General features: G+C 40.1%; 2 protein-coding genes across 3 annotated transcripts; one reads left to right on the top strand and one right to left on the bottom strand.

Annotated features, from left to right (window-relative positions):
* The first annotated feature begins 2,938 nt into the window (after positions 1 to 2,938).
* On the top strand, positions 2,939 to 7,271 carry NXPH3 (neurexophilin 3). 2 transcript variants are annotated; one of them, XM_037809392.1, is made up of 3 exons: positions 2,939 to 3,083; positions 5,518 to 6,168; positions 6,500 to 7,271. In XM_037809392.1, the coding sequence occupies exons 1-3, from the start codon at positions 3,030 to 3,032 to the stop codon at positions 6,557 to 6,559; spliced, it is 765 nt and encodes a 254-aa protein (XP_037665320.1). In that variant the 5' UTR covers positions 2,939 to 3,029; the 3' UTR covers positions 6,560 to 7,271. The 2 variants fall into 2 exon arrangements, with proteins under 2 accessions (XP_037665320.1, XP_037665321.1); XM_037809393.1 differs by having other exon boundaries at positions 5,518 to 7,271.
* A 27,163-nt stretch (positions 7,272 to 34,434) lies between these two features.
* LOC119513657 (speckle type BTB/POZ protein) lies at positions 34,435 to 136,540 on the bottom strand. Its single transcript, XM_037809049.1, is given in 11 exon segments — positions 34,435 to 35,579; positions 35,581 to 35,692; positions 37,003 to 37,145; positions 41,889 to 42,011; positions 42,519 to 42,574; positions 45,651 to 45,828; positions 52,274 to 52,401; positions 52,525 to 52,676; positions 54,530 to 54,651; positions 55,251 to 55,395; positions 136,387 to 136,540. Coding segments are annotated over 10 exon segments (1,125 nt in total). The 5' UTR covers positions 55,329 to 55,395; positions 136,387 to 136,540; the 3' UTR covers positions 34,435 to 35,546.
* Positions 136,541 to 144,179: the final 7,639 nt, after the last annotated feature.

The following is a 144,179-nucleotide window of genomic DNA, read 5'->3' as shown; positions in this document are numbered from 1 at the left end:
ACAGCTCCGGCACCCCAAGTCAGACTTCCTCCTGCTCTTGGGATAGTCAACAGCACCCAGATTTGATATTGCCAAAGCTGCCCTCACCAGCCTCTCCCCAGACCCCGTCCTCTTGCCCACTGGTGCCACCTCAGCTGTCATCCAGGCCAGAAGCCTGGAGGCAGACTTGGCTCCCATTTCTCCCCTCCTCCTTCGTCTCAGCAACAACCAAATCCTGATGATTTTGCCTGATGTCTTCAAGCTCCCCTTCTCTCTTACTCCAGACCACTGCATCCATCTCCCTCTAGTCTCTCCTCTTTCCAGTGAATTTTCCAAAAAGGACTCTAAAATGCAAATCGGACTGTAATCACCAGCGCTCTTAAAACCCTTTAAAGGCTTCTCATAAACAAAGGTCCCAACTGCTTGACCCCATCCCAGCCTCTTGCTCCAGCCGTCCCTCTTACTCTCTGTCTGCTCCAATAACAGTAAACTGCTTCCGTTTCTACCTCCAGACTTTGATCTTTCAGTGCCCCCTGCCAGGAATAGCCTTTGCCTGGCTACTCCTTCTCACAACCCAGCATCACCTCCTCCAGGAAGCCACCCCTGACCCCCCACCCCCACCTTCCTTGGTACATCTGTAATTCCTCTGCAGGGAACTGTTAGTCTACTCACCACACTGTGACATAATTATTGATTTTTTTTTGTCTCTGCTCTGCACTAGTAGGTGAGATCCTTGAGGGCAGGGCTGGTGTCCCATCCATCTCTGTATCCCAACCCTGGCTGAGTGCTTGGCACTGAGGACATGCTCAGCCAGTGGTTGATGGATGAACGTGGAGGGGAAACTTGAAGGAAGTAAGCGCCAGGAATGGCTAAGAGGGGAGTGAGGGCAAGTCTGGCAGGAGAAGCAGCTGAAGCAAATGTGTGGGAAGCAGAAAAGTGAGAACTTCCATTTATTGCACTCCTACAACTGCCCGCCAGCCATTGTGCTGCGCTTTGTTTGCACATTTTGTCTCATTTAGTTCTTGCAACAACAGATTGGGAAACTGGCATCAGAGAACCGAAGCAACCTGCCCAAGGTCACACAGCTAGGTCTGGGGCGGAACCCAGGACCACCTGGCCTGAAGCCTGTGGTCTTTCCACTGGGCCACACTGTTCTCCAGGGGTCAGGACCTTCTGGAGATGGACAAGGAGTGGGCACAGCTCCGCCTCTGCCTCGCTGACTGCCCAAACCAACTGCCCACGCTCAGGCCGTCAGGCTGACAGCTTCTTCCTCCCAGGCAGTCTAGAGGCTCAGGGGCCAGCTCAGGAATTACCTGTTCCTTCCTCTCCTGGCTTTGGGGGTCTTTGATTAGATATTCGTACCCTCCCCTCGCCCCCCTACTTCCCCATCAGGGAAGGGCTGTTGCACCCTGATGTGGCCAACGGTGCCTGGGGAATGCAGAGGGCTCTGTGACCCTGTCTGGGCTCTGCAAGATCTGTCTCCCTCATGGCACTTGGCCCAGGCTGGTATTAGGAGTCACCTGCATTCCTCGCACACCCGCCTGGGTGGGCACTGGGGCCTGGGCCTCAGAAGGCTACAGAGCTGAGTGCCCACTCATTGTGCCCCATGGGCCCAGCTCAGGCTGGGGGGTCACTCCAAGGAGACCTGACCTCTGATTTTTCTGAAGTCTAAAGGAGCATTGGAATTCCAGGAAGGAGACAGGGAGATAAGAAGGAGGGGTGATGAAGGCTGGGTCCCCACCTTTGGTAATCTCAAATCAGGGTTTTCTTCCTGCTTGCCCAGGAGGTTTGCAGAGGCCTGAGATAACAAGGGAATCCAATGGGACAGAAGCCCCACCTCCCAGCCTGGTGACAGGGAGAGATAAGCAGTGAAGAATGGAGGGACAGCCTCCAGAGAGGCCTTGCCCACCCCACTCAGAATCTAGCCTGATCCCTGGTGGACTTCCCTCTTCCCAGAGCCCCAGGGAAGAGGGAAGGGATTGAAGAAAGCCAGCAGCTTCCTGAGAAGGCCTGGGGATTATCCTCTTCCCTCCAAGTAAAGTAGAAGAGGAAAGCAACTGCCATTATAGCAAAAGGAGTAAAGGCTAGACACCTAGAAGAACTTCCTTCAGCACACAAACTAGTCTTGCAGAGAGAACGTGGACTTTCGATTGTGGAGACAGGCTATTTTGACATTAAGAAAGGCATTCTTTTTCAGCCGTTAGAATGGGGAAAAATGAGCTTTCCAAATTCCAGATCTCTTGGGGGTGGGGATGCGGGTGGGGGTGGGGCCGCAGATTGCCGAGACCTGCTACGGGGGAATAGGCGCCCTTCAGATAGGTGGAAAAAGTAGGTCCCCTCTTGCTGACCACTACCGTCTCCCTTCCTCCCCAAGATTCACACTGCCCTAGCGTCCTGCCCTCTTCAGACTGGAGAGCGGGCGTCCGGGGTCCCCAGGCTGCGGGCCGGCAGGGGAGGAGTTAACTCCGGAGGTACCGACTGGGCTCACAGTACCTGCCGCCGCCGCCGCCGGTGGGAGGGACGAGGAAGCCGGAGCCGCCCGGGCGCCAGGAGCGCTCCAGTCTGGCAAGGCGCTGCGCGGGGAGCGGGCGGCTGGGGCTCCGCGCGGCCGGGGGCGTCCGCCAGGGGGCGCGCCGCGACGGGGCGGGAGGGGCTGTTTGGTCTGGAGACTAAGCGCCCGGGACGGGCGCGCGCGCGGGTCTCCAGCACATCTGGGCAAGAGCCTTGCGGCTGGAACCGAGGGGGGCGCCGAGCGCGTATCTGGAGCAGCGTAGCCACCGCGCAGCTGGGGCCCTTAGAGGCGCTCGGGGCGCACATCTGGGACCTCGAGTGGGGGCCGCTCCGCGCGCAGCTGGACCAGGGAGGGGGGCGACAGCTGCACAGCTGGACCGAAGGGGGCGGGGTCGGTCCAGGCGACTGGCAGAGGGGAGGGCCGCGAGCCGCGGAGGACCGGAGCATGGGACAGCGAGCCTGAAGGAGCAGGGGTGAGACGGGCCTGGGACTCCGAAAGGAAAATAGGAGAGAAAAGAGGACGAGAGCAAAGGAAGAAGATGCAACTGACTCGCTGCTGCTTCGTGTTCCTAGTGCAGGGCAGCCTCTATCTGGTGAGTGGTCCACAGGGAAATGGGCAGAGGGACGGGGGCCCGGAGGATTGGAGGAGAGCGCGGGAAGCTTTTGAGCCCAGAAACTTTCTCCCTTCCCCCCAACATCCCAGGCCTGGAGGGGACGACTGGAGGCTGGGGGAGAGGGCGGATCCGAGGCCGGAGACTGGACCGAAAGGGTTAATAGGGGCGGGGAGAGGGTGCTAGGCTGGCCCACCCACTCCGCTGCTGGTGGCGAGAGGTGCGACAAGCACTAGGGAAAAGGCCAGGAGTCGGGTCGCCAGGGTTACGACCCCTGCCCGGCGACCCGGGACTCGCGGAGAGGGTCTGGGGGCGGTGGGTTGTGGAGCTGGTGACTTGCCAGGTCAGGGGGCGTGAGCCTGTCCCCTGACCTCGTGGACACAGAGAGCCTCAGGCTCTGGTCCCCCAGTGCGCAGAGCCGGTCATGGCAGGAAGGGCGGACGGTGGCCCCCGCGTCCTTCCCGCCCTCCCTCCGGCTCCCTCCCTCCCCGCCTGTTGTTTTCCTCTCTTCTCCCGGCTGCGCGCAGCCCGAGCCCCATAGGACCCGGGCAGGCGGCTCCCTTCCCGGGCGCTCGCGGCAGCTGAGCCGAGCGCCCTGAGCCTGCTCCCCGTGCGCTCACTCGCAGCTTCCCAGCGGCCCAGGACGCCCAGGAACCCCCCACCCCCAGCCCAGTCCATGTCTCAACTCCCCTCTGATCCAGCGCCCGCCGACACCCCCGAACCCCCCCCCCCCCCCGCCCACACACACACACACATACACACAATCTGGTCAGGGAGAAGCACAGTCTCACATCTGGATTTATCTTCCCTCAAAACAATAATCCCCTTTGCCTCCACCCTTATCCCACAGTGTGCATGAGCCAGTCCCTTCTCATCCCCACTTGCCGCCCTTCTCTCTATCCTCCAGCCATTCAGCTGGGACCCTCAGGGCCACATGGACACAGGTCTGGAGCCCCGAGCCCTGAGCCCAGCCCTGGGTACCTCCTCTCCTAGCTGCCCCCCACCCCACCCACTTGAGTGTGATGCAGAGGCTGGAATGCCAGGGCCAGAATGGGGGCCATGAGGACCCAAAACTCCTTTGGAGCCCTCCAGGCCCGAGTTCATCGGGCATTCCCACCACCACCCCTGGGTCACCAGCAAATCCAGATGCTGCCCAGCTGTGAGCTGGTGCCCTGGTGCTGGCAACAGACACATAGGGCCATAGCTCTCTTCCAAAAACTGAGCAAACACACAATGGGCAGCTGCCCTCCAGAGACCTTATAAACTCCCCAATGGCCTCAAGAGCCTTTCCATGTCTGAGCCCAGTTGGGCTGGTCCTCCCCACAGCTCCTCCAGGAAGCCCCCAGAGGTTGCCTGTTGCCATAGCTGAGCCTGCAGAAGCAGGGTGAACCTTGGCAGAATGTTTTTCAGGTGATTCTGGGTGTGGATGGGGCTTGGATAAAACTCCTGAAAAAGGACACGTCTGGCCTAGGAGGCTGGGTGTGTGCCGTGGGAGGGGAGGCTGACCAGGTCCATATGTGACCTTAGCCTTGTAGTGCTGTGACTTCTGAGCCCTGGTGTCCTCATCCATAAAATGGGAATCATAAGAACTCCTACCTCACAGTGCAAGTGAAGTCTTGGCAGGTCATCATCAGCGCTGCCGAGGGGTGTCTGGCTTTCCACACCTTTGGCCATCCTGGGTGTGAAATTTCCTCCAGGTGTTCCCCTAGTCCTCCTGCCAAAACCTAAATTGTATTTGAATTGAATTTCACTGTGTTCCATTTTTCTTATTCCATTAGTGCTGGTTCTCTTTGTGTCTGAGGGTAGAAACTGTTCCAGGGTGAGGGTGGTATCTCGCCCAACAGAACCAAGAAGCCCATAAAGGCAGGGTCTTTACCCCTCCTGTCGAACTGGGGGCTTTCCCACGCTAGGGATGGAGCTCCTGTATTTGACTCATGGCTCCTAGAGGGCAGAGACTGAGCCTCCCCCATTAGTCTGGGAATTTGACAGAGGCAGGGACTTTATCTCCCTTATCAGACTGGGGGGCTCTTGGCACAGGGATGATACTTCGCCGTCAGAGGGGAGCTCTCGGTGATTGGGAGCTGGGCCTCCGCCAGCACACAGGGGGCTCTGGGGGTCTCTGGTACTGAGGGTCACTGGAAAGAATTCTTGACAACATCCTTCCAGACTTTGAGGAGAGGCCAGCGGCAGAACAGTGGGGTGAGGAGGGGGGAGTGATCTCATCAGAACAGATGAGACTGTGAAATAAGCTGAGTGCTCCCCCAACCCCCAGGATGGGTGCAGGGCCCCTGGGTAACAAGTCAGTTGAAGGGACAAGGACAGGGACAGAATGATGCTGGTGATGGGGAGTGGTGGCCCAGAACTCCTGGGTCCTCTGAGGACAGGGCTCTCACTCTGCTCCCAACTCCCTCCGTAGGTCATCTGTGGCCAGGACGAGGGCCCCCCTGGCTCGGAGGACCCCGAGCATGATGACCACGAGAGCCAGCCCCGGCCCCGGGTGCCTCGGAAGCGGGGCCACATTTCACCTAAGTCCCGTCCCATGGCCAACTCCACCCTCCTAGGGCTGCTGGCTCCACCCGGGGAGGCATGGGGGGTCCTTGGGCAGCCACCCAACCGCCCAAACCACAGCCCCCCACCCTCATCCAAAATGAAGAAAATCTTTGGTTGGGGTGACTTCTACTCCAACATCAAGACGGTGGCCCTGAACCTGCTCGTCACGGGGAAGATCGTGGACCACGGCAACGGGACCTTCAGCGTCCACTTCCGACACAACGCCACAGGCCAGGGCAACATCTCCATCAGTCTTGTGCCTCCCGGTAAAGCTGTGGAGTTCCACCAGGAGCAGCAGATCTTCATCGAAGCCAAGGCCTCCAAAATCTTCAACTGCCGGATGGAGTGGGAAAAGGTGGAAAGGGGCCGCCGGACCTCGCTCTGCACCCACGACCCAGCCAAGACCTGTTCCCGAGACCATGCTCAGAGCTCAGCCACCTGGAGTTGCTCCCAGCCCTTCAAGGTCGTCTGTGTCTACATCGCCTTCTACAGCACGGATTATCGGCTGGTCCAGAAGGTGTGCCCAGATTACAACTACCATAGCGACACCCCCTACTACCCTTCCGGGTGACCTTGGGCAGGGCGCAGAGCCCAGGCCAGGGCTGGAAGGGCAGGTCTGCCCATGCAGGAGGCCATCTGTCTGGACACTGGGCAGGGCAGGGGAGGGGCCTCAGGCAGGGACAGGGTGGAGAAGAGGAGAGACCAAGTGGGGCCAGGGCCTTTGCAAGCGGCAGGGAAGGGGTCCCAAGTGCCGGGCCCCACCTGAGATTGTGGAGCGACCAGCAGACAGGTGCACTGGAAGAGAAGTGGGTTCCTGTGCAGCCTCACCAGGCAGTCTCTTGGTCCAGCAGGTACCTGGGGCAAGCAGACCAGGGTGGCCCCAGGAAAAGTCATGGGGAAGAGCCTAGAACCTCAGCTCCTGCCCTGCCATCCTGAGAAAGGACAGCCACAAGAAGAGGAGGGATTTCATCAGTGTGGACAACAAGTGGGCACCTAGGATGGCTGAGAGAAGGATTCCCAGGTGCCAGGGGTGCGTCGTGGGGTGTGGCCGGAGGAACCCTCCAGCCCAGCCCAGAGGGCAGCTGAGCCCCTCGTCCGGGACTGAGCACGGAATGAGGCTGATGTGGTGACCCTTTGATGTCTTGATCAATAGACCATCTGCCCCCAGCCAGGCCACCCTTCTCCAGAATTCCCTTCCCTGCCATGCTGCCCACTGCCGCCCACCCTCTGCGGGTGGCGCTCTCATCCTTGAGCTGAGACAGAGCGATCGAGGTCCTCCTGGCGCCGGAGGCCGAGTGTGGAAGCCCACCCGCGCACCCTGTGTCCCTCCTCAACCGCACCCCCCTGCTGGCTCCATCGGGAGCTCCCCGCCTCAGTGACCCACCCCTCAGTTGTCAGCCTTGCCTGTCAGCTCTCCCAGGGTAGGGACGCTGCCACCCTCTTGGCCGTGGGGCTATCAGCTGCTTGGAGTGGCGAGGGGCACCTGGGGTGCTGGGTCTATTCCTTCGTGTATGTCGGTGGGAGGGGCCGGGGGAGGGAGGTCTTGTGAAATCACCTGATTGTTGACTTCTGTTTGCGGAATCTTGTTCTTGAGGCAGGGAATAAAGCTTTCCTGGGGCACTGAGTTCCGAGTTGTCCAGGGGAAAGGGCCCAGGGCGCCCTGGCCCTTCCTACCCACTTCCAATCCGCCAGCCTTTCTCAGATGGCGGCTGGGCACTCCCTGGAGATGGAGCTGCATGTCCCCAACAGCCGCTGGAGCTGAGGCTCACTGAGGCTCACTGAGGGCTCCGGGGCTTTCCAGTCACCTTCTGGGCTCTCAGATCCAGCATTGGGAAGGCCCAGGGACTGCATTTGGCCCTGGTAGCTGCTCGGAGAGGACGAGCTAGCAGGGGGATTGGGCCAAATAAGGGTGGACCCTGCAGCCCTCCACGAATAATCACATCTGGGTAAGCTCTGCGGGGGGCAGTGACCAGAGGCCTGGTGGGGGTCCCAGCTCTGTCATCATTTCCTCTGTGGCCGTGGGCACGTCCCTTCTCCTCACTGGGTCTCTTTCAGTTTCTTCCTCTGTAAAATGAGGGGTTTGCCCAGCCCAGTGGTTCTCAAAGATGAATGGGCATCAGAATCACCTAGAGGGTTTGTTCAAACACAGATGGCAGTGTCCCATCCCAGTTTCTAATTTAGTAGGTCTGGGTGGGGCCTAAGAATTTGCTTTTCTAATGAGTGAGGGCTCAGTGGAGGCTGATGCTGCCGGTCCAGGGTCCGCCCTGTGAGAGCCACTCAAATGACCTCTAAGGTGACAGCTCTGGCTTACTTAAGAGGAACAGACACCTCTGGTGCCATCTCCAACTGTCATTTCCATCTGCTTCTCCAGGGGAAGCCTCCCGGAGAAGGGTCCTTTCTGAGAATCAGGGGCATTGGGTTTTGAGTAAACCACAAGCCAGTGAGGGAGCAGGCCGGGGTGGGGTGGGGACGTAAGAGAGCTTGAAAGGAGCCAGTCCCTTCACCCCCAGCTGGGTTGGGACCTCAGAATAGATGGCTGCCGGTGGGGCCTCGCCTGGGAGGTAGTTGGGCCCTTTTGGGCTAGGTGGGGGGAAGCTGAAGCCCCCCTGTCGAGATCACAGCTCCCTTGCTGGAGGTCATTGCAGCTCTGTGGTCTAGGCTGGGCAGTGCCCAGACCCTGGGTCCTTTTGCAGGAGACTAAGGTGGTCTCACCACCCCCAGCCTTCCTGTCCTGCCCACCAGCACTCAGCAAGGGCCGGTGCCCCTCACACACTGCAGAGCAGAACTAGACAGGGCCTTAGAAGCCAACTTGCTGCAGCCCCAGGTTGTCTGAAATGAACAGAAAGGGCGAGAAACTCGAGCTTTCTCTCCTACTCCAGCTTCTTTCCCCTGCACCACGCTTCCCGGGGCCACCTCTCCTGAGCATTTTGACACATGCCGCCAACTGCCCACCCAGCCACCCATGCCACTCTCCCCCACCCTGGAGACAGGGGGCTTGGGCCTGCTATGGGGGGCTTGGGGCTGCTGGAATCTGAAGTGTCCTCCCACCTGCAGACACCCACTGGACACCATCTGGGAGCACCTCCCGCAGCCCCCAGAGCAGGGGAGGAAGAGGGGAGGAAGCAGCAGGGTTAATGGGCCTGTGCCCTGCCCCAGCTGGCCTGGCTGAACCCGCAGCAGGACCTGGGGGCACTCCTACCCTCCCCCTCTGGCTTGTTTCCTCCCATGGAGAGCCAGATGCTGTGACAGCTGGAGGGGCCGGCCTGCCTGGCAAACAGCTCTGCCTGCGCAGAAGGTGGGTTCCTCTTAATGACTTCATTTCACCGGTGCACACACCCTGCAGCCTTGCCCCTCTGTTTCTGCCTTGCCCGGTAACCCTGGCTGCCCTTCTCAGCTAGGACCTTGCTAACAGATTTTTTGTTAATCTTCATACTTTGGAATAGCCCTCTGGTCCCAGCTCTTCTTGCCATCATGAAATACTTCCCGTCACCCCTGATCCTCACATGGGTAAGGCGTCCATCTAATGGCTTTTAGCTAAGAGGCCACCAACCCCTTGGTGAGTGACTTCTCCCAGACTAAGTGGGCTCCTGGAGGACGTGGCCTGTCTCTCCGTCATCAGACCAGGGAGCCCCTGAGGGGCCTGTGCCTCCCTCATCAGACCGAGGGCTCCCTGACGGCGGGGCTGAGTGGCTCCTTCAGACTGGGGGGTTCCTGAGAGCAGGGGCTGTGCCTCCCTCATCAGACCGGGCTCCCTGAGGGCGACACTGTCATATGGATGGAGGGGGGAAAGCTTGTTCTTTTGTAAGCTTTGGAACACCTGGAGGCTGCCTCTGTCCTTCAGTTTGGCACAAAGGTGCTGCCTGGGCCTCAACATTCCTAATGGGGCGAATCTTCCCAGCAGTCTGTGAAGCTACTAAGAGGGAATAAATGTAGGCCAACTGGCAGCAATGAGGAATCTTTCTCTTGATGAAGCTCAAGGCAGAAGTGAATGGATTTCTGGGTTTCTCCTCCTTCTTGCCTTCTCACCCCCCCACCGTCCTTCTCTTTGGGATGAGCAAGCAGGAACTGAGTCACCCCATCCCATCCTTGGCAGGAATGCTGGTGACCTTGCATGTGGCGGGCTCCAGTGGCAAAGCCCACTGCTCAGAGATGCACAGGGTGGGTGGGTGGGCAGCAACACCTGGGGGGAGGGGGTTTATGGGGGTGGAGGCAGCTGAAGGTCAGGGGGTGACCAGGGACCTGGGTCATCGAGTGGGTATGTGCAGGGAATGTGGGGAACCAGTTGCTCTGTGTTGGGAAGTGATCCAATGTCATGGCTGGGAGTGGGAGAGAGAAATGTTACTTCCGAAGACTCTGAGTCTTGTGGTTCTGCCAGGAGAACTGAGGGCTGAGTGACAGGCAAGAAGAGGAGCCACCAGTCCCACCAGGCAGAGGCAAGATGGGGTGGGGGCGGCACCTGATGATTATGCCAAAGTCCTGGAGTGGCAGCTGCCACCGTCGCCAAGGCACAGATACCACAGGGAACCTGGTGCTCACCAGTTGGGGGGCTGGGTTCTGGTTCCACAAAGGACCCTGTTTCCTGTTGGGTTGTCAAGCTCAGAGGCTGGCCTGATGATAATACAAACAAAGGATGCCTGGTTCAAGTGCTCCCAGTTCAGCATCTGAGGGCCACTTGGCTAGGGGGCATCAAGGACAGGTTGGCACTCTGTGAACCATAGAGGCTGCCAGTGAACTGGCAACACAGGTGATACAGGAAGATATACCTGGGTTACAATTCTCAGCCTGTCATTTATCAGCTGTGTGGCCTTGGGCAAATTACATAACGTCCCAGAGCCTCTTTATGTGAAAAACTAAGGCTCCACCTACCTTGGGGCATTGTTGGGAAAATTAAAGGAATTGCTCAACAAATGTTCCTTCCTCCTATCTGTTTTTAGGATTTTGTTAATCTCACTCTGCTCCTGGTGTGGATAGGTGAAGGGGCCCCAGGCTGGAGGTAGGAGATCTGGGTTCCTATCCTGGTGCATCATGGAGCAGAGACTTTTATTTGTTCCACATATCCATTTCTCCTTTCTCCATAGTGATGGGATCCTCAGTTTTAAGCCAGGCACATCCTGCTTGAAATATATACTACATATATATTTATGTATATAGCCTTCCTTGCACCAAGGTGTGGCCATACGACTAACATCTGGCCAGTGAGTGACATGTAAGCCAAAAGGTTATACAGAGGCTTCCAGAAATTTTAAGACAGTTGATGTACACCCTTTCCCTCTTCTTCTTTGCTCCATCCTCTGTCCTGCTGCCTGAAATATATATGTGATTGCTGGCACTCTGTCATCTTAGACCATGGCCATAAGAGCTACATCCTAGAAGTGGCAGAGTGGGGAACTGGAAGAAGTCTTAATCCCTGAAATTCTGTAAAATAGAAACACCATATCAGCCTTAGGCTGCCTCCCTTCAGATTTTTCTACGAGAGAAAATCAAATTTCTGTCTTATTGAAGCCACTGTGTGTTGGGTCCCCATTTCTTGCAGTTAGATCCAGTCCTACCTGACTCAGTGCATATGTTTGAGCACTTCACTTCTGTGGGCCTCAGTGTCCTCATCGGTAGAGCTGAGATAATGCTTGTTACACATCAGAGAGGTTTCATAGACTCACAAGCCAGAATGAACTTGGGAAAGCTCTAGTCCTCCTCCCCTTCTCCAGCATCTAGGCATACAGCTTCCATTTTTGAGATGGAACAAGTTGTTGCTGCATTGCAGGGAGGCCCTGAGGGGTGCAGGATTCTCTAACCCTGTCTGAAAGGCCTTCAGTCCCCAAATTCAGCCCCTACATGTCTGAGTCCCCATCCACATTCTGATGTTGGTGACACACAATCCTTGTTAAGGGCCTGACTGATCCCAGCCAGATGGGATCCTAATTTAATTAAAACCCTTTAATTACCTGCGACAACACAGCTTGGGAAGTCCAAAGCAGAAGGGGGCCTGTGATGGGAGGAGAATGCTGCCAGGGCAGAGTGATGGTTGCCCTGTCCCCACACAGGGTGTTCAGATTAGCAGGGTATTGCTCCCACCGTGGTGGGCACAAGCTGCCTGGAGCAGCCAGTGTGCTCTGTGCCCCTGGCTTGTTCTACCAGCCACAGCCAAGCAGGGGAGTGGGGCAAACTGGCCCCCTGGAACAGAGCACCAGGCTCTGAGACTGAAGCTGTCGATGTTGGTTTTGTGCTCCCACCGGGACCAGCACGGCCTTTTTAGGCTCAGGTCTGAGCCCTCCTGAGACGCCAGGCCTGCCCAGTTCATTATGGGTAGGAGCAGGCTCTCTGCTTTCTCATGCATGGGCCTGGCTTAAGAAACAGGGGCATCTCAGCATCCACCAAAGGAACACCATGCCCCTCTGAGCAGGGTCTTTCCTCAAGGTGTCATCCACAAAGGGAGAGATGAAAGGGAGTGACTTAGTGGACTACCAAAAGGCCATTTGGTTTCTTAGGGACTAGTAAGGACCCCCTTGGTTCTGGGTCTCAACTGGCTCCTCCCTTTGAAAGCTGAAGGAAGGACCCCAAGCCAGGCCAGAGCCTGCCAAGCCCTGGCAAGGGCAGACTCAGAAACCTAGACTGTAAGCTGGGCTATTTTTTAAGCCTTGTGGACATCATGCTTTAATACACCTTCTTTTCTCCCTTAGTACTTATTCATTCAACAAATACTGCTTAATAAAGTCTCTGAAATTTCCAGCTGGTCTCCACTGTGCCAAGATATCCAGGGGAAGAGGTTTCAGTTCACACTCGAGCCATAGCATCAAAGAGAAATGTTTTATTGAGGTCAGCATGATGTCAATGCCTGGAATTGAGGCAAGAAACCCCGAGCGGAAGGAGAACCTCAATGGGGAGGAGGCCCAAACACTCCACACCCCAAAGATTCTCCTCTCCAAGCTAAAGTCAAGGAGGGTCTGTATTTTGCTTTGCTGAACAAGTTCCCCAATACCTGGCCCTATCTACTCTCATCCTTCCCATCCCCTTCCTCTATTTTCCAGAATCCTGCCCCAACTCCCCATTCATCTTGCTTCCTGTGACCCCTTAACATTCACAGCTCTCTGAAGAGACTGCTCCTGTCTCTGACTCTGTTGAGTCAGAACTTTCCAACTTGGGACCCTCAAAGCAGAAACTGTGGTTGTCCCCCTCTAGACAGTTAAGGACTGAAAACAGGAGGTGTCTTCCCCCTCAGGCTGGAGATTCCTTGAAGGCAGGGGCTAGCTGTCTCCCGTCCACTTGTCCTGGAGTCTTCTCAAAGACAGGACCGTAGCCCTCTGAGGCATATTTTAATGAAAGCTATCTATATCCGGGCTTCCTGGCACATCAAACTTTCCATGGGAGGTCATCCCCAACATGCCGCATTGGACAGCTTCCATCCCGCCAGCCTGGGAGAGGAAGTGACAACAGGAATACAAGCTGCTGTATCACGAGTGCTCCAGCATTCCCAGGTACTCCCAGCTGGCAGAGGATGGGGCAGGAAGGGCAAGTCAGGAGACGATGAGGCAGCATGCCCGTGTTAGACTATCCTCTTCCCACCTGTTCCTGATATTGCATGTTATCCTCTCTAGAAGGTCCTTAGGGATCAAGGTTAGCTCCTAGGATACAGTGAGGGGCAGGGCCTTGACATGGATCACCGAATCATGGGGAAACAACAAGGCCTTCTGGCTCCTAACCCAGTCACTTCTCTTTCCTTTATACCAGGATCCCTTGTCGCAGATTCCCTTCATGGCTTGGGGGGTAGCTCCATCTGGGAAAGACTGGCCTGCTCAGTCCTAGGAAGCTTTAGGGGCAAAGCGAGGACATGTTCCAGCTATGATGTGTCTGAGGGGAGCTGGGTTTGAATCTTTCTTACCAGGTCATCTTGGCCTAGTTACTGCCCCTCCCTGGGCGTAGGATGGCAATTCTTCCACCTGCTCACATGGTTGCTGTGGGGATCGAACTGGCTCTGTGAACTGTGAGCACCGGGTCAGGGTTATTGCCATCTGGCTCCCACCTGGCCCTCTCAGTCACCACTGGGGCTCATGGGCACCCCAGATGCTGGGGCTGTGGGCCCTTGCAGCAAGGGGGAGAGGGCTGGCTTCTCATTGTTTTCTCTTCAGGGCAGGCAGTGGAGTGCAGTGGTTGAGAATATGGACTCTGCAGCCAGGTTACTTGGATTCAGATCTGTGCTCTGCCACTTCCTAATTGTATGACCTTCAGCATGTTATGGAACATTTTTCTGCTTCGATTTTCCCACCTGTAAAATGGGGATGATCTTTACCTCTCAGAGACTTTGTAAATAAGTTGTGAGGTTTAAATAAGTTGGAACATGTAAAGCGCTTGGAACAATGTTTGACACAGAGTCGTGCTCAAGATTAACTGCTATGGTGACAGTCCCACACTACAGCCCTCCCTGATCCTGATCAAGCCTGGGCGGGGGAGGGAGGGAGGCAAACGGTCATCATTCTTTGCTGCCGGGAGAAGGTGCAGAGAAAACCCACAGGAGAGGTCAGTCTGTTGTGATCTACAAAAGATGATAGAAGGAGGAATCTACTTTTGTTTTCATTGATTTTGGCCAAGAAACAGAGCAGCTGGTTGTATTCCTCCTGCCCCTTGGGCCCACAGTCCCAGAAACCCCTTTGGCTTTGGCCCCTATGGGCCATCCAGAATCCCCTTCCCGTGCAGAGAGGGGTTTCATCTGTGTACTCTCCCCTGGGACTTCTATCCATAAACCTAACACAAGGCTCAGAGAATGCAGATGGCCAAAGTGTCTTTATTTAGGAGCACACAGTTAAACGTCCAGTGAGCTGTCAGTCAAGTGGACTCTCCTGCCTTACCTTACCCAGAGTCCTGCCATCACCATCTCAGCCCCAGCCAGGTACCAATCTCACACCCAGCTTCCTTCTTCTCCCTTTCTCTTTTTCTCCTCCTCCATCTTCTTCACATCCTCAACCAATCATGGGATGGTACTGCCTGCGAACTTGGTGTGTGAAACGTGTTCCTGTCCGGGCTGTGGGCAACTAATTTCTTCCACATTTTGAAAAAGGTTGGGCAGATGTGGCCCTCTCTCTCTGGCTAAGCCAACTTGAAAGGTGAAATCACTGCCCTCCCCCCCTACGTGGGATCAGACACCCAGGGAAGTGAATCTCCCTGGCAACGTGGAATATGACTCCCGGGGAGGAATGTAGACCCGGCATCGTGGGATGGAGAACATCTTCTTGACCAAAAGGGGGATGTGAAAGGAAATGAAATAAGCTTCAGTGGCAGAGAGATTCCAAAACGAGCCGAGAGATCACTCTGGTGGGCACTCTTACGCACACTTAGACAACCTTTTTAGGTTCTAAAGAATTGGGGTAGCTGGTGGTGGATACCTGAAACTATTAAACTACAACCCAGAACCCATGAATCTCGAAGACAGTTGTATAAAAATGTAGCTTATGAGGGGTGACAGTGGGATTGGGAATGCCATAAGGACCAAACTCCACTTTGTCTAGTTTATGGATGGATGTGTAGAAAAGTAGGGGAAGCAAACAAACAGACAAAGGTACCTAGTGTTCTTTTTTACTTCAATTGCTCTTTTTCACTCTAATTATTATTCTTGTTATTTTTCTGTGTGTGCTAATGAAGGTGTCAGGGATTGATTTAGGTGATGAATGTACAACTATGTAATGGTACTGTAAACAATCGAAAGTACAATTTGTTTTGTATGACTGCGTGGTATGTGAATATATCTCAATAAAATGATGATTAAAAAAAAAAAAAAAAAAGGTTGGGTGCATGGGGTACATACCACACAGGGGCTGGTCAGTAAATCCTGTTGACTTATGAACTCTGAATTTGATTTCTATTATGGGAGTCTTTCACAGGGACAGAGAGAAAGAGAAGTGACACAGGTAAAGAGGCAGCTAAACTCTGCCAGGCTACATCTGCAGTAGATGAGAATGGGTAAATAGGGGGTAGGTAGGATACAAGATTGTGGAGAGGTATATAAATGCCCCACTTACCAGTCTTGGCAGCTCCTGGGCCTGGGATAGGAGGGGGCCTGCTGCCGCTCAGTCAGGCTCTGCCATCTGCCACATCTCAGCGGAGATCAGAGCTGGAGGCCTCGTTGTAGGCAGCCTGTTTTTTTTTTTTTTTTTTCTGTAATGCAGCAGGATCTGGCTCAAGATGTCACTTTAGTGAGTGGGACTAGAGACAGGGGATGGGGGTGGGGTGGGTATGTCTAGGAAAACATGGGAGAAATAAATGGATGCTTCCAGGTACAAGAAGGAGGAAGAATGGGGATAGGAAAGGAAGGAAAAGAGAAGAAAAGCAAAAGAAGATCGTGTAAAGATGGGCAGGCATGCATCCATCTTTCCCTGGCCCTCAGAAGGCAGCAAAGAACAGTCAAGAACCAGGGCTCCAGGTCCCAAGTTACTTCCTCTCCCCAAACCCTATTTCCACACTTAGAAGCTGAGGTGCTTCTACACTGCCCCTTGCCTTCCTCTCTGGGATGCCTATGTCAAGCACTCCTAGTTTTTGGAGATAACAATGACAATGATGATTATAAATGAATGAAAGAGCAACTTCCCAGTGACTGACAGATTCAATGTAGGTTGAGTCTTTGCTGGGACCACTGTGGGCTCTCCCTCTTCCACACATTGCAACAGGTGGAAGCTTGCAAAGACTCAGAATCCCACAGGCTACTCAGCTAGCTGGTCTACTCAGGATGCTTTTTTTTCCAGTGTTATTTCTGCTTCAGCAGATCCCCACATTCCCAAAGGTGCCCATTTTAGTGTCTCATCATTGATTTATATTTCATTCCAAGGATCCTAAAAGGAAATGGACTCAAAATGTCACATATGACTTAGGTTAGAAACCACAGTAGTTATATAACAAGAATACAAACACCTTTTGGGGGCCTTTACTCAATGCCTGGCACCATGTTAAGTACTTGGCATGTATTTTCTCATTAATTCCCCATGAGAACCCTATGAAATACATCCATTTTACAGATGAGAAAACTAAGGCTTATATAGCTGAGTACTTTGGATCACAAGTAGTGGAGAGAGATGGGAGCCAGGCTCTTGGCCTCTAGGTGCTCTCCAAGCACCAGTGCTGCTGGTTGAACCTTCAGCATTACCTGCACTCTTACCAATCGCTCCCCAACAACCAGTTCAGATCACTCTTCCAGCCCCCCATGCTTTCTCCGGAGTTCTCAACCATCAACCATATTTCTTATGTAACACTGAAAAACATATAAGTCAACAGCTGAAAACTTGCTCAGCTTCCCATTATCAGACAAACCAACCAACTTGTTTCTGCAGGATTCTCCTCATTTCCAGACAGAGAAGTCATTGCTCCTCTTCCCATTTCAGACCCATGCAGCCGCCCCAGCACACTCAGAATCTCACTGTATAGATTATCCCACCGCCTGGAGCTTTAACTGCTTCCTCTACTGGACTCTTCCCATTAGCTTTAAACACATGGATTTCTTTCATCCTATAGGAAACAAACAAACAAAACAAACCAAAAAAAAAAAAAAAAGCAAAAAAACCCTACCTCCCTCCATTCACTTTCCTCCTCCAGTTACTGCCCTTTGTTCTTCCCTTCATAGTCATACCTCAAAGACTTGCCTGTATTCCCTGTTTCCTTTCCTCACCTGGTACCCACTCCTCAGTTTACTCCATAGGGGACCTTCCCCTGAAATGGCCCCAGCTAAGGCCACCAATGACTTCCATATTGCTAACTCCAATGGGCATTTTAAAATTCTTTCTCTTATTCAATAGCATTTGACACTTTTTAACTATCCCCTCCTCAACACATTCTGCCTTCATTCTCTTGACTTCATATTTTCTTCCTATATATCTCTGGCTACTTCATCTCCTCCTTTGAGATAGTCTTTACCAGCCTTTTAATGTAGAGTGCCTTAAGGTTTAGTCATGGGTCCCTTCTCTCATACTCCTCCTCAGTGATCTAACATAGGGCTTCAATTCTACCTGCAAACCCGTTACCTCCCAGAACCATCTCTCTAGCCCTGACCTCTCCTCTGAGTCCTGGTCTCATAAATTCAGCAGCCCATGTGATACCTCCATTTTGAATTCTCAAGACATATATTAAACAACAGGTCCAAAATGAAATTAATGATCTAATGTCTCTCAGACCTGTTTATCGTCTCATTGGTCTCTATTTTGGTGAAACCATCTTAATCACACAAGCCAAAAACTTCCCTGTCCTTACTCTATCCAATCCATCAAGTTCTGCCAAATCTGCCCCCTAAATATCTCTCAAATATATCTACATTTTTCCAGCTCTGTTATCCTCTAGTTTGAGTTCCATCATCTCTTGCCTTCCTCCATCCTCAACCCCAATGTTAACTTTTTCTCTATGGTTTTCCCACTGCTGTTACTGCAGGTACCTAACTCCTAAACAGGACCTTTGAGGCCTTGCCAGTTTTGGCTTCTAACTTGTCCTTGTACCTCTCCATTCTCCAGCCACCCAGACTTCTCTGGGCTCATGGAACACGCCATCTTCCCTCCTGCCTCAGGGCTTTACGTGTGCTTTCCTGGATTGAACAACTTGATAACCTCATTCTTCAGCTCACTTCAAAAGCTGCTTTCTTAGGGAAGCCTTTCCAGATCCCCCAGATGAGATTAACTCCCTACTTCTAGGCTCTCACGGGATCTTGTACATTTCCTTCAGTGCACCTACTGTGTGGTTTGACATTATGTATCTGTGCAATTATTAAGTATGCTCTCCTCCCTTTAGACTCTAAGCTCCATGAAAGCAGGAAACAGTTTTATTCACTGTTGTATCCCTAGGAACTAGCACAGTCCCTAGTACATTGTATACTGTAGGTACAAATGAATTATTTGCAAAGAAAACAGAAAGGGCTGTAAAAACTCTTTTTTAAAAGGCCAAACGAAGGCAGAGGTTCTTAAACTTTGTTGAGAGTAGAAGACATTGGGGATGACTCAATAGCATGCTGGCCCCTCTCAAATGCCCTTTTCTTTCTTTAAAATTTTTTGTTCAGAGGGGGCAGGGAGTATACACTATGGGACTACAAGCCCCTGGAATGACTGAAGAGGATGTTGGATGACAAGTCAGTGGGGATGCCTATTTTTCATTAGTATTTTAATAGAGTAAACAAACACTTCCAATACTGTTAGAGATAGAAATAAAAATGGGGTAATTTACCTGGAGAGGTTAAAATGTATAGTAAGATTACTGACTCATGTTATCAAGGTCATATAAATATTTTAAAAGGCAGTATTCCATTTTACCATTAAGCTACATAAGTGCATTTTACAGTGCTTTGGGAAAACAGAAAATAATTAGGCACACAGATGTTGGAGACAAATTTGAAACCACACCAGTGGTGTGCTGGAGCTGGCTCACATTGGCTCTCTGAGCTCACTATTACAGTGTCAGGAATTTTGAAAGCCAGTTGTTAAACACAGCCATTATTAAAAATTAAACTGTATAAATTTACAATTAAAAGCAAAGGTAATAAATACTCAAAATCCATCACTTCCTAATTATTCTAACTCCATTTTACTATTATCTATGTTCTTGAGGTTATTTATATCTACTGTATGGTAGAAATACAATAGTGACATGCTGCTGCACATCTCTTCCCAACTCCACATCCAGTGATGTCACCTTAGCAGTTTGAAATCAGCCATGGTGGGAGTACTTACACCATGGAAACTGGCAAATACTACAAATCAGAGCTTACATTTTTTGGAACCAAATGTTATATACCTTTAACAGCACACTACTGAACCAAACCACCAGCCCATGAAAACATTTTAAAGTTTTGTGGTAAGTGTGAAGCTAACTTTTACTTGGAAGATGGAAATGTTGAAGAAGTATAGAAACATATCTGTCTCTAGGAAATCATTCTCAAAATTACATATGGGAGGGGGCAATATGGCAGCATAGAGAGGAGTGGAATTTAGTTAGTCCCCCTGGAACAGCTAATGAACAACCAGGAACAGCTAGTAAATAATTTGGAATAACTGCTGGGGACACCATGACTGTCCACACATCATACACCAACCTGGATTGGGAGGAAGGCCTGAAATCACAGCATAAAATCTGTAAGAACTGCGGAAAAGTGACGGAAGCCCCCTCCCCTCACGGCAGGCTAAGCTGCAAAACCTCGCTGTGGGAGAAACCAGCACTCTCCCAGCAAATGAATATAGCTCAACTGAGCTTCAACAGGGGTTTTAATTAACAAATGTGGACTGCTGTATATAAGCTACAAACACCCAACCAGCAGACAGAGGCTTTTTAAAGAACCAGAAGACTCATTTGTCCTGGGAGGAGCCCAGAAGGCCAGATGTTACCTCTGGCTGACAATGAAATTGGGGGCCTGTGGACTGGCTCTGAAAGGGGGCTTTCTGTCCCTTTTTCTCTCTCTCAACCTGAGGGGCTCAGAGGAGAGAGCCGCAGTTGTTTTAGTTTGCAGCACTCTGACCCAGACAGGGATGGAGATAACACAGTCAGAGAGACTATTCAAATGCAGATGATAACTCCCTAGGAGGTGTATCTTCCCTAAGAGTAAGGAGGTGGGGCCCAGATTTCCCTTCAGGACCAGACCCCAGAGCCTGGGGGAAAACAGCCAAAACAGAAACTGAAGGGGCCACATCTCCTTACACCAGTCGGGAATGAAGGGCTAACAGGCACCAGTTGCTGGGCAGGTTAGGAAAAGCACAGTGACTGGAGACCTCACAGGAAAGTCTGTCATTTTTCTAAGATACACCCTGAAATTAACCCCATTCTGAGACCTGAACCCGTTCTGGTCTGGGAAAATCTGACTGGGGTAACCAAGGAAATCAGATGCCTAGACAACAGAAAACTACAATCAATACTAGGAAAAATGAAGATATGGCCCAGCCAAAGGAACAAACTTAGACCTCAATCAAGATACAGTTGAGATATTGTTTCACTTTAAGGAAACAATCTATTAAAGATTTTCAAAGAAATATGCTAAATTAAATTAAAAAACCAAATCAACAAGTTCAGAGAAGACAACAAGAAATGAAGGCTATAAAGAAAACACTGGGCAAACATAAGGTAGAAATAGAAAGTTTGAAAAAATAACTGGCAGAATCTATGGAAATGAAAGGCACAACACAAGAGATGAAAGATACAATGGAGACATACAACAGCAGATATCAAGAGGCAGAAGAAAACACTCAGGAACTGGAGAACAAGACATCTGAAATCTTGCACACAAAAGAACAGATAGGGAAAAGAATGGAAAAATAGGAACAACATCTCAGGGAACTGAATGACAACATGAAACGTATGAATGTACATGTCATGGGTGTCCCAGAAGAAGAGAAGGGAAAAGGGGCAGAAGCAGTAATAGAGGAAATAATCCATTTCCCATCTCTTATGAAAATTTCCCATCTCTTATGAAAGACATAAAATTACAGATCCAAGAAGTGCAGCATACCACAGATTAGATATGAATAGACCTGTGCCAAGACACTTAATAATCAGATTATCAAATGTCAAAGACAAAGAGAGAATCCTGAAAGCAGCAAGAGAAAAGGGATCCATCACAGACAAAGGAAGCTTGATGAGACTATGTGTGTATTTCTCAGTAGAAACCATGGCGGCAAGAAGGAAGTGGTGTGATATACTTAGGATACTGAAAGAGAAAAACTGCCAACCAAGAATTCTGTATCTGGCAAAACTGTCCTTCAAATATGAGGGAGAGTTTAAAATATTCTCCAACAAATAGACAATGAGAGAGTTTGTGAACAAGATACCTGCGCTACAGGAAATACTAAAGGGAGCACTACAGACAGATAGGGAAAGACAGAGTGAGAGGTTTGGAACACAATTTTGGGTGATGGTAGCACAGCAATGTAAGTACACTGAACAAAGATGACTGTGAATACGGTTGAAAGAGGAAGGTTAGAAGCATGTGGTGGAACACCAGAAGGAAAGAGGAAAGATAAAGTCTGTGACTGTATAACTCAGTGAAACCTAGAGTGCTCAACAATTGTGATAAAGTGTGTAAATGTTTTTACATGAGGGAGAACAAATGAATGTCAACTTTGTAAGATGTTAAAAATAGGGTGGTATTGGGGAAAAATACAATCAATGCAAACTAGAGACTACAGTTAACAGAAACATTGACTTCCTTTAATGTAACAAAGGCAATATACCAAAGCTAAATGCCTTTAAGAGGTGGATGTGAGGGAGGGGTATGGGACTCTAGGTATTGGTGATGTCTGACTGTTTTATTCTACTTTAGATTAACTCTATCTTTCCTTTTGTTTTTTTTAGCTGTCATGTTTCTTTTCCCCTTCTTTTTCTTTTTCTTTTGTCTCTCTGCCTTCTTTGACTCTTCCTCCTTCTTTGTGGAAGAAATGGAGATGTCCTTATATAGACAGGGGTGATGTCAGTGAATATATAAATATGACTGTACAGGGAACCATAGATTGTTTACTTAGGATGGAAAGTATGGTGAGTGAACAGAACCATCTTTAAAAAAAAATGGATTGATGAAGAAACCTTGAGAGCACTGCATTGAGTGACATAAGTCAGACACATAAGGACAAATACTGCATGGTCTTGCTGATATGAACTAATTATAATGTGTAAACTCATAGACATGAAATATAAGTTACCAGGATATAGAACAAGGTTAAGGAATGGGGAGCGGCTGCTTATTATGAGCAGAATGTTCAACTAAGTTGAACTTAAGTGTCTGGAAATGGACAGAGGTGATGGTAGCACGTTATTGTGAGAATAACTAGCAGTGTTGAATGGTATGTGAATGTGGTAGAAAGGGGAAGCTTAGAGTCATGCACGTCACCAGAAGGAAAGTTGGAGGTTAAAAGATGGGAATGTATAAAACAGTGACTCTTGTGGTGGACAATCTCCATGATGAATTGTAAGAATATTAGAAATCTCTTTCATGAACTAGAACAAATGTTTGACACTGTAACTAGACGTTAATAATAGAGGGGTATATAGGGAAAAATATACCTATTGCAAACTATGTACAACAGTTATCAGTATTTTAACATTCTTTCATCAATAGTAAATGTACTATTCCAAAACTCTGAGTCAATAATGGAAGAGGGGGGAGTGAGTTAGGGGTATGGGAGGATTTGAGTTTTCTTTTTTTTGTGTGTCTTTATTTCTTTTCTGGAATAATGAAAATGTTCTAAAAATTGAAAAAAAAATTGTGGTGATGGAAGCACAGCTGTATGATGGTACTGTGGGCAACTGATTGTGCACTTTGGATCTTTGGATAATTGTATGGTTTGTGAATAATTGCAATAAAATTAAATTTAAAAAATACATACAGGTTTTAGGTGATCTTTCTTTCTTAACTTAAGGCTACAATTATTCTAAAAACACATGTTGGAGAGGAGGGGCAAGATGGCGGACTGGTGAGCTGTATGTTTTAGTTACTCCTCCAGGAAAGAAGGTAGAAAGCCAGGAACTGCGTGGACTGGACACCACAGAGCAATCTGACTTTGGGCATACTTCATACAACACTCATGAACACGTCGAACTGCTGAGATCAGCAAAATCTGTAAGTTTTTGTGGCCAGGGGACCCGCACCCCTCCCTGCCAGGCTCAGTCCCGTGGGAGGAGGGGCTGTCAGCTCCGGGAAGGAGAAGGGAGAACTGCAGTGGCAGACCTTATTGGAAACTCATTCTACTGATCCAAACTCCAACCATAGATAGACTGAGACCAGACACCAGAGAATCTGAGAGCAGCCAGCCCAGCAGAGAGGAGACAGGCATAGAAAAAAACAGCATGAAAAACTCGAAAATAAAAGCAGAGGATTTTTGGAGTTCTGGTGAACACAGAAAGGGGAAGGGCAGAGCTCAGGCCCTGAGGCTCATATGCAAATCCCGAAGAAAAGCTGATTTCTCTGCCCTGTGGACCTTTCCTTAATGGCCCTACTTGCTTTGTCTCTTAGCATTTCAATAACCCATTAGATCTCTGAGGAGGGCCCCCTTTTTTTTTTTTAATCCTTTTTTCTTTTTCTAAAACAATTACTCTAAGAAGCCCCATACAGAAAGCTTCAAAGACTTGCAATTTGGGCAGATCAAGACAAGAGCAGAACTAAGAGAGCTCTGAGACAAAAGGCAATAATCCAATGGCTGAGAAAATTCACTAAACACCACAACTTCCCAAGAAAAGGGGGGTGTCTGCTCACAGCCATCATCCTGGTGGACAGGAAACACTCCTGCCCATCGCCAGCCCCATAGCCCAGAGCTGCCCCACACAACCGAGTGTGACGGAAGTGCTTCAGATAACAGGCACACACCACAAAACTAGACGTGGACATTAGCCTTCCCTGCAACCTCAGCTGACTGTCCCAGAGTTGGGAAGGTGGAGCAGTGTGAATTAACAAAGCCCCATTCAGCCATCATTTCAGCAGACTGGGAGCCTCCCTACACAGCCCAGAACCACCCTGGGGGGACGGCACTCACCTGTGACATAGCACAGTCATCCCTCAACAGAGGACCAGGGGGTGCACGGCCTGGAAGAGGGACCCACTTGCAAGTCTCAGGAGCCATACGCCAATACCAAGGACTTGTGGGTCAGTGGCAGAGACAAACTGTGGCAGGACTGAACTGAAGGATTAGATTATTGCAGCAGCTTTAAAACTCCAGGATCACCAGGGAGATTTGATTGTTAGAGCCACCCCCCCTCCCTGACTGCCCAGAAACATGCCCCATATACAGGGCGGGCAACACCAACTACACATGCAAGCTTGGTACACCAATTGGACCCCACAAGACTCACTCCCCCACTCACCACAAAGGCAAAACAGGGGAGAACTGGCTTGTGGAGAACAGGTGGCTCGTGGATGCCACCTGCTGGTTAGTTAGAGAAAGTGTACTCCACGAAGCTGTAGACCTGATAAATTAGAGATAAGGACTTCAATTGGTCTACAAATCCTAAAAGAACCCTATCAAGTTCAGCAAATGCCAAGAGGCCAAAAACAACAGAAAATTATAAAGCATATGAAAAAACCAGACGATATGGATAACCCAAGCCCAAGCACCCAAATCAAAATATCAGAAAAGACACAGCACCTAGAGCAGCTACTCAAAGAACTAAAGATGAACAATGAGACCATAGTATGGGATACAAAGGATATCAAGAAGACCCTAGAAGGGCATAAAGAAGACATTGCAAGACTAAATAAAAAAATAGATGGTCTTATGGAAATTAAAGAAACTGTTGACCAAATTAAAAAGATTCTGGACACTCATAGTACAAGACTAGAGGAAGTTGAACAACGAATCAGTGACCTGGAAGATGACAGAATGGAAAATGAAAGCATAAAAGAAAGAATGGGGAAAAAAATTGAAAAAATCGAAACGGACCTCAGGGATATGATAGATAATATAAAATGTCCGAATATAAGACTCATCGGTGTTCCAGAAGGGGAAGAAAAGGGTAAAGGTCTAGGAAGAGTATTCAAAGAAATTGTTGGGGAAAACTTCCCAAATCTTCTAAACAACATAAATACACAAATCATAAATGCTCAGCGAACTCCAAATAGAATAAATCCAAATAGAATAAATCCAAATAAACCCACTCCGAGACATATTCTGATCACACTGTCAAACACGGAAGAGAAGGAGCAAGTTCTGAAAGCAGCAAGAGAAAAGCAATTTACCACATACAAAGGAAACAGCATAAGACTAAGTAGTGACTATTCAGCAGCCACCGTGGAGGCAAGAAGGCAGTGGCACGATATATTTAAAATTCTGAGTGAGAAAAATTTCCAACCAAGAATACTTTATCCAGCAAAGCTCTCCTTCAAATTTGAGGGAGAGCTTAAATTTTTCACAGACAAACAAATGCTGAGAGAATTTGCTAACAAGAGACCTGCCCTACTGGAGATACTCAAGGGAGCCCTACAGACAGAGAAACAAAGAAAGGACAGAGAGACTTGGAGAAAGCTTCAGTACTAAAGAGATTCGGTATGGGTACAATAAAGGATATTAACAGAGAGAGGGGAAAAATACATATGACAAACATAAACCAAAGAATAAGATGGCTGATTCAAGAAATGCCTTCATGGTTATAATGTTGAATGTAAATGGATTAAACTCCCCAATTAAAAGAGAGAGATTTGCAGAATGGATCAAAAAAAAAAAAATGAACCATCAATATGCTGCATACAAGAGACTCATCTTAGACACAGGGACACAAAGAAATTGAAAGTGCAAGGATGGAAAAAAACATTTCATGCAAGCTACAGCCAAAAGAAAGCAGGTGTAGCAATATTAATCTCAGATAAAATAGAGTTTAAATGCAGGGATGTTTTGAGAGAAAAAGAAGGCCACTACATACTAATAAAAGGGGCAATTCAACAAGAAGAAATAACAATCATAAATGTCTATGCACCCAATCAAGTTGCCACAAAATACACGAGAGAAACACTGGCAAAACTAAAGGAAGCAATTGATGTTTCCACAATAATTTTGGGAGACTTCAACACATTACTCTCTCCTATAGATAGATCAACCAGACAGAAGACCAATAAGGAAATTGAAAACCTAAACAATCTGATAAATGAATTAGATTTAACAGACATATACAGAACATTACATCCCAAATCACCAGGATACACATACTTTTCTAGTGCTCACGGAACTTTCTCCAGAATAGATCATATGCTGGGACATAAAACAAGCCTCAATAAATTTAAAAAGATTGAAATTATTCAAAGCACATTCTCTGACCACAATGGAATACACTTAGAAGTCAATAACCATCAGAGACTTAGAAAATTCACAAATACCTGGAGGTTAAACAACACACTCCTGAACAATCAGTGGGTTAAAGAAGAAATAGCAAGAGAAATTGCTAAATATATAGAGATGAATGAAAATGAGAACACAACATACCAAAACCTATGGGATGCAGCAAAAGCAGTGCTGAGGGGGAAATTTATAGCACTAAACACATATATTAAAAAGGAAGAAAGAGCCAAAATCAAAGAACTAATGGATCAACTGAAGAAGCTAGAAAATGAACAGCAAACCAATCCTAAACCAAGTAGAAGAAAATAAATAACAAGGATTAAAGCAGAAATAAATGACATAGAGAACAAAAAAACAATAGAGAGGATAAATATCACCAAAAGTTGGTTCTTTGAGAAGATCAACAAGATTGACAAGCCCCTAGCTAGACTGACAAAATCAAAAAGAGAGAAGACTCATGTAAACAAAATAATGAATGAAAAAGGTGACATAACTGCAGATCCCAAAGAAATTAAAAAAATTATAAGAGGATACTATGAACAACTGTATGGCAACAAACTGGATAAGGTAGAGGAAATGGACAATTTCCTGGAAACATATGTACAACCTAGACTGACCAGAGAAGAAATAGAAGACCTCAACCAACCCATCACAAGTAAAAAGATCCCATCAGTCATCAAAAATCTTCCCAGAAATAAATGCCCAGGGCCAGATGGCTTCACAGGGGAATTCTACCAAACTTTCCAGAAAGAACTGACACCAATCTTACTCAAACTCTTTCAAAACATTGAAAAAAATGGAACACTACCTAACTCATTTTATGAAGCTAACATCAATCTAATACCAAAACCAGGCAAAGATGCTACAAAAAAGGAAAACTACCGGCCAATCTCCCTAATGAATATAGATGCAAAAATCCTCAACAAATACTTGCAAATCAAATCCAAAGACACATTAAAAAAATCATACACCATGACCAAGTGGGGTTTATTCCAGGCATGCAAGGATGGTTCAACATAAAATCAATCAACGTATTACAACACATTAAAAATTTGAAAGGGAAAAATCAAATGATCATCTCAATAGATGCTGAAAAAGCATTTGACAAAATCCAACATCCGTTTTTGATAAAAACACTTCAAAAGGTAGGAATTGAAGGAAACTTCCTCAATATGATAAAGAGCATATATGAAAAACCCACAGCCAGCATAGTACTCAATGGTGAGAGACTGAAAGCCTTCCCTCTAAGATCAGGAACAAGACAAGGATGCCCGCTGTCACCACTGTTATTCAACATTGTGCTGGAAGTGCTAGCCAGGGCAATCCGGCAAGACAAAGAAATAAAAGGCATCCAAATTGGAAAAGAAGAAGTAAAACTGTCATTGTTTGCAGATGATATGATCTTATATCTGGAAAACCCTGAGAAATCGACGATACAGCTACTAGAGCTAATAAACAAATTTAGCAAAGTAGCGGGATACAAGATTAATGCACATAAGTCAGTAATGTTTCTATATGCTAGAAATGAACAAACTGAAGAGACACTCAAGAAAAAGATACCATTTTCAATAGCAACTAAAAAAATCAAGTACCTAGGAATAAACTTAACCAAAGATGTAAAAGACCTACACAAAGAAAACTACATAACTCTACTAAAAGAAATAGAAGGGGATCTTAAAAGATGGAAAAATATTCCATGTTCATGGACAGGAAGGCTAAATGTCATTAAGATGTCAATTCTACCCAAACTCATCTACAGATTCAATGCAATCCCAATCAAAATTCCAACAACCTACTTTGCAGACTTGGAAAAGCTAGTTATCAAATTTATTTGGAAAGGGAAGATGCCTCGAATTGCTAAAGACACTCTAAAAAAGAAAGACGAAGTGGGAGGACTTACACTCCCTGACTTTGAAGCTTATTATAAAGCCACAGTTGTCAAAACAGCATGGTACTGGCACAAAGATAGACATATAGATCAATGGAATCGAATTGAGAATTCAGAGATAGACTCTCAGATCTATGGCCGACTGATCTTTGATAAGGGCCCCAAAGTCACTGAAGTGAGTCATAATGGTCTTTTCAACAAATGGGGCTGGGAGAGTTGGATATCCATATCCAAAAGAATGAAAGAGGACCCGTACCTCACCCCCTACACAAAAATTAACTCAAAATGGACCAAAGATCTCAATATAAAAGAAAGTACCATAAAACTCCTAGAAGATAATGTAGGAAAACATCTTCAAGACCTTGTATTAGGCGGCCACTTCCTAGACTTTACACCCAAAGCACAAGCAACAAAAGAAAAAATAGATAAATGGGAACTCCTCAAGCTTAGAAGTTTCTGCACCTCAAAGGAATTTCTCAAAAAGGTAAAGAGGCAGCCAACTCAATGGGAAAAAATTTTTGGAAACCATGTATCTGACAAAAGACTGATATCTTGCATATATAAAGAAATCCTACAACTCAATGACAAGAGTACAGACAGCCCAATTATAAAATAGGCAAAAGATATGAAAAGACAGTTCTCTGAAGAGGAAATACAAATGGCCAAGAAACACATGAAAAAATGTTCAGCTTCACTAGCTATTAGAGAGATGCAAATTAAGACAACGATGAGAGTGGCTGCCATTAAACAAACAGGAAACTACAAATGCTGGAGAGGATGTGGAGAAATTGGAACTCTTATTCATTGTTGGTGGGACTGTATAATGGTTCAGCCACTCTGGAAGGCAGTCTGGCAGTTCCTTAGAAAACTAGATATAGAGTTACCATTCGATCCAGCGATTGCACTTCTCGGTATATACCCGGAAGATCGGAAAGCAGTGACACGAACAGATATCTGCACGCCAATGTTCATAGCAGCATTATTCACAATTGCCAAGAGATGGAAACAACCAAAATGTCCTTCAACAGATGAGTGGATAAATAAAATGTGGTATATACACACGATGGAATACTACATGGCAGTAAGAAGGAACGATCTTGTGAAACATATGACAACATGGGTGAACCTTGAAGACATAATGCTGAGCGAAATTAGCCAGGCATAAAAAGAGAAGTATTATATGCTACCACTAATGTGAACTTTGAAAAATGTAAAACAAATGGTTTATAATGTAGAATGTAGGGGAACTAGCAATAGAGAGCAATTAAGGAAGGGGGAACAATAATCCAAGAAGAACAGATAAGCTATTTAACGTTCTGGGGATGCCCAGGAATGACTATGGTCTGTTAATTTCTGATGGATATAGTAGACAAGTTCACAGAAATGTTGCTATATTAGGTAACTTTCTTGGGGTAAAGTAGGAACAGGTTGGAAGTAAAGCAGTTATCTTAGGTTAGTTGTCTTTTTCTTACTCCCTTGTTATGGTCTCTTTGAAATGTTCTTTTATTGTATGTTTTTTTTTAAATTTTTTTTTCATACAGTTGATTTAAAAAAGAAAAAAAAAGTTAAAAAAAAAAAAAACAAGGAAAAAAATATGTAGTGCCCCCTTGAGGAGCCTGTGGAGAATGCAGGGGTATTGGCCTACCCCACCTCAATGGTTGCTAACATGACCACAGACATAGGGGACTGGTGGTTTGATGGGTTGAGCCCTCTACCATAGGTTTTACCCTTGGGAAGACGGTTGCTGTAAAGGAGAGGCTAGGCCTCCCTATAATTGTGCCTAAGAGCCTCCTCCCGAATGCCTCTTTGTTGCTCAGATGTGGCCCTGTCTCTCTAGCTAAGCCAACTTGAAAGGTGAAATCACTGCCCTCCCCCCCTACGTGGGATCAGACACCCAGGGGAGTGAATCTCCCTGGCAACGTGGAATATGACTCCCGGGGAGGAATGTAGACCTGGCATCGTGGGACGGAGAACATCTTCTTGACCAAAAGGGGGAGGTGAAAGGAAATGAAATAAGCTTCAGTGGCAGAGAGATTCCAAAAGGAGCCGAGAGGTCACTCTGGTGGGCACTCTTACGCACAATTTAGACAACCCTTTTTAGGTTCTAAAGAATTGGGGTAGCTGGTGGTGGATACCTGAAACTATCAAACTACAACCCAGAACCCATGAATCTCAGACAATTGTATAAAAATGTAGCTTATGAGGGGTGACAATGGGCTTGGGAAAGCCATAAGGACCATGCTCCACTTTGTCTAGTTTATGGATGGATGAGTAGAAAAATAGGGAAAGGAAACAAAGAAACAGACAAAGGTACCCAGTGTTCTTTTTTACTTCAATTGCTCTTTTTCACTTCAATTATTATTCTTGTTATTTTTGTGTGTGTGCTAATGAAGGTGTCAGGGATTGATTTAGGTGATGAATGTACAACTATGTAATGGTACTGTGAACAACTGAATGTACGATTTGTTTTGTATGACTGCGTAGTATGTGAATATATCTCAATAAAATGAAGACAAAAAAAAACAAACAAACATGTTGACTAGATTGAGACAAATTTGTAAGAGTGGGCGAGTTTCCCTTCCTTTCTCCCTGCCAACATTCCTCAAAGAGTAGTTTATGCTCAATCTATATTTGTTTACCTTCTCATCGGTCTGGCTTCTGCCTCTACCATTTGACTGAAATTGCTCCAAGGTAACCACTGACCTCCTCACTGCTAAATTAATCGCTTCTAATCAGTCCTCAATCCTATGACCTCTGCTTTGTTTCTGTGGGCCATGACCCTGCCTCCTCCATTAGACTGAATTGGTAGAGCAGATATCTTACCCTCCACTTCAACCCCAGCCTGCAACAATGTCTGGCATGTGCCATTACTAGATGCCCAGTAATTGTTTGCTTAATTAGTGGTCTGAGTCATCATTTAACTTCCCTGAATATGTTTCCTCAGGCACCAAAAGAAAGTGAAATATGTGGGCAGCCCCCTTCTTTCATCTAGTTGGTCAACAGCTCACCTTGAAGCATCCTGAGAGGGCTAAAGCTCTCCCCATTGCAACTGCAAGCTCGTTACTTTACTACCAGCAAACTCTGGGATTTTTACTTTCTCTTTGGTCCTGGGCCTAACCTCCAAAGTGAGTTATTCCTTTGTCTGCTATTGCTTCTTGGCTCAAAGCCAGGTTGAGTGACCTTGCAGAAAGTATTTAGAACCCCTGTGAGATCTGTAAGCTGCAGGTACTGTTGCTACATTCCCAAACTTGAGTTATGCATATTTTATCTTCATAACATTTTTCACCTGAAGTTGATCCCCTTCAACTCCTTAATCACTTCTGTTGCTTATACTGAATTCCCCAAGTATAAAGTTCTTTTTCCTAGAGCTACAGCCAAACAGTATTCCAGATGCCACTTTCCACTCCGGCATTACAGGATTTACAGAGGGGGAAGGATCATTTTACTAATGGCTTAGAGGCATAAAGATCCCATCAGTAGACAATATTCAAGTTTCCACTCTCATCTGGAGGTCAAAGCTTATGGTTCTCCCAGCTCATTATCCCATCCTACATTTGCTTTCTTCCTTACTGTCTCCATGAGGTGTCCACCTACTGGGTCAAAGGCTCCAACATGGTACGGTCACCTCTGAAATTAAAGGGGGAAAACACATCCACCACGTGCATACACATACATAAAGAGCAGTCCAACGATACTCACCTGAATGTTAGATTAGTCAGCAAGCCATCAGAAACAAATCTAAATGATGTAGGGCAGAGTTCAGGGAAAAGTCATAAGATAAAGGAAACACACAGGGCCCAAACTGATTAAAAAAGATAATTAGTTGTGAAAAATAAGGTTGGGTTCCAGCCAAGAATTTGTCTTTGACAAAGATATACCAAAGGATCCAATACAGTCATGTTGGGGGGCGGGGGGGGCTTGAGTTGTTCTTTTACAGGAGTTGAAGAGCCAGAACAAAGCAACAGTCAGTTTCAAAATGCAGCTCAATCCCCCCTCTGTTTGTTGTTCTGCTCTTAAACACACAAGCTGTTTCCTTTCATCTGCACAGGCTCACACAATATAGAGAACCCACAATAGGTTTAAAACAGATTTTTAAATGAATGCAGAGAGTGGTGGTCAAGCCAGAGATCTTTTGGTCTAAGAAAACATCTTGATGTCCCTGGATGGAATGTAAAAAGAGGAAGCTCTTTGAGACCTAAAACACCAGCAGCCTTACCACTGATGAGAGGCATCTCTTACTGAAATTGTTCAAACCCATGAAAGTGTTCGAGATACCTAATAATCATGCTGAGAGGTTTAATCTACACAAAGGAATGGGAGACATTTTTCCATGGCTGGCCAGGTATAGGGGTTGACACAGGGAAGGAGGAGTGGCAGGGAATGATGCCAGGTATCTATTTGGACTTGAAATTGCAACTCCAAAGGTTCTGTGAAACTACTTGCCTGAAATATTGTTTTGATAAATAAGCCATATCCTTGTGGAATTGAAATCTCCAACTGTTCCACTGGCACGGACATCTCTGCAGTGACAGCACATGCCCCAGATCGTGGAGTTAACTTGAATTAAATTTCAGATGTGGGGGCACTAAGGGAGGGGGTGGTGGCAGAGGGAGGTTTATGAACAGTATGCTGGGGCTCTGATGTTGTCATAACCAGATGGCTTCAACTGTATCATTTAAACAAAACAAACACATCCAGAAAAAACATCATAATGACAGGAGAAGCAAACAGCAGCTTCACCTATACCTGAAATCTGAACAGCTTTGGACCCACAGTAAATCCCCACTGGAAATTCCATAAATATTGGAAATTCCCAGAAGATACCGTCAACTTGCTAGAAGCTAGGTGCCAGGACTGCTGCCTTCCTGAACCCACCAGCCCCCAACCCACAGTTTTTTATGAATTAAAAGGAAAGCAAATCTCAAGCTTGGTGTGTCCTCCTTTCCAGAGCTTTGTTTGCGCTATTCCCATAGGAAGTGGCTTCACCTCAGATTACTTACGTAAACATTTCAGAAACAGAACCTCCATTAATTTATAATCTTCAGGGCACTGCATTAGATCTGCTACTTATTTAGACTGTGTGATCTTAGGCATGTCATTTAGCTTCTCTGGCTTTCAACTTTTCTCAGTGGGGTATGCTGTCTTCTGCCTGTCCTTCCAAACTCATCAAGTTGTTAGGAAGTTCAAATAAGATCCTGTATATGAAGGTTTGCTGAAAACTGAACTGCTGAGCAAATGTAATTACCTGAGAGACAATGCAGGTAGAGAAGACTTGGCGCATATGCTGACTGCTGGGTCTGTGTGCTGATCTGGAAAGCTTGGCTTGAGGAGGCACAGGACAGGAGTCAGAACACGAAGACCTGGGCCCTTCCTCACAAAGGTGACACTCAGGAGGGAACGGGATTACAGTGGAGTAGTTTCTAATAGGCAAATTCTGCCTTTGGTTATATTGGTAATAAAATATATCTTCTCTGTTCTAAGTGTGACAAGATATATGAAAATTGAAAATTTTACCAAGGCTGAAGTCCACTGAAGGGAAACAGGTTAGGACTCCATGTAAGGTCAGAACAATACAATATCTTGGCCAGATGGCCAATGCATTTTCCAGTTTAGCCCACTATCCTGCCCTAACACTGCTATGAGAAACCCAGCTAAGGAGCCCCAGAGCATGCCTGTGAGTTCACTGGAAATTCAGACGTTAACTTTTCTGGAAGCACATCAAGTCAGTGATAGACTCAGGAAGAAGCAATAATTTCCCTTTATTTAATCTCCACATTCATATCCCTTTGATCTTTTTATCTTTAGTTAGGAGATGGGAGATCAGAGGTTGCCTCTTAAAAAACATAGGGTGCAGAAAAGCCCACTCCCATTATTTGCCTTGGCAGAGGTAGGGGCCGGATCCTTCCTTAGGATGTGGACTGTGAGGTACAAGAAGAAGGACAAGAGACTGGCAGGTGCTGGTAACTCATAAAGGAAATTTGAGATTATAGAGACTCCATAAATCTCTATTGCTTAGATATTTCAAACATAAATCTCTGCAAGTTGCAGGATCAAACTAGACCTTCAAAATCCCTTAAGCAAGGGACTCAGACCCAACAGACAAGCCAGGTGAGTGAAACAAAAGACCAGAGATACCACACAGTACAAAATAGTAATTATTTATATTTTCAAAAAGAAAAAAATTAACATTTGGAAGTTCTCCCCTGTAGGAAGAGGGGTTAATTGGAAGGAATAGGACTGGCTCCTATGCAGGTGGCAAGTCAGGTACAAACAGTTGAGCAATCTGGGCTAGGATTTTTTTCACACAGCATTTGAACAATAAAATTTCCTTTTCTTTCATCTTCTTTTTGTTCTGTTTTTGTTTTGTGTCTTTTTTTTTAGAAAAAAGAGGGAGGGAGGAAAAATAAAAGCAGAGAAAAATGCCAAAAAACATTTTCCACAATATCTAAAAACTGAGAACTATAGTTCTGGTCAAGACAGTATGAATTCTGGATAAATGATTTTTTTTTTCCAGTTTTCAAAACCAATAGATTTTTGCAAAAGTCACCACATCAGAATACTTGTCTTCTAGATCAAATAACTTCCTTCCCCCTTCGCTCTCACTTGTCATTTCTCATAAAAGGATAAAAGGATGTATTCTGTTCTTGCAAACAATAAGTGCTAACAAGAGAGCTCTTCTGGTAGTTGTATGGTGGTGAGGAGTTTTCACAAATATCCAAGTTTTAGCACAGTTGGAAACACTAAAATTTGTTTTTCTCAACATAAATATTACTTGGAATTCTCCACAAACTGATTTTTGAGAAATTCTGCAAAAATCCTTTCTTCTTTCCTTTGCTTTTCCCTTCTCTTAAAACTGTCCTTTTTTTTTTTTTTTCTTTTTGCTCCAGGCACCTGACGATTACTTCTGCTCAGTCAGATGCAGACAGGTTTCTCCAAGTACCACCACTGAGATGTCCTCGGGGCCAGCGCCTAAACTGAATCCCCACAGTATCAAACTCGGCCAGGCCAAAGGGAGCACAGTGACGCAGCAACAGGGTTTTCATTAGGTTGAACAGCCCCGAGTCCTGGGCCCTACCCTCCCCCCATTTCCCCAAGATACTTAGTGCTGTTTTAAAAGTCAGGTGCCATGATGCAGTCTCTTCCCCCCACAACAGAGTAAAAGCTCCACAGATTGCGCTGTCTACCTGGTGGTCAGTGGCAGCAACAGTGACTGCTGCTTCTGGAAAATAAACAAGTCTTACAACAGGCAGGATCTTAGGACTGCTTCAGGCGTTTGCGTGGGGGGCCCCAGAAAAGGGCACTGTGCTGAAGCCAGAGAGCGGTATGCCTCAGCCACCAAGTGGGGATGTGACACCACCATGGACTTCCACCCAGAGGTCTCCAAGACATCCGAAGCATGACTAGGAGAAATGTGGAGAAATGGGTTACAAAAGGGAGTGTGCAAATAATAAATTCAACAGCTACCTAGACAGCCTGTTTTTCCAGTATTTGGTTTAAAGGGGGTCAATGCAAGAAACACTCAGACAGGAACCTTAATATGCACAAGCATTTGCTTGTTAGACAACGTGCAGACTGGTGACGGGGTTGTGGCTATGGTAACTCGAAAACCGGGGCTCTGAGCCACTACACTCCCAAATTCAAAAGGTGGGTTGTTCCTCAGGGTCTTCTCTATATTGTCAAGGCTCTTTATATTCACTGGTGATGCCAATTAAAGAGAAAGAGCAAGGAATTTCTCAGTCAGACAGCTCTGAGCTTCTATCTGGCTTCTGCATTTACTAGTCCTGTAATCCCAGAGCAGATCACAGCCTGGGGCTTATTTAGTTATCAAAAAAGAGGGGATGATACACTACACTTCATTGAAAAAGCACCAAGCAAGTGCTCAGCACATAGTGAGTACTCAACAGGACTAATACTTACTGGTCTCCCCTTTTCTGCCTCAATTGGCAACTCCTTAGAAATAATCTTAGAAATAGAGTATATTATTCCTTCTCTTTGGGCATTTTCTGTGTTGGAAATTGTTTACTCATCTACCTGGCAATATCTTACTCTGTCTACCTCCAGAACTGCTGTCGTGAAGCCTTTGTAAAGTCTGCTTCTCCTCCTGGGTTTTCTACCTTTAGTACAGCATATTCTCCATCAGGCAAGGGAGTAGAAACATACCCACTGGGCACCCTCCCAACACTTCCAAATTATTTCAGAAGGTCATATGGTCAGGTCTTCTGTCACTTAAGATGAAGGAACAGATCTACTGGAATTAACCTTTCCTTCTTAAATCATATTTAACAACCTCATCTATTGATTATCCCAACTCTTTTCCCCATTCTATAATCTACTGTTAGATACATTTTACTAACTCATAAAAAACACACTTCTATTCTCCTAGAGATCTAAATGTCTTTCATTAAGCTAGTGAATGTGAAGTAAATATGTTATCATTTGGGGCACACAGCTTTTTCAGGCCAGCAAGTTACGATTTTCATCAATTCAGATCACTATGGGGAAATAAAACAATTCACTCATCAACAGGATTAGGTCCATGAAAGAAAAAACATTTTCCATACCATCAAACTGAAGGGAAAGATGAAAACGCTATACTCAACTACTAAAAGGTTAATGGAGCTACTTGCCTGTTTTACCAATTCAAAGTCTTTCTCAGTTTTCTAGCTATCCCAACTATCCTGAAAGAAGAACTTTGAAGATGCCAACTCACTAGTTGATGAAATCCACTGCCTGAGTTTTCAACTGATCTGCGCTGTGGAGATCAGCCAGGATAAGAATTTCTGCGGCGTTCTCCACGGAGAGGTTACTGCAGAGGGCATCCTCACACATGACCTTTAAACGTTCCAGGGCATACTGTAAAACACAAGCACGGCCATCCTCAAAGCAGGAATTGCTCTGGGCTGACCACTACACAACTTGTTTTCTTTAGCTGTACCATCATGTAATAACTGGATACCTGAACAGAACTGCACAGGCCAGGAAAAGGGTGCTACTGCAATTATAAAACCTAACTATATGCTGATGTGTTCACAGACATAGGGGACTGGTGGTTTGATGGGCTGAACCCTCTACCACGGGACTTGCTCTTGGAAAGACTGTTGCTGCAAAGGAGAGGCTAGGCCTGCCTATGATTGAGCCTAAGAGCCTCCTCCTGAATGCCTCTTTGTTGCTCAGATGTGGCCCTCTCTCTCTAAGTCAGCTTGGCAGGTAAAATCACTGCCTTCCCCTCTACATGGGATCTGACACCCAGGGGACTGAATCTCCCTGGCAGCGTGGAATACGACTCCTGGGGAGGAATCTAGACCTGGCATCATGGGATGGAGAACATCTTCTTGACCAAAAGGGGGAAGTGAAAGGAAATGAAATAAGCTTCAGTGGCTGAGAGATTCCAAAAGGAGCCTAGAGGTCACTCTGGTGGACACTCTTACACACAATATAGACAATACTTTTTAGGTTCTAATGAATTAGAATAGCTAGCAGTAAACACCTGAAACTATCAAACTACAACCAAGAACCCCTGAATCTTGAAGACAATTGTATAAAAATGTAGCTTATGAGGGGTGACAATGTGATTGGGAAAGCCACGTGACCACACTCCCCTTTGTCCAGTGTATGGATGGATGAGTAGACAAATGGGAGCAAAAAAAAAAAGGGCACCCAGTGTTCTTTTTTACTTTAATTGTTCTTTTATTCTTATTATTTTTATTCTTATTACTTTTGTGTGTGTGGTAATGAAAATGTTCAAAAATTAATTTTGGTGATGAACGCACAACTATATAATGGTATTATGAACAACTGAATGTATGCTTTGTATGACTGCATGGTACGTGAACATATCTCAATAAAATTGAATTTTAAAAAAATTTAACCGCATTTTAAAGGCTGGGTGTTCAAAGTTTGGGTTGAAGACAGCTAAAATAGCTTGGGTAGATGCTATTCAAATTCTAAACTACCTACAGAAACTCCGGGGCAATTACGGGGTCTATTTGTATCCCAAAGTTTACACTATCCTCTGACTACTGAAGTGTTTCTTAAACCATCACCACTCACTCTTTCTAGGTTTCAAATTTCAAATACATAACATAAAATTTGCCATTTTAATCAGTGGCATTATTTACATTTACAATGTTGTACTACCATTACCACCTCCACTACCAAAACTTTTTCATCACCTAAAACAGAAACTCTGTACCTATTAAGCAATAACTCCCCATTCCCCACAGAACCTGGTAACCCCTAATCTACTTTCTGTCTCCGTGATTTTGCTTATTCTAGATATTTCCTTTAAGTCATCTCTGCTTACTCTTACAATGAGGCATAACTCTGCTTCAAGTCAACAGGGAAATTACACTTTCAACTTCTGCAACCCTTTTATTTATAAAGAGCCAGACTAGGGAGAAGCACTGTTCTTATGTCAACCTTTTCTACTTAAGCATTGTCACCAGCTCAGGAGGATATTCCAACTGGCCCACAAGGCTGTGAAAAGGAGCCCTGTGGAGACTTTTACCAGCATTTCTGCCATTAGTTGCTCTTGAATGAGGGTCGACCAAAGGCCTCCTTTTAAATAGAAAAAGATAAATGGAGTCCTGTTTATCGGAGTTGAGGTTAAGATTTTCAGGGTATAAGGACAAAGAAGTAGAGGCTCCTGATTCAGTTTCAGTTTAAAAACTTCCTATTTTCCACTAAAAGGTCTAAATATTCTGGAAGTGGAGGGTTTGGGTTAATGCTGGGCACACCGATCTGGATGTTTGGTTTTGATATAGTTGTACTACTTGCTCTTTAATAAGAGACTATGAATTTACTAAGGAACTTCAGGGATAAGGAGGAAGAAAATAAAAGGAGGCAGAAAATGTCAATCAGTTCACAGGAGAATGGTTTGCTCCGAGGGTATCCATGGTCTTCTTAGGTCCCATCTTGAGGGCCTCAGAACTCAATGACAAAAGACCCTCCAGGCTGAGTCATGGCAATCAAACCAGGACAATTTTATTTTTATGAATTCTGGGTGAGGAGGCATTTCTTCTGGCACTCTGATCTCCTGAAGCAATAGGAGAGGTTTATTGATTTGGGTGCAGCTTTAATTTTTTACATTTGAGTAACTGGAAAACAGTTTCCATGGAAAATAGGAATGACACTAAACAAGCAAGAAATTAAGTTTCCATTCTTCTTTTAAAAGACTGAAAAAAGGCTGAATAAATGTTCGGTCTTTATATAGTACTACATAGAATATTCCTCTCATCCTTTCTCAATACATTCTTTTAAAAGGACTTTTCCTGTGAATAGCTCTAATCCCTACTGCGTAATTAGACAAAAGTAGCCATTCTTGTCTCTTGGGGGGACAAAGTTTTTTTCTTAATTATGCTTCTGAAAAACCTGCCTAATGGCAGTACTTACCCAAGAGATTGAAATAGTGTCTCCCAGGCCTGGCCAACATGTTTTGTTTTGTTTTTGGTCTAATTACACATGTTCCCCAAGAGACTGGAGAAGCTCAGAAGAAGCTGTTTCAACAGCATGGGTAAATTCTAGATGTTTAGATCTTTCCATGAAAGATACTCTGTTTTCCTAAGCTCACAAGGAGGTGTAAAGGTAAAAATGTTTTCAAACAGGCTTGGAGCAAAGATTGTCTAATGGGAAATACTGAATGGAATTTGAAAACACAACCCTCAGTTACTTCTCATTCATAAATTTAAAGCACTGACTGATTCAACTGCTTTCTCTTTTAAAAACTTAACACATTATACCGAAAATACCATCCTCAAAATGGTAATTCAGGCTGATCCCCATTACCTGGGCAATTAAGAATAGGACAGAGGCAGCTGATAAACAAGAATGAAAAATCAGGGACACAGAAGTCTAACCTTGGCTGTACCAGTGTGAGGATATACAATCCTTTGTCTAAAAACTGGGCCTTGTAAAACTACTCATCCTAAAGGATCTAGAAGATGAAGAAGATAAATGCCCAGTACATATAAACAAAAATAACAGCTTCACTGAAATCAAAGGGCAGTTGAGGCAGAAACATTCATAAACTTATGTTTATAAAAAGCAGGCATTAGGTTGTGTCTTTTACTTCCCCAGGGCTTGTATCTTCTTAAGTCTAAACTAAAGCAAGATTCCTCAGGTTAGAACTGAGGTAGACTGGAAGGATACGGAATGTTCACATTATTTAATTGTACTAACAAAGTCCTGAAAGGTGATTAAGAAGGATTTAGCTATCATTCTAATCCTCTTCATCAGTAGCACTAACTGCCCCATCCTCTACAAATAAACACACAATCTCCACCTGTAAAAAGAGGTCACAGGTGCTTCCTCCATCCTCAAGGGTGGAAAGAGAGGTGGAGGGAGAACATCCCCATGAGCAAATCCAGGGAAAGCTCTGGTGCCCTTAGGCCAGAGCCAACTTTTCCCTCAGATGGATGTTGCAGCATCATTGTGGGAAGAGGAGGCACTTCCGGAAGAGGACCATTTTCCTCACAGAATCTACTGCTGGCAGGGTTTAAACCCTTTCAACACCCTTGCCTCAAACAGCCTTTCTCCTACTCCCCACTTAGATAAGCTTCCACAAGGGCAAATACCAATCCAAACGGCAAAAGTCTGTCTGTCTTTCTCTCTTACACACACACACACAAACACACACACACTCACATAATTATGGGCGTGTTTCCAAGAGTTCTCCCTGATATACCCACGAACAAAAGCTTCCCAGCGTGTGTTTTGGGGAACACATTAATCCTGAGGTGAACCTTGAGAAAAAGGATTCTAGGGTTAACTAAACTGGAGAAATGCTATCATATTCCCTTTTAGAAAACTCACAGTGCACATTAACATATTAAAGTTTCTGAGAAATGAAGCAGTAAAACAGCAACACATACAAAAAAAAAACAAAACTTTTTTTGACTTGGTTAAACCTTTCCCATCAATCTAACACCTAATGATATTTCACCTTATTTTGGGTGCACTGGCCAATGTTTTAGATAAGCACCATATTTTCTTGATTCTAAGACTCACATTTTTATTTTCACACTCTAATGTTTCTGAAATGGAAATGGGCCTTATGAAGTATATACATTTACTGTGGTAGTATCTCTTTTTTCCCAAAAAGTTATTAAACAATCATCTTATGATTTTGAAGAAATATGGTGTATTTCAAGAACTACTTAGGAAAGAGCCGAAAACGCTAACCAGGATACTGGGTAAAAGATTATTCTCTTATTTACAAAGTTTAAATAAATTAATGAATTCAAGAACATTTTGCAAATTATAAAGCATGATCCAAATGTTAATATTAACAATTTTTTTATTTCACTGTGGTTAAATTTGAGATGGGGAAGAAAAGACAGGTAAACATCAAACTTATCCTTCTTTTCCTTAATAGTTAGGGTGACCACCTAATTTTCCAGCCAAAGCAGGACAAGTCAGAGAATAAAAAGGGTACTATAAATAATTATGTTGGAACAAGTATAAACCAGGATTGTCGTGACTAAACTAGGATAATATAGGCTCACCTTAACCCCCAATGCAACATAGAAGTCGGGTCATGAAACTGACAAGGCCATAATAACTCCTAGTCTTGTTAATATTTTTCTATTCTTATCTTACCTTGTCAGCAGCTGCCAGCAAATCATCAGCCATCTTGTCAAGGTTTGGAGCCTTTCCCGTGTAAATGAAGCACATCATTTCCTTAAAAACTTCAGGTTCCACATCATTGATTTCAACCCGATTCTATGACAGAAAAACTGAAAATGAGAAACATTTCAACAGAACAATATCCCTAAACTATTTTCAAGATTTTAAGCTCTGGTGAGCAGAGAAGCTTCTACCATTTAAAACCTAACTTGAATGGAAAATTTCTCTTTGCACTATTTGATTATAATAGCCTTTTCTCTCTTCATATGCACCACTTTTGTTTTCTCAAATACAACATCAAAACAGCTGTATCTTTGCTTTTCTCCTATCTCTTCCTGAGTTTTCTGAGTAGAAACACATTTCTACTACTCTCATCCAATACTGTTTGGATGACCCGCCTTGGAAGAAGAGAGCCTGCTTTACCTAGTCCACTTCCAGACCACCTCCCTCTACACTCAGGAGGTGTTTGTTCAGGGAACCAGACTCTACTTCAATAAAACAATAAGGAAAATATAATTAGGAAAAAAAATCTGCTGCCAAACTTCCAAATCATCTGAATCTAGTCATCTAGCTAAAAAGATGTGTGTCCATCCTATTACATACCTTTTTGCTCTCCTCCATTTCATGTTCAAACATGGCACTAAAAACTGGAGAACGAGCTAAAAAGTGAAAGGGGAAAATAAACAGATTAAGTTATCACATAGAAATCTCTTATTTTTTTTCTAGTTATGATGAAGTAATTTTTTTTTCCATCCCATTGCTACAGGAAGGAGTCTCAGTCTCAAATTACTACCAGATTTATAAAATTTCTTTCTTCTTCTATTATATGAGCAAATGAATAATTACAATGCTTAATGAGAAAAAGCACACAGTAGTTTCAAAACAATTTCCTATTTGCTTCATTCCAACCATTCATATTTCAAGGAAATTACTCAAATTACCTGTGTTGGATGACAATGCTATATCCTTCAGGGTAGATTTGGGGGTTCAAATGCAAGGTCCTTCCTGTCAGCAGAGTGTCCTAACACCTGGGCTTTTGCCTGGAATACTGATACCATGCTTTCTCTACTTTCAGGGACCACACAGCAAGGCGGTCAGGAACTGAACTCAGAAGCATTCATTAACGAGACGAACTGATTGCTCATTTTTGGCAGGCTGACTGTTCCTCTAAGCAATGCATTCTCAATGGAGGTATCACCTCCAAAGGGGCAACAAAAAGTTGTAGATATTACCATGGCTTGTGGTCCTCCAAAGCGCAACCTTACCTGACAAAGTCTTACTCCTTAATATTTAATTTCTCTCATTAGGGAGAACTGAAATTGTTTTACTCCTCGGGGTGGGGGGCAATAAGGAAAATGGTTGAGAAACACTGCTCTAAAGCCAGGCCCACTGTCTAATGAACACTAGGAAAAATAAGTAAACTTAATTTTAACCATGAAAGTAGTAAAATGGGTAGGAACTAAAATGTTTCCATGTTGTCCAATACATCAGGAGTTTTGGTGAAAGCTGTGACTTCTGACTACCAAGACTACTTAAGAACGGAGGAACAGATGGAACATGCAACAGGGGTTTGAAGTGAAAGGGAACTGGGATTTTGGGCCTATAGTTTATCTGAGAAAGAACTCTTTTACCTCTGCCATTTTCTAACCATACAATCTTGGGCAAATCACTTAACCCTCTGAGCCTTGATATTTTAATCTATACCAATAGGATATTAGTTCTCATTGTTCTTATCTCAGAAGGGTTACAGACTATGAAGTACTAAATGAATATATTACAGAAGTTGAAGCCTAAAGAGCTGATGTCTTAAAAAAGAGAGAGAAGGGTCCAAAGCAGCAGATATGTCTTAGGAGGTCATCAGTGGAAAGACAGGTGTTGATGCCAAGGGAATAAATAAAATCACCCAGGGAGAATACATAAAGTTAAAAAAGAACTAAAGCAGAGCTTCAGGGAACACCAATGTTTAAAGAGATAAGTGAAGATGGAGGTCACACATTAGAAGTCACCAGAAAACCAGGAAGGAGAAAACCATGAGACACATCAAGTAATATATGAATTAAATAGTCCCTCAAATTTGAGAACTAGTAGGTCACATTAACTTTAGAAAATGGCTTTAGTGGCAATGGAGCTAAACTGAGGATAAGTGGGAGGCAGTAGAGACTGAATTTGCTAACTCCAGGAACTTAGCTCTGAAAGAAAAGAACTACAGGAAGAAGCTTGAGCCTGTTTATTGGCTGTGGGTAGAGGCAGTAAGAAAAAGAGAGATGCTGAAGACACTAGATAACAAGGGTGTTATGGGCCAAATTGTGTCCCCCCAAAAGACATGTTCAAATCCTAATGCCTGGCCCCATGAATGTGACTTTATTTGGAAACAGTGTCTTTAAAGGTGTTATTAGTTAAGATGAGGCCAAACTGGTTTAGGGTGGGCCATAATCCAATATGATGGTGTCCTTATAAGAAGGGTAGAACCAGACAGAGAGACAGGGATAGGGGAAAATGCCAAATGATGACTGAGGCAGAGAATGTCAGAAGCCAGGAGAGAGGATCATAACAGATCTCTACAGATGTCTAAGAAAATATGGCCTTTCCAACCCCTTGGTTTTGGATTTTTAGCCTCCAGAGCTGTAAGATGAAAAATTTCTGTTGTTTTAAGCCACCAGTTTGTGGTACTGTTTTAGGGCAGTCCCAGGAAACAAAAACAAAGGATATAAAGAACACCTCCTCCACTGGGAATACAGGAAAAATGCAGTTAAGGAGAGAGGCAAGAGGGAGTTCCTACAGAAGGGACTCTATTTTCTCTTGTTAGTAATAGGCAAAGTCATCTTTTATCAGTTGGAGACAGGAGGTTAAAGGAGAGTAGTAAAGATGTGAAATATCTATTGTAGAGAAAAAGAAAAGTAGATGACTATATATCTGTAAAAACCACTGAGGGCCTAGCTAAGTATGGAGACACTAACCTAGAGAATTAATGATTTCCTTTAGCATTACATAGTAGCACCTGGTCAGAGGAAACAGAAAAATGGTTAGATTGAGCCAGATTGGGTTTTGCTAGGTGTGTATGTTAGAATGAGTGAGCTGAGGGTCTTGGTAAGAAATCTGTTGCCCTGAAGGTTCATGTGGTCTCTTCTTAAGTCTTATGGTCTGCACAGAAGCTTGTGGCTGACAGCTATCCTTTCACCTACGGTAAAGTCAACTCTCCTTCATCGGTTCCTCTTTTCTGGGTCAGTCCTTTGATCTTAAAGACAGAGGGCCTACTAGAGCAAGACCTGATCCTCAACATCAGTGACTACATTCTCATTCTTCTAGTATATTTGTGCTCTAGAGAGGGCCAAGACTTCCAGGGCTGGGGAGTTAGCTAGATGATAGTTTAGCCCTTAATCCAGATTCTTCTCCATCTATATTCCAAACCCCTGTCTAGAGGCTGGAGTACGTGTCCTAATTCCTGCTCTAGGCCAGTGATTTGACACCTACTCTCTAGGTGCAAAGGCATTCAATACTACATCATCATCCATTACCTGAAAACAGCAGCTTAGTCCACCATAGAGAGGAAAAATGGAAGTACCATTTTTATGGAGAGTAGCCTTTTTGATCATGGAAACTAATGTCACCAAATATAAAAATGTATTTAATTGTAGTTTTTTTTTTTGCAGCTGAGTTTTAAAAAATTGAAGTTATTCAAAAGGTGACTCTGCAGCCACTTTGTCTCTCCTTTGCACCCCGTGAATAAATACTAACCTGCTAAAATAGCTTTGTGAGCCTGGAATTCCTGGCCAGCAACACACAAACAGCAGTCTGTGAACCGGGAATTCTCCCATAGTCCTCCTAACTCATCTGCCAACCGGCATTCAGGGACTTTCACCATATTCATGGTATTTTGGCCAGAAATGTTGACAGAGTCCTGCACCACACTCACCTGTGAAAGACAAGGAAACAAAGACCAAAGCTTTTGTTACCAGAAATTTTCTTCCCAGCAGGAGGAAAGATGAAAGGCTTTATACTTGACTTTTATGCCATTGCTATACTACATTCAGATACTTACGTTAGTCATAGTCTCTTGAAACCAGCTCCACAGATCAAGGCTTTATCCTCTGAATCAAGTAATTTCCAATCTATCATGACCATACTTATTTTATACCACCACAGGACAGTGGGGAGAGAACCCCACAAACCACTTCTCCTTCAGTTTCTAATAAGCTCTACCTCCCTTGCCCTGCAAAGCTGGGCAGAGAAGCCCTTAGAAAACAACTGACAGAAACAAATGTTAAACTTCACATATTTACCCTACTCTGCCTTAAAAAAAATAAAAGGCTAAATACAAAGAACTTCCATAGAAACCACCATTTAAATTAAACTCTAGAGAAGTAACAAGCCTAAAAGAACTTCACTTATTTCAGTTAGGTCTGGAACACAATAAAGTTCAGCTTCTATAGCCTCTAGTGAATCAATGGCACGTCCTCAAAAATGTTAATTTAATGAACATGACACTACTTACCCACAACCAGTAAGGACTGGGCTTGGAAGATCTTTCCAGTAGTGATAACTTGGTGGGTATCCCACACCATTTACACACTTAGGCATGTATGACAATGATATACAACATGGCTGGCTGCAGCTAGACACGCACTTATACTTTTGGAACAGAATGATGACAACAGTTTTACAGAGGAATCCAACTTCTTGCTATAGCTTCAGCAGCATCATGTTTTAACCAGTTGCATAAATCATATAAGATTATAAAATGTAAGTTACCAAACTGAACATATAACTCTGCAGGTTAATCCTCTGCCAACAACCATTATTCTTCAACTCCTACGCATCTTATAAGATGAGAATTGTTTAAATCAAAGCAGAACTCACAAACTTTGAGAAACAACTCCCCGCTCTTGCTATTGCAAAGAGTTAGTAAGAAAGACAGTCAAGGAACATCTGAAATGACCCAAATTTCTTCTGGTCTTCAAGATGCAATCATCCTTTAAACGCAGTCATAAACCCGGAAGCAAAGTGAATGCCCCATCCAAATAACCTGTAGTTCCTTTTGTGCAGGAGTGAGATATTTATCAACAGGTCAGAAAATTTATTCATTTGTTTAATACTAGCCATTATCGTCTTGAGTAATGAAACAGCCAAGTTAATCAATTATGAATGTGCTTATTAGCATTACTAGCACATTTATCAAAGCAAGATTACGTTATTTGATAGCCCAGGACCTGGCACAAACCATCCAAGAGAGATTCCCTCTTGACCTGGGTAAGATCTTTAATTTGGATCACTTTCTCATGTTAACAACCTCACTTCTGTGACATAATATTAAAACCAAAGGTAGAAGTTGCCTATTTCTGGTTATACCTTCAAAACGCCGATTAAAAAATAAAAAATGGAAAAGACCAACTAAATCCCATTTCCTCATAGGGAAAGGCAGGAATCTCCTGGGATGGACAAGGAAGGGAATAGAGAATGCTTCTGGCACTGGGTTCCTAGCTTGATTTAAACCAGGTTGACAGGAACCCAAGTCATTAACACTTGACGGCAATTTAGTAGACTGGATAAAATGAATTGGCAAGAGCTAAGCTGAATGCCACATAATCAAATTATGGTTACCACTGGACCCTCTGCTGGAAAGAAGTACACTTGGTAATGAGAAGGGCCCAAAGACTGTGCCTCCTCTCAGTGGTGTAATTCCTCTTCCTAGATACAGACAGGAACAGAACAGGATGGAGAACGTAGCTTTACTGTCTGAGCCAGGCTTGTTCTGTAGATACATAGATGCCTGGAGTCCCCAGAGCTCTGAATGTCTGGCACCTCTTACCAACATTAAATACGCTTAATTAAAAATAAATTTTAAATGGCATTCACAAATGTGTCTTCAGAGCCCAAACTTTTAACTTAGAAAGGGATTGTTTTCCTTTGCAAATGATGACGCAAAATGAGAACAGTTTGAGAAAAACTAAAGATTTTTTTTTAATGCCTATAAAGCTGACTATGGAGACTCATTCAGAACTGCAGCTGTGAAAATGATGTGACTGTGACATTTATGTCATCTTATAAATGCATGAAAATGTCTCAGGAAGGCTATATAACCCCCTAAATTTCAAATTATAGAAGAGGTTCTACTTTTAAAGTCAATTTCTTTTCTTAAAATTCCTTTTTGTGTTTAAAGTCAATTCCTTTTCAATAAAGACTAGAGAGTGTGCCAATACTTGTACATTTTTTCTAAATATAAAGTCAAAATAAAACCAATGGAAATACATTTTTTAACTTCTATGTAATTAGAACAATTAAGAAACAAAAATAAACACTGCATGTAGACTATTTATAGCAGCACTGTTTCTAACAGCAAAAGACTTGCTCATCAACAGGAGAATGAATAAAGAATTATCATATACTCACACAACAGACTACTATACAGTAAGTCTGTATAGTATATAACTATAACATAGATTAGAAACATATAACATAGATTAGAAACATAATGTGAAAAAAGCAAGTCCCAGATGACTACTTATAGCATGGCAACATTTTTATAAAGCTCATGGTATGCAAACAATAAATAAGGGAATGATGACAATAAATAAGGGAATGATAACATAAAATTCAAAATGGCCATTTATTATCCTCTGAATGGCGGAGATAACAGGTCTAAGGGATAAGGAAGAAGATATATATATATATAGATAGATAGATATAGATACAGATATAGATGATATAGATATAGATATGTATGTATGCTAGTTTCAAGTTATTGGTAATATTCCTATTCTTGGACTGGGTGGTAAGTTTACAACATCATCATGCTTTATAACCTCCAATAACATTATATATTAAATTGTTATTTTTGTAGGCCAAGAATAATCAAATATTGGCATTTTCATACAATTTAACCTAATACATCCAAATAATCCATAAAAAAAGATAGAAAGGAAAAAATGAATAGACCCATGTATTTAAAATTTGGCAAAAACACATATCCCAGGCTATGAAGGGACAATCTATGTTTGAGGAGGGAAGGGATGTTTTAAAATAGTTAACTAGTGGCTGGAAACAGGGTATGTCATATTTCAACTTTAATTTTACCACCACAAAGAGGTACTGGACTTTTCTACCTGTCAAAGGCATATTCAGTGAAGGAGGAATATATGCATCTTCATTGCCAAGAGCTGCATGTTTTTGATATAAATAATTGGAGCAAAGGGTCAACAGAAGCAGACACATTTAGTGAACATATTCTGTGATCCAAATTATTAAGGAGAAAATTAAAAGTGTAATTTAAACATGCTTTCATATTTCCCTCTCTCATTTTGAAAGCAGATCCTCTTACAAGAAAACTTTGTAGAGCCCGGGCTTCCTTGGGTGTTTGGCATTTAGTTCTACTGAGTGTAATGGAGCAGACTAGAGATGGACAAGGGGGAGCCAACATGGCCTTGACACTAATTTGCTGCACAATGTTAGGAAAAATTACTTGAAAAATTACTTGACCTCTCGGCAACATAAAGGTAAGAGAACTAACCTAACTTAAAGGATTGTGGTAAGGAACAATTCATGGAAAGCTTTGAAAATGCTTCCAAATATGTTAACTCAGTAATATTAACTTGGGAAAATGCCACATTTCCTAAGTCAGACCAAAACATCACCAATTTCTTTTAGCACTGAGAATTGAAAGTGAACCCAGCATGGCACATTATAAACAAGACCACCCATTTGGTATTTTCAAAGTTTGCAATCCAATTTCATTTAAAGATTCATTAACAGGAATACCACTGAAATAAAGTCCAAACACAAAAATGTGTAATTCTCAGCCTTTCACCTTAGAATTCCCTCTTGTAGCCTCTAGGAACAGCAAAACAAACAAACAAACAAACAAACAAACAAACAAACAACAACAACAAAAAAAACCATGAAGCAACTATATTTATTGCATCAGGAAAGGACAGAAGAGCCTGAGCTAAAAGCTAAGTGAGGAATGGAGCAGCAGGGTCACTCATAACCTAAATTTATACATGGACCTCAATTTCATAAAAGTCTCTAAATAACAAGATACTAAGTGAACCAATAATAAAAAATAAATATGAATAAAATAAATTTGTTTATAAACATTCCATTGATAGAAAGAAACAACAATCAAAAGGGATAGAATTTGCACCAAAGGATGATCTAGCTATTAAAAGTGCTAAGAACTTAGATGATCTACAGACATTTTTAAAACCCACACATCCAATACACACCCCACGGAACCGTCTTGCAGTGCTGTATGCTACTAAGTCCACAGAGATTCTTGGAACAGAAATGAGTCTCACTAGGCACAAGCCCAAGTATGAGAAGCAACACTCAGCACCTGTGGCCAACAGAGAAGTGTGAGAGGAACAGATGGCACACCTGGTTTGATGGTAAAAAACCGATGGCATCAGCAGAACCTAGCAGACGTTTCCCTGTTCAACATCTCCTCATTTCCAAAGTGTCATCTCACTTCCTTTCTAAGTCAGTAAGGCAAATCTAAACTTAACCACAGGACTTCTGAGAGAATCTCACATGGGGAAGCAGAGGCAGAGAGAACTGGAACTCGGCCTTGGACTTAAACTGAGGATAAGAGATTGCCAAGGCAGGGGCAGGCCAATTGGTTTCCAAATCAAGAATGTCATTACAGAGGTTGGGGTAGCTGGAATAAATTTGGGGAGAAGCATAAGAAAGGGCTGAACCCACTGTGGACTTGAAATGCTGCAATAAAGGTCATATATATATATATATATATATATATATATATATATATATATATAAATATATAAATATAGATAAATAGGTAGATAGCATTGCCTAAAATAGCTGATGCAAAAAGGGGAGGGGGTAGAGGCAATATTTAGAGAAGATATATCTTCCTTCAGAGAATAGTTTAAATATTGGCTTTCACTTCCAAGAGCAATTAGTATTTTCCACTATTTTTAAAGTCTTTTTGAAATAGAGGTCTCGAAGACAGGTGAAGATTAAAACTGATGGTCTGAGCTGACTTTTATATTACATCTAACCTCACACTAAACCACTTAATTATTCCTCATTTCTTTACTCAGGCAACTAATTATGATCTGTGACCATTTGGACGTATATGAATTCAAATTTCAAGTTCATCAGCTATAAAACAACTGTATTTAATACATAAATATGTATTTATGTAGATGGTATCACTCTAGTGCTTCCTTCTTTTACTTAGCAATTAAAAAGGAAAGGAGGTAGTTATTAAACAAACCATATTTTATGCATCCAGTATGGTATTTTAATAACAAGCCATGCTTCAAAATTTTCTAATCATTGGCACCTATTCTGCTAAAATACTCCATAAGCTGTGACTCAGAAAAGAAGCCAGCTACTGCCAGCCAGGCCTCTTCTGCAAAACAGCAAGATTCCTAAGGTATACCCTTCCCTGCTGCACAGGTAATAACGTGCTTTTGGAACTGTCACTAACTCACCATGTGAGACTACTACCTGTCAGAGCATACTCTTCACTGGTAGCTGGGGAACTAGCCTGCACTGTCCCTCATGAACATACAGCGGTTATTCTCATTAAGTGGTGCTGCTCAGAAGTGGTTCCCTGATCATACGATATATGGGGAACACTAACGTCCCAGTTTGCTGGAGGGTTTATTCATTTATTACACTGTAAACTTACAAGTATTTATAAATGTATTGATAACAGCATGAAATGACTAAATATACACTCATTAAAGAAACTCCCAACCTACTTTCAGTTCGGGAGTTTTACCTCAAGGGTTTTCCAGTAAGCCTGGGAAAGATCTTGGCTCATTGGTAAGAGAACTACAGTTAGAGAATGTTACTAGCCTTAACCCCAGAAAAAAAATGGTCTCATCTTCCTATTTCACAATTACTCCAGTAAGACAAACCGTATGCTCTCAACTCCTTTTAACAGTAACCTAGTTCAAAGAGCAGAAAAGGAAAGTGATCCATAGTCAAACACATGTGGACTTTATACTAAAGGAGGAGCCAGAAGGTTTAAGGAATAAACAGACATATCTAATTTATGACCATTCTCCTCAGCCTGAGGTGACAGCCCTTCTAAATGCTACCTGAAAAAAACCCACAGTGAAAAAGCCAGAATCCTGACCCAAGCATCTCAACATTCACACATATCAAGATTGCATATGATCTTTGTTTTTAAGAAGAGTAACAAGTAGAAAGCTGAGATGTCCAACGATCTTTAAATCATGAGGCAGTTTTCAGTCACATAAATATGTTTGTAAAGCACCACCCCACTTGGGAATTTTTCTCACTCTCCATGTCTAATACAATACCATTAAGTGTATCAATACCCATCAGGTCTGGGAATTGCTAGTCTCACAGTAGGTAAAAAGACTCACCTCACAGAACAGGGTAAGCTTGTCATCAGGGAGAAGCCCGTTGGCCTCATCCAAGAGAAAATCTCTACGGATGAATTTTTTGAATCCCCAGTCTTTGCCTTGCACAAACCTATAGGCCCGCTGACTCTCTGAGGTGAAAAAAGAAAAGTCATATTTAGGGTTAGTCAAAAACCAGATCAAATCTACAGCTTGTCAGTGTATGAAATTATTGGATACGAAAATAAAGAGCCAACAAAGAGGAGAAAATTTACCCATAGCTTTGGTTTCCTCTCCCTTGGCATTCAGGATGGAGAATTTGAATTTTGCCCGAACTTCACTCTTTGGACAGCTGACCAGTAACAGGTAAAGTGAAAGATAATCTTTACTTTCTTCATCTAGCCCTTTTGGGTTTACTCGCAAACACCTGCCAACAACAGACAAGGGAAAAAAGTGTGTTAAAAGCATCCATGCTTTATAGGCTCATGAAATAAAACGACAGACATCAGAATCACCAGAAGAAATGTTTTTTAAAAAATCCCAGGCCCCCACAAAAAGATTCTGATTCAGTACAATAACCTCTTGGGAACCACTTTTGTAGAGGAAGCTGGGTTACCTTTTAAAAAGTAAACGACAAAAAAGAGGCATTCTAGAATCTGACAACACATCCCTTAAATTTCTGCCTCTTTCCTCATAATCTCCCAAATCACTCTCTCCCTCCCCCATCAAAATATTTTAAAATGTGGTCTAGTCTTGCTCTATTTTAATCCTCAATCTCAGGGAAGGCAGCCTAAATTTTGTTGGGACTTTGGAGAAACCATGGGGAAAAAAAAATCGCAGAGATCCCTTTAATATAACCTTGGGAGACAAAAGAATTCTAGAGAAATATGTGAACAGTACACAATCTTTTACAGAATATACCAGTCTGGCCATAACACTGCAAGATTAAAATAAAGGAGGAAGTAGGGAGGAGGAACAGACAAAGGTAAACTCCCATCACACAAGACAGAGTTCCAAACTAGGCTTCTAAATAGGGTTAGAGATGCCAATCTGTTACCAATGAATCAAAACAAAATTCAGACAGAATGTAATAGGTTCAACTGAGTAAACTGTAAATGTCATTAACTGAACTACATGTGGTTCAGTCATTGCTTGTACCACATATAATACATAAGCTATCTGTATCCAAAAGCCCTGCCAGCGTATGGCACCTCTCAAACAGGTGGTCCAACCCAGTGCCTCTCTCGAGAGTACATGTGCTCCTACAGCACTATACACTGTGCTAAGGATGTAGATTTAAACACAATGCCTATAAATACGCATGTCTCTCAACTTCTAGTAGTACATTGCTTAATGTACATAGGCAAACAAATACTGAATGAATGAATGAACAATTTTTCAGTGGGTTATCAGAGGTCAAAAACTGGTTTTCCACAGACATGCTTTTTGACCCTTGCAGTGGGCACATGATTAACTATCTCCTTAACTACCTGCTCCTCCTCCTCCTCAAGAAGACACATGGTTTGAATGGAATTGACCTCCATTTCCAAATTGCATTCCCCTTGCCACACGGATTAATTCAGGGATTAGTCCAGAACTAAACCAATCAATGTGTATATGACATATCTATCCTTGGGCCACAGTTAGCTCAGAGAAACTTTTGTTGGATGGTAATGGATTATACCCATTGTTACCGCCAGCCATTCTTCGATCAAAAAGTAAACTAGACTTGAGATATCAAGCTGAGAGGAATGGGTTTCTTAATCTAACCACTAGGTTGCTAGATCAAACTACCTTCAAATCCATCCTACATCCTGGTCATTCCAGTTAAATGAGCAAATAAATCCCCTTTACAGTCAAGTTTTTATGTTAAAATCCAAATTTCTTGAAAAATCAGAAAATCTGGCAATGGTGAGCTTTTATTCATGCATAATCAGCTGGAGTTGACTAGCCACCACCCCCGTTAGGAGGACACACATTTGCCAGTTTGCCGAGTAATCACCACTCTTACCACTTATGGATATCATTTACAACACTGGCCCTCTTTATTCATTTATAGCCATTTGTATTTGCTAATCCCAGATGTACTCATTGAATTAATTCAACAAATATTTATATTTGCACCTTGCACCTATTATGTGCCAGGAACCAGGGAATACAGTAAGAATAAAACAAAGTCCCTGCCTTCACGAAGCTTACATTTTAGTATGTGTCCTGTAAAACCAAGCAAAACAGGCAACTTTTAGAAAGATTTTTACAGCTATATGTATTCTTCCTCACCATTTCAATTTATCATTGGCTCCTGATGAAAAGGTTGAACTTTTAATGACTTCACCCATTTCCTCCCGGCAAAAACTAAAGTTATTGATGGTCCACATGTAGGAGAATTTTACTACCTTGATCTGTTGAGAGAAAACCAGGAAGCAATTAAATAGTAAGTGGGCAACCAAACAAAAAAAAAAAAAAAGCTGAAGGTCAGATAATCATTTCCCATCCCTCCCTCTTCATGATTCTGATAGGAAGACAGCACTATTTGGCTAGTATGGAGGTCAACTTCTTCTCGTCTCAGTCCCTTGTCCACATGTTATGAAATCTCACTCTGACCAGCTGCTTTCATAACTTTTCTCGGCTTCCTGAAACACTGGATAGCAAGTGAGAAAAGCATAGACATGGTTGGGAAAGCAGATATAAAACTATACCTAAAATTAGCCTCTCGGCTCAGAGCAGTGTTTGACAATTGAGATGTTGATGCCACTGCCTAGGGCTGCATATCTCAAATTTGTTTCCCCTCCACTCACCCAACAGAGAAACCTTAGAACACATTTCCATCAAGGGGGATGTAAGAGGATCTAGTTTCCAGGACTCGCCCTTTCAACCTTCATTGAAAACTATGGCCTAAAGTACGTTACCTATCTGCTATTTGGAAAAAGAAATCCATACTCTTTTTGACCACCAAATCCTCCCAAGATGCAAGATTTATAGGGTGAAAATATGAACTTACTTGTGTGTAGCACCAGCTCTCTGCTACAGGGCCACTTGACATTTCTGCCGGAGGTGGAGGACTTGGAACCCTTGACATCGCCAGTTTGAAGGTTAACCGAGATTTCCAAAGTCAGGGGGGCAAAGATCTCTATTCTCTCTTCACCCTAGTCAGATGCAAGAAGCAAGAGGACTTTATTAGATTGATGGTGTACTATCCTACTAGACATTGTCTCCAGTTTGGAATGCTCTATCCTGATCAAACAGCTCCTTAGCAATGAGGTCACAAATTTAAATGTTACCTGACAGAAGATCACCTAATCTAAAGAAGTCTCCTAGTCACAATTTTATCATTCTATTTTAATTCTCTGCACAATACTTAAATACCTTAACCAAATAAATTTACACAAAAGGCATATAAATCACATCTATGAAAAGACTGCCTGAAGAGGGGACAGCAAAGTTAACACCAGCCACATCCTTGCCACTGGCCCCTTCCCTTGGGGTACAAATATTCCACTCCTAAGGGAGAATAACCTAAGAGTATTCTAGCTACTGCTTAATCTTCTGCACTTCACTGCCAACATTAAGAGTAGTCTTATATTCCTAAACCCCCTGCTATCTGCTCTCTTAAGGCCAACATTTATGCCTTTCTTAGATGTGTTCATTTCTCTGCAGCTTTAGAGATCTGTCACGTTTACAATATGGTACCACCTGATATTCCAGATTCTTCTTGCTCTCTCTGGTTTTCTGACCCTCTCAACCTCTTTCACCGGATTCTCTTCCTCTACTGTTGTTCCTCAATCATTGTCTCAATCTACATTCTCTTTCATGGCAATCTGATCCATCTCAACAGCATCTCAATGTCTGTTTTTATACATATGTTTCCCAAATTTCTCTAACTCTGACCCCCTTCGTAAGCCTCAGACCATTTTCAAATAACTCTTATACTTCTCAACAGGGTCTCCCAGTAGCAAATCAAATCCAACTCAAAATTCTCCCCTCCAAGCCTTTCAAAAAACAAAAGCCACTCAAAAAAGTGAATGTGTATATAATTAAATTTTAAACAACATAAATAAAGCCAAAAGACAAAATGAAAAAAAAAATGCTTATAATATATAACAACAAAGGGATGACAAACTGAAATTTTTACCTGAGTCCTGTGATCCTGGAAAATAAGGAAGGTTATGAAACACCCCCACCCTCTGTATTTCAGAAAATGGATTACTGCAAAGAACCACTTTTCCCCATATGACTTAGATAAGACTCAGGAATGCCTCTCTTGTTTACCTGTGGTAAAGCTGGATGTAGAACCTCCTCATTCTCATTCTTTGCCTCATAAATGATTAGCTGAACTACTTGTCTCCATTGATCAATCTGATCAAAATGCTTGTTAACCACATATTGGTGAAGCTTCTCTCCTTCCTCCAGACCCCTGAACTTTAAGGGTGCCTCCCAGAGAATAGGCTATCTCAGCATAAAATATTCTCAGCTCTCTATCTGATCACACCAACCTTTCACCCCATTTCCCTTCACCCAGTTCCTTCCTCTCTATAAAAGAAAAACCCTTTTGCCTAACTCTTGAGATGCTTGCAGACCTTATGGTCAGAGTGTTCCACCTATTGCAATTAGTTCCCTCCCTCTATTGCAATAGCCCCTTTCCCCCTTAAAATAATCCTTTCTAATAAAGTCTCTCCTTACCAAGTTCAAATTTGTTTTTTTCTTTTTTACTTGACAGGGATAATTTTTTCACAGGGATAATTTTAATAATATATAAATTGATAGACTGTTCTCATAAAATCAGTAAGAAAAAAAGCCCAACAACTTTATACAAATGTTTACAAAATAGGAAATATATTTATATAAATAGCTCTTAAATATTTCATGCCTATCAGTAAGAAAAAAAAAAACCGTGAGTGGAGAAATGGGAACTCTCCTATACTGCTGGTGAGACTGTAAATTAGTGAGCATAGTTTAGATAGAAATTTGGCCATATCTAAAATTAAAAATATGCATACCCTAAGAATTCATAAATCCACTTTTAACTATATATGTACTAAACAGTGGTTCTCAAAATGTAGCATGCATCAAAAACATCTGTTCAACAGATTGGTGTCCCTCACTCCCAGAGTTTTTGATTCAGTTATCTGGCCTGGGGCACAGAATTTGCATTTCTCCCAAGTGATCCTGATTCTGCTGATCTAGGAACCATACTTTGAGAACCACAGCCCTAGAGAAACTCCACACATGGGACAAGAAGACATAAACTAAAAATCCACTAGTAGGGAAATAGATATCTAAATTGGGTCACTTCCATATAATGGAAAACTGTACTTTGGGATTTAAAATTAATGAACTAGATCTATAACAACATGGACATCAAAGACAATGCTAATGAAAAAAAGTTTTGGAATGTCATATACATTATTTATGCAAATTTAAGATTAATGTATTACTAACAGATATGCAGAAGAAAAAAACATGACAGGCCATGTATCAGATTCATGACAGGAAAAAGAGGGAAAAGAATGAGACTAGGAAAGAATATGATACTTTAATTTTCTTTCTCTTTAAAATAAGGATGATCTGAGGCAAATATGACAATACAAATGTCTGTTAGTTTGGGATGATAGCTACTTGAGCATATTCTATTCTTAGTACTCTTCTGCATTATGTTTTACTATATTATATAAGTTGTAGGAATAGTGTAAGGATGTGTTCCATTATATTACTTATTAATTGGTTTATAAAGTCCAAAACAGGAATTTCTTTCCTGAAAGCCTGGTTTGTCTTAACTTGGTGGACAATATGAACTTACAACTGTCATGTTTCCCTCTTTGCTCAGTTACTTACTTACTAGGAAGCCCTGAGACAAAACTATAGGCTCATATGCTCATTCTATAATGGTTTTGCTATTTTCTTAACTTCATTTTTCCCTGTGCTATAATTCCCTCAACTGTTTATTTTACTCTTTTATATGTTAAGTATTTTTGGAAGCTGCCTCGAATCCTTTGTACAAGGAAGTATAAGCAAATAACAACAAAATCACTCAAAATATTAATTCAACTTACATCATAAGCAAGGGGATTAATAAGACATAGTTACACCCTCAGAGACAATACTATTAATAAACGGAATTAAATGTTCCCACTGATCATAAACACTATCCCCACCAGCTTTGACAATTACATGTCATGTAATCACAGAAGATTATACATGAATGCTATTTCCCTTAAGCTAGCAAACTAGTACTACAGTGGCATTTGGGCCTTCACTTGTCCTTGCAATTTGTAATTCTATGATAACATAAAGAAAAGAGACCAATTGTTACTGTGATCACCTCCCAGGTAGACTTGCATTTGGTGGAAAACATTATCACAGAACTCTTTCTTTGTCCAGTAACAAATAAATGCACCTTAGGCAGTTAGTTCTAAGAATTCCAATTACCATTACTACCAGTAGGGGCCAGCAACAATTTCAAAATTCCTACTGAAAACTATCTTTTGGGTGGGGTGGCAATGAAGATGTGAATTTTACATGTTAGTTAAGAGCATAAAATTTGGCTCTGGAGGTGTGAGTTGCAGCTCAGCACTACACTGAGTGAGCCTATTTTGAAGAACTATTTTGAAGAATTTAAGAATTCCCTAAGTCTAAGAAAAGGCCAAGTCTTTAAAAACAGTTCATTTTAATGCCTTAAATGTTGCTATTTAACCATGGCCCATTATTATAACCAGAAAAAAAAATACTCTACTATGGTCTTGGCTACTTTCTAAAAATCTTTTTTGCTTCTGACTTATTTTATAAGCCAAGTCTTTCTTTTAACAACATCACCCTCCCAACACATCCCTTTCAATGACCAACACACGGTAGCTGGTAGAACTGGAGAATCAGCTGCAGACTCCAATGAGTTATAACTAAACAACAAACTGAGAGGGAAATTGACCAGGATAGCACAAGTCTAATTAATTTCACTCATAGCGAGCATCCTGGGCAAAGTGTTCATCAGCAAACTAGCCTGGTGCTACATGAACTCTCTAACACTTCATGCCAGTTGCTGCAGATGCTCAGCAGAAAAAACAATTTTAGAAAAGAAGAGGTCTATTTGGGGGTCACAGTGAGAATCTTTGCAGGAGACAACTAGTGCCAAAATATATTGTTCCTGCTTCAAACAAGTTCAGACAAGACCACTGAAATTCTCTAATGTAAAATTTATTTTCTAAAGCTTACCCATCTTCCTAGTATGCTGAGAACTCTGAGGCTGAACACCTCAATTACATACCATCATTTATTTCCCTGCTCACTCTATTAAATCCCGATCTGTGAGGAAAGACCTCTTCTGAGTCACATCAAGAAATCTACTTTAAAACATCTCTATTGACTGAAATAATGCTCAAATTCCAATGAAGGTAGTATCAGCTAGCAACTAACAACTATCTCTACTGGCTAGTAGGTATGATGAGACCATGAAGAAGTTAATCATTTTTGGCAAAATCAATATAATATGACTTCTAACTAGAATGCTACACTGTAGAGAGTGGGCAGATGTAAAAATGTGTTATAATGCTGTCATGATGCTCAGATGATGCTTTCAACCTACATGGTGCACTTTTCCGCTTTCTTTTACACTATGAACACTTCTGTTGCCTCTAGCAGACTTTAAGTTCCTTAAAAAGGATTTGTAATTATTCTTTGTATCCTCTTCCCATCAAGCACATCCTCCCTGAAACGGAAGACATTCAATAAAAATACTTTTATGACTGAAACATTTATCCAGTTGCATTCAAGTTCATTAACTCGTTTCTCTGAAAGACGCACTTTGAAAATGCTGAGTATACTAGATTTGCAATGTAATGAGAATCATTAATTTGTTCTTTTGGATGAATTACATATAAAGCCCAAAACTCCTAGCCTGGCACCTCAAGTCCCAGCCCTGGAAAAAGCTTTTCATCCAATAACAAGCTTATCTTCCTTTTACAAATGAATTTTACACAAATCAGAAACTAATTTGAACTGAACTCTTACATAATCAGAAGTCTTTCAGGAACAGAATAGATAGAATAGAATAGGGGGACATGTCCCAATAGTTTAACCTGCAGCATACGCACAGCCAGGCTAGAACACTGCCTGAAAAGTATTACATAGACAGCATGTGCAGTCATTTTTTTTGTCTTTACTCTCCATGAGCACTTCTCTATCTTCAAACTAATTCACTCACCCAGAGGATTTAAAAAAAAAAAAAGAAAAGAAAAACCCACCTAACACAGATAGTTAGGTATATCCCATACATACCAACTATGAGTTAGTCTTATGTCCATCAGTCTTAAAATTACATGAATAAGATTATGGAGATATTAGATTTAACCATAAAATTGTTGTTTTACAGGTCAAAAATAGTCAAATACCAACAATTTCATATAGTTCAACATAACACACAAACACGCACAAGTTAGATGGCTGAGAACAGAGCTTCTTGGTTTGTTAGGGACTTTTTAAAAAGCCTATCACTTTTTTTTTCTTTTGGTTTAAAGTCTTGTACAGTTTCCAAGTAAGGAAAAATCCCCATGACATAACTATTTTAAACCTGAGAGACGTTCGCATTTTCCAAAAGGAAGACGACAAAAAGATTGTCGACAATAAAAGGAAAAAACACATGGAAAGACTTGAGTATACTCATTTCTGAGGAACTTACGTGATCTAAAAGGAGCTTTTTTTAGTTCTTCTGTTACAGTGTCCTCAATAATATACAGCCCAGGAGGTAATAAATTTTTTCTCATTACCTCAAGGACAGATTATTACAGGTCACATTGACTTTTTCTGCTGCAAGGTTTGAATGACTTTTGAATATTTATTATGAGTAAACTTTTTGCAGTTTAATCTAGTCTAACAAAATACTAAATGCACTTTTTTAAAAAAATTTAGAGATACTTCTTAAAATGAAACTAAGGGCAATCAAGAAAGATCTCGATCTGCAAAGGATTGAGATCTTTTATCAGGTTCATGCTTTGTAAAATTACAAGTTAAAGATGACTGCTTTAAAAAAAAAACCCTTTAACACTATACCTTTAAAGAGATTTAGCAATATTAAACTAATCTAGATATCAAGAAGAAAAAATTCAACAGTCTAAAAGAAAAATGGACGAAGAACAACAGTTAACAGAAATGGAAATACAAACGGTTCTTAAATATCTGAAAAGATACTCATTCTCATTCATCATAAGATAAAAGCAAATTAAACCAAACAGTGACTCACCCACTGAATTGGCAAAGATCAAAATATTTGATAACACTTCCTGAGGCTAGGGAGAACATTCCTGGTTGGAATATAAATTGCAACCATTTCTATGAAGAGCAATCTAGCAGCATCTATCAAAAAAAGAAATGTATATATCCTTTGATCCAGCAATTCCACTTCTAGAAATTTATCCCTATTGATATATTTTAAATGACAAATATAAAGTTTATGCACTGTGTCACTATGTGTAATCACAAAATAATTGAAATAACTTAAAAGCCCATTAACAGGGGATTAAGTAAATTATGATACCGGACAAGCAATTAGTAATTATAAGCATCTGTAAAGAAAGAATGAGGAAGGTCTTTCTGTTTTAAAAAAGGCAAAGATATATATTTGTTTTAATGTACATAGAATATTTCTGGAAAGCTATACAAGACTATAGGAATACTGGTTACTTCAAGGGAAGGAAACGGGGCACATGGATGGGAAGAAGAATTTTCACTGTATCCCCTTTTGTACTTTTTGAAGTTTAAGCCATGTGATTATACCACCTATTCAAACAATTTAAAAAATTTAAAAATGATTAGCAGCATTTACAATTAACTTTTCCAAGTTTTGAGATGGGTTATAAATCAGATCCATAAGAGAGACAAGATGGGAATTCTTAATTGGCTTCCCAATGCTTTCAAATAGCATCCACGCTTCTTGTCATGAATGACTGCATGACCTCTACCTCCCTCCTTAGTCCTCCAATCACTATGTTGAGTCACTCAGGTCTTTAATTCTATTCTGTGAACACATCAGGCTCTTTCCTCAACCTGGAAAGCTCTTTCTTCCGTTAGAACTTTTCACAGTTGGCTCTTTCTTGTCATTTAAGTTTCCTTTCAAATACAACATCCTCAGAGCAGTCTTCCCTGACCACCTAATTTGAAGAACCCTCCACTTATTACCTCTATCTGATGTTATCTTGTTTCTTAACGTTTATCACTTGTCTTCCCATTCAATAAATTCTCGTTCAGTGAAACTTGTTGAATAACTAGACTCTTTCTCTTTAGGGATTATATTCTTCCTTAATAAGTTCTAGTTAACAAATTAAAAGTTTAGGAATTGCTGAATGGATAACAGCTATAGGAATGCAGAAATACTTATAAAACAATTAAAAATTAAAAAAAAACTATCAGTTCTTCTTACTCCAATTCTGAAGAATTGATTGAATACATTCTAAAACTTATTTATACCTTTTTGTTTTTAAATAAAAAAAAATCCAGGAGAATTGGGAATAAAAGGGAAACCTGCAAGGTCAAATGGAGAAGTTCCTGAACCCACAAAATAATAGTAATATAAGCACATTTCCTATAATAAATACATGCTAATCCTGGTTACAGAAAGTACCATTACTACAGTGTTTAGGAACTCAAAATGTTCAATATTCAGGCTAAATGTCTAAGTTATTTCAAGTTAAATTCTAAGCAATAAAATTCTAAAATATTGATAAAACTGAGGCAGAATCTTAGCATGTACTTAGATTTGATTTATAAGTTTCATACCCAACATGGGGTTTGAGTCCTTTAACACTGACATGTAAAGAAAAGATAATTAACAATAAATACATACACGACATGTGTATACATAGATATATCTTATAAGCATGTCTAGACACATAACTAAATTTTTTCTAAACCAGGCTAAGATGTAGTCTGAAGTAAAACATATTTATCTTATTAAGAGTTGAATTGCTCTTGCAACTCTTGTATGTAAGGAAAATTCAGAAACAAGTATAGTATTACATGTGCATGTCAGTACCTTTAAGATTTTCCCAGTTTACAAATATCTGTTAGGCAGGCATAGACTCTAAAATGATTGTGAGGATTAGACATGCTTTTGCACATAAAAAGGCTATTTTTTCCTCATTCTCCTCAATATAAGTGTCCTAAGAGTTTTATAGAAATAACCTGGATAGTAAGGCTCACCTAGACATGGTCAAGTTGAAGATGAACAGGAAGGTACATGAAAGAATCTCAAGCCACTGAAAGCAATGGGATAGCCAACAGAATGCTCCTACTGACTCAAGTCTCAGTGAGCAATGGCTGTTTACAGCCTCATGGCCCTTCTCTAGACGTTATAAATAACTGCAAGGTGTCCTGGTTCCCAAGGAGAACTTAGTAGTCAATTAAAAGGTTATAGAATAATTCTCACCTTCGATGCAACTTTTCTAGTAACAAAAAATCAAAGAGCAGAAAAAGTCATTGCCAATTAAATTAAGGGCTGGACAATCCATGCCTTTAAAACTATCCATTATGTAAGAATTGTTGATATAGATATATTAGTATAATTCCCTACCCCAAAAATATGCTCAGGGAGAATGCAATGCATGCTTTGCTCCAAATGTAGAGGTTTATCCTGGAAAGGGGTAGATGTCACTCAACAACCCTGTAAGACTGCAACTCCAGAGACATTAAAAGACTTCTTGTTTTGCTTTTTAATTTAGTCACAAATCACTAATGAGCTAAATACATTGACAGAACAATACTGGAAGAAGAATTCCTGTCTCCACTTGAACGGAATTCAGCAGAATAAACCAGGGCTGCAACAAGCACAGTTTTCACAAGGTTAATTTAACAAAGGATAATGAATATTGAATATTTATATAATTTTCTTTTTCTTAGTTGCTAGGGTATTAGAATAGTTAGAAGGAAAGAATTGAAATGGTGGAGCTGTAACCCATAGCATCCTTTGAAATTTGTTCTACAGCTACTTGTTAAATGGTAATTTGAAAGCTACACTTTTTGTATATATGTTGTTATTTCACAACAAGGAAATAACTGAAACTATGGTACTATAACTCATAATAACTTTGGAAATTTCCAATATATCTACTTGTTAAATCATACTTTGAAAGATATTATCTTTTTGTATATATGCTATATTTCATAATAAGGAGATAACTGCAACTGTGGAATTGTAACCTATAATATTCTTTGAAATTTGCCCTCTACTTGTTAAATTGCACTTGGAAAGTTGTCACTTTTATGTATTTATGTTATATTCTACAAGAAAAAAAAAATACCTGTCAGGTGATTTACTGATGTAGTTAATCACAGAACCCCTGTGAGAAAGAAAAACTTCTCAGGCTGCTTTAAAAAAAGAACGAAGGAAGAAGAAAGAAAAAGAAAGGGAGGAGGAGGTGGAGGAAGGTGGCAAGGTAGAGTTCATCAGACTAAACTTTTCCACACATCAATTTCAAAGTTCATCACGAGGGAGATCTCTGAAATGGAATGATATGCACCCAAATCAGGAAAAAACCTGATTATATAGGCGCTATTTCATCTCAAAAGTAGCTCTCAGTTCCAAAGGAAAACACCTTTAGAAATGAAGTTAGAAAGGCAAAACCAATCAGTAACTTCTCCTTCCACAAATGAGAATGATGTGTTGATTCCACTGAATGGCTTGGGCAAAAATCTCTAAGGCCACAAAGATCTTGGGAAGAATGAAAATTTTAACACATCCCACATGTTATCAAGGATTTTTCCTCTGGGCTGAGACAGTTTATTTATTCTGAAACAAGAGATGGATAAGAATTAAAAAAAAAAAAAGAAGGAGGAGGAGGAGGAGGGAAAAAAACTCTTTGGTTAAGAAGATTCTATTTACTGTATAGTTATATTTCCAAAGCTGTTTTGAGATTTTAGAGGCTATGGTCTTTCACCCCTTCCCCTTAACTACAACTAGGAAGAACTTTGGAAAATCTCAAATAGCAAATAGATGAAAGGCTTGGCCCTAATACCATTTAAGCATATCCAATCTGCAAGGAACTCCAAACGAGAAGAGTCATTTCAGTGAAATAAACAGTCAAGGTTGCATAACCCCACAGGGTCTTCTGGCCTTTATAGAAGCCAAATTCAACACATGGTTCTCTTTGGCCATCTACACTTTGGTCATGTCATTTTAAATATTTCTTGGTCACACAACTTGGCCACGGAAAGGGTCCAAGGAATTCATTTCAAAAGAAAAAGTCTAAATTATTCTTAGGGTATACAATCTGGAATAAGTTCATTAACTTAGAAGCCGAAAAGGAAGGCCTACCTATTCCAGAGGATGCAGTACACTACAAGGGCAACGAATCATATTCAGCATTAAGAACTAATATCTAGTAGTACAGAATTCAATATTCCTGGAGATATTTTTCTTTATAAGAGACATCTAGATCTCCCTCCAACTATGAAACCGACATCCTAGTATAAGTATGCTTTTAATCTTCTCCTTTAACAATGGTCTTAACTGAAGTAACTTTGACTACGTTTACATGGACACATGCTCCTTACCTAGAAACCATCTGCAGAAAATAAATTCCCTCTTCTTTTAAAGTTATTTTTAAAGAGCCAATTTCTATGTTAACATTAAGGTTCTAACTAAATGGAACAAAGGACAGGCAGGAAGTTCTTAGTTTAAGTGTTCATTCCAAAATTCATGATGCAAGGAAAAAGTAAAACCACAGAAGCAGACAAAATAGGGGAAAGTCAGACAGAATGCCTTAACTGAATTTCCTGGTTTCCAATAATTTCTATCTGAATTTTAAAGAATAAAATACAATTACACCTATTTTACCAAATAAAATTCTGTAAAAGCATACATAAGCATTTGAGGCAAGATTCTCATACCACAAAGTAAAAAGTTTAAGGTATCAGCCAGAAATGGCAGAAAGATTTTTGTTGTTGTTACCCATAGAGAGATGGACTCTAAGGTACATACACAAAGGCAATCTGCTTATAATAAAACTCCTTTTATAGAATAAAATGAAGCACAGGAATTGCTTTATGGTATCTTCATTTATAAACTATAATTCCAATTGCCCTGAAGATCTTTTCTAGGGAGAAAAATAATCTTATTCTAAGATCTCCACATCATGTTTTACCAACCATTGACTAAAAATTTAAATCCAAACATCTTAGTGTAAAGCTTTCCCTATACACAGTAGTCACCAGAGAAGATCTGAATAAATAGCTTTGGTTTATTCCAGGGAAGAATATTTAGAATAAAACTTCTTTTGAAGACACTTCTGAAAAATGTTTCCTTAACACTATTTGTAATGTTTATTATTTTTAAAAAAGAAAATCTTATATGCTTACCTTATACAACTTCAACTTTACATATCATTTGTACTGTAATGAAATAGATTACACTCAAAATGTGCATTTTTTAACCATGGTAAATATTTCTATGCCTCTCATTCTGCTTTTTTCTTCATGATCTTAAACTCTGTTTAAAATAAAACTACGTAAAAACTCACCAAATTAAGTCAGTAGGAAGACTCTAATCTGTCTTGCCTAAACCGAAAATCTCTGTTGGAAATAAAGATGATGAATCAGAGAAGTAACAAAATTCTGAATCTTCTACACATCTTTAGTTTGGCTTCTCTCAAAAGAGAAAATTTCACAAAAGCAAGTGATACATTGCAAAGAAATGACTACTAAAAAAGATTTATTAGTTAATGTTATCATTCTTTTATCTCACCGTTAGCTACAAGTGCTCTATTTCTCTCAAGATTACCTTTACAAATGCAAGTCAGAAAAATCCAAGCTAATTCTTCTACTGAACTGGCCTATGAGTGAAGCTGAAATAAAATAAGTGACTTGACCCTTAGCAACATTTACAAGGAGGGAGTGACCACTTTTGCCAGCTGTGACAAAGAATGTTGAAGAAATTACTATAAATTTGTATTTATGTAAATAACCCTTTTAAAAAGTGTTCTGGAGGTAAATTACATCAAAGCAAGACACATCTAAACAAAGTCTCATATCCTCTGGTTTTAATAAAGAGCTGCCACTACTGAGGGCTTTTTTTTTTTTTCTTTTGTCACTAAAGACTAGATCAATACTAATTATACAAGGCAAAGAGAGAGGTTCTCCCTTAAGACTGGTGAGATATCTTGGCTATGCCATAACATCACTTTAATATCTACCATATCCTGCAAAGTGACTCAAAACAAACAAGGGTAAGGAGTAGTTGCAAGGCTTCCAGAAGCTTAACCTAGGCAGAAAATTCTGGTGCTATCTCCTCTTTAGTGGGAAAATGAGTACTGCATAAATCATGGCTAAGGGATTCTCTAACAACAGCAGCTTTTCCTGAAATGTGAACACCTACTTTAACTGGTACGCTAGTACAAAGAAGCTTCTTTCAAACTATGTCAAACTTCTACAACAACAGAGGTTCTCTGGGGGTGATTCTTAGGTATAATTATATGTAGGCTTAGCTATTCCTTTGCAAGAATAAGTTTCATAGTAGATTTTGGTAAACCAAGTCTGGTTACTATGAGTAATGGAATGTGTCCTCACCCAAAATTGTCCTAAAATATTAAGGCTAAAATAGGAGTGTCTCCATTAGTACCACAAAATAAAGGCTACAAAACCCCATATAGTTCAGTTAAGAATAAAAGGAGTCAAGTTGAATTCAATCAACAAATATTTAGTGAGCACCAATTATGTAAGACATTCTTTGGGATGGAGTGGTAAAAAAGACAGACAAGGTTCCTGACCCTCTGAGGTTAAAGAGATATGCCTTTAACACTTTAAATACTCCTAGACATTGAAGGTACCAACCAATACTAACAAATGAAAATGTTCTGAATATCTGTGTTTCTTAAAGAAGAAATCAGTAGCTTTAGCCCTTGGCTCTAACTATTTTTGAAGACACAAATTTAATTTTATTATTATTAAACCCTGTAGTAATGATAGGATTTGGAAGCAAATCTTTTTATTACATGTTGGCTTTTCTTTACATACTGTGTCTTATTTAACACCTCTATAGTATATCCAGAATTAAGGAGAATATACTATTATTTCTGCAGCTTTACTTTAAAACCATTCAGGAATATATACAGTGTGTTTCACAAAGTTATGCAGTCTTGCTTGTTAAATATAACAAACCTGTGAAAAGTTAATAGAACTGCCTATGTGATTATGATTTTTTAAATGCAACTTTATTGATATATATTCACACACCATATAATCCATCCAAAGTATACAATCAATGGCTCACAGTATCATCATATAGTTGTTCATTCATCACCACATTCAATTTTAGAACATTTTCATTACTCCAAAATAAAGAAAAAAAATAAAAATAAAAAAGAATACCCCCCAAAACATCCCATATCCCGTATCCACCCTCACCCCCCCCATTATTTATATATTTTTTGTCTTTATTTTATTACTCATGTGCCCATACACTGGATAAAGGAAATGTCAGTCACAAGGTTTTCATAATCATACAGTCCCATGATAAAAGCTAAAAAGTTAAAAAACCATCATCAAGAATCAAGTCTACTGGATTACAGTTCAACAGATTCAGGTATTTCCTTCTAACTATTCTAATACACTAGAACCTAAAAAGGAATATCTATATAATAGATAATAATATCTATATAATGCATAAGAATAACCTCCATAATGACCTCTTGATTCTATTTGAAATCTCCTAGCCACTGAAACTTTATTTTGTTTCATTTATTTTCCCCCTTTTGGTCAAGGAGGCATTCTCAACCCCACGATGCCAGGGCCAGGCTGATCTCTGCAAGCCGTGTCCTACATTGCCAGGGAGACCTACATCCCTGGGAGTCATGTCCCACGTAGGAGGGAGGGTAGTGAGTTTATCTGCAGAGCTGGCTGGGAGAGAGAAGCTACATCTGAGCAACAAGAAAGGTTCTCTGGGGGTGATTCTTAGGCATAATTATAAGTAGGCTTAGCTATTCCTTTGCAAGAATAAGTTTCATAAGATCGAGGGCTTGACTTATTAAATGGGAGTCCCTAATTTTTGCACCTTTGCTCTAATTTTTAAAGCTTAAGGTTTGGCTTTCTTAGTCAGTTTGCTAGGAGTAACATTTTTAGGCCCAATGGACTGGGAAATTTTAAAGAGTCTGACAATAACTGTAAGGACTCAGAGGAACAGGAACACTCTCCCACTGCTAGCAGAATAAACTGATACAACCATTTTGGAATACAGTTTATTATTATCTAATAAAAATGAAGAAAAATATACATCCAGCAATTCCACTCCCAAATATATGGCCTAGAGGAACTCCTGCACATGTGCCTCAGTACCCATAAACAAGAATTTCATAAGAGCATTGGTCATAATAGTCAAAAATTAGAAACAATCCAAATGGCCATCAACAATGGAGTGGATACAGAAATTGTGGTATGTTCATATAAATGAATGTAATATGGTGATGAATCTAAAACATAGTTCTACATAATAATATGGATGAAAGTTATAAAGATATTGTTAGGTTCTGAAAGAAGACACAAAAGAACACATATAGTAGTATTCCAATTATATAAAATTCAAAAACAAACAAAACTAAACTCTATTGGTTTGGAATGAATCTGTAGGTTGTAAAAGTCTACAGAAAAGTAAGGAAATGATCACCACAAATGTCAGAATATTACCTCTGAGCAGTGGTATAGGTTATGATCTGGAATGGACACGCAGCAGGCTTCTGCTGACATTGATATATTTCTAGGTCTAATTGGTAGTTATGCTTTTTAACTGGTAGTCACTGCTTTTTGTAAGTATTTATTAATCTATACATTTGTTTACTTTCATGGTATATTTCAATATAAACAATAAAAATGTTCAAAGCATACATTATTAAAATAATCTAGTAGCCCTAGAATAACTTTACATATATAACCTATAATGTCTTAGGGAGAATACAGTGTCTTGCACACACAAGAATTTAAAAGCAATACCAAAAATCCATATTTCAGGGAAAGTTTTGGTACTGACACAAATGTTTACCATTATTTAACACCTGAATTATTATAACAAGAGCTTTTGAAAAAGCAAAGGCAGGATACAAGAATCTTTTACTCTTTTAGTTTAATCACAGTCTGATCCAACCTCCAATGACTTCCCATATCACTTGGAGTAAAAGGCAAAGTCCTCAAGGTGGCTGTGCCAGTTTGGATGTATTGTGTCCCCAAAATGCCATGTTCTTTAATGCAACCTTGGGGGGTCAGACGTACTAGTGTTGATAAGGTTGGAAACATTGGATTAAGCTGTTTCCATGGAGATGTGACCCACACAACTGTAGGTGATAACTCTGAATTTCCATGGAGGTGTGGCCCTGCCCATTCAGCATGGGTCTTAATTAAATCACTGGAGCCCTATAAGTGCCCAGACAGAAGGAGCTCGGTGCTGCAGCTTAAGAGACATTTTGAAGACGGCCGTTGAAAGCTGACACTGATATTTTGGAGAACGCCATTTCGAAATGCAACCTGGGAGCAAGCAGATGCCAGCCACATGCCTTCCCAGCTAACAAAAGTTTTCTGATACCAATGGACTTTCTCCAGTGAAGGTACCCTATTGTTGATGCCTTACCTTGGACACTTTATGGCCTTAAGACTGTAGCTTTGTAACCAAATAAACCCCCTTTATAAAAGCCAATCCATTTCTGGTGTTTTGCAAAACGGCAGCATTAGCAAACCAGAACAGTGGCCAAAAAGACCCTGTACAATCTGGACTCTTATGACCTCGCTGGCTTCATCATCTACTCCCTCCTCCCAGTTCACCATGTTCCAGCCACACTGTTCTATTCTGCTGTAGTTCCTCAGACAGAATAAGCTCGTTTCTGCCTCAGAGATTGTAACTGTTCTTTTCTCTGCCCAGGTAACTCTTCCCCTGGATATTCTCCTGGTGCCCTCCCTCCCCTCTGAGGCCTTCCCTGACCACCCTTAAACAGGAATCCTAGTCCTCCTTCCTTTGTTTTTCTCTATAGTATGTAAGGTCACTTATCATACTATACTTTTTACAGCACCCTCTAACTAGAATGTATGCTTGCAGAGATTTTTATTTGTTTTGCTGCTACACCCAGACAGTGTCTGGCCATGGTAGGCTAGAAATAAATACTTATTTAACAAATGATTGAATAAATCCCCTTTTCTTTTGAATTTCCATCCTTGAAAGATCAGTCAGTAACTCCATAAACTAAAAAAACTGTTTCCCCTCTGTGTGTTAAAACACTTGTTCACTAACAAGTTTCAGGTTTATGTTCTTCTTAACATTACTGAGTCATAGTTACAGCTTTTTAAAAGTTGATGCAAATTTATCAGAATATAACTCATAACTTCAGTTGGTGCCTCTGCACAGTCCAAAACTGCACAATCATAGGTGGCCCTCCAGGTAAAGGTAATATGTGACTCCCTTTGGGAAAGGGGTAGGCTTTGGAGAGAGGGCCCATGTATCCCAGGAAGGTAGAGTGGTGAGTGGAGGGCAGTCTGATCCCACAGCCTCTAGGAGATGGTCCCCAGTACATCCTCTCCTTCATGGGCTTGAGTCATTAAAATAAATAAATAAATAAACATGCCTAGCAAACATGTAATGCTTGTTTTTAATAACAGTGCTGTTGAAAGCACATGAGAAAAGAACTCTTGTGTATTGCTGGTGCAGGTATAAACTGGCATAACCATTGTGGAAACTGCTTGACAACATGCAGTATTATGATTGAGTGACTGACACCTTATCAGGGGAATGCTTATTGTAATGGTCACTAGATTGAAAGCTCTTACAGCAGTCACATCTATTCCTGAGTTATAATGGTTATCTACAAATTCGGAGATGCTGAGGTCTTTGTGTATAACTGGTCAGTCTCTGGAACTTTGGGTATCTGTGTGACAACTGAGACTCAGAGCTAGAGCCCAGCAGCTATGAATGTCAGTACTGCCTCACACAGCAACTGTTAAAAAGCTGAAAAAGAGTTCAGATTTTAATTAGAGTTATGAATGAAGAAGATCTGGTTAGGGCTAAGGCAAATCAGGTCAAAGGGTAAAGGATAAACCTGACTGTGTTTTAAAACTTCAACTTCTGTGTGAGACCAAGAAGAGATGTTTATTTGGTGCAGGATCTATATTTTCTGCAGCACACTATATAATTTAACTTGCATGGTCAGTTTATTCAAGGACTATAATTACATGGAACTTTGAATAGAAAGTGAGATCTGATAGATTTGTACAGGTTAGTGTGAAATCCTGATACATCCCAAAGTAATTTCAGCAGAGGATAAAAATATATTTATAGGGCCCCCCTGAGGAAAGGGGGAAAAATGCAGAAATGTTAGACTTCCCCCACATGGGTTATTACTGATATTGTTGAAGACTAACAATTTAGTAGCATGAGCCCTCAATCTTGGGGCTTGCCCTTATGAAGCTTGTTACTGCAAAGGAGAGACTAACCCTACTTATAATTGTGCCTAAGAGTCTCCCCCAGAGAACCTCTTTGTTGCTCAGATGTGGCCCCTCTCTCTCTAAGCCCATGCTGCAAGTGAACTCACTGCCCTCCCCCTCTATGTGGGACATGACTCCCAGGGATGTAAATCTCTCTGGCAACATGCGACATGACTCCTGGGGATGAGCTTGGACCCAGCATCATAGAATTGAGAACATCTTCTTGACCAAAGGGAGAAGAGAAATGAAACAAACTGAAGTTTCAGTGGCTGAGAGATTTCAAACGGAGTCGAGAGGTCACTCTGGAAGGCATTCTTATGCGCTTTATAGATATCCCTCTTTAGTTTTTAGTGTATTGGAATAGCTAGAAGGAAATACCTGAAACTGTGAAACTTCAACCCAGTAGCCTTGATTCCTGAAGACAACTGCATAACTACGTAGCTAAGATGGTGTGACTGTGTGATTGTGAAAACCTTGTGGCTCTCACTCCCTTTATCCAGTGTATGGACAGATGAATAGAAAAATGGGGACAAAAACTAAATGAAGAATAATAGGGTGGGATGGGGGGTGGTGGTGGAATGTTTTAGATGTTCTTTTTTACTTTTATTTTTATTTCTTTTGGAATAAGGAAAATGTTCAAAAATTGATTCTGGTGATGAAAGCACATCTTATGACAGGACTGTGAATAACTGATTGTACACTGTGGGTGACTGTAGGGTATGTGAATAGATCTCAATACAACTATTTTTAAAAAGTGGACAAAAAAGACTGAGTGCTATACTTTTTGTTAATTTTAAGGTTTTTTTTTTAAAAAGAATTATGCAAACAAAATATAATTTCAAGAAAGCTCTATATATTATATTTTGACTCCTGCAGAAAATTATGGCTATGTTATAGCTTCTGTTTTATATCGAAATGAAATATCCAATGAGGGTGAATACTGTTAGAAAAAAATTATTTTTGACTTAGAAACTAAAAAAAGCTTCATAGCAGAGTTTCTGGGGAGGGGGGATGGGAGGAGAGGGGAGGAAAAAATAACTCCATGAGGTTAACATTCCATATAAGAACATAACGTTCTTCTAAAGAAACATTTAAAACATTTCTCTGTGGCATAAAATGAGAGGTTGATGTGGCAAAGATCACATAACCAACTCCATTCAAGCTTAGTGATTAAGATGGCAGAGGAAAATAACTGCTAGGTAACATGACAGATACTTGCCAGCACACACAGTTTATACTTTTGATGAAATACTTCATTCAAGTTAAAGCAGGAGTAAGCTTAGATCCTAAGGGTATTTTCCAATCACAATTCTTGTGACCTGAATGAACCACATGAAGACATGATGACATGAAGAGATCTGGGAGAAAATACACAAGCATTTGCTGTTCAACAGTTATACTTACTACTCTGACTTCCACTTTATGGTCTTATCTAGTATTGTTTAAAAAATACTAAGCACAAAAATTCTTTCCAAATTCTTAAAGATAGTTGATATATTCATGAGACAGGTGGCTATCCCAACTAGTTGTTAAGAAAGGAAGTCTTCCTCAAACACTTGCAGCACACAGTTTTCATTTGTAACACTTCAGGATTCCAAGTACTCAAAAGTCTGAATAGGATCCAGGTTTAAAAGGCAAAAAAAACCATGGAGCATAAAAATTAAAAATATATTCAACTTCACAATAATGAGCAAAACACAGTAGATTAAAGACTCCAAGAAAAATAAGTATAAGTGAAAAAGGGGTCATTGAAACAAACAGTTTCTGAACAAAATTTATCTGTAATAATTCTCATCTGATATCAAGGTGAGGGTATATTTTTCAAATGTTTATTCTGGCTAAGAATAATCCAAGAAATTATTCTATAAATATCAGCTCTGTCTGGATCATACTGAATTTACAAGGTAATGCAAGAATTGCATGAACTGGTTTGGAGGTCACTCAGTAGTCCTACACTTAGGGGTGGGAAGTAGGCTAGTAGTTTGAAAAAAAAAAAGTAGTAAAAGAAAACTCAGAAGGGAAAGGGTTTAGGTGAGTATTTAGCTATTAAAGTTTATGAAAAACAGCTATTCAATATGAAAAAATAAAGATGCAAAATATTAAAATGCAAAAGTTGCCAAATTTATCAGATTCCAAAAAGAGTCTGTAGGCACAGAAAATTTCAAAGTTCTGTCTGACCTTGTTAAAAGAAGACCAGGATTCCAAGCTATGAGAGATTTTCTTCAACCCTTTTCCTCTCTTGAATAGTGACTGTGACTATGCATGTATTGAAACAAATGGGAGAATTCAAATAATGAGATATACAGGACAAAATCAAACTAGAGAAACAAAAACAAAACAGAGGGGCTATGTAAGAGGTTGTTCATTGGTGTTTTATCTGTCATGGCAAAAAATGGAAACAGTTTAATGTCCATCAAGGGAGCTGTGGACAAACTAAACTGTGAAATATTCATTCAGTGAAACAGAAACAGAAGGACACAGATCTATATTTATTAACATGGATAAATCTTGAAAAACAAGAATGCATGAAAGCAATGACTGCTGTAGAATTTATACATATAAATGTATCTTCATATATACACACATATATACACAAAAATACACAGTTTACTGCATAGAAATTAATCACACAAGGCAATACATTGTTTCTGGATATATAAATATGTACACATTGCACTGAAAGGGTGCACACCAAGTTCATGGTAATAGGTTGACTCTGGGGAGGGAGGATGGGAAATAGAACTAAGAAAGTAAATAGCACCAATGTTCACAGCAGCATTATTCACAATAGCCAAAAGGTGGAAGCAATTCAAATGTCCATCAATGGAAGAAAGAATAAACAAAATATGGTCTATATATACAGTGGAATATTATTCAGCCATTAAAAAGCTACATGATACAACACAGGTCAACCCTGAAGACATCGTGTTGAGCAAAATAAACTAGACACATAAGGACAAATACTGTATGATCTCATTTATATAAAATAACTAGAATATGCAAATTCATAGAGACAGAAAGTAGATTACAGGTTAGGAGGGGTGGAGATGGGGAATGGGGAGTTAATGCTCAACAGGTACAATTCCTTTTGGGGTGACAGAAAAACTTTGGAATAGATGATGGTGACAGTAGCACAATACTGTGAATGTAATTAATACCATTGAATTATTCACTTGAAAGCGGTTAAAATGGGAAATTTTATATTGTATATATGTTACCACAAAAAAAATTTTTAAGTGAATAAAGAAGACTTCAAAAACAATAAATTCAGGGAAAAAGGTAAAATTAGAAAAGCTAAAAAAAAAAAAAAAATCCTAGATTACGAAGCAGCATTTTAAATATACAATAATGTACGCTGAATCAAACCAAAACAGCCAATGAATTCAGTCCAGATCTTCTCACTAATGAAAATACTAGCTCTTGTTGGTAAAATAAGTATTTTTCCTAGTTAACAGCAATTGTATAAAGCACTGGGGTTACTTAAGCAGAGGGAGTAAAGAGACTGACTTCATATACTCCAGTTAGAAAGCATATCTGGAACAAAAATAATCCTCATAATAATCCAGCATATCTTCATAGAGACTAAATCCTTATAAGTCCACAGAGCTTCTTCTCTTCCCTGTCCACCTTTCTACCTTCTAACCTCCTTTAAAAGACTTGTCCTCCTTTCCCTAATTTCATTCATTCCACTCTAAGGGACCAATCCCTCTTTCCTTAATCACCTCAAATTTTAGTACCTGAACTCAAAGACAGATTTTAAAAATCTCTTAGACTTTTTTTTGCATTTTTGAACTGATCTAAGCCTTTTCTCCGTTTCCAAAAATGTTTTTCCTCCCTCTTCCTTTACTTTTTCCATCCTCACCCAGTTTTTTTCCTTCTATTCTCACTGACCACTTTCAACTACCAGCAATGTCTAGTGTGTTTATACTGTTTACACTTTCACCTTTCTAAAGGAAAAAGATAACTCTCAAGTAAAACAATCCTACTCCTCAATCCAATTGCCAAACAAAAGGGGAAAGCTTGAAGTAAAAAATACTAACCTTATTTTGCTACCTTTCATTTTGACAGTATGGCTAGGAATAAAGCTTTAATTACCAAACAAAATAACAAAACCAAACTTACTTTACCATTTGCACATTACATCATCTTTATGGCATTTAAATATATTTGGGTCCTCTATTTCACAAGTCACTTTGGTTAAAAATCATAAAGCCACTTAGAATAGGTCTATCCAATTGAGGACTATAATCTGGAAACCACATTATGGGCAGAACCCATGTACCCGCACCTCCACCCCGACCTTCCAGGTCTCCTTTAAAAGAACTTCCAAGATGTTTTGTGTTAAGTGTTGTAGGCTATACAGCCACTCCCTCGCTACCAGTATTCATTCCAATGATCTTAATTGGGATTTTTAAAAGCCCTAGGAGACCTGTAGGGCAAGTATTTCACAAATAAGGCGAGTGAAGGTCAAAGGTTACAATGTGTCATGGTTAGATGGCTATAGTCACATTCCTTGAATTCAGAACTCAAGTCTTTCAACTCCTAGTCCAATACTTTATAATTCCTGTGACTAGGTGATTCTTAGATCACGTATGGTCTTTTATTCAACATGTAAATATACCCAAGCTTTCAATTCCTGTTTCATTTTCAAGTGGCAACTCTTTTCAAAAGTATGCTCTTTTGTTCCAATGAATTCTGAGCACCATTATTAATGGAGACCTTCATCAAATCATCTACTTCCAAGAATGGACCCTGGAAACAAATCTTAGGTCCTGATTCTTTCAGAATTAATTTCCATTGCTTAGCACCTAATCATCATTAAATTTTTTAATAAAATGTTTTCTGTTCTAGAACATGCTAGTGTAATTTTTTAATCTGAGTTTCCAAAAAACCAGTGTCTTATCCCCCAGAGATCTATATTGCTCCTCTGCCATAAGCTTACAGATTTAAAAGGCACAATTTCCACCACTCCTTAATTATACTCATTTGAGGTATCTAACATGACTAAAACACTAAATAACACCACTTTCTACCCAGTTGTTCAAGCCAAAATCCCTGTCTTCTCATATCCCAAGTCCTGTCAACTGTCCTGCTTCCCAATATATTCCGTATTTATCCATTTCTATCTAAGCCACTCTTTTTTGGTTACCTAAACAGGGATAACTGGTTTCTAACTGATCTTCCCAACTTCCTCTGTAGCCCAACTATTCTCCACATAGCAACTAGAGTGAACTTCTAAAATGTAAATCAGCTAATACCACTATGCTGTTAACCACACTTAGAATAAAATTTGATCTCTTTATCTGACCCTACAGGGTCCTGTAAGAGCTAGCCCCTCATACCAAATTCATCTCCTACTCTCATTACGCATCACTAACTTCACTCCAAGCACACTGGGAGCTTTCTTAGGAACAATTCAAGCATGTTTTCACCTCAGGGCCTTTGCACTTTCTTCCCCCAGTCTAGAAGATCCCTCTAGATATTCACTTTGCTGGTTTCTTGTTATTTAAGTCACAGTTCAAAAGCTACCTCATTTTTTTCATGTTTGTTTTTCAAAGGCCTTCTTTAACCATAGTCAAATATAGCAGTTTCATCCTCACCCCTCCTATGGGTTTGTTTCATGTGTATCAATCCTCTACACTGTCTACAGCCTACAGTCTGATCATCTTCTGGCTGCACTTATAAGGGCAAGGAGGCAAAGACCACTCAATTGGGAAAGAACAGTCTCTTCAACAAATGGTGCTGCGAAAACTAGATCACCATATGCAGAAGAATGAAAGTGGACCCCTACCTCACACCACATACAAAAATCAACTCAAAATGGATCAAAGACCTACATATAACTATTATGAACTATAAAAATCCTAGAAAAAAATGTAGGGAAGCATCTTCAAGACCCTGTGTTAGGCAATGGTTTCTTAGATTTTACAACCAAAGTACAAGCCAACAACAACAAAAACAGATAAATTGGACCTCATCAAAATTGAAAACCTTTATGCCTTAAAGGACTTTATCATGAAAGTAAAATAACCTACATAACAGGAGAAGATATTTATAAACCACCTATCCACAAGGGTTTAAGACCCAGAATATATAAAGAAGTCCTACAACTAAACAACCAAAAACAACCCAATTTAAAAGTGGGCAAAAGATGTGAATAGATAATTCTCCAAAGAAGATATATATGAAAAGATGCTCAACATAATTAGCCATTAGGGAAATACAAGTCAAAATCACAATGAAATACCATTTCACACCCACTAGAATGGCTTCTATTACCAAAAGCCAAAAATTACAAGTATTGGAGAGGATATGGAGAAATAGGAACACTCATTCATTGTTGATAGGAATGTAAAGTGGTACAGCTGCTGGTGAGGACAGTTTGGCAGTTCCTCAGAAAGTTAACTACAGAATTACCATATGATCCGGCAATCCCACTTCTTGGTATATACCCAAAAGAACTGAAAACAGAGAGTCGAACAGATATTTGCATACCCAAGTTCATAGCAGCATTATTCACAATTGCCAAAAGATGGAAGCTACCAAGTTTCCAATTAACTAACTAATTAATAAACAAAATATGGTGTATACAAACAATGGAATATTATTCAGCCATAAAAAGGAATGAGGTTCTGATACATGTGACAACATGGATGAGCCTTGATGACATGTTGAGTAAAATAAGTCATACACAAAAGGACAAATGTTGTAAAACCTCACTGATGTGAAATAATTAGAATAAGCAAACTCATAGAGTCAGAATCTAGAATATAGTTTACCAGTGGATGGGGTGGGGGTAGAGAACAGGGAATTAATGCTTAAACTATACAGTTTCTATTTGGGATGATGAAAAAGTTATGCTAATGGATAGTGGTGATATGAGCACAACATTGTGAATGTAATTAACAGCACTGAATTAAATACCTGAATGTAGTTGAAGGGGGGAATTTTAGATTATATATTTGTGTTACTTGAATAAAAATTAAAAAAAACAAACAAACATGAGACTATACAACACAAACTGTGAACCCCAAGTTAAACCATGGACTATAGTTAATAGTAGAATTATAAAAACATACTTTTATCAATTGTAACAGATGTACCAAAGACAAAGAGAGGATTTTGAAAACAGTAAGAGAGAAGCACCTTGTCATACACAAGGGATCTCCAGTAAGAATAACAGCAGATTTCTCATCAGAAACCATGGAAGCCAGAAAAAAGACAGTGCAACAACATATTTAAAGACCTTAAAGAAAACAACTGTCAAACAAAGGTTCTATATCTGGCAAAATTAGCTTTCAAAAAAAAGGAGAAATCAAGGTATTTTGAGATAAACAAAAGCTGAAAGAGTTAATTACCAGAAGACCTGTCCTATAAGAAATGCTAAAGGGAGTCACTCAGGCTGAAATAAAAGGACACTAGACAGTAACTCGAAGCCATAAGAACATAAAGTACACTGACAAAGGCAATTACACAGGCAAATACAAAATCCTGTATTATTGTACTTTTAGTTTGTAACTGATTTTCTCCCCCTTCCCTCATACAACTCAACAGGTCAATGTGAAAATAACATTTAAAATCTATGTTATTAGGCATACAATGAATAAAGATATAATCTGAAACAGTAACAATATAAAGGGCAAGGGACAAGATATAAAGGAGTAAAGAGCTTATATACTACTGAAACTAGGTTGTACTGGTCAAACTATGTTATTAGTTGAAGATATTAATGGTAATTACAAAGGTAACCACTAAGAAAACAACTTAAAAATATAGAGAAAAGGAAAGAAGAAGGGAATCAAAATGGCATACTGCAAATTTTTAACTAGTTTGAACTTAAATGTTTCGAAATGGATGGTGGTAATGGTAGCATGTTATTGTGAGTATAATTAATAGTGCTGAAATGTATGTGAATTAGTTGAAAGGGGTTGTTTAGAGTCATATATGTTACCAGAAGAAAAGCTAGAGGTTAAAATATAGGAGTGTGTAACAGAGTGAACCCTGTGGTGAACAATGACAGTGATTAACACTAGAAATATAAACAAATTCTTTCATGAACCAGAACAAATGTATAACACTTTTACAAGGAGTTAATAGAGTGGTATATGGGGGAAAATGTGCCTATTGCACACTATGGTAGCAGCAATATTTTAATAGTCTTTCATCGACAACAATAAATGTACCACACCAGGGGTCAACAACCAGGGGGGATAAGGGGCATGGGACGTTTTTGGTTTTCTTTTATATATTTATTTTTTTTATTTCTGAGGTAATGAAAATATTCTAAAATAGATTTACTATGGTAATGAATACACAAGTATTTCATGATACCATGAGCCATTGATTGTACACTTTGGATGGATTGTATGGTGTGTGAATATATCTCAATAAAATCGCATTAAAAATGGCATACTACAAAAAAGCAACTAAAGACAAAAAAAGGCAGTCATGGAGTAACTGAAGAACAAAAACACGCAAGATTAACAGAAAACAAATAGCTAAATAGCAGAAGTAAATCCTTTCTTCTCAACTGATACCTTAAATGTCAATGGATTAAACTCTCTTAGTAAGAGGCAGAGATTGGTAGTCTAGAAGAAAAAGCATGATCCAACTATATGCTACCTACAAGAGGCATACTTTAGATAAAAAGACTCAAAGAGTAAAAGGGTGGAAAAACACATTCCATGCAAATAGTCATCAAAAGAGAGCCAGAGGAGGCGGGGCAAAATGGCAGACTGGTGAGCTGTATGTTTTAGTTACTCCTCCAGGAAAGTAGGTAGAAAGCCAGGAACTGCGTGGACTGGACACCACAGAGCAATCTGACTTTGGGCATACTTCATACAACACTCATGAAAATGTCGAACTGCTGAGATCAGCGAAATCTGTAAGTTTTTGCAGCCAGGGGACCCACGCCCCTCCCTGCCAGGCTCAGTCCCGGGGGAGGAGGGGCTGTCAGCTCCGGGAAGGAGAAGGGAGAACTGCAGTGGCTGCCCTTATCGGAAACTCATTCTACTGATTCAAACTCCAACCATAGATAGACTGAGACCAGACACCAGAGAATCTGAGAGCAGCCAGCCCAGCAGAGAGGAGACAGGCATAGAAAAAAAACAACACAAAAAACTCCAAAATAAAAGCGGAGGATTTTTGGAGTTCTGGTGAACACAGAAAGGGGAAGGGCCCTGAGGCGCATATGCAAATCCCGAAGAAAAGCTGATCTCTCTGCCCTGTGGACCTTTCCTTAATGGCCCTGGTTGCTTTGTCTCTTAGCATTTCAATAACCCATTAGATCTCTGAGGAGGGCCCGTTTTTTTGTTTTTTTTTTTTTTAATCCTTTTTTCTTTTTCTAAAACAATTACTCTAAGAAGCCCAATACAGAAAGCTTCAAAGACTTGCTATTTGGGCAGGTCAAGTCAAGAGCAGAACTAGGAGAGCTCGGAGACAAAACGCAATAATCCAGTGGCTGAGAAAATTCACTAAACACCACAACTTCCCAAGAAAAGGGGGGTGTCCGCTCACAGCCATCATCCTGGTGGACAGGAAACACTCCTGCCCATCGCCAGCCCCATAGCCCAGAACTGCCCCAGACAACCCAGTGTGACGGAAGTGCTTCAAATAACAGGCACACACCACAAAACTGGGCGTGGACATTAGCCTTCCCTGCAGCCTCAGCTCATTGTCCCACAGTTGGGAAGGTAGAGCAGTGTGAATTAACAAAGCCCCATTCAGCCATCATTTCAGCAGACTGGGAGCCTCCCTACACAGCCCAGCAGCCCAGAACTGCCCTGGGGGGACGGCACTCACCTGTGACATAGCACAGTCATCCCTCAATAGAGGACCCAGGGTGCACGGCCTGGAAGAGGGGCCCACTTGCAAGTCTCAGGAGCCATACGCCAATACCAAGGACTTGTGGGTCAGTGGCAGAGACAAACTGTGGCAGGACTGAACTGAAGGATTAGACTATTGTAGCAGCTTTAAAACTCTAGGATCACCAGGGAGATTTGATTGTTAGAGCCACCCCCCCCTCCCTGACTGCCCAGAAACACGCCCCATATACAGGGCAGGCAACACCAACTACACACGCAAGCTTGGTACACCAATTGGACCCCACAAGACTCACTCCCCCACTCACCAAAAAGGCTAAGCAGGGGAGAACTGGCTTGTGGAGAACAGGTGGCTCGTGGATGCCACCTGCTGGTTAGTTAGAGAAAGTGTACTCCACGAAGCTGTAGATCTGATAAATTAGAGATAAGGACTTCAATTGGTCTACAAATCCTAAAAGAACCCTATCAAGTTCAGCAAATGCCACGAGGCCAAAAACAACAGAAAATTATAAAGCATATGAAAAAACCAGACGATATGGATAACCCAAGCCCAAGCACCCAAATCAAAAGACCAGAAGAGACACAGCACCTAGAGCAGCTACTCAAAGAACTAAAAATGAACAATGAGACCATAGTACGGGACATAAAGGAAATCAAGAAGACCCTAGAAGAGCATAAAGAAGACATGGCAAGACTAAATAAAAAAATGGATGATCTTATGGAAATTAAAGAAACTGTTGACCAAATTAAAAAGATTCTGGACACTCATAGTACAAGACTAGAAGAAGTTGAACAATGAATCAGTGACCTCGAAGATGACAGAATGGAAAATGAAAGCATAAAAGAAAGAATGGGGAAAAAAATTGAAAAAATCGAAATGGACCTCAGGGATATGATAGATAATATGAAACGTCCAAATATAAGACTCATTGGTGTCCCAGAAGGGGAAGAAAAGGGTAAAGGTCTAGGAAGAGTATTCAAAGAAATTGTTGGGGAAAACTTCCCAAATCTTCTAAACAACATAAATACACAAATCATAAATGCTCAGCGAACTCCAAATAGAATAAATCCAAATAAACCCACTCCGAGACATATACTGATCACACTATCAAACACAGAAGAGAAGGAGCAAGTTCTGAAAGCAGCAAGAGAAAAGCAATTCACCACATACAAAGGAAACAGCATAAGACTAAGTAGTGACTACTCAGCAGCCACCATGGAGGCAAGAAGGCAGTGGCACGATATATTTAAAATTCTGAGTGAGAAAAATTTCCAGCCAAGAATACTTTATCCAGCAAAGCTCTCCTTCAAATTTGAGGGAGAGCTTAAATTTTTCACACACAAACAAATGCTGAGAGAATTTGCTAACAAGAAACCTGCCCTACTGGAGATACTCAAGGGAGCCCTACAGACAGAGAAACAAAGAAAGGACAGAGAGACTTGGAGAAAGGTTCAGTACTAAAGAGATTCAGTATGGGTACAATAAAGGATATTAATAGACAGAGGGGAAAAATATGACAAACATAAACCAAAGGATAAGATGGCTGATTCAAGAAATGCCTTCACGGTTATAACGTTGAATGTAAATGGATTAAACTCCCCAATTAAAAGATATAGATTCGCAGAATGGATGAAAAAAAATGAACCATCAATATGTTGCATACAAGAGACTCATCTTAGACACAGGGACACAAAGAAACTGAAAGTGAAAGGATGGAAAAAAATATTTCATGCAAGCTACAGCCAAAAGAAAGCAGGTGTAGCAATATTAATCTCAGATAAAATAGACTTCAAATGCAGGATGTTCTGAAAGACAAAGAAGGCCACTACGTACTAATAAAAGGGGCAATTCAGCAAGAAGAAATAACAATCGTAAATGTCTATGCACCAAACCAAGGTGCCACAAAATACATGAGAGAAACACTGGCAAAACTAAAGGAAGCAATTGATGTTTCCACAATAATTGTGGGAGACTTCAACACATCACTCTCTCCTATAGATAGATCAACCAGACAGAAGACCAATAAGGAAACTGAAAACCTAAACAATCTGATAAATGAATTAGATTTAACAGACATATACAGGACATTACATCCCAAATCACCAGGATACACATACTTTTCTAGTGCTCATGGAACTTTCTCCAGAATAGATCATATGCTGGGACATAAAACAAGCCTCAATAAATTTAAAAAGATTGAAATTATTCAAAGCACATTCTCTGACCACAATGGAATACAATTAGAAGTCAATAACCATCAGAGACTTAGAAAATTCACAAATACCTGGAGGTTAAACAACACACTCCTAAACAATCAGTGGGTTAAAGAAGAAATAGCAAGAGAAATTGCTAAATATAGAGAGACGAATGAAAATGAGAACACAACATACCAAAACCTATGGGATGCAGCAAAAGCAGTGCTAAGGGGGAAATTTATAGCACTAAACGCATATATTAAAAAGGAAGAAAGAGCCAAAATCAAAGAACTAATGGATCAACTGAAGAAGCTAGAAAATGAACAGCAAACCAATCCTAAACCAAGTAGAAGAAAAGAAATAACAAGGATTAAAGCAGAAATAAATGACAAAGAGAACAAAAAAAAACAATAGAGAGGATAAATATCACCAAAAGTTGGTTCTTTGAGAAGATCAACAAGATTGACAAGCCCCTAGCTAGACTGACAAAATCAAAAAGAGAGAAGACCCATATAAACAAAATAATGAATGAAAAAGGTGACATAACTGCAGATCCTGAAGAAATTAAAAAAATTATAAGAGGATACTATGAACAACTGTATGGCAACAAACTGGATAATGTAGAGGAAATGGACAATTTCCTGGAAACATATGAACAACCTAGACTGACCAGGGAAGAAATAGAAGACCTCAACCAACCCATCACAAGCAAAGAGATCCAATCAGTCATCAAAAATCTTCCCACAAATAAATGCCCAGGGCCAGATGGCTTCACAGGGGAATTCTACCAAACTTTCCAGAAAGAACTGACACCAATCTTACTCAAACTCTTTCAAAACATTGAAGAAAAGGGAACACTACCTAACTCATTTTATGAAGCTAACATCAATCTAATACCAAAACCAGGCAAAGATGTTACAAAAAAGGAAAACTACCGGCCAATCTCCCTAATGAATATAGATGCAAAAATCCTCAACAAAATACTTGCAAATCGAATCCAAAGACACATTAAAAAAATCATACACCATGACCAAGTGGGGTTTATTCCAGGCATGCAAGGATGGTTCAACATAAGAAAATCAATCAATGTATTACAACACATTAACAAGTCAAAAGGGAAAAATCAATTGATCATCTCAGTAGATGCTGAAAAAGCATTTGACAAAATCCAACATCCGTTTTTGATAAAAACACTTCAAAAGGTAGGAATTCAAGGAAACTTCCTCAACATGATAAAGAGCATATATGAAAAACCCACAGCCAGCATAGTACTCAATGGAGAGAGACTGAAAGCCTTCCCTCTAAGATCAGGAACAAGACAAGGATGCCCGCTATCACCACTGTTATTCAACATTGTGCTGGAAGTGCTAGCCAGGGCAATCCGGCAAGACAAAGAAATAAAAGGCATCCAAATTGGAAAAGAAGAAGTAAAACTGTCATTGTTTGCAGACGATATGATCTTATATCTAGAAAACCCTGAGAAATCGACGATACAGCTACTAGAGCTAATAAACAAATTTAGCAAAGTAGCGGGATACAAGATTAATGCACATAAGTCAGTAATGTTTCTATATGCTAGAAATGAACAAACTGAAGAGACACTCAAGAAAAAGATACCATTTTCAATAGCAACTAAAAAAATCAAGTACCTAGGAATAAACTTAACCAAAGATGTAAAAGACCTATACAAAGAAAACTACATAACTCTACTAAAAGAAATAGAAGGGGACCTTAAAAGATGGAAAAATATTCCATGTTCATGGACAGGAAGGCTAAATGTCATTAAGATGTCAATTCTACCCAAACTCATCTACAGATTCAATGCAATCCCAATCAAAATTCCAACAACCTACTTTGCAGACTTGGAAAAGCTAGTTATCAAATTTATTTGGAAAGGGAAGATGCCTCGAATTGCTAAAGACACTCTAAAAAAGAAAAACGAAGTGGGAGGACTTACACTCCCTGACTTTGAAGCTTATTATAAAGCCACAGTTGCCAAAACAGCATGGTACTGGCACAAAGATAGACATATAGATCAATGGAATCGAATTGAGAATTCAGAGATAGACCCTCAGATCTATGGCCGACTGATCTTTGATAAGGCCCCCAAAGTCACTGAACTGAGTCATAATGGTCTTTTCAACAAATGGGGCTGGGAGAGTTGGATATCCATATCCAAAAGAATGAAAGAGGACCCCTACCTCACACCCTACACAAAAATTAACTCAAAATGGACCAAAGATCTCAATATAAAAGAAAGTACCATAAAACTCCTAGAAGATAATGTAGGAAAACATCTTCAAGACCTTGTATTAGGCGGCCACTTCCTAGACTTTACACCAAAAGCACAAGCAACAAAAGAGAAAATAGATAAATGGGAACTCCTCAAGCTTAGAAGTTTCTGCACCTCAAAGGAATTTCTCAAAAGGTAAAGAGGCAGCCAACTCAATGGGAAAAAATTTTTGGAAACCATGTATCTGACAAAAGACTGATATCTTGCATATACAAAGAAATCCTACAACTCAATGACAATAGTACAGACAGCCCAATTATAAAATGGGCAAAAGATATGAAAAGACAGTTCTCTGAAGAGGAAATACAAATGGCCAAGAAACACATGAAAAAATGTTCAGCTTCACTAGCTATTAGAGAGATGCAAATTAAAACCACAATGAGATACCATCTAACACCGGTTAGAATGGCTGCCATTAAACAAACAGGAAACTACAAATGCTGGAGGGGATGTGGAGAATTTGGAACTCTTATTCACTGTTGGTGGGACTGTATAATGGTTCAGCAACTCTGGAAGTCAGTCTGGCAGTTCCTTAGAAAACTAGATATAGTTCCATTCGATCCGGCGATTGCACTTCTCGGTATATACCCGGAAGATCGGAAAGCAGTGACACGAACAGATATCTGCACGCCAATGTTCACAGCAGCATTATTCACAATTGCCAAGAGATGGAAACAACCCAAATGTCCTTCAACAGATGAGTGGATAAATAAAATGTGGTATATACACACGATGGAATACTACGCGGCAGTAAGAAGGAACGATCTCGTCAAACATATGACAACATGGATGAACCTTGAAGACATAATGCTGAGTGAAATAAGCCAGGCACAAAAAGAGAAATATTATACGCTACCACTAATATGAACTTTCAAAAATGTAAAACAAATGGTTTATAATGTAGAATGTAGGGGAACTAGCAGTAGAGAGTAATTAAGGAAGGGGGAACAATAATCCAAGAAGAACAGATAAGCTTTTTAACGTTCTGGGGATGCCCAGAAATGACTATGGTCTGTTAATTTCTGATGGATATAGTAGGAACAAGTTCACAGAAAGGTTGCTATATTATGTAACTTTCTGGGGGTAAAGTAGGAACATGTTGGAAGTTAAGCAGTTATCTTAGGTTAGTTGTCTTTTTCTTACTCCCTTGTTATGGTCTCTTTGAAATGTTCTTTTATTGTATGTTTGTTTTCTTTTTAACTTTTTTTTTCATACAGTTGATTTAAAAAAGAAGGGAAAGTTAAAAAAAAAAAAAAGAAAGAAAGAAAAACAAGGAAAAAAAAATGATGTAGTGCCCCCTTGAGGAGCCTGTGGAGAATGAAAGGGTATTCGCCTACCCCACCTCCATGGTTGCTAACATGACCACAGACATAGGGGACTGGTGGTTTGATGGGTTGAGCCCTCTACCATAAGTTTTACCCTTGGGAAGACGGTTGCTGCAAAGGAGAGGCTAGGCCTCCCTATATTTGTGCCTAAGAGTCTCCTCCTGAATGCCTCTTTGTTGCTCAGATGTGGCCCTCTCTCTCTACCTAAGCCAACTTGAAAGGTGAAATCACTGCCCTCCCCCCTACGTGGGATCAGACACCCAGGGGAGTGAATCTCCCTGGCAACGTGGAATATGACTCCCGGGGAGGAATGTAGACCCGGCATCGTGGGACGGAGAACATCTTCTTGACCAAAAGGGGGATGTGAAAGGAAATGAAATAAACTTCAGTGGCAGAGAGATTCCAAAACGAGCCGAGAGGTCACTCTGGTGGGCACTCTTACGCACACTTTAGACAACCCTTTTTAGGTTCTAAAGAATTGGGGTAGCTGGTGGTGGATACCTGAAACTATCAAACTACAACCCAGAACCCATGAATCTCGAAGACAGATGTATAAAAATGTAGCTTATGAGGGGTGACAATGGGATTGGGAAAGCCATAAGGACCACACTCCACTTTGTCTAGTTTATGGATGGATGTGTAGAAAAGTAGGGGAAGGAAACAAACAGACAAAGGTACCCAGTGTTCTTTTTTACTTCAATTGCTCTTTTTCACTCTAATTATTATTCTTGTTATTTTTGTGTGTGTGCTAATGAAGGTGTCAGGGATTGATTTAGGTGATGAATGTACAACTATGTAATGGTACTGTAAACAATCAAAAGTACGATTTGTTTTGTATGACTGCATGGTATGTGAATATATCTCAATAAAATGATTAAAAAAAAAAAAAGAATAAAACCAGCAAGAAGACATAACAATTATATATGCACCTATGCACATCAAAACAGAGCCCCAAAATATCTGAAGCAAAAATGGACAGAACTGAAGGGAGAAATACATAGTTCTACAATAATACACTACTTTCAATAATCAATGGACATATATAGAACATACCACTCAATAAGTGTAAAAGACACAGTCTTCTCAAGTGTACATGGAACATTTTCCAGGATAGACCACATGATAGGCCATAAATCAAATCTTAATAAACTTAAAATACCAAAATCATGCAAAGTATCTTCTCAGACCACAAGGGAATAAAGCTAGAAATCAATAAGAGAAGGAAAACTGGAAACTTAACAAATATGTGGAAATTAATCAATGGGGCACAGAAGAAATCACAAGGGATATTAGAAAATATCTTGAGATGAATGAAAATGAAAACACAACATACCAAAATTTATGGGATGCAGTGAAGGCAGTACTCAGACGGAAATTTATAGACCCAAATGCTTACATTAAAAAGAAGAAATATCCCAAATCAGAGGCCTAACCTCACAACTGGAGAATCTAGAAAAAGAAGAGCAAACTAAACAAGCAGAGGGAATGAAATAACAAGGATAAGAGTGAAGATAAATAAGAGAAAATAAAAATAGAACCAATGAAACCAAAAGACGGTTCTTTGAAAAGAACTATAAAATTGATAAACTTTTAGCAGACCGACATAGAAAAGAGAGGGAAGACAAATAATTAAACTCGGGAATGGCAGTGGGGCCATTACTACCAACTTTACAGCAATAAAATTATGAATGAACAATTATATGCCAAAAACTTAGAAAACTTGGATGAAATGAACAAATTCTTTGAAATATACAAATTAGCTAATCTGATGCAAGAAGAAATAAAAAATCTCAACAGACATATAAGAAGTGAATCAGTAACCAAAAACCTCCCAATAAAGAAAAGTCCAGGACCAAATGGTTTCATTGCTGAATTATACCAAACATCTAAAGAAGATTTAAAACCAGTCCTCTCAAACTCTTAAAAATAGAAGAGGGAGGATTACTTCCTAACTTATTCTATGAGGCCAGCATTATCCTAATACCAAAGCCAGAAAAAGACAGCACAAGGAAATCACCAACCAACATTCCTTATGAACACAGATGCAAAAATCTTCAACAAAATACTGGCAAACTGAATCCAACAGTATATTAAAAGGATTATATACTATGACCAAGTGGGATTTATTCCAGGAATGCAAGGATGGTTCAACATAAGAAATCAACAATGTAATGCACCACATTAATAGAATGAGGGAAGAAAACTATACAGTCATCTCAAGTGATGCAAAAAAGACACTTGACAAAATCCAACATACTTCCATGATAAAAGCATTCAGATAGGACTAAGGCAAATCAGGCCCAAGGGTAAAGGACAATACTGACTGGGTTTTAAAACTACAACTTATGTGTGAGACCAAGGGAGGAGATGTTTATCTGGAGCAGGATCTAGAATTTCTGTAGCACAACAGATAATTTAACTTGGACAATCAGTTTGTTTGAACAGCATGAGTGCAGGGAGCGGTGAATGGAAAGTGGGATTTGGTGAGTTTGTACAGGCTGGGATGAAATCCCGATACATCTCAGAATGATATGGGCAGAGAATATAAGTGTATTTGCAGGGTACCCGAGGAACTGGGGAGAAATGGAAGTGTTGGACTTCCCCATGTGTGCTATTGCTGATTGTTCCACAAACATTGAGGACTGCCAATTTAGTGGGCCGAGCCCTCAATCTGGGGGCTTTCCCTTGTGAGGCTAGTTGCTGCAAGGGAGAGGCTAAGCCCATTTATAACTGTGCCTAGATGTTCCCCCCCAGAGAGCCTCTTTGTTGCTTAAATGTGGCCCCCTGTCTCTCTGAGCCCGCTCGGCAGGTGAACTCACTACCCTCCCTCCTATGTGGGACATGACACCCAGGGGTGTAACTCCCCCTGGCAACACAGGAAATGACTCCTGGAGATCAGCCTGGACCCAGCACTGTGGGATTGAGAGGATCTTCTTGACCAAAAGGAGGGAGATGAAACAAAATAAGGTTCCAGTGGCTGAGAGATTTCAAATGGAGTCGAGAGGTTACTCTGGAGGGCATTCTTACGCGCTATATAGATTATCTACCTTTTAGTCTTTAGTGTGTTGGAATGGCTAGGGGAAATACCTAAGGTGTCAAACTGCAAACCAGTGACCTTGATTCTTGAAGACGACTGTATAACTACATAGATTGCACAGCATGACTGTGTGACTGTGAAAACCTTGTGGCTTGCACTCCCTTTATTCAGTGCATGGACAGATAAGTAGAAAAATGGGGACAAAAATTAGATGAAGAATAGGGTGGAATTGAGGGGATAGAAAGATTTAGGTGTTCTTTTTTGCCTTTACTTTTATTTTGGAATAAGGAAAAGTTCAAAAATTGATTCTGGTAATGAGCGCACAACTGTATGATGGTGCTGTGAATAACTGTACACTGCAGATGACGTAGGGTGTGTGAATATATCTTAATTAAACTGTATTTAAAAAAAGTAAATGAACAATGGGGGGGAGACAGGAAATTGGATGTTTTAGATGTTCTTTTTTATTTTAATTTTAATTTTATTTTTTGGAGTAATGAAAATGTTCAAAGTTTGTTGTGGTGATGAAAGCACAATTATATGATGATACTGTGAACAACTGATTGTACACTTTGAATGATTGTATGTTATGTGATTGTATCTCAATAAAATTGAATTAAAAAAAAACACCCAGAAAACTAGGATTAAAAAGAAACTACTTTCTCAACATGATGGAGGGCATTTATGAAAAACCCACAGCAAATAAACTCAATGGTGAAAGACTGAAAGCTTCCCCCCAAGATTAGGAACAAGACAAGGATGCCTGCTGTCGCTACTGTTATTCCACACTGTACCGAAGTTCTAGCCAGAGAAATTAGACAAGAGAAAGAAATAAAGGCATCAATCCAAATCAGAAAGGAAGAAGTAAAATTATCCCTATTCATAAATGACATGATTATATATAGAGAAAATTCTTAAGAACCCATAAGAAAGCTACTAGAACTAATAAACAAATTCAGCCAAGTTGCAGGATATAAGATAAGTATGCAGAAGTCAGTTGGGTTTTCATACACCAGTAATGAACAATATGAAAGGGAAATCAAGAAAACAATTCTATTTATAATACCATCTAAAAGAAAAAAGGAATAAGTTTAATCAAGGAAGTTAAAGACTTGAACACTGAAAACTACAAAACATTGCTGAAGAAATTAAAGAAGACCTAAATAAATGGAAAGTTATCCCATCTTTGTTGGATTGGAAGACTTAATATTGTTAAGATGTTAATACTACCTAACGTGATATATAAATTCAATGCAATCTCCACCAAAATTCTAGCAGCCATTTTGCAGATGTGGAAAAGCTGATCCTCAAGTTCATATGGAATTTCTAGGAGCCCCAAATAGCCAAAATCATCTTGAAAAAGAACAAAGCTTGAGGAAACACCTCCTGATTTCAAAACTTACTATACAGCTACAGTAATTAAAACAAAGTGGTACTGACTTAAGGAGAGACATATAGACCAATGGAGTAGAACTGAGAGTCCAGAGATAAATTCACACATCTATAGTGGTTGATTCTCAGTAAGAGTGCCAAATCCTTTAAATGAGGAAAGAACAATCTTCAACAAATGGTGCTGGGACAACTGGTAATCCGCATGCAAAAAAATGAATGTGGACCCCTACCTTCACCATAAACAAAAATTAATTCAAAATGGATCAACAGCCCAAATCTAAGAGCTAATATTATAGAACTCTTATAGGAAAACAGGGAAATATCTTCAGGACCATGTAATAGACAACAGATTTTAGATTTTACACCAAAAGCACAAAGCAGCAAAAGAAAAAATAGATAAAATGGACTCCACCAAAATTAAAAACTTTTATGCAAAGGATATTATCATGAAAATGAAAAGAATACCTACAGAACGTGAGAAAATATTTGGGAACCATGTATTTGATAATGGTTTAATATCCAGAATAAATAATGAACTCCTACAAGTCAACAACAAAGACAAAAAACCTAATTTAAAAATGGGTCAAGGATTTGAATAGATATTTCTCCAAAGAAGATATTCAAATGACCAATAAGTATATGTAAAGATGCTCAACATCATTAGCCATTAGAGAAATGGAAATTAAAACTACAATGAGATACCACTTCATACCGACTAGGATGGCTATCATTAAAAAAAAAAAACAAGAACAGAAAATAAGTGTTGGTGAGGATGTGGAGGAATAGGAACCCTTGTACATTGTTGGTGGGAATGTAAAATGGTGTGGCCATTGTGGAAAACAATTTGGCAGATCCTCAGAAAGTTAAACAGAGAATTACCGTGTGACCTGGCAATTCCACTCCCAGGTATATACCCCGTAGAAGTGAAAGCAGGGACTCTGACAGATATTTGTACATCAATGTTCATTGCAGCATTATTCACAATAACTGAAAGTGGAAGCAACCCAAGGGTCCAACAACAGATGAATGGATAAACAAAATGTGATATATCCATACCTTGAAGTATTATCCAGCCATAAAAAGAAGTGAAGTGCTGGAACATATTGTGACATGGATGAATCCTGAAGACATCATGTTGAGTGAAATAAGCCAGACGCAACAAAACAAATAACGTATATGATTTCTCTTATACTAAATACATAGAGACAGAAAGCAGAACAGCGTTAACCAGGGTAGAGGGTAAGGGGAATAGAGAGTTACTGCTATAGAGTATGAATTTTAGTTTGGAATGATAAAAATGGCCTAGAAATAGTGGTGAAAGTTAGTGTTATCAATGTACTTAGTGTCAAAGAATTGTCCACTTAAAATGGTTAAAATGATTTTATGTTATGCATATTTTACCTGAATTAAAAATAAATTATTATTTTTTTAAATCAACTCAATGGGATTGAGGAGCTGGGTCTGTTTTCTGGAATGGGAAGTTGGCTTAAAAATAGAAAAACAAAAGGCAAACATAAGAGCATACAGGAAGGGGTAGATTTGTAAATAATGCCAACAATTTTAACAATGGTGCTAGTGATTAGTGATTAGTGTTAGTTATAGGGAAAATCCCAGACAATTTGTTATTACTACTTAACTCTTCAAGAGCTAAACCGATCTGAATAAAGTCAAGGGAGTTATTCTCTATTAGCCTGAATACTTTGAAAGCAAGGGACATGCATCCAGACCACCCTGTATTATGCCTAGCACATAGAACATGTTTTACAAATGTCTGATGAATACAATAATTCTAGAAATATAAAAGGACCTTATAAATAGCTAGAAGTAAATACCTGAAACTACCAAACTCCAACCCAGCAGTCTGGACTCCTGAAGACAATTATATCATAATGTAGATTAAAGGGGTGACAGTGTGATTGTGAAGACCTTGTGGATCACACCCCCTTTATCTAGTGTATGGATGAGTAGAAAAATGGGGATAAAAACTGAAGGACAAATGGGGTGGGATGGGGGGATGATTTGGGTGTTCTTTTTTCACTTTTATTTTTTATTCTTCTTCTGGTTCTTTCTGATGCAAGGAAAATGTTCAGAGATAGATTGTGGTGATGAACGCATAACTATGTTATAATACTGTGGACAGTGGATTGTATACCATGGATGATTGTATGGTGTGCAAATGTATTTCAATAAAACTGAATTTAATAAAAAAAAAAAAAAAGACCTTATAAACATTCAGTCAAATGATTTTGTTTCACAGATCAGGAAAATGAACCCCAAAGAAGCTTAGAGGCTAGCCCAAAACTCAGGTAATCATACAATCTCCCTGCAGTTATGTTTTAAAAAGTGAATGGTGGGCTGCAGAATTTCAATGTAGGTAAATGAAAGATAATGGATTGGTGAAAAGCAATCAAGCCATAATTAAGGACATTGGGTTCAATAATGATTTCAAATGCAAAAAACACCTCGGTGAGGCACTATAGTCACTCATTATGTAGAGTTCAAATGGGCCAATCAAATTCTCTCCATTATCAGGAAAAAAAAGAACACTTATAAACGCTGACAACTCCAACCTAGCTTTCAGTCTTACCTCCCGCGACTGTTCAAATTAAGTCAACTGTCAAACTCCCAAATTCCACTGCTAAGTCTACATTGACTGGAGGGCAGTAAGTTTACCTGAAGAGTAGGCTTAGAGAGAGAGGTCACATCTGAGCAACAAAAGAGGTTCTCTGGGGGTGACTCTTAGGCCCTGTTTTGGCTGAGAAATATGGAGGACTCAATTGTTAAAGCAGGGCTCTAAAACAAACCCAGGTCTTGCTAGCCAAAGGAAAACAGAGCACCATTGGAAGCCAGCAGATTTGTATTACCACACACAGTGAACTTGCTGGGGTGTGGCTATACGAACTGGATTTCCTTCTTAGAATGTGGGGTTACAGAGATAAATTCATAACTTTGTTATTGGCTCACTGTAATCTTTTCTCCCTTTCAATTTAACCAAACCTTTACTGATTAAAACAGTACAGAAATGATTTAACACTGATCCTCAAGATCTATCTTAGGATAAATTTTTTATCCTAAGCCCAACAACTAATTTTAACATTTAAAAAAAAATGTGTTTATATTGTTTGAGCACTAAAATCAATCGACAACAAAAAATATTTATCAAATGCAGTTTCGATGTCCAGTCCCACGTTGAACTGCCAGTTTCATCACTATTGATTTTTTTGCTTGGTTTGAATAAGGAAAAAATGTTTCTGGCCCTGAAGAGCAAGGAAAAGACTCAAGTTATATTTAAAAGAGGAACTGATAACGTATTCAAGAACTGAGAGTTTCCCATCAACATGTAATTTTTTCCTCCTTTAAACAATTAATTTTCCTACCATATTTAAAGTAGATTTTGCCTTTAAATAGCAAGCCATTGAAAATATTCTCTATCTCCTACAAATCACTGATTACAAACCACTAGGAGATATTTTTCAAGTCACAAAGACTATTTCTCCATCTATTCATCCCTGGATACCAAATGGAACAAAAACTCAGTAAGGCCAGTATTAAAAATCTATAGTAGTCAGCTTTCAGGTCAAAAAAGCAGCTTTGGATAAACTGACCATACAAGTTAAATTATATAGTGTGCTACAGAAATTACAGATTTTATACCAAATAAACATCTCTTCCTTTGGTGTCACACAGAAGTTGAAAAGTTTTAAAACACTGTCATCATCGTCCTTTACCCTTTAGTCTGATTTACCTTAGTCCTATTTCCAAATATATATCTAATAACAGAGTTGCAGGACCACATGGCAACCCCATTCTTAGCTTCCTATGGAACTACCACTCTGCCCTCCAGATGGGCTGCACCATTCTACTTCCCCACTAACAGTGATTAGGTACGTCCCACTCTCCACATTTTCTCCGGCACTTGTATCCCTCTGTTTATTTTTTAAACAGTTCTATTCACATACTGTACATTCCCTCCTAAGTAAACAAGCAAAGGGTCCTGGTAATCACATAGTTGTGCCTTCACCACAACAATCTACATGAGGACATTTCTGATTCTTCCACAAAGGAAAAGAGGAAAAAAGAAAAAAGAAAAAAGAAAGAAAAAAAATACAATAAAATGGTCAGACAACACCAACCCCAAGAATCCTATACCCCTCTCTTATGTCCCCCACTTACAGACATTTAGCTTTGGTATATTACCTTTGTTACAATTAATGGAAGCACAATACAATGTTACTGTTAACTATAGACTCTAGTTTGCATTGATAACATACTTTTCCCCAATACCATCCCATTTTTAACACCTCACAAAAATGACATTTGTTTCTTCTCCCTCATGTAAAAACATTCTTATATTTGTACATTTAATCACAATCATTGACCACTCTAAGTTTCACTAAGTTACACAGTTTCAGTTTTTATCTTCTATCTTTCCTTCTGGCCTCATACATATCCCTAACCTTCCTCTTTCAACTTTTCTCACAGTCATCTTTGTTCAGTGTATTTACAATATTGTGCTACCACCACACAGTATTGTGCTATCCATTTCTGGATCTACACAGTCAACCCTCATGCAATTCTATAATCCTTCAGCATCAAATGCCCGTTCTCTGTCCTCTTTCTATCTCCTGATATCTTCATTTCTACACTTTTCTCCAAACCTCTCCCTCCTGTCTTTTCCAATCTGTCTCTAGTACTCCCTTTAGTATTTCTTGTGGAGGAGGTCTCATATTCACTAACACTTTCAGCGTCTGTTTATCTGTAAATATTTTAAACTCTCCCTCATTTTTAAAAATAATATATTTTATTTACTCCAATATATCAAAATATTACCATTTTAACATGTAAGCAATATAAAAAAGTTAATGAGATAGTCAATCTTTTTAAATACTAAGTATTGGAAATCTGGTGTATATTTTATACCTCCAGCACACGTGGCTATTGGCTACCATATTTGACAGTGCAGGTCTACATTAAACAATAAACTAGTTCTGATCTCTCGCTTCTGTGCTATGAAGCCTCTCATACAAAATAAGGTGGATGTACTCACCAAGGCCTAATTCACAGAAGAGATGCAGAGAGACACACAGTGAAAAGCCCTGAAATGATGACTGCCCCCTGGGAATGGAGTCCCAGCCTCAGGGTCTGACCATCCACAGTTTTCCAGGGACACTGGCAGCAGTCACAGTCACACCTCTGCTCTCCCTCATTTTTGAAGGACAGTTTTGCTGGATAGAAGATTCCTGGTTGGCAGTTTTTCTCTTTCAGCATCTTGAATACATCCCACCACTGCCTTCTTGCCTCCATGGTTTCTGAGAGATCCACACTTAATCTTATCGAGCTTCCTTTGTATGTGATGGACTGCCTTTCTCTTGCTGCTTTCAGAATTCTCTGTCTTTGACATCTGAAAATGTGATCAGTGTCTTGGAGTAGGTCTATTTGGATCAATTCTGTTTGGGGTATGCTATGCTTCTTGGACCTGTAATCTTATATCTTTCATAAGAGTTGGGAAATTTTCATTGATTATTTCCTCTATTATTCTTTCTGCCCCTTTTCTCTTCTCTTCTCATTCTAGGACACTTATAACGCGTATATTTGTGCGTTTCATGATGTCATTCAATTCCCTGAGACTCTGCTCACACTTTTCCATTCTTTTCCCTATCTCTTCTTTTGTGTGTGGGATTTCAGATATCCTGTCCTCTAGTTCATGAATCCTTTCTTCTGCATCTCAAAGCCTGCTGTTGTATGTCTCCATTGTGTTTTTCATCTCTTCTATTGTGTCTTTCATTCCCATAAGTTCTGCCATTTGTTTTTTCAAGCTTATGAACTCTTCCTCATGGTCAACCCAGTGTCTTCTTTATGTCCTTCATCTGTTTTGTCACATTTTCTTTTGACTCGTTGATTTGATTTATAAGATTTATTTGAACATCTTTAATTAGTTGTTTCAACTCCTGAATCTCAGTTGAGGTTTTAGTTGGTTCCTTTGGGCTGTATCTTCCTGTTTCCTAGTGCAGTGTGTGATTTTTCTGCTATATAGGCATCTAATTTTCTTGATTAGTTTATTCTGGAGGTTATTTTCTCTTTCTTGCCTAGGGATTTCTTGTTAGTTGTCTTTGATCTCTATCTTTTCTTTGTTTCTCTCACTGGCCAGCTGTCACAATCAATTGGCTCTGCCCCCCAGTATTCCCCCCAAAATCAGGTGACCACTGTGACCTGCCACAGGGATGGGAGGTAGGCACTGGGAACCCCAGCAAGTTCACTGTGTGTGGTAATACAAGTCAGCTGGCTTCCAGTGGTGCTGTTTTCTGCTGGCGAGCAAGAACTAGGTTTGTTTTAGAGCCCAACTTTAACAATTGGGTCTTCCATATTTCTCAGCCAAAACAGGGCCTAAGAGTCACCCCCAGAGAACCTCTTTTGTTGCTCAGATGTGGCCTCTCTCTCTAAGCCAACTCTTCAGGAAAACTTATTGCCCTCCACCCTATGTGGGACATGACCCCCAGGGGTGTAAATCTCCCTGGCACCATGGGACATGACTCCTGGGAATGAACCTGGACCCGGTAATGAGGGATTGAGAAAGCTTCTTGACCAAAAGGGGGAGGAGAAATGAAACAAAATAAAGTTTCTGTGGCTGAGAGAGTTCAAATGGAGTGGAGAGGACATGCTGGAGGTTATTCTTATACGTTACATAGATATCCCTTTTTAGTTTTTAGCATATTGGAATAGCTAGAAGAAAATACCTGCAACCCCATAGCCTTGATTCTTGAAGATGACTGTGTAACTATATAGCTTACATTGTGTGACCATGTGATTGTGAAAACCTTGTGGCTCACACTTCCTTTATCCAGTGTATGGACAGATGAGTAGAAAAATGGGGACAAAAAGTAAATGAATAACAGGGAGGGATGGATGGGATGGGATGTCTTAGGTATTCTTTTTTACTTTAATTTTTATTCTTATGCGTGATTTTTTTTTCATTAATGAAAATGTTCAAAAATTTATTGTGGTGGTGAATACACAATTACATGATGATACTGTGAACAACTGGACACTTTGGATGATTGTATGGTATGTGAATATATTTCAATAAAATTGCATTTAAAAAAGGAAGCTTTGGGCTCCAGACATAAATTCACCTCAAATAGTTAAATTCTTAACGAACTCATAAATAAATTTGCTTTTAAGGGACTGGGCTCCTCAGAGGTACAAATGAAGAGTTAACACTATCACATTATCTTTACTGCCAGAAGTAGTTACTCAAGAACTAGCTGTTTTACAAAAATCAACATTTTATTGGGTCCTCCAAAATCAATCCTTTATAATGAGGAGAAATTTGACATTAGCCAAATAAACTGTTAGAATAAGAACAGAACAAGGCAAAATACTCATAAGCTATTGCTGTTCTCAGAACCTGAATTCTAGTGTGGGCTTTGCAGGTTCTTTCTTAACTCAGAGTTTTTTCATCTTTAAATTGAAAGCAATTGTTCAAGATCTCTGTAACGTCCCTTCTGGCACTAGGATTCTATGCCCCTTTGGAAATTCTGTTAAAATTGTATGTGCCTCTCTTCATATATGCTTTATAAAAAACTAAAAGCAATATATATACAACTATATTTGAAAAGTAAAAATTTCCCCAAGACTCCCAAATCCTTCTCTCTAAAGCCTAAAGACAACCACTATTTTTTTTTATATTCTTAAGGAAAAAAAAAGGCATATAATTCTTCTTTATGCCTGTACCTTGATGTGTGGTTTCCAGGTTTTTGTTATGACAAATAATGCAGCAAGCAAGTATATCTAAACCTATGTGCAAGCATATCCACAGCATAAATTTTCAGTAAATACAGTGTTGAGCCCAAGAACCTGCGCACTGCTTTATTTGGATGGATATTGCCAAATTGTGCTCCAAAGTGTTGTACCAATATACATGTGATTCTCCACACCTTTGAGCATCTACCCTCTTGATCTAGGATGGCCAGGTAAATAAGGTAGAGAAAGAGTATAGAAAAGTGAGTTCAAACAAAGCTTTAAGCAGCGATGTCTGAGATTTAGACCATAAAAATGACAGAAATATCTTTAATGAATTACAGGGACAAATGCAACAAAAAATATAGCAGGCATGATAAGTGGTACTTGTTTGTTTACAAGATGTAAATGTAGATGTTTCCTTGAGGTGCTTATAAAAGAAGATACTGATGGAAATATTCAAGAAGTAAGTGAATACTGCAGATTCTATGAATCCCAAGGAGGCCTGGTTCTGTCTTAGGTCACAATGTGGATTTAATAACATGCATGGCTAAATTCCTCCACACATATTCTGGCCCCTTTCACTCAGGGTTATCAGCACAGTGAAAAGTGAATTTAGTTTCTAGTCTTCATTACTGATGAAAGATTCCTATAATTCAGCTGTTCACCCTCAACTTAAATGTGATCATTCATGTTCCAGAGGTGATAAAAAATGTTAATACAGCACACAGAAAGCAGCTTTTGGGATATTTTAAAATCACACAATTTTAATTGAGTAATTTGTACAATGTCTAGCAAGTAGTGGACAATAAATGTTAATTAAGTTAATTAATGGCATCCACTTTGAGAATTGTCATTTTAGTTTAACAAAAAGAATGTGCAAGGGCTGCACAACTATATGATGAAACTGTGAACAACTGTTGTACACTTTGGATGATTGTATGGTATGCGAATCTATTTCAATAAAATTACATTAAAAAAAAAAAAAGAATTTGTAAAGGACCACGTAAATACCAGGCAACTCTGCCTGTATTTGGGACAGGGGTGCATTTTTTAAATGTAATTTTATTGGGATATATAAAAAATCTCTATAAGGTCCCTTCCGGCACTAGGATTCTATGCCCCATTTTACTTTCTTATAACTTGCTGCTATGTATATTTATTATTTCCTCAGCTATCACACTTATTGTGGGAAAAGAAAAAATAAAATACTTTGGTCTTACATTGAAATGTGAAAAAATGCCTATTTTAGAATTGGGGAACATGGTATACCTAAAGCTATATGTTTGTTTTCAGCAAAGCTCCCTCTAATTTTATAAGAGAAGTGGGAAATATAATTCAGAAACATTCAACATGCGACTACCCCCTAGACTTCTTTCCGCTTCTTACCAAGTAAACCAACCAATCCAACAGTAAATCTCTTAAGAAAATTTTCCCCAGTTTCTTCTATTATCAGGCGATCACTAAAAAACTAGCCTTACCAATTTTAAGCAATAAATCGAGGCACTTAGAATTAAAGTCAACCTTATATACACCTAAACATAAATTAGCCAAATACAGCAAGTCCTATGCTGAGGGCCAGAAGTATTTCTTTCAAAATGGAGGGTGGGGGTGTCTTCTAGCCCTTACTCTGACACCACCACAAATCATTCATAGGGCCCAACCCTAGACACTGGGATCAGAGTGAGTATTCCAGCTATCTAATGGGCATGACTGGAAAAGGGAGGGCAAGTTGAAGTAAACGGAATGGAAAGACAAATATATGTGTTACTTGGCAAGGGTTACTTTGCCTAAGGTTGGTCCTTCCTTTGGTATTATAAAAAAAATTATGTGGGAGATCCCCAAATTTTACCTCTAATAAAAAAAAGACCCTTACCTGGAAGGCATATGATCTGGGTAGGCTGTTTAAGATTGGCTGAAGTTGGAGGAAAACTTCAAGTCTTCTAGGTGCTAGTAAGTTCTACCTAATGGACTTCCACCTTTCACTTACCAGACTGAATTTCACAGATTAGTAGGAAAAAAATTTAGGTTAAGAGTTTCTAAATAAAAATTTTAAATCAAAGAAAAACAAATAGTCTAATCACACAATTAGAGGCAGGCCTCAAAATGAAATGATAATTTCATCCTTCAAAACAATCTACTGTTTCCAGGATACACAAGAATCTATTTCTTGGACCTGAAATTGGTATTAAGTGGCAATGGAGCAAGAAGAGAAAAATAAATGACTAGCAACTAATCTAAAAATCAAATCCAAAGACATACAATTTAATACTGTCCTTGTTCATACTGTCAAGAAAAAAGCAAAAGCAATGTCTGGCTGAGTTACTATGTTAAATGGCAAACTACTATGACATAAAGGAGAATAATGGCTCACTATTGGCTGTAGACAGTCTGGTAACCAAAGCATTGGTTATTTTGGTTATCCTTGGTTACTGCCCATACTGGACAGTAAAGTTTATCCAATCAGATAATGTAATGCAAACAACTTCCAAAAGTAAGTAGTTTTTAAACTGACGTCTAATGTTCTTGAGACTTCCATATAATTTATAATTAACCCAATTACTTCTCTACAAATCTCATGACTATAAACTTTGAGGGACTCTCACAACTGATGTTAATTTAGCTAATTCAAAATATCTTTATATTATAGTTGGCAATAAAGATGCTGTTATCCTATCCTTTTCTCCTGGGATGAAATTATGACCTTTATTTCAATTTCTATCATACTTGAGGAAGATGGAAACTTATTCTATACTGAAATCATTCACAATATATGGGGGAAAAAATATACTGGCGTCAGTACAGTGCTCACTATCCAATTAGTGGACTCTTGAGGTACTTTCTTCCCTTTCTGTCTTCAAGCATTGATAACCAAATAAGGTAAGGAGAACAGATCAATTTAAATTCACCCATTTTCTTATTTATGAGCTTAGTCAAAGAACTGGTGAGAAAATTTAGACAAATTTATTAAAATGAGGTATTTGCATTACAAAAAGATTTAGCTAGATCCTGTTAAAAGGGTACAACAACAGATTATCCACAGAACTCTGGATGCTTTGTGTTTGTTTTTTGTTGTTGCTGTTTTTTACATTTTTAACATACAGCAAAATTTACTTTTTGGTTTACAGTTCTGTGAATTTTAAAAAATACCTAGAGTCATTTAATCATCACCACAATCAAGGCACTATTTGTGGATGACTTTTAGGACAACAGTCATGAATAGAAGAATTATCTAAGGAACTTCTACAAAAGACAAGATTTCTACCAAGTCAAAAGAAAAATCAGAAACTAAAAATCTAAACAAGGATTTGCTGAAATGGAGGAATACTGGCCCCTCTCTACTTTTTTTTAATCCAATTTTATTGATATATTCACACACCATATAATCCACCCAAAGTATATAATTAATGGCTCACAGTGTCATCATATAGTTGTGCATTCATCGCCACAATCAATTTTAGAACATTTTCATTACTCCAAATAAAAATAAAAATAAAAGAGAACACCCAAAACTTCCCATACCCCTTACCTCATCTGAGCAACAAAACAGGGTCTCTGGGGTTGACTCTTGGGCATAATTATAAACAGGTTTAGCTTTTCCTTTGCAGGAATAAGTTTCATACAGGCAAGCCCCAAAACTCAGGGCTTGACTTATTCAATTGGGAGTCCCTAAAGCTTGTGAGAATATCAGGAATTCCTCAGGTGGGGATGCTTAATATTACCTCTCTGCTTTTGCCTCTGCCTTCTAGACAATCCAAATCACTCTAGAGTCCCCCCATTTCATCAATTTCCATGGTTTCAGTTACTACTGACATCCTGCTTACGTCTTCAGCCCAATCCTCTTCTGCAGTGCAAATCAACTTCTTGCTACTGGACTTCTCCATGTGGTTATGTTATCTCATGTGCCTTTCAAACATAACAAGTCCAAGATGGAAGCCCATGTTCCTCCAAAAACCCTTTTGTCTTTCAGGGATCCTACCATCCATCCAGGTGCTTAAACTAAAAATTCAGGAGTTAGCTTTAACTGCCCTCACTGTCACTACTCCCACCTCCACCTCCCACCCCCAATTCAGCCAATCACCATGTCTCATCAATTTTACCTCAAAAATAAATCCCAAACCCATCTATTTCTCTTGATCAAAAAAACAGCTTAGTCCAGGACATTAGTGTACTACAGTATTACCTTAATCACAATACTTTTCTCTTCCTTTCCTGCAAACCAAGTAAGATTTTTTTTTTTTTTTCTGCCAGGGCATCTTTGCATATATTTCCTCCACCCAGAATACCTTTCCCTCATATTTCTTAACATCTAATCTCTCCAAGTAAAATTAAATGCTTCCTCCTCCTCACTCCCACTCTTGCTGTTGTAATTATCTGTTTTTTTTCCCACCAGACCAAGAGTCCCTGGAGGGAACTTATGTCAGTTATATTTACCTTGGTAACTCTGGTGTCTAGGCAGTGGCTAGCAAATAGTAGGTGCTTAATAAATATTTCAAACAATGAATGAATGAATATATGGTTTGGAACTGTCATATACCCCAGACAAGACCATGTTTGTTTTTGTTTTTTGTTTTTTTTCAGCCTCTGAGCTCCAATGTAGCAGCACCCAGGCCAGCTGCTTAGGTATGTGACCCTGCAGAAGGACACTGTATTTGGTTTAATGCTCTACAACAATGTCTTGAAATTCTTTTTTTTTTAATCACTTTTAAAATTGTAGAATATAACATATACATAGAAGTGATAATTTTCCAAGTGAATTTAACAAGTAGCTAGAAAACAAATTTCAAAGAATATTATAGGTTACAGTTCCACAGTTTGTTTTTTCCTTATTGTGAAATATAACATATATACAAAAAAGGTAATATCTTTCAAAGTATGCTTTAACAAGTAGCTGTTATGAGACATAGCACCATAGTTGCAGTTATTTCCTTATTGTGAAATATAACACATATACAAAAAGGTGAAAGCTTTCAAATTACAATTTAATAAGTAGCCACAGAACAAATTTCAAAGGATACTATGTGTTACAGTTCCACCATTCCAATTCTTTCTTTGTAGCTATTCTAATAAACCAGTAACCAAGAAAAAGAAAATTATATAAGAGACCATGTTCTTTTAATCCATTCTTGTGGGTGCAGACCTATTGTAGGTGGGACATTTTGATTAGATTGTTTCAAGTGAGATGTGACCCAGCCCATTCAAGGTGGGTCTTAATCCTTTACTGGAGTCATTTATGAGAGGTTAAAAGGCAGAGACATTTGGAGAGAAAGGAAAGAGACAAATGTCCAGAGAAGCAAGAAGGACCCACAGGAGGTGAGAGAGAGTGCCACTGAAGCCAGAACCCAAGAGACAATGACCAGCAGACATCACCAGGTGCCTTCCCTTGTGACAGAGGAACCCCGGATGCCAGCAGCCTTTCTTCAGAGAAGGTATCCTCTTGTTGATGCCTGAATTTGGATATTTTCATGGCCTCAGAATTGTGACTTGTAACTTAATAAATCTCTATTGTTAAAAGCCAACCCATTTCTGGTATATTGCATTCCGGCAGCTTTAGCAAACCAGAACACTTCCCTTTAATAAGATTCCATGCTTACTAAATGATAGTTAGGTTTCTACAGCACAGCAGTTACCAGCTGTATGATCTTAGGCAAGCTACTAGAAAACCTCTCTGGGCCTCAGATTCCTCATCTGTAAAACACAGATAAGAAGGCCTCCCTCATAAGGTTATTGTGAAGATTAAATGAGTAGCATACATGTAAAATGCTTAGAGAAGTGCCTGGCACAGAGTAAGTACTCAGTAAATGTTAGCTATTATTGTTTAAAATATTAATACTGTGACACTAGGTGAGGAATGGACTGAACAGACACATTTTTTTCTAGCATTCTGGCATTCCAGTTTATCTTTCAGCCCCTTGTGAGTTTGGTTAGCCACTTCTCCTGGGACCAATCAACTCTGGTTACACTGAAGAAACTGAGTTTACCAGCAAAACTGTAGAATGGTTCCTGAAGCTTGAAGATTCCACTAATATAACAGCATCCTGAAAGCGCCTGTCAGAAAAGCTAGTTGGTCACCCTAGGACATCTTATCTTGGTTCTTTTTAAAATGCAACATTTGAGTCAAAGGTAGTAAATGTTAGTGAAAATAATATGACACTAGGAGGGAGATATTTAAAGTATGCCACTGATTAGTTTTGAACATCACTTTGTACTTTAAAAAGCTTAAAAAAAGGACTAGTCAATTTTCAATTGCCCACATTAAGGGAGGAGAAAAGTTGTATAAATAATTTAAAAGTTTTTTTAAAAAAACTAACTTAACAACATTACTTTAGAATGCATCATCTCATTTTTCCTATAGATTCATATCCAAAACTATATTTTGACTGAACTAATAATAAAATGAATTTACATAGCCTGGACATTAAACACATTGTGATTCAAGATAAAAGAAGGAAGCTGGTGTGGGACAGATTTTTATGGATAATTTACATGAGGCTAATTTAAAATCGACTATTATATAATAATTCCTCTGATCTCATAGCAACCTCATAGCCTCCTCCTGAAGCTCAATCTTTTTTTTTTTTTTTTTTAAAGGGAATCAAACTTTATTTTAAGGCTTTAAGCCATACAAACCAAAACCCCAATTCTACACTGAAACACTGGGGATGATACCTAAAGGCCCAAACAAAAAATTGTGTCTTGCTGGAAACCCACAGCATTCACCTTTGACCAAAGCTAAACACTTTGTACTGTAAGGCCCAACATCCAACTTTCTGAAAAGGCCAATCAGGTCCTCCCATTTTCTTATCCTCTGAATCGGAGTGAGTTCTGAGGTTTTAAGCATAAGTTGAAACTCCAGCCAACCACCTAGATGTCTACCATGAAGTAAATCACATACTTAGATGAAGGATTAAAATTACTGGTGATCTTTTCTATGGGTATTTTTTTTTTTTTTGAAATAAATTCAAAGTTGTAGGAACAGTTGCAAAAACAATACTAACCCCATACAAAGAATTCCATCATACCCTGACCCTCCTCCCCTGATAGCTCAATCCACCAACCTTAACATGCTGTCACATCGCTTTGTTTCCCTCCCTCTCTATCATCCATCATCTACTGCTCTGTCTTCTGAACATACGAGAGCTAGCTGCATACATCCTTGAACATACACTATAATTCACGTATACACTTCCCATGAACAAGAACATTCTTTTATGCAATCCCATTAAGCGCAGCTACGAAGTACAAGAGATTCAACGATACAAAGCTTACATTCTATATTTCCTTTACCTTATGTCTCAACTGTGTCCCTTTGAGCCACCTGCCCTCTATCCTCCAATCCCATCCAAGTTCATCCTTGGCATTCAATCATCATCTATTTAGACTGTCTTTTTTTAATTTTAACTTTATTTTTCAGTTGTAGAAACATATATAAGGCCTAAATCTTCCCATTCCACCCCCTCCCTAGCCTTCCATTAGTGGGATTAATCACCTTTAGAATGTTGTAATGCTCTTTCCCACCATCCACTACTAGAAATTTCCCTTCACCTCATACAACAACTCCACCCTCATTTCTTAACTCCCCATTGCCCCTTCCCCCATTGCTCTTAACCCAAACTCTACATTTCATCTCTATGGTTATATTCTCCGATAATTTCTTTGTGTTTGCTGTGGGGGTTAAAATTAACCTCTTAAATCCATAATAATCTTGTTTTTCTTTGATACCACCTTCACTTCAATAGGACACATAAACTATGTTCCTATACTCCTCCATTCCCCCACCTTTATATAGTTGTCTAAAATTACATATTTTACATTGAGTTCAAAACCACTGATTCGTCATTAGCATTTGTGCAATTTATATCATGTAGGAAGTAAATAGTGGAGCTACAGTTCAAAAATTACTGACTTCTATTTGTATTTCATTGTGGTTGGAGAATGTGCTTTGAGTATATTCAATTTTTTTTTTTTTTTTTTTTAATTTCTTGAGGCTTGTTTTATGTCCCAGCTTATGGTCCCTTCTGGAGAAAGATCCGTGATCACTAGAGAAAAATGAGTGTCCTGGTGCTTTGGGATGTAAGGTACTAGATATTTCTGTTAAAATTCTCTATATCTCTTTCTCCTTTCTGTTGTTTCTCTGTTGGTAGGGCTCCCTTTAGAATCTGAAGTAGGGCAGGTCTTTTATTGGCAAACTATCTCAGCATTTGTTTGTCTGTGAAAAATTTAAGCTCTCCCTCAAATTGAAGGAGAGTTTTGCTGGATAAAGTATTCTTGGTGGGAAATTTTTCTCCCTCAGAATTTTAAATATGTCATGCCACTGCCTTCTCGCCTCCATGGTGGCCGCTGAGTAGTCACTACTTAGTCTTATGTTGTTTCCTTTGTACGTGGTGAATTGCTTTTCTCTTGCTGCTTTCAGAACTTGCTCCTTCTCTTCAGTATTTGACAGTCTGATCAGAATATGTCTTGGAGTGGGTTTATTTGGATTTATTCTATTTGGAGTTCGCTGGGCATTTATGCTTTGTGTATTTATATTGTGTAGAAGGTTGGGGAAGTTTTCCCCAACAATTTCTTTGAATACTCTTTCTAGACCTTTACCCTTCTCTTCCCCTTCTGGGACACCAGTGAGTCTTAAGTTTGGATGTTTCATTTTATCTATTGCTTCCCTGAGATTCATTTCGATTTTTCGATTTTCTTCTCCAATCTTTCTTGTGTTCTTTCATTTTCTGTTCTGTGGACTTCTAGGACACTGAGACGTTGTTCAGCTTCCTCTAGTCTTGTATTGTGAATATCCAGAGTCTTTTTAATTTGGCCAACAGTTTCTTTTATTTTCATAAGATCTTCTATTTTTTTATTTACTCTTGCAATGTCTGCTTTATGCTCTTCTAGGGTTTTCTTTATGTCACTTATATCTTGGGCGATGGTCTTCTTGATGTCCTTTAAATCCTTTGCCATGTTTTCATTCCTCGATTGTAGTTCTTTGATTAATTCTGTAAGGAACTTTGTTTCTTCTGATAACTTGATTTGTGTGTTTGGAGTTGGATTCTCCATATCATCTGGTTTTATCATATGCATTGAGATTTTCTGTTGTTTTTGGCCTCTTGGCATTTGCTCTGCTCGACAGGGTTCTTTCAACTTGTAAAAAAAGAACCTATCTAATTTTTCAGAAACACAGTTCGGTGACGTACACTTTCTCTAACTAACCAGCAGATGGCGTCTGTGAGTCACCTATACCTCTCAAGTGAGTTCTCCACCTTGTGCCCGCGGTGTGTGGGGAAATGATTCTTGTGGGGTCCAGCTGGAGAACTCAGCCTGGGTGTGTTGCTGGAGCCCTCCGCCCTGAATGCGGGGTGCATGTACGGGTGGTCAGGGACCACCTCAATATTCAATCCCCCCGGTTCCTGGAGATTCAAGGCCGCCGCAAGAGTCCAAGCCTTCATTTCATTTCAGCCCCAGCCCCTCTCTCTCGCTGTCCCACAAACCACCGGACTTGGCGTAGTGTCCCTGGGTTCTCCGAGTGGGTTCCCCCACTCAGCTGCGATCCTCCAGGACCTCTGCTGAGGGAATGCCGTGCTACGTCACCAGTGCACGCCGTCCCTCAAGGGAAGCCCCGGGCCGCTGGGCCGTGCTGGCTCTCTTTCAGCCTGATGCAAAAATGGCCGAACGGGACATCTCCACACCCTCCTCCTCGCACAGTTCCTCCTTCCCAGCTCCAGGACAACTGGCAGGGTTCTGGGCTGTAGGCACGGCCCTGGGCAGGAGTTTACCCAGCCCTCCCGGGAGCGAGCTGCTAGCCACGGGGTTTCTTTTGGCTTCTGGCTCTCCCCTCCATTCCCCCGGCCCCAGGGATATCTGCAGCGGGCTATCTTCCAGGCCAGACACCGAGAGGCCGGCCCAGCCCCCTCTTGCTGTGTTTTACTGCGTGGTTCCCACAATCGCAACTGCAGCCGCTCCTGGGTTTTTCCCTTTTATTTTTTATTTTTTATTAAAAGAGCCCATCGGTCTCCAGATGCCAAACCCTGGCTTTCCCAGATCGCCGCACGGCTGTGGGACTTCCAGACAGCTTACTCACTTGTTTCAGAATGCAGACTCCCAGTTTCACCAAGTACACAGCCCCTGGGAACTAGCAGATCTCGTCCAGCTGGCGCATCGCTGTAACCAGTATTCTGGGTCACTCTCTGGTCCTTATCTAGTGTTTCTCACGGAGGTGTCCCTTTGCCCTGTCTCACCTAGCAGCCATCTTAGTTTCTTCTCTAAAGCTCAATCTTAACCATAAAATTCTTTCAAAGAAAAATCCCTAAATGCTATTTAGAAATGAAAGACAAAAACAACTCAGTTCCCAAAGGTGAATCAATCTAGACCTGGTAAGCCATGAGAGAATCATCTAGTTGAAGATTTCTGTTCCCACAGATGTGGGGGTGCATTATTGCTTTGTAAGGATCTAGAAGTGAGTATCAGCCTAACTGCATGCACAACTTAGTTCACAAAATCAAGGTATTTTGAAAGGTTATGTTAACAATCTCAGTGCCAGAAAGGACTTCAACAACCACCTTGTCTAAACCCATTGACTTTTATAAAAGAAACTAAGATCCACAAAAGTTGCAGCATGTCTGTTCAACTATATAAGAAAATAAACATTTAAATATTGGAGTTCATTATTGAAGTAACTTTATAAACAAATAACCCTTTTCCTATATCTATCTTGTAAAGAGATTTTAGTGTATTGTTTGCTTAAATCGGGCCAGACCTATATTTTTGCTTTACCTTATTTATAGTTCAATACTGTACAACTTCAGACATGCTAAACATAAAATCACAGTCTTGCGGGAAATAACTTAACTCCATATAAGCCTCCACTACACCACAACATGAAAACCCCTCTCCAGTTAATCTAGTTCATCTAATAGCTAAATTCTAACCTATTTATCAGCTTATACATACAATTATGTGCCTTCCTCAAATTTGTTCATACTGTTCTGAAAGCTGGGAATGTTCTCTTACCTCCCACCTGAATCTTACTTGCCCCCCATCTCCACCACACCCCAAGTCCTGAAGCATTTCCTAATCATCCCAGTTCACTATGAATTCCTATTATACCTATTGTCACTTTCTTGGCAGTTAACAAATATTACTTAGGACTCCTTACCTGACAATTAACATAGGATGCTCAGAATTGTAATTCTTGTGTGTGTCTGTGTGTGTGTGTGTGTGTGTGTGTGTATACGTCTTCTCCCATCCCCAAATTTTCATTCAACAGATTAGTGTAACCTGGAATAGGTATTTTTTTTCTTTAACTTATCAGCCAGTGGAAGTTTTTAAACTTTCACTGATCAAATGGGAAGAGGGAAAACAGCTGGTAGAAGAACAAAACTGATTTTTTCCTTTATTAAAATGTCTTTTAATGCTGTTTAATTATCTTTTCATCTATAAAAATATTTAAAGGATAATTAGGAAAAAATATACACTTTAACAAAGCAATTACATTTCAGGAATCTATCCTAAGGAATCAATTGGCTCGTGCTAATGAGCATGATTTATAATAGCAAATACTGGGAGAAAAAAAAATTCCAATAATTGGGAATTGGCCAAATAAAATATGATGTAGCCATACAACAGAATTCTATGTAGTTATTATAAAAGACTATTTTTTATTGACTTGAAATATTATATTAATGAATTTTTAAAGAAAATTTTAAAACATTAATAATATATTCCAATTTTTATAAGGATATAAATATCTACATGCACTCATACATTAGGAGAAATGGCCAGTAAGGTGTTTAGCAAAATGCTAACTGTAATTAACCCTTGGTGGTGGGATTTTGGGTACTTTTTACTTTTCTCTTTATACTCATAATTAGAAAAAACAAATATTTTCAGTCTGAAAAAAGTTACAGTGTAGATTTTGAAATTACACACCTCTTTTAAAGAATTTCTATGTATAGTGCATTACTCATATTTACTACTATCAACGCCACTTATGGAGTGACACACCAGCTCGTGAAGAGTCACAGCCCCTAACAATGTGTCAAAGTCAACATGCAACCAACTTCCTTGCTGTTTTCATGTTGTTTCTTCAAGCCAGAGGTACCAATAACTTTCACAGAAGGAAATTTCTCATCTATGCAGAGGGTACTTCCATAAGTGGTGACTGGATGGCAACGAGGCAAGTCATCACCATGTCAAATTATATTCCAAAGATTGACCATCGCTACTGTCACCACCACACCACCCCATCAGCAGACCACTAAGGTGGACGGAAACCCCCACTGATTTGGCATCTCTAGTCAACAGTTTGAGTGCAGGGGTACACTGAGTCCAACACAGTATTGCGGCTGAGAGGACTTCAACTTCAATGGCTCCCATAGTCATTCCACTGCAAATGCTCATCCACACTCTAAACCTTAGCAAGGATCTCTTGGAAATTTCTCCACTTCCCAACTTCTGAATTTTTACCCCTAAATTACTATCTCTCAACCAAGAGGAAAGGAAAAGTCAAGAAGAGAAAAGTAAAGTACAAAAGCCCTGAGGCTGGATATACTGGAAGAACAGAAAGCAAATCAGGGCAGTTTGAATATGGTGATCAGAGGAAAACACTCTATGAGGTAAGAAATAGGCAGGGACCGTATTACAGAGAACCTAACAGGTCACGATACAGTCTGTGGCTATTCATAAATTTTGCCACTCCCAGAGTGAATCAATTTTATATAAATGTTTCAGGCCTCATCTGTTCTTCCAAAACACAGAGCAATAGATCCAAATGCCTGCCTGCTAGACAGCTTCTCCAAAATGTCAATACATCCAAAGCCAAACACTATCTTTTTTCCCAAATTAGCCCCTCCTGACAGTTTTATATCTCATTCATCTTGGCTTAGTATCTCAAACTTACCTTTCTTTCCTTGCCTACTGTCCATCCTCACTACATACAGGCTCCACACATCCTCAGATACCTCCATGCCTACTCTTAATTTCCTTGTCCCATTGCTATCATCCTATTTCAAGCTAGCACCAGTTCTTGTTCAGATTACTGGAACAGACTAACTAGTTTCCACCTCTCCAGTTCTTTCCCCAACAAATTTATTCTATGTGATATCAGTTAACTACTTTTAAGACCATCAATAAGCAGATGATGGACAAACTGATTACCTCGAGCCATGATTTCACTTCAAGTTCCACTCATATATCTGCCTACTTAACGTATGTATAGTTAGCTAGCTTCATTTGCATTTCAAATTTAACATGTCTAAAACTGAACTTCCGATTTTTTATCTTTCCTCCAAATTCCACCTACTCCTAATCCTCTCTAGCATCCCATCCCCTTCTAAGTGGCACCTCTACCCATTCAGTTGCTTAAGCTAGAAGCCTAGGAGTCATTCTTGACACTTTCCTCTACCTAAACCTCCACATTCAATCTATAATTAAATGGATTCTTTAACTTATTTCTCAAATCCATCTACTTCTCTCCATCTCCTATGCCACTGAGACCCACCTGCAAAGACTCTTATTTAATTGATCTGAGGTGCAATCCTGGCTTCAGGAGTTTTAAAAGCTCCCCAGGTGATACTAATAAGCAGCTCAGGGTTAGAACCACTACTCTACAGAATCTGTACTCCCCCTAACCTCTCAGACCTCATTTCTACTACTTTCTCCTTTGCTCACTGAATTCTAACCACACTTTGCCTCCTTGCTGGTTCCCTGAAATATTCCAGACACAAACAATTCTCATGTTTTTGCCCTTGCTATCCCTCTGAGTGCTATTTCCATTAGATATCTGTATGGTTCACTCCTTCACCTTCTACACATATTTATTTACTCAATATTATCTTTGCAGTGTTTTAATGAGGCCTTCCTTGGACACTCTATCTAAAATTTCATCCTCTACCCTCTATCTCAACACTCTCCTATCCCTTTCTCAGGCTTTATACTCTCCTTGGGACTTAACACCTTCTGATACACCATATATTTTATGTATCTTGTTTACTGCCTAAATATAAGCTCAATGAATGCTGGGATTTTTGTCTGTTTTGTTCCTCAACTGTATCCCCAACAGCTAGAACCGCATCTGGCACATAGTAGGTGCTCAATTAATATTTAACTCCTCAACATAGCCTTCCCGATGCCCCCAAGTAAATTTAATCTGCCCATTATTCCATTATTCTAATAGTAATTTACATCTTTCCTGCATAGCATTTATAATAATTTGTAATTATTTTTGTGTTTATTTACAGAAGCTCGTTTCTTAGACTGCAAATTCCATGAGAACAGGAATTTAGTTTGGTTCCCTATTATATATACTGTGCCACATGATGTATTCGGCAGAGTAGCTATTCAATGAACGAGTGAATAAATGAATGTGGTCAAAAAATTGTTTAAAAGCACACACTGATTACTTCTTTGATCAAAAACTTTGTCTCCCTTCGATTTTTCCTGCATTCATTGACTTGCAACTATGCATGTGAATCAACACCTTGAATCGATGCTATTTTCAAGACATTGCGCTCTAATGTCCAGACACTTACAGAACACTGGCATACAGATTGCCAAAACTGTTATCTTTCTGTGCCTTGTCAAATATTCCAAGGAAAAATAATTTTTAAAATATGGAAAGGAATTGAGAAATAAAATAATTTTTAAAAGAATAGGCCCTACCCCAATCAAGATGTTGGAGTGAGAAGCTTCAGGATTCTGCCCCACTCCCCCCACCCCCACAAAGAAGCCTTGAACAACCAGTAAGAACTGGCAGAAACATTTTTCTCAAAGCTCCAGAAAACAGTTAAAGGACTGTAGTAACAGCACAAGCACTGAATGAAGAAAAAAGCTACTTAAAAGGATGTCATGTTGCCCTGGCTGGCACCTGCTCAACCTTCACCAGCTCAGCAGCTAGCCTGCGCTCCCAGTGCAAATCCCCTTATCCCAGTTCAGGAGGAAGCAGAGTAAACCCTCGTGTACCGTGTACATAGAGGAATTCCTAGGGCCCAATGTGCATGCCCATGACAAGACTCATGTGCAGAAAGAACCAGGAAGGCTCCTTAGCTTTGGCCTGGAGCTATTTTTTAAACTCAATGTATGGATAAACCCTGAAAGAGAGCACTCCCATAGATCTGCAAAGACTGGGAAAGTTGTTTTCTTTTTTCCCTTTGTTAGCTCTTGGCATTCAAAGAAAACTCAATCATTATACTAGCTGGATACAAGCGAAAGGACACACACCTCAGAGTCTAAATTCTAGCTATAACACATTAAAATGTCAAAATATGCAGGTTTCAACAAAAGGTTACAAAATGTACAAAGAAACAGGAAACCAAGGCCCAGGCAAAGGAGAAGATTAAACTACTAGACCATCAAAAAGGAGGATCAGACTGGGACATTCCAGACAAAGACATTTAAAAAATTGTCCTAAATATGCTCAAAAAGTGAAAGGAAAACATGGACAAAGAACTAAAGAATATCAGGAAAACAACAGATGAACACAAAGAGACTATCAACAGAAGACAGAAATTATGAAAAGGAAACAAACAGAGCTGAAAACCACAGTAACAGAACTTAAAAATTCTCTAGACGGATTCAACAGCAGATTGGAGCTGGTAGAAGAAAGAATCAGTGAAATGGAAGATAAGACAACTGAAATCATCCGGTCTGTAGAACAGAAAGAAGGAAAAAGAGTGAACAAGAGCCTGAGAAACCTGTGGAACACCATCAAGTGTGCCCAATATATGCATTGTGGGAGTCCCAGAAGGAGAAGAGAGAAAGAAGCAGAGAGAATATTCAAAGAATATTCAAAGAAATATTGCTGAAAATATACTAAATTTAATAAAAGACATGAATATACACATCCAAGATGCTCAACATATTCCAAACAGGATAAACCCAAACAGACCCACAACGTGACATATTATAATCAGACTGCTGAATGTCAACATTAAAGAGAGAATTTAAAAGGCACGAGAGAAGCAACATGTCTCATACAAGAGAGCCTCAATAAGATTTAAGTGATTTCTCATCAGAAATCATGGAGGCAAGGTGGCAGTGGGATGACATATTTAAAATGTTGAAAGAAAAAAACGGCCACCAAGAATTCTATATCTGGCAAAACTGTCTTTCAAAACTGAGGGAGGTGCTTGAGTGAGTCATCTATAATCAAGCATCGCATCAACAAAGGAGGAATGGGGGAGGGTAGTAAAACAGTTAATAAAAATTACAAAAGGAACAAAAATCTATAAAAGCTGATTGCCCCACAGTGCCAAGGCCCCTTGCCTCTCACTTCTTTCCTTGCGAGAGTGCCTGCATGCCTTTTCACATGTGTATTTAATAAATGTTCTACTTGCCTGCTCTAAAAAAAAAAAAAAAAAAAAAAAAAGGAGGGATTAAGACATTCCCAGATAAACAAAAGCTGAGGGACTTCGTCATCACAAGAAATTTTAAAGGGAGTTCCGCAGATTGAGGAAAGGGCACTAGACAATTGACTGAAGCCACTTGGAAAAAAATAAAGATCTCCGGTAAAGATAATGACATGAATAAATATAAATGCCAGGATTATTGTATTTTTTTATTTGTAACTCCACTTTTCACTTCCTACAGGATATAAAATGCAAATGCATAAAACCCAATGATAAATCCATGGTTCCTGAACTCATAATGTATAAACATGTAATTTGTGACAAGAATTACGTAAGGGTGGGGGCATGAAGGAGTGTAGGAACATAGTTTATGTATGCTATAGAAGTTAATTTGGTATCAAAGCAAATGAGTTTGTTATTGATTTGGATGTCAAATTTAAGTCCCATGGTAACCACAAAGAAAACATCAGAGAATATGCAAACCCATACAGACAGAAAGTGGAATACACGTTACCAGAGGCAATGGGGAGGTAATGCAACATGAGTGGAGGGTTTCTGTCTGGGGTGAAGAGAAAGTTCTTGTAATGGATAGTGGTGAGGGTACTGCAACACTGTGAATGTGATTAATCCTACTGAATGGTATGCTTGGGAGGGGTTGGAATGGGAAGACTTTTGTTGTATATGTATTTCCACAATTAAAAAAATATAAAGATAAACTAAAGAGATAATGGCAATTAAATGTAACACATGATACTGGATGGGATCTAAGAATGGAGGAGAAAAGGCCCAAAGGACATTACGGGGACATAAAAAAAATTGGAATGTACAATGTAAGCTTTATATTAATGTTAAATTTCTTAAACTTGATAACTGCACTTAAGGTTCTTACATAAGTGAATATCCTTGTTCACAGGAAATGTACATGGAAGTATTATGTGTTCAAGGAGTATGATGTGTGCAAGCTGCTCTCAGATGAACCTAGACAGAAAGACAGGAAGATGGAAGCAAGGGAGGGAGGGAGCGAGGGAGGGAAGAAACAGCAAAGGTGGCAAAATGTTAAAATTGGTGGATCTGGGTACCTGAGAGGGTGGAAGTATGCTGGAGTTATCTGTATGAGGTTTGTATTATTTCTGCAGCTATCCTGTAAGTTTGAAATTATTTCAAATAAAAAGATTTTTAAAAGGATTTTTAAAATAATACATAAATAAAATTATGAAGGAAAAAAAAACTTCCAGTCCACTTACTTTAACCAAAACTGCCTGGCCTTGGCATAACACCACCCATATTCTGGGCCAATTTACTTCCAGGCTTACTTCTGTTAACCCACGCTTTAGTCACACTACACTGTTCATTATTTCCAGTACACACCCTATACCATCGAACACTGCATTTCTCTGCCTCTACATTTTTGCTCATGACATTCCTTCTGCGTGAACTTCCTTCCCCATCTCTGCCAATCAAAATTCCAGCCTTCAAAATACCTACCATTCAAAACCAAATCAAATGTAACCTTCATAAAGACAATCCTGACACCCCCACCCCAGCTTCCCCAATTGAATGGTCTTGTCCTCTTCTGAACACCAAAATATATACTGATTCAAATACCCACCTCTCCTCCACCTTCTACAATGCCTTTTGCTTATAGTCACTCAACAGATTTTTGTTGAAATGAAGTCAGTTATCACCACTACTCCCTTCTCCCTCTAGTAAAATATATTTAAATTGTTGCAGGGAGGGGGTGGCCTCTTTAGCAAGACCCTTTTATGACCAAAAGATACAGATCTGGAATGGTAGATTCTCAGTTTTAACCCTTCCTTCTATGACTCTTCTGGAAAGGAAGACCTTTCCAAATGCAATTTTTGGAGCTCAGATATTTTAATGTATTCAACTGCCTGAAAAATGTTAAGCTATATGTGCTACAATGGTAATAAAAATTCTATAAACTTTATAAAATGGGTTATCCTTCTAAGATTATCACACACTTTCAAGACTATCAGGCTGAAAATCAAATTATCTTAAAATATGCTGTTTTAAGACAGTATGCCTAGAAAACATTTCTGTTCAACAACAAATATGAAACTTAGTATGATCTTTTAAAATATCCCCTCCATTTCTACATTAAGTTAAGTAATGTTAAGTGATTTCACTATCAATCCAGTAAAATCCTACCATGAAACACTACTGTATCATAAATAATATTTTGTTTCCCCACTAAACCTTCTCCTAAGGACATGGTCTCAAAGAGTGGTCCACAGATCCCTGTAAGTCCATGATACCGTTTCAAGTGATCTGTGAAGTCATAAGGAGTTACATAATACTAGGAAATCATTTCTTTCATTTATTGATATTTGCACTGATGATGCAAAAGTGATAATGGATAAAACTGCCAGTGCCATAGTGTGAATCAAGGTAACTGCATCAAAGTGTACTAGAGTCAAGGTGTCTTTTACCACCATACACAGATGGTTTAAAAAAAAAAAAAGGCAATTTCACTTAAGAATATTCTTGATGAAACAGTAAGAATTATTAATTTTATTAAATTTGAACCCTTGAGTAGAGGACTTTCAAACATTTTGCATGATAAAATGGGAAGTACGCATAAAGCACTTTGCAGATATTCAAGTTACAATGATTGTCTCAAGGAAGAGCACTTGTAACTGAGTTGTGAGCTCAACAAGCCGCTTTTTTCATGTAACCCTATTTCTACTTGACAAAGCTGTGGACAAACTGTGGTTTTTCAGACATAAGTATGCAGCAGACATTTTCTTGAAAATGAAGAGTCTGTCACTTCAAGAAAAACAACAGACAGTATTTGTTGCCAATGATAAAATCCGACCTTTTAATCAAAAATTAGAATTTTGGCAAACTTGTATCTGCCACAGTGAGCTTGGTGATATTATCTAATGTGGGTTTTTTTTTTTTAATATTGTACACTATGAAATGTGTCCATATCTGAAAGATCTGCATAACTCAATGAACCAATATTTCCCAAATAATCCATGCATATTATAAAATTACACAAGGGTAAAAGATCCATTAACTGCTGAAGTCCCTGGGACTATTTTTGTCCCAAACTTTTCTGAAACCTGGTTGTTCAGCATTCCATTGGATTCTACACGCCATTTCCTTTTGATACATCTCTTTTTTTTTTTTTTTCCAGTATAGTAAAACATACATAGTTTTTATTTCATAGCATGGTGTTCTTCATAAAGTTTTTTTTAATTTTATTTTGAAATAAATTCAAAGTTATAGGAACAGTTGCAAAAACAATACAAACCCCATACACAGAACTCCAGCATACCCTGGCCCCCTCCCCCGATACCCCGACCCACCAACTTTAACATCCTGTCACATCACCATTTCTTTCTTTCCCTCCCTCCCTATCTACCATCCATCATCTATTGCTCTGTCTTCTGAACCTATGAGAGCAAGCTGCACACATCCTTGTATATAATTCACATATACAATTCCCATGAACAAGAACATTCTTTTATGCAATCCCATTAAGCGCAGCTAAGAAGTTCAAGAAATTCAACATTGATACAAAGCTTACATTCTATATTTCCTTTTTTTTTTTTTTTCCTTATGTCTCAACTGTGTCCCTTTGAGCCTTCTGTCCTCCATCCTCAGATCCCATCCAGGATCAACCTTGGCATTCAATTGTCATCTATTTAGACTTTTTTTTTTTTTTCAATTGTAGAAACATATATACAGCCTAAATCTTCCTATTCCACCCCCTCCCTAGCATTTCATTAGTGGGATTAATCACATTCAGAATGTTGTAATGCTATCAACTTCCCACCATCCATTACTAGAAATTTCCCTTCACCTCAAACAGCAACCCTACACTCATTTCTTAACTCCCCATTGCCCCTTCCCCCACTTCTCATAACCCATACTCTACTTTTCATCTCTATGGTCATGTTCTCTGATAATTTCTTTGTGTTTACTGTGGGGCTTAAATTTAACCTCTTAAATCCATAACAATCTTGTTTTTCTTTGATACCAACTTAACTTCAATAGGACACATAAACTATGTTCCTATACTCCTCCATTCCCCCACCTTTATATAGTTCTTGTCAAAAATTACATATTTTACATTGAGTCCAAAACCATTGATTTGTCATTAGTTTGTGTATTCTGTATCATGTAGGAAGTAAATAGTGGAGTTATAAATAAAAAATTATTGACTTCTATTTGTATTCCATTGTGGTCAGAGAATGTGCTTTGAATATATTCAAATTTTTTTTTTTTTTCAATTTATTGAGGCTTGTTTTATGTCCCAGCATATGGTCTATCCTGGAGAAATATCCGTGATCACTAAAGAAAAATGTGTGTCCTGGTGATTTGGGATGCAAGGTTCTATATATGTCTGTTAAAATTCTCTATCTCTCTCTCTCCTGTCTTTGTTTCTCTGTTGGTAGGGCTCCCTTTAGTATCTGAAGTACGGCAGGTCTTTTATTGGCAAAATCTCCCAGCATTTGTTTGTCTGTGAAAAATTTAAGCTTTCCCTCAAATTTGAAGGAGAGTTTTGCTGTATAAAGTATTCTTGGTGGGAAATTTTTCTCTCTCAGAATTTTAAATATGTCATGCCACTGCCTTCTCGCCTCCATGGTGGCCGCTGAGTAGTCACAACTTAGTCTTATGTTGTTTCCTTTGTACGTGGTGAATTGCTATTCTCTTGCTGCTTTCAGAACTTGCTCCTTCTCTTCAGTATTTGACAGTCTGATCAGAGAATGTCTTGGAGTGGGTTTATTTAGATTTATTCTATTGGGAGTTCATTGGGCATTTATGCTTTGTGTATTTATATTGTGTAGAAGGTTTGGGAAGTTTTCCCCAACAATTTCTTTGAATATTCCTTCTAGACCTTTACCATTCTCTGCCCCTTCTGGGACACCAATGAGTCTTAAGTTTGGATGTTTTATTTTATCTATCATATCCCTGAGATCCATTTCGATTTTTTCAATTTTTTTCTCCATTCTTTCTTTTGTTCTTTCATTTTCTGTTCTGTGATCCTCTAGGACACTGAGTCATTGTTCAACTTCCTCTAATCTTGTATTATGAGTATCCAGAGTCTTTTTAATTTGGCCAGCAGTTTCTTTTATTTCCATAAAATCTTCTATTTTTTTATTTACTCTTGCAATTTCTTCTTTATGCTCTTCTAGGGTCTTCTTTATGTCCTTTATATCCTGTGCCATGTTCTTCTTCATGTCCTTTATATCCTGTGCCATGCTCTCGTTCTTTGATTGTAGTCCTTTAATTAATTGCGCCAAGTACTGTGTCTCTTCTGATATTTTGATTTGGGTGTTTGGGATTGGGTTTTCCATATTGTCTGGTTTTATCATATGCTTTAAGATTTTCTGTTGTTTTTTGCCTCTTGGCATTTGCTTTGCTTGATAGGGTTCTTTCAAGTTGTAAAAAACACAACTTGTGGGGCATGTGTCTGGGTGGTTAGGGAGGCAGGGCAGCTTTAATATTCAAACCTCCCAGGTGTTCCCAGAGATTCAAGGCTGTTGCAAGAGTCTAAGCCTTCATTTCAGTTTTGCCCCAGATTTTCTCTGCCGCTGACCCACAAGTCGCCGGCAATGACGGAGCATCCCTGGGTTTTCTGAGCAGGCCCCCCTTCTCAGCTGTGATCTTCCAGGACCTCTGCTGAGGGAAGGCTGTGCTACATCACAAGTGCATGCCGTCCCTCAAGGGAAGCCCTGGGCCGCCGGGCCGTGCAGGAGCACTCCCGGCCTGATGCAAAGATGGCTGAATGGGCGTCTCAAACCCCCCCCCGGCTTTTCGCACAGCTCCACCTTCCCAGCTCCAGGACAACTAGCTGTGTATGCACCCAAGGCCACTGTCCACGGCTGATATCATGGCGTGTGTGTGGTGCCGTGGGATACACTCCCTGTCACACTGGGTTTCCTGGCGCAGCTCTGGGTTGTGGGTACGGCCCTCGGCAGGACTGTCTCCAGCCTGCTGGGGAGCCGGCTGCAAGCAGCGTGGTTTCTTTCTCCTTTTGGCTCTCCCTTCTGTCCCCGGCCCTGAGGGAATCAGCAGCGGTCTATCCTCCATGCCAGACACCGAGAGGTTGGCACAGCCCTCTCCTGCCATGCTTCACTGTGTGGCTCTCACCATCATAACGGCAGCCGCTCCTGGGTTTTTTTTGTTTTTTTTTTTAAAAAGAACTAGTCCATCTCCAAACACCAACCCCCAGTTTCCCCACACTGCAGCGCGGCCGCGGGGCTTTCAGCCAGCTTACTCACTCATTTCAGAATGCAGACTCCCGGTTTCACCAAGTGCACGGTCCCTGTGGATTTAGCCGTCCTCGTCCAGCTGGTGCATCACTGAAACTGGTGTTCTGGGTCACTTTCTGGTTTTTGTCTAGTATTTTTCATGGAGGTGTTTTTTCGCTCTGTCTCACCTAGCCGCCATCTTAGGTTCTCCTACACTTCTTTTTATATGAACTAATTTAAGTAGGTCTCTTTTCCTTATGAAAAACCTTAATGCCTTTATTTGATGTCCTTATCCCAGACAACAAATTATAACAAGGTTCTCACTCCATTTGAAGTGAAAATCACACCAATAAAACTAAAAAATTAAATGGAAACTGTAAGCTCACTCAGAACAATGATCAGCTATAGATAAGGAAGGCTTGATTTTTTTTTTTCCTCTTATATAACATGTCAATATATCTTAGACAACAAATGCTTTCATTAAAATGTACCAACCTGATAGGGTTTTTCAGGGAGCTATCTTGATGAATAGAAAAAGAACAAGGTAATGGGACATGCCCTACCAGACACAAACAACTGTTATAAAGCTAAGATAATTAAGACAATGAGGTACCAGCACAAGACAGGCAAACAGACCAAGTGGTACAGAATACACTAACCTTCATATAAATGTAAACCTACACATGGCATTACAAAGTAGTAGAGCAGATGGACAGATGGTCCATGCAGTAATGATACGGGGGTACCATGTTATCCTTACCAAAAAAAAATCAGGTTCCTACTTCATGTCAGTATCAAAATAATTCCAGAGGATTAGAGACCACAATATGAAAAACAAAACTTCAATACTTCTAGAAAAAAATGTAAGATGTAACTTTATTACCTTAGCAAAAGGGAAGATTCCTTTATCAAGACACAAAAAACACAAACCATAAAGGAAAAACATAATAAATCTGACTACATTAAAGTTTAAAACTTCAATTCAATAAAAGATAAACAAAGTTTAAAAACAAATTAAAAGAGATAACACTTCACACACATCACGATGACAAAAATGAGAAAGTCTTTGTCGCCAGTTTGAATGTATTATGTCCCCCAAAATGTCATTATCTTTGATGTAATCTTGTGGACAGACTTATCAGTGTTGATCAGATTGTAATTCTTTGAATGTTTCTATGGCGATATACCCCACCCAACTGTGGGTGATGACTCTGATTGGATAATTTCCATGGAGGTGTTACCCCACCCTTCAAGGTGGGTCTAAATTAAATCACTGGAGCCATATAAATGAGCTGACAAACAGAAGGAACTCAGTGCAGCTGAAAGTGACATTTTGAAGAGGAGCTACAGCCAAGAGGGACACTCTGAAGAATGCCCAGGAGCTGAGAGAGGAGCTGCAGATGAGAGACAGTGTGAAGACGGCCGTTGAAAGCAGACTCTTGCTCCAAAGAAGTTAAGAGAGGACAAACGCCCCAGGAGCAACTGAGAGTTGTAGAGAAGCTGAAGCCTAGAGAGGAACTTCCTGGGAGAGAGGAACTTTGAAACCAGAACTCTGGAGCAGACACCAGCCACGTGCTTTCCCAGCTAGCAGAAGTTTTCCAGACACCATTGGCCATCCTCCGGTGAAGGTACCCGATTGTTGATGCATCACCTTGGACACTCTGTGGCCTTAAGACTGTAACTGTGTAACCAAATAAACCCCCTTTTATGAAAGCCAATTCATTTCGGGTATTTTGCATTCTGGCAGCATTAGCAAACCAGAACGGTCTTATAAACCAATTATTTGCTGGGATAGTAAAACCAGAAGTCTCATACAATTTTTGGTGGAAATGTAAGCTGGCTTAACCTTTTTAAAGAACAAACTAGCAATGGTTAGTAAATTGAAGATGTTTATAACCTATAATCCAGCAGCCCCATTTCTAAGCATATACCCTAGAGAAATTCTGGCACATATGCCTAAAGAGCCATGTACAAGAATGCTTATTGAAGGATTATGTGTAATAATGAAAAACCAGAAACACCTTAAATGTCCATTAATAGGAAATGGATAAATAAACTATGGTACAGGATACTAGCACAATGAAATGCACTTTAAAATGCACTTAAAAGCATTTAAAATGTAGTTAAAATGAATGGACTGAAGCTACATGTATCAACCCAAGTAAATCTTGAAAACAATACTGAGGACAAATATCAAGTCACAGAACAGTACATGTTGGATTATAGCATTTATATCAAATTTGAAAATGATAAACATGAAATTCATGATAGCTGTTACCTCTGAAGAGGGGATCAGAGAAAAGAATAGGAACACACCAAGGTTTCACTGTTTCAGTGATGTTTTATTTATTATAAAAAATATTTGGGAGCAAATGTAACAAAATATTAAGAGTTGTTAAAATTGGGTGATGTGAAACATTGAGGACTGGTGGTTTGATGTGCTGAGCCTTCTATCATGGGACTTGCCCTTATGAAGCTCGTTACTGCAAAGAGAGGCTAAACCTGCTTATAATTGTTCCTAAGAGTCTCCCTGTGAGTACCTCTTTGTTGCTCAGATGTGGCCCTCTCTCTCGCTAAGCCAACTTGGCAGGTGAACTCACTGCCCCCCCCCACCCACATGGGATCCGACACCCAGGGGTGTAAATCTCCCTGGCAACAACATGGGACATGACTCCCGGGGATGAATCGGGACCTGACAACCCAGCATCGTGGGAATGAGAACATCTTCTTGACCAAAAAGGGGATGCAAAGTGAAATGAAATAAAGTTTCAGTGGCTGAGAGATTCCAAATAGAGCCAAGAGGTAACTCTAGTGGACATTCGTATGCACTATATAGATAACCCTCTTTAGGTTTTAATGCACTGGAATAGCTAGAAGTAAATACCTGAAACTATCAAACTGCAACCCAGTAGCCTTGACTCTTGAAGACGATTGTATAGCAATGTAGCTTACAAGGGGTGACAGTGTGATTGTGAAAACCTTGTGGATCACACTCCCTTTATCCAGTGTATGAATGGATGAGCAGAAAAATGAGGACAAAAACTAAATGAAATACAGGGTGTGGGGGGGGATGATTTGAGTGTTCTTTTTTACTTTTTTTTTTTTATTCTTATTTTCACTTTTTCTGGTACAAGGAAAATGTTCAAAAGATAGATTGGGGTGATGAATGCACAACTATATGATGGTACTGTGAACAACTGATTGTACACTTGGATGATTGTAGGGTATGTGAATATATCACAATAAAATTGAATTTAAAAAATTGGATGATGGGTATACGAGTGATATTCTGTTTTCCTATATGTTTAGGGTATTTTATGATTTAAAATTTAAGGCAGCACAAATGATTTCCTACATTTAAAAACTGTCATTTTTATTTACAGCAAATTTTTCATGACTACCTGTTTCCAAATACCAAGAAAGGAAGTATATAAATCTCAGTTTAAGAAGATGAATGAATATATGTACATTCTTTTCCTCTAACAAAAAGTAAATAAATAAAAAAATTAGGAGCTCCTAAAGAACTGCAGCAAGCCCTCCTCTGATATAGCTTATACCACAGCAGAAAGATTAATGCTAACAGATTCTTAGAAGAAACAGCCAAGAATAAAGGTCGCCATGGTCAAGCAGAGGTTACCACCTGAGTTTAATTCTCACTCTGAGGCCTGCATCCAGCCCTCCCTAAACTGCATGACCAGCTTTGCCACAAAGAACAGCCAGGCAACTCCTGCCAGTTCTTTAAATGTGACCACAGTTGTACGACTGAAGGACTGAGCTTTTCCTAAAGAAACTGTACTTCAGAAGTTCTTTTCTGGTCATGGGAACTTGTCAAAAACAAAAGTAAAAGAAGCTACTGGATCTTATTAACAAATGTGCCAGCACAGCCTTTCAGATAGATTTGCCACACCCCAAAATGAACAGAAGAAACAGGTGTGCTTCTCTAAATATACAACCAGAATTTAATATGGGGACAGTATTGTTATGAAACCAGGTTGAGAAGAACCTTGTAAAGTCCAGAAGTAAATATGACAAGACGGTAAAAATAAAAAGGAATTTCAGATAAATAACAGAATACTGTTATTGTCCAGCTTTGAGTAACTTGAAATAAAACAAGATTTCTCACAATACCAACACACGGTAAAATCTAATAAAACATTTTTTTGCTAAGGCAGGAATTAGTCCAGTTCCTAACAACAGTTTTAGAATACAGTTCCACAGTATCTTTTGTTTGTGTTAACCTTTGTTAGTGTGCTGGATTTCCAGAAAACACTGTGAATACACCAACATTTCTCCTGAGTCTACAGTACATGACAGAAATCCGCAGGTTTCAGCATTGTTCCAGACCCAGAATTAAGACAGCTATATCAGAGTTCATGGCCTATCTGAAATTTTCCCCTAATTAAGAACAATTTGTCTGACTCCTTTTTCATGATGAAAATCTAGTGATAATGAAAAAATATATACTATTGCAGCAAAATCTTGCATAACACTCCAACTGTGTAGAAAAATTAGTGTAAATGAGGAAAAGGGAGGAAAGAAAAACACGTGTGCACATACAAAGATGTTTTTATAAAATATCAAAACTCCACATTCCTAATAAAGCTCGTAAACACACAATTTGCCTCTAAATTTCATTCTGTGAACCTTCCATCTCAGAAGGAAAGCAGGTCGTTTACAAGACAAGAAATTCCTCACCCCGCTACAGCCTTATATTAAAGGGAGGGGGAACAAAAAAGGCAATGCTCTCTTCAGAGATACTGTCTATCTTTCAGGAAGGGTATTCAAGTCAGGGAATCTGTGAATTCTAAGATCCAGAATCCAGTAATGCTACAGGCACAAGTGTGAGTCAAACACTAGGTGCTTTGTGTTAAAATAAAGGTACCTTTAGTTTTTAGAAGTTGGTTCCAAATGCTCCACTAAGGAGGTGAAAAACAATTTAATGAAAGGGAAGAAAATGCGATATATAGAAAGATACAGAGATAAAGATTCCACATCTGAGACAGGAAAAACACACGTGAGCCAGGAACTTCTTACACCAGAAAATAAAGGAGCACTCATACACCAAGTTTGAAGGGGTTCCCACAGGCCAAATATGAGACATTTTGAGCAACAAAAAGAATGTCTAAAAATGTTTGTAAAACAGAATAAATTAAAATCCATGAGTTCATAATAATAGTAAAACAGAGAGAAAGAAAAACAATTCACTTACCATGACTGGAGGTAACTATATCATTTCCTTATCCAGAAAAAATTATTAAAGGAAAAGAATTAAGAATTTACTTCAGATAGTTACTGAAAGCCCTACCCCAATCAAGATGGTGGAGTGAGAAGCTTCAGAGCTCCATCCACTCACAGAAGCTTTGAACAAGCAGCAAGCACTGGCAGAAACATCTTTCTCAGGGCTCCAGAAAACAGTTGAAGGACTGCAATAACAGTGTGTGCACTAAATCAAGAAAAACTCTTCTTAAAAACAGTAGGATTTCATGGTGCCTTGGCTGGCCCCTCCTCTGCCCCTCACTAGCTCGATGCAGAGCTGGCCTCCAGCCCAGGTACAAATCCCTGGTCCTGGTTCTAGAGGGAGCATACTGGCTCTCATGCACATGCTGGAAGCATGTATTTCTGGTCCAATCTGTCTGGTGGTGGCCTGAGGGACTCACTGTTCCAGAACTTTCCATATGTGTAGAAGGCTGTTCACAAAACTCTCACAGAATATAGAGGGAGAGCAGTCAGATTGAACTGCTGGGGGCAAGGGATTGCTATCTGTAGGAGGATCAGACTCAGGACATTCCAGACAAAGACATTTTAAAAATGGTCCTAAATATACTCAAAGAGAGAAAGGAAAACGTGGACAAAGAACTAAAGGATATCAGGAAAAAGGAAATTAAAACAAAGAGAAAATCAATAGAGAGATGGAAATTATGAAAAGGAAACAAACAGAGCTGAAAACCACAGTAACAGAACTTAAAAATTCTCTAGAGGGGTTCAACAGCAGATTAGAGCTGGTAGAATAAAGAATCAGTGAAGTGGAAGATAAGACAACTGAAATCATCCAGTCTGTAGAACAGAAAGAAGGAAAATAAAGTCAACAAGAGCCTGAGAAATCTGTGGAACATTATCAAGCGTGCCCAATATATGCATTGTGGGAGTCCCAGAAGGAGACAAAGAGAGAAAGGAGTAAAGAGAATACTCAAAGAAATAATGGCTGCAAACTTACCAAATTTAATAAAAGAGATGAATATACACATCCAAGATGCTCAACAAACTCCAAACAGGATAAACCCAAATAGACCTAAACTGTGACACATATAATCAGACTGCTAAATACCAATAACAAAGAGAGAATTCTAAAAGCCACAAGAGAGAAGCAACATGTCACATACAAGGGGGCCTCAATAAGATTAAGTGCTGATTTCTCATCAAAAACCATGGAGGCAAGAAGGCAAAGGGATGATATATTTAAAGGGTTGAAAGCAAAAAATTGCCACCCAAGAATTCTGTATCTGGCAAAATTGTCTCTCAAAAATGAGGGAGGCCTGAGGAACTGGGGAAAAAAATGCAGAAATATTAAACTTCCCCATCTGGGGAATTACTGATATTCTCACAAGCACTGAGGGCTACCAATTTAGTAGGCTGAGTCCTTGAACTTGGGGCTTGCTTTATAAAGCTTGTTACTTCAAAGAAGAGGCTAAGCCTACTTACAATCGTGCCTAAGAGTCTCCCCTAGAGAACCTCTTCTGTTGCTCAGATGTGGTCTCTCTCTCTAAGCCTGCCTGGCAGGTAAACTCACTGCCCTCCCCCCTACTTGGGACATGACTCCCAGGGGTGTAAATCTCCCAGGAAACACAGGACATGACCCCTAGGGATAAGCCTGGATCCCACATCATGGGATTGAGAAAGTTTTCTTGACCAATAGGGGGAAGCGAAATGAAACAAAATAAAGTTTCAGTGGCTAAGAGATTTCAAATGGAGTCGAGAGGTCATTCTGGAGGGTATTCTTATGCACTATATAGATATTCCTTTGTAGTTTTTAGTGTGTTGGAATAGCTAGAAGGAAATACCTGAAACTGTTGAACTGCAACCCAGTAGCCTTGATTCTTGAAGACAACTGTATAACTATGTAGCTTACATGGTGTGACTGTGTGACTGTGAAAACTCTGTGGCTCACACTCCCTTTATCCAGTGTATGGACAGAGGAGCAGAAAAATGGGGACAAAAATTAAATGAAAAATAGGGTGGGACAGGATGTTTTATGTGTTCTTTTTTACTTTTATTTCTATCCTTATTTATTTATTTGTTTGTTTACTTATTTATTGAATAATGAAAATGTTCAAAAACTGAATGTGATGAATGTACAACTATATGATGGTACTGTAGACAACTGATTGTACACTGTAGGTGACTGTATGGTATGTGAATATATATCAATAAAACTGAATTTAAAAAAAAATGAGGGAGGGATTAAGACATTCCCAGATAAACAAAAACTGAGAGACTTCATGACCACAAGAAATTCTAAAGCCAGTTCTACAGGTTGGAAGGAAAGGGTAGTAGATAATTGACTGGAGAAGAAACAAAGATCTCCAGGAAAGATAATGGCATGAGTAAATATAAGGGCCAGTACTACTGAATTTCTTATTTGTAACTCCACTTTTTACTTCCTACAGGATCTATAAGGCAAATGCATAAAATGCAATGATAAATCAGTGGTTTTGAACTCATAATGTATAAATATGTAACTTGGGACAAGAACTACATAAAGGTGGGGGGATGGAGGGGTATAGCCACAAAGTTCATATATACTATTGAAGTTAATTCGGTATTAAAGCAAACAAGATTGTTACAGATTTAGGATACCAAATTTAAACCTCATGGAAACTACGAAGAAAATAGGCAAGCTCATAGAGACAAAATTAGTTAGGTTGGCAGGGGCAGGAGCAGGGGGAATAGGAAGTTAATGCATAATAGGTATAGGGTTTCTGTCTGGGGAGATGGGGAAGTTTTAGTTATAGAAAATGGTAAGGGGACCACAATACGGTGAATGTGATTAATCCCACTGAACCGTATCCTTGGGAGTGAATGAGATGGGAAAATTTTATATTGTATGTATGCTCCCACAATTAAAAAAAAAAAAAAAAGCTACTAAAGAGACAATGACAATTAAATGCAATACATGATCCTGGATAGGCTCTAGCAAGACAGAAGAAAAGCCTCAAAGGGACATTATTGGGACATATGAAAAAAAAAAACAAACTGGAATATAAAATGTAAGCTTTGTATCAATGTTAAACTGCTTGAACTTGGTAGCTATACTTAAGTTGCTTACTTAAGTGAATATCCTTGTTCTCAGAAAATGTATATGACAGTATTAAGTGTTCAAGGAGCATGATGTATACAACTTACACTCAAGTGTTCAGAAAATAGACTGCTAAAGAACAGACAGAAAGGTAAAGAAATGGATAGATAGAATGATACAGGAAATGTGGCAAAAAGTTAAAATTGGTGGTTCTGGGTATCGGTGAGGGGGCAGGTAGGGGAATGTTGGAGTCCTCTGTATAGGTTTGCATTGTTTTTTAACTGCCCTTTAAGTTTGAATGTGCTTCAAAATTTAAAATTTAAAAAAATTTTTTTTATTTACCTCAACTTTTTACTAGAAAGTGTAATTTAATCCTTATTGACGAGGGAAATCTTTACAGAAGATTGATAACTAATCAATTAAAGGGAGGCAGAATTAGAAAATCACCATTTTGCAACAACCAATGAAATAACTGATTCAGGCAAGGATCATCAACAGAGCTAACACCATTAGGTGACAGGCTGGAGAGGTATACTAGTATGGTACCAAAGTGTCACCACTCTACAGATTACTTGCTATTTACAAAGGGAAAAATGTCTAATGGAGAGATTTGATACTCACCATCTTAAATTATCCAACTCACCATCATTAACAATAGGACATTATGACATTATGTTTCTCCTGTTGTGATGCAATATAAGGTTCATAGCAATACCTAGGAAGCATTCTCACAAAAAAAAAAAAAAAAAAAGGAAAGTTTAAGCTCAATCTAATCAAGCCTTTAGTATTGTCAGTTTACACAAAATACAGGGATAAAGGAACAAATGAAAAGACACCATAAGGAAACAACCAGAAAATTCCAAGAGCCAGTATCATATGGCTTCTAAATAAACTGTTTTACATTTTAAAAAAGACTAAAGAGATATAACAAATACAACATCTGATCATTGACTGGGTCCTGGTTTGGAGAAAAAAATACAAGGAGTTCAAAAAGTCATCTTTGAGACAACTGGGGAAATCTGAAGATGAACTAAATATTAGATGGTATTAGGAAATTACTGTTAATTGCTTTCACTGTGATAATGTAAGAACAATTCAGTAAAACAATGTATTTTAAGGAGATGCATCTAAAGTATTTAAGGATAAAGAGTTACGTCTGTATTATAAAAATATTTTATGTATATAAAAATATACAAGTATATAGATAAATAAAGTAAATGTAGCAAAATATGAACAATTGTTGAATGTAGTTGATGGGTGATAATTATACTATTCTTTCCATTTTTTTTTGTATGTTTAAAATTTTTCACTTAAACAGTTGTAGAAAAAAAAAATGGCTCCAAATGCACTTCCTCCAGGAAGGCCTCCCAAATGAATTGTCTTCTAAACCTTAATCACTGCTTTACAAGGTCCTCCCAGTATGGAAAATAGTGTATTAATTATTCTTTCCATTCTGTTTTCTAACTGCTCTCTTATTGTTTCATATATTCAGTAGATTTGGTTTTCCAACAAGAATGGAAGCTCCTTTGCGCATAGACATCTTTTTAATTCACTTTATTTCCTCAAAGCTCATAGCGAATGTTCTGTAATCAGCAGACTTAAAAAGTACTAGTATCACTACTCTGTGCAAAACCAAATGGCACTCAGTAAAATACCTTAACTGGGTTAGCTTTTCAATTCAGCACTCAATAGAAAGGCAGTTCACTTACATAAACAAGTCTGAGTCACAGCTATCAAAAGAAGATCATAAAATACCACGTATGGGCTTACAGAATTTCGCATAGAGAAACCCGCATCTAAGAATTGGAGGAAGAAATTGGAATGCAGGTTCTATATGTCTTCCTAGCACAGTCATGGATTTACTGTTTTATCCAGGCATATGACTTTTTCTCATGACATTATTCTTCAATCAAAGAATACCCTCCACCCCCATCTGCAAAACCGTGACAGTATTTATCCATAACTCCTTGGTTTAATGAAGCTTAACAAGCTACATAATGAACTTCAAAATCTTATATAAAAGACCAAAGTGATAAAATACTTTGATAACACAGTGTTGGTGAGGATACAGTCACACAGTCACTGCTGGCAGGAATATAAACTTGAACAACGTCTAGGAAGGCAACTTAGCAATACCTAATAACATTAAAAATGCACATACCCCTTGATGTAGCACTTCCATTAGGAATTTATCTGACATCCATGAACATAATAAGCACATACAAGGAATTCATTTTAGCACTGAAAACAACTTAAATGTCCAATAATAAGAGCTGTTTGAATGATATACATCTATACAATGAATAACTGCCTTCAAAAAGGAAGTACTGTATGTACTATATGGAATGATCACCAAGACGTATTAAGTGAAAAAAGCAAAGTGTGGAATAATGGGTATAGCATCTTATCATTTGTATAAAACGAACAAAAACAAAAAAACACCAAAGAGTACAGAGCTGTATTTGCTCAAATAAGCACAGACTATCTCTGGAAGGATAGCAAGATCCAGGTAACAACAGCTGTCTTTGGGGACGATAACTAGATGGATGATAGGGGTACTAGATGAGAGACTCCACCTTCTTTCGCTGTGTAATTTTTTTTTTCTTTATTAGAGAAGTTGTGGGTTTACAGAACAATCATGCATAAAATACAGAATTCCCATATACCACCTATTATTAACAGCTTCCATTAGTGTGGAACATTTGTTACCATTGATGAAAGCGCATTTTTATAATCGAATTATCAGCTGTTGTGCATGGTTTAATTTAGAATTCACTGTGTAGTGTAGTTCTGTGGATTTTGTATTTTAATTTTTATTCTGTTACCATAAATACGATCTAACATTTTTCCTTTCAATTATATTCAGATATATATATCTCAGTGCTGTCAATTATACTCACATTGTTGTGCTACCAACACTGTACATTTTAAATTGTGTTTCATATGTGTGTACATGTGTTACCTATTTTAAAGACTCTGCACCAATACAAATTTTTTAATGATACTCATCTTAATCCTAAAAGCATTTCATGCCTACAGACCATAAAATTTTAAATGAGGCTTGGGTAAATTCAACCAGATGAAATGTTTCCAGATAAGAACAAAGCATCCTAGATGAGAAATCTACTGAAAAGACAGACATTTATTACCTCCATGGTTTCACTTCAAGATTTTACCAGAACCTGACAGAAGTCTGGACACAGGCAACATTAAATATCTTCAAGTACCAAACTAGCCACTCTGAAGAGTTCTAAAAGGGAAAGCTGTCATCAAAGAACCAAATGGACACCAACCGCCCTCACCCTAAATGTGGGATTGTCTCAAAAACTTATACTCCTCAGTCTTCACACAAGGAAAAAAGACGGATCTCCAGCTTTTTCCCAGGACACAGGATGATATATGTACCCCAAATTTCTGTGCTTCCTCTGTGTCATCTTGGCTCCAATTGTAATCATGACAACTAGAAGTAGCACAAAACAAAGCCAAACCAAGCAAACTCCAGGGTTAAAATGGGGAAGTGAAAAAAGAAATAAAGAAAACTATATAGATAGGCCCAAGCACATAATAAGGTCCTAGAGTTAGGAATGGCAGCCAAAAAAAAAAAAAGAGAGGAGAAAGAAAAAAAAAAAAAACAGGATAAAGAACAGAAAATAGCCTTACTAATACTTCCCACTCTCAGTTATCCAGATAGGTGGCAGGGATAACTGAAAAACACAGAAAATGCACAAACACACACCCCCCCAAAAAAAACAATTTATTGCTTCATTTCAATGCTATTCAGCAAAACTTATCTTTTCCCCACTGTTTTGATGGTAGAAGTAAAAAAAAAAAAAAAAAAAAAAAACAAAGTATCCCAAAGGGTAGCACAGGACAAGGGCAAATTAAAGGACCATGTATGTATCATCTGCCAAAATATCTGAAAATCCAGCTCCCTGTTATTAAGTTCCCAGTTTAAGTTTCTTTTTATCTGCAAATGTGAAAGAAAACATCTCATTACTTAAAATTAAAACCTACACTAAGTTATCTCCACCTGTAGTCTCAGATTGCTTTTGTTTTCATGTGATGTTCACAGAACATCAACAATGCACAACTAAAATGAAAGCACTAAGGAAAATCATCTTTTACAAAGAGGTCAACAGGTCACACAAACAAGAGGGCTGGCAGAAACGAGAACCCCAGTGTCTTGATTTATGGTAATTACCCTAAGCCTTATACTGTGTTCTGCCTAGTTTTGTGATGATAATTAAGAATTTTACCAAAAGGAAATCCCCCTTACTTCCTTTTTTATGATCCTTAGCCCTCCTTAGAAAGACTACCAAAAGCCTCTGCCAGAAAAATTGAATGGGCTGGGGCACCAACTCCTAAATTTAGGGAAGGCTTGTACTAAAGATACACCGCGACGATAGGAGTAGAGGAAAGGAAAAGTAATACTAGAACTAGAAGTTGCAGTGACAGTTTCAAAACAAGGGTCAGCGTGGGACACGTTGGCTCTGGGAGGCGTTTGCAACCTGGGAGTTTCTGGCGCAACACCAGATGCGAATAGAGCTTTGTTCATAAATCATTCAAATAATCTGAATTCTCCCCCTTTGGATAGGAGCAACAGGCCCACCAACTTGCAGCAAGTCTAGCCTACTGCCTAGAAAGAAGGGAGGCGCACGGTCTAGGAGCTCTTTATCCCGCAGGTCCCTGCAACACAGCGATGCGCATGCGCCCCCAGGCAGCAAACAAGCACCCCTAGCGCGTCCACACTCGCGCATGCGCAGTCACCCATCTAGCCGCAGGCGACAGCTCACTATTTGGCAAGGGGGATGGGGCTGGGAAAATGATGGGGACGCTGAAGGCAGGGGGCGCATTTGTGTCTCCTGAACGCTTGGGATTGGGAAAAAGGACGGTTGATTAGGCTCTGACACTCACAGGCCACGTAACCGGGGATATGGGAAATGGGGCAGAAAAGAGTATATGTGTGTGCGAGAGGGGGGAGAGTGGGGGTCAGTCACCTCTTTGAGACGCCCACACACACACTCCAACAAGACGACCCCCCTCACTCCTCCCCCCACTCACCTGAGAGCGGCGGCGACAGCTGCTGGTCCCCGTCCCCCTGCGCTCGTCTCATACTGTCCGCAACATCCGGGACCTGCGGGACCGCCGATACACAAATACACACTCGGAGCGCGCACACTCACACATACACACACCGACACACACCGGCCGGGGCGTCATGGCGTCAGCACGTCGACGCAGCGAGCGCGTACCCGCCGGGCCCCACCCCCCGCGGCCTCCACCATCTCTTCTCTCCCCTCCCTTCCCTGGATTTTCCTTTCCCTCCTACCTCATCCTCGAGGCTCCGCCTACCTCCCCTGGTGCGCAGGCGTCCCAGAGCCTTGTCGGAGCCCGGGGATTTGAAGGGAAGGAGGGGCCTGAGAAAAAAGAGGCGGGAACTCGGAGAGGGTCGCGTGCAGAGCGCGAAAGGACTGCGCGGAGGTGTGAGGTCCAAATAGAGACATGAGAAGTTGGAGGGGGTGTGTGAGGGGATGAGCGGCGTAACAATAAAGGCATTTACCAACAGCAGTTTATATTTGCAAGTGGTATACGGGTTACCAACTAGTCTACATGCAATTAGTTCATTTATTTTTAAAACCAACTCTGTCAGTAAAATATTTTCTGGACTTTTATGATAATGCTAAAGACCCTTTTAAGTAAGTTTTATAATTTAGCTTTTGGAAACAAAACCAAGAAGGGCCATCCCTTTTAGGAGAAAGTCAAGGGTATATAGGTGGTCTAACTGAAAGGAAGCCAATTCAGTGACAATTGTCATCTTGGACACCTGGGTCCTCAGTCTGCCTCATATTCCAGGAACCGTCACTCAATCCCGAGTTGAATAATAGAAAGATATCTGGGAACATCTCAGCCCTAGGAGAAAAAAGTCACCTCCGTGTTGAAGTAATAATGCCAATGACGGGATGTTTGTTATTGCTACGATTCTTTCCTTTAGCTTAAACTTCTTAAAATTATTCTTACTGAATCAAGCCAAATAATCCAGAGCCCTACTGAGATAGTGTCATTATATAGATAGACTTACACATGCTTGCGTGCACACACACAACATCAGACCCAAAAGAGCAACGCAATGAACTTCTGGGTCACTGGGTGACAACGTGAGGGCCCTGCCTTGGGAACAGCTTCCGGGAGCCCTGCTGCCTCCCAGACTTGTGAGACTGTCTCCAGGATACTGCGCTCACTGTCTCCTGCCACATGCGTCCTGGCGCCAGGTGGCTGGCAAGTCTGTTCAGCAGGGAAGGCTAGGAGCCCATGAGCAAAGCCACAGGGGTTTAGAAAGAATCCCCTGGCAGTGCGAGGTTGTCTTTCACTTTTAAATACACAAGCAGACCCTACCATCCCACAGTTTAAAATTCCCTAGGAGTCAAGGACAAAACACGCCTAGAGCCTGCACAACCTGTATTTCAGCCAAAATGGTCAAGAAATGGGGATCCCAAATTCTACAATGATGTGGTTACTATGCCTGCCCCACTTAAAAACAAAAACAACTTTCATCACTTATTAGGCCGGTGCTTGACACTTTCCAATTAGATTTCACTTGTCATCATTAATAACAAACATACATTCCTTCAGCTGAGAGTTTGTGTCCTTGTGAAAATCCAGAGGTAACCCAGTAAACATTTACAAGTAACTTGCTCCTAAATGCCACTGGACTGTACAGATTTTACCGGGACTGAGAGAAGAAAGAAAAGGGGTCTACTGGGAGGAAGGAGGATGGAGGTGGGAAAGGGTTGCAGAAATTGGAAACTGGAGTCATGGGCAGTATACTTTTCCTACCTCCCAATTAGGGCTAATCATTACAGTTTGGCCAGACTGTCTCGGACCTGAGAGGGAACTCCTTGGGACCGGTGAGTCTGTGCCAGCAGCTTGCTGCGCTGGGCCTAAATCCCCAGTGATTGGGAAGGACATGAGAGGTCCTGCCCCCATCTGTAGCCTAGTGCAATGGGACTCCTGTTCTGCGTGGGGACCATGCCACCCACCTGAGATGTGATCCACCAGCCTCTGGACAAAGGACTTTGATTCAGTGTGGAACTGATTAAACGATTGTGGATGTCCTTGGAATCACTGTGTGCAAGAATTTTAAACAGCTTCTCCTTTTTAATATGCACTTCCTCTTCGGTTTTAATTATTTTGTTCCTACATTTTCCCTTTCAATTTACTAAAATCTAGAAATGTAATTAGAGCAGAGGCTGGGCTCAGAGAAAGCTGCCAGGATTTCTACAGCATGATTAAATATACCAGGCATCCCTTTAATGTGGGACTGAAAAATAAGATTCTCATTATTATCTTTCCCTTATCCAGGAAAGAATCCGCACCACATACAGATACGGATTTATTGAAAATGCAGCACTAATTAAAAACTCACCCAGCCTTTTGACAAGGTTTGAAAAAAAGTGGAGTTATTTAATTATTTCCTTCATTTACTGTTTTGTTGGTTTTGTAACCACGACAAGCAAGAAGTCCCCCTCACTCCTCTATTCTCAAAATAAAATTCTTCTCTCCTCCTGAGGGACTTAATGAGGCTTTTATCTGTGCAACAACAATCAAGCTTACAATGGCACCAATTCAATTCACTGCTCCTAGTGATGGTAGGAAACATGCAGAACTCTTTTTCTTAATTCAAAAGACTAATGACAAAGTGTTCATTGGCCTTCATGAGCCCGGTCTGGGCAAATGTTCTGTCCCAAAAGACCCTGAGACATGTGGTATTTATTCTGCCAAAAAGGATCTTTCTGCTCCATTTTACAGTCCTGTAAGCAAAGTATGATTTCCCTTGAGGCTGTAGAATTGAATAAAAGTTGGGTGCAAAGTCTCATTTTGGTTGTAAGCACTGTAGGAAGATGAAGCGTCTCTCCCCATCTCTGTACAGCTGTTCAGTTGCTCAGTCAATGAACCACCCGCCCAAAGGTGTGCCATGTGCTGAGCTAACGCTGACACTGGAGATGGAGATCCACGAAGGAAGATGCTTAGTAATGGCATGGTCCTGTGCTCTAGAGACCCACACTTTAAAGGAAAAAAGACAGATGACACAATCCAGGATACAGATGTAGGACCATATACAAGGAAGCATGCCAACAAGAATACACTATGAGGTTGTGCGGAGGTCACAAATGGAGTGAACAGAAAACTAGCAACGGAGAAATATTTGATTGATAAAATTTCATAGCGAAGCAGCTGTGGCTTAATGAATGAACTCCAGCCTTCTTGTCTAGAGACTCAAGTTCAACCTAGCACTAACAATTACTTACTATATTATTAACTTGGACAAACCTCTCTGAGCCTCAGTTTGTTTGTTTTTTTTTCTGAACAATAGGGAAAATAATGCTCATTTTTTCAAATTGTTATGAGGTTTATGTGAAATAATACTTGGAGATAGCACAGTTCCTGGTATAAACACACACTAAATATTCATGAGTTCGTTACTATCCATGGATTTGGGGTAAGTGTTCATACACCTGCTGGTCTTCAAGCCCCACTCTACTCTTTTTTCTGTGCCCACATTTAGGATGTTTCAGTGTGGGGAACCAAGCCTTCCATGTTACTTAGACCATGTCCGGGGTGGTGGCCTGGAATGCTGGGCTGCAAGCCTGCATGGAACACCATGCAGGCATGCCTTGTAAAGATGTGTGTCTTGTGACTATGAGAGCAGCATTAACCATTGACCCCAGATTGTTCCTTCTTATCTGCAGCAGGATGTAAAGATTAATATCTGAGAGACCCTGAATGCTTCTGATCATGTAGAGTAGTCTTGCTTTGTGTAACAAATGAATAAATAACTGGAGCACAGGTGCATTAGCACCCACTTGGCACACGATGCTGTGGGTCCCCTGCTCCCTTAAATCTTAACTTTGTGTCTGTGTTTCATTTCTGTGTCGCCCTGTCAGCAACATTTCAGGAAGCATGAAATGGATGAAACACCACAGACATCTCAGCCAGAACTCTGCTACTTGCTAGCTGACGACCCTAGACAAGTTCTCTGACCTTGGGTCTCAGTTTCCTCACAGATCAGTCTGTTGTAAGCAACTGTACCAACTCTGGCTATATCAGCCATAACTGGAATTTACCAAAGAAATATTGCTGGCTCCCATAATCAACAGGAGCCAAAGAATCAGACTTGGAAAGTGAACTGGAAACCAAGGGCTGAGGGAGGAAGAACAAGAACTTTCTTTAGGAGGACAGTTTGGCTAGGAGGTCTGACTGCTGGGCACTGCAGCAGAGTGCCACCACCAGACATGACACCACCACTGCTGCTGCTGCTGCAAAGAGTATCTACCCTCCATCTTTTTGCTCCTCCTGAAACCTCAAAGCCCCAGATAGCAGCAGCCATCCGGCCAGTCCTGGGCCACATGCTGGGTCCTGACCACTATTGGGTGGGAAGGAGAAAGCCCTCACTGCCATGGTGTCCACAGTGTAAGCTGTGGGACTCCTTCTCACTAGCTTTATCCATAACAGGACCCCAAACAGGAAGTGGAATCAGATGCTGGCATGCCAACCCCCTTCCATCTCATCTGTGAAATGGGGCATTCATCAGAGAGCAATGAGTAGCATCGAATGACATATATGTTCAAACTGACTTGGCATATATGTTACTTTACTTCTCTCTTTAATAAGACAAAAGGCTTGAATGGTGTGATTATCTGAGGAGTCGATCAATATGCTTATAGATATTGAAGTTCCAAGTTTTTAACCTGGAAAATGGCTGGGAGACATAATATCTGAAGGGTAGAGGGCCAGGCAAGGAAGAAGCAGTGGAAAAGAGAGAAGAGGAAATGACAGGTTAGATCCCTAATTTTTCTGTGATTTTTGTGTATGACTAGCAATGCAACCTAAAATGAACTTATCTCCTTCTCATTCATCTTTAAAACGGGTCTAAAGATTACCTGAAGTCATTGATTCAAAATAAGTTTTAGAGGGTTAATAGTTTGTTATCAAAAAGAATACATTGCCAGAAATAGATTATATTCACTGTTACGAATTCTTTTCCGTGGCTTTTTGGTTCCATTCTGAATGAGATTGACCCATCACCTATTGGTATTTGCCCTAAAATAACATTTACCTAAATGTACATAATTAGTTTAGCAAAAACAATCTTTTTTTGCCTTAACTCAAATAGAAATTACTTTAGATTTTACAATTTTGAATTATCCTTGCCATGGCTCTACTTTATCAAGGTGAATTGGTTTCATCTGAAAGTTTACTCTGCATTAGAATCCCATTTTAAAAGAGGAATTTAATCTAAAATTCAATTATGGAAGGTCTGTGCCAAAGTGAACAGTCATAGCACTTACTGAACGTTCCCCAGGTATAGAGCTCTACCCAGTGCCTAAAGTATGAGCCAAAGAAATAGAAATATTGTCCTTATTCACAGAAAGTTTCCTGTTTAGAGTAAAGAAATTTCATAACCGGAAGGGATCTTAGAGATTTTTCAACCATTGGTTTTTGAAGGATGCTTGCTCCTCCAGCTCTGGTCTGTTGAGGAGTTGCCCCAAGGGCTCCAAGGAATGGAGCGGCCACCTGAGGCAAGCAAGCCTGGTTCTCTTTCTATTCTCCCAGGCCAGCAAGTAGGAATCCTCCTTGACAGTCTCTCCTTTACCCTGATACATCACATCTAATCCACCAGGAATTCCCAGAAGTTCCGTTTTCCAAATATCTCTTGAATCCATTCACCTTTTTCCATCTCCTCTGTCCCATTCAAGTTCTAGCCATCATCCTCTTTTGCCTGGACAATGGCAAGAATGTCTTAATTAGGTTTCCTAACTCTCTGCTTGCCTCTTAATCCATTCTTCATTCAGCAACCAGGACAATCTAATCAAAACTTAAATCAGATCAAGTTGCACCTCTGCTTAAAATCTTTCAATGTGCTAAGAATAAAATCTGAACTCTACCACAACCTACAAGAGCCTCTTTTCCAACCACCTCTCCTGTTGCTCTTTTCCCTGTTCCTGCTCCAGCCACACTGGCCATTGATTAATTCTAGAATCCATCAAGCTCTTTCCCTCCACAAGATCTTTACAACTGCTGTTCCCTATTCCTGGAACACTTTTCCCCTAGCTCTTCACGTGGCTGGATCTGCCTCTTCTTCAGGGTCTCAGCTTAAGTGTCATATTCTCAGAGAGCCTTCTCTGACCACCCACCTTATCCAAAAGAGGGACCTTATGCTATTTTCTCTCAAGGTACTCTGTTCACTTTCTTTACAAACGTTTCTTTACAAAACTAACAACAATTGGTAATTGTTTTTATTTGTTTGCTTATTATTGGTCTCCCACTGGATGGTCAGCTCCATGGGGGCAGCGATCTGTCTGTCTTGCTCTTTCCATTACATCCCAGCATCCAGCACAGTGCTACACGTGGACAGTAGGGGATGAGCACACAAGTACTGAATGAATGAACGAATTCATAACAAAAAGCCCTGGCTTTGTATGGAATGTCACTGAAGGTGTGGGCAGAGGTTGGGAGAATGAAGGGAAGGTTAGTAGGCAGAAGGGGTGGAGAAGGGGAGCAGGGAAGGAAAGCAGTCCAAACAAAGGTCTTAAGGTTAGAGAGGGCCTGGGGCATTTGAGAAACTCAAAGAAATTCCACAGTGGTTAGAGTCCAAAGGGAAGGCAGGAGTGTTATATGAAACGAGTCAGGAGAGTTAGGCAGAGCCAACCAGGATCTCTCCCCTAAGACCTAAACCAAAGGACTGAAAACAGGAGAGGAGTAAATTCCTCAAAGGAAAACCAGGGTGCTTTGGGTAGGAGAAGGGGTAAAAGAATGCTGAAGGTCAACAACAGAAGACCACTCCACCTGGTTTTCCTCCTCCCTATCTGCCTACCTTGTCTCAGTCTTCTTTATGGGCTCTTCCTTTGGCCATCCCTTTACTATTGGCTTTCCTCAGATTCTGTTCAGTTGCTCTTCTCTTCACACTGCTCTCAATTGTCTTGAGATCACTTGTTCACTCTCACGGCTTCGCTACAATCCATCTACTAAAGAACATTCCAAATCTGTCTTGAGACAGGTCTCTCTCTTGAGCTCCAGGCTTACACACCCATCTACCAGCCTGATATCTTCACTTTGATGCCCCGTAGGCACCTAATATTCAGCAGGTCTAAAACTTGCTCCTTTTCCAGTATTCTTTGTCCAGTAACTTGAGCCTGAGAACTGGGCAGTATTCTTGACTCCACAAACCCACATCCAATTTATCACCAAGTTCAGATAATCCCATACTTTCGTCTCCATTGACACTTCCACCTACTTCCTTCCATTTCCACTGACACTTCCCCAAATCTCCCCTGGATCACAATAGCCTCTTTACCGGTGTTTTAGTAACCGGTGTTCCCCCTTCCAGTTCATTCATCATTCTGTAGTCAGAGTGAGCTTTCTAAAATGACAATCTGATCAAGTCACTTCTTTGCATACAGCCCACCAGTGGTTACTCATTGCCCTCAGGAAAAAGTCCAAATGCCCTAACAGGGTGGAGAGGCTCCCTACCAGTGGTCTGTGCTTTTGTATCAAGATGCTCTCTTATCCTCCCCATGCCACTTAGCATTCTGCTTTGTGGCCATTAGCAGAATCACTTTCAATTCCCCCAGTAAACCAAGTTCTCTTTTTCAGCCTTCTGCACATACCTCTTCCAAGAAGTCTTCTTCATGCCTTTCTCTGCCCCCACTCCCAACTTCTCCTTGTTAATTCTCTGAATATTCTTCAGGCTTTGATTTATCTATCTTTTCCTCCAGGAAACTAGACAAGTTCCTCCATGACCCTGAGCTAGGTCTTCCCATACTTCTCCCATATTTCCCCCACCACAGCCCTATCAC

The sequence above is a fragment of the Choloepus didactylus genome, chromosome 18 (assembly GCF_015220235.1).
Source record: "Choloepus didactylus isolate mChoDid1 chromosome 18, mChoDid1.pri, whole genome shotgun sequence".
Classification (NCBI taxonomy): domain Eukaryota; kingdom Metazoa; phylum Chordata; class Mammalia; order Pilosa; family Megalonychidae; genus Choloepus; species Choloepus didactylus.
The sequence above is the reverse complement of the archived record's forward strand: the minus strand, read 5'-3'. Positions and strand labels throughout refer to the sequence as shown.

Excerpts from the sequence above, each read along its gene's own strand:
- NXPH3 (XM_037809392.1), top strand. The coding sequence starts at position 3,030 with ATGCAACTGACTCGCTGCTGCTTCGTGTTCCTAGTGCAGGGCAGCCTC. Across the intron at positions 3,084-5,517 it reads TGCAGGGCAGCCTCTATCTG|GTCATCTGTGGCCAGGACGA; the intron begins GTGAGTGGTCCA and ends CTCCCTCCGTAG. Across the intron at positions 6,169-6,499 it reads ATTATCGGCTGGTCCAGAAG|CAGGTACCTGGGGCAAGCAG; the intron begins GTGTGCCCAGAT and ends CTCTTGGTCCAG.